Genomic DNA, 144,179 nt, shown 5'->3' with positions numbered 1-144,179 from the left:
ATATAGCTTATAGATTATTTTGTGATGCTAATAAGGGCACTGTATTTCAATAGTAGAGCGACCAGAGGTGATACTAAGACATGGGTAAATGTACGACTTGGTATTTTTTAAAATGTATTTAACATTTATATTTGTTGCTATAGTATCCATAACTGTATTACTTTATTGTACTTTCAGTAGATGTGTTATTGCTAAATTGTTTGTTATGTAACATTTGTTGTTGTATTAACATATTATTAGGCTTCCAAACTATGCTATGTATAAGTGTCGAAAGAAGCGATTAGCATACGGTCCTTTGGCGTGGGAGACCCGGTTTCGATTCCCGGCGGGAGCTCATGTGGTTCGGATTCCACGTTAATTAGTAAATCCACGTCTCATATAGCCTCGCTGCTGAACAGGACAAACTCAAATAAACTCAACTCTTATAGAACGGCTTTGTTCGTTCGCCCCTCTGTCGACAGTTATCAGAGCAAAAACGGTAAGAGATATCAAGAAGCACTTGTCTGCAATTGATTCATCGTCCCAAGAATAAGTTTCATCTCATCCATTGAAGCTCAATTCAAACCGGAAGTGGTTCAAATGAGCCATTTCTGGTTTCAACATGTATCGCTACAGAAGAAATATAATACATAGGTACTGACGGTGTTGTACAATTGATCCAGAGTTTCAAGAGAATGTATGACCACAACCCGTAACACTATCAAAACCGGACGTGATTAAAATTTAATATTACGTACAGTTTCAATACTGATTTCCACAGAGCAGAAACGGGTAAGAAACATTGATTAGCGAATTTTTGGAATTGTTTCAGCTTGCCAGGAATAAGATCCGTCTTTTCGTTGGCTCTCTGTTCAAACTGAAAGTGGTTCAGATTTATTATTTCCGGTTTCAAGAATTATCACCATTGAACAAAGAAAATAAGGGATAGCGAGTAATGACCTTTTGGTATGGTTTCAGCGTCCGAGGAACAGGTTCTATCTTTGATACCTATTAATCTATTGCAACCTTTAGTCATAGATGTACTACTTATCTCCATATAACATAAACAGTAAGAGATAGCGAGTAATGACTTCTTGATATGGATTCAGCGTCCGAGGAACAGGTTCTATCTTTGATCCTTATTAATCTATTGCAACCTTTAGTCATAGATGTACTACTTATCTCCATATTACATAAACAGTAAGAGATAGCGAGTAATGGCTTTTTGATATGGATTCAGCGTCCAAGGAACATGTTCTATCTTTGATCCTTATTAATCTATTGCAACCAGTAGTCATAGATGTACTACTTATCTCCATATAACATAAACAGTAAGAGATAGCGAGTAATGGCTTTTTGATATGGATTCAGCGTCCAAGGAACATGTTCTATCTTTGATCCTTATTAATCTATTGCAGTAGTTATAGATGTACTACTTATCTCCATATAACATAAACAGTAAGAGATAGCGAGTAATGGCTTTTTGATATGGATTCAGCGTCCAAGGAACAGGTTCTATCTTTGATCCTTATTAATCTATTGCAGTAGTCATAGATGCACTACATATCTCCATATAACATAAACAGTAAGAGATAGCGAGTAATGGCTTTTTGATATGAATTCAGCGTCCAAGGAACAGGTTCTATCTTTGATACTTATTAATCTATTGCAGTGGTCATAGATGCACTACTTATCTCCATATAACATAAACAGTAAGAGATAGCGAGTAATGGTTTTTTGATATGGATTCAGCGTCCAAGGAACAGGTTCTATCTTTGATCCTTATTAATCTATTGCAGTAGTCATAGATGCACTACTTATCTCCATATAACAAAAACAGTAAGAGATAGCGAGTAATGGCTTTTTGATATGGATTCAGCTTCCAAGGAACATGTTCTATCTTTGATCCTTATTAATCTATTGCAACCAGTAGTCATAGATGTACTACTTATCTCCATATAACATAAACAGTAAGAGATAGCGAGTAATGGCTTTTTGATATGGATTCAGCGTCCGAGGAACAGGTTCTATCTCTGATCTTCCTCTATTGCAACTAGAAGTTATAGATGTACTACTTCAAGTTTGAGTATTGATTTCACATAGTTTGGTACTCTACCGAAGTGGCACTCTGTAGAACGAAACTCACTTGTTTATTTGATAATTCTGTTACTCTTTTTATGTTTGATGTAGTTCCAATTTATACATGTATGTATTTATTATTTATGCATATAACATATATATGTATTTGATGAAAGAATTTAATTTTTTGTGACAACGTGATTTTAGTATGTCTTCACCTGGCTAATAGCCCGAGAAGACTTACTAAAATATATGTTATTTATTATTGTTAATATTTGGTGAGAATGTTGTGATAGGCCGCTAGCTCTGTTTTTTTTTTCTTAGTTTAATTCAGGGATGCAAATAAGCACTCGCCCGGGGCGAGTGGCTCATCGGTGCGAGGCGAATATTTAATATCATTCCGAAGTAAGTGAATGATTTATATTGTGGGATGTAGGCTAGTAGCTTTTTTCTTGGGCGAGTAAAATTTTGTTGCTTATTTGCATCCCTGGTTTAATTATATATTTATTATTCATTACTTTCATTAAATTTACTACTTTACGTTATTTTCATTACTTTTAAAAATGTGCAATGTGTTTGCATCATTCCCTTTGTTAGAAACTTGAAGCCTGTCTTTTTAATATTACGAGAAACTTTTGTCATTTACATTGCATGAGCGAATAGTGATTTGCTTAGATATTCCATATCTGCTACATTTCATTAAACGAGACAGTATTGAATACAGTTTCGCCACTGCTGATATGATTTCTCTCATGTAAAACAAGAGCCACCACTGGATGAGGGATGCTGGAAATTATGGAGCGGTATTTGGTATTCAGTGGCCTTTTGTGTACCGAGAAAATGTGTGCTATTGACTTACGCGATTTTAATGCAAAGGAGCAATTCCTGAATGATAGAATTTTCCCCTAATTAGAAGATCCATTATTTATTTGATAGATAAATATAATTGTAAGGTATTTGAAGTTTAATGTTTCTTTTCTACTACAATTATTATGAGACTGTATACATACAGCTTAAAGTGTGATTCGAGTCGCATGTACAGGATCCACCAGAAGAAAAATTAATTTTAAAAGTTTAATATTTCATAAATTTAAATTATTTTGGAACTTTTGCTTACGGAATGTGTAAGAGTATTAATTAGTATTCACGTTACATGTGACGAACAACAAGTTTTGAATATAGTCCTGCAGTTGGTAACAATCCCCACACATTTCTCCAATCTCGTTAGCAAATTACCCATTACTGCACATTTGAAGAGCATTTTCGCTACATCTCGCTGGATTGTTTGTTTGAATAGTAAGACATCCCTTGATGGTAGGGGACTAAATACTTAACTTGATAAACATATGTAAATACAGTGGAGTTCCGGTAATCCGAACACCCGGTTAATCCGAACAGGTCTGGGAGGAAAATTTTATTTTTGTTGCGAAAATACGCAGTTTTAGGAAATTACTAACTTAAAGGATGACAACAGCTGACAAACTGCCGATCACTGCAGAAGTAACTACACAAAGATAATAATATACCTTACGGAAAGATTTGTAACTTAGAGGTGTGCACGGGCCGAAATCTTTCCGGGCCCGGCCGACCCGTGAATTTATAATGTGAGACCCGACCCGAGTCCGAAATATATTTTAGCATTTAGGCCCGAGCTCGTGTGTTAATCAAATGAGCCCGAATTCCAGAAACTTAATAATTAAGGCAAACTTGTATTTTTATTTACACCACTGAGCGACTTAAGTTTGCAGTTGTGTTTTAAAATTTATCCAGATAGAACGATGATGTATCGTTGTATAGCATACATTTACAAAGTTAAGCCCGAAAGTACCCGAAAAATATGGTTATATATTTAAAAATTTACGGCCCGAGCCCGAAGTGGAATAAGCTTTGCAGACCCAAGTCCGGCCCGCGGGCTTGGCCCAAGCCCGTCCAGATCTTTATTGTAACTATTGTACGTACTGAACGTGGAAAAATAAAACCATCAAGTTTTTCCAACATTTTCTCAGTACAATACATATACTGTAGTCAGAAAACGCGTTTTGAAATACTATACGCTACCGGTATGTGTTACAACACAATACACCCGTTCACCCGCTTCAAACAGCGATTTTGCTATTATTCCGTCTAATCCGAACAATCACGTAATGCGAACAGGGTTCGGTTCCAATTATTTCGGATTAGCGGGAGTCCATTGTAGTTACAAGCGGAAATATCCGATCGCGCAGGGCAAGGCAAGTTACCATATTTCAAGACGATGTGATTGGAAATACTCCTGACAACGTCCATGAATATTTAACCTCGTCTTGTTGAAACCATATATCTCCGTTAATTTTAGAGATAATTGCCTGTTGTGACTTCAAGAATGTGTTTAACATTGCGACGTATTCCTCAGAATCTACTGTCACATTGTTCTTGTTATCTTCACAATAATACCAAGGTAAGAAATAGATATGTAGAGCACCATGCTCTCATTTTTTCACTGTATGAGGGCCCTGGATAAAGTTCGTCGGGTTAATTTTGCGCCAGTACCGTATATTCTGCTTATTCGCGTATACTGATAAGTGAAAACGGGCCTTATCACTCATTAACATGTTATGAATGTGATCTCAGTTTTCTCCCAATATTAGCAGTAGTATTTGACAGAATTTGCCTATGTTTACATCATTTTCATTTAATACATGCACATGTATCCCATCCCTACATTTTGTAGAAATGAGATTCAGTAATTACGAATGCGTCTTTCACCTGCGGCGGATATTTCAATGTATGGAACACTGCGAGTTACAGAGCATTGCGGATTGTGCTCATTGGCTTTTCTCATTGCATCAAAAGGTTTTCCAGTGTAAAAATGTTCTTAGTCATCCTGAGGCTTTTTTCAATAGTGCGGACTCTCTTTTCTCTATATTCGCAACCAATGTGTTTAATATACATATGATCAGTAGGAAGTGGATTTTCGAGGTGAAATCCGAACTGTTGAGTTTGAACAGAAATCTCACCATTTTTGTAATATAAAATAGTAACGAAAGCACGTCGTTTGTCTGGCTCTCTTCGCATTTCGACTTAGTGCTATTAGATTGCAATGCAATGTCAGTAATCTTACCTTCCCACACACACGAACACAATACCTAACTACAATTGCGCCAATTTAGAAGTCTCGACTGAAGAACTCTGGAACTAATTATTAATAAACATTTTAGAATCCTGATTGTGAGTTTCGTTACGGATTGAGGTTTCGTGGGTATGCCGTACATACTGATAAGAAATCTAAGGTATTTTTTCATGGATATTAAGGATATGGCGACTTAGTGGTAGAGCCTTCACCTCTGACGCTATAGTCTCTGGTTCGATCTGAGGGAATGTGTGTTTGTGGTGGACATCTGTCTGTGGGGTTCCTAGAGATTCTTCTGTTTCTTCTCACATCATCGTTCCGCCAGTTCTTTAATAATCATCCATTTTCATGGATCATCTGTCATCTTTAGTCTAGAGAGCGTAACGTTGGCCGTAAAACTAAATCATACTTATTGTACTCACTTTTAATTTATGATGTAGTTAAATGATACTTAAGATTATTTTACAAAATCCAGTAAATTTAGTAAATAATACAGTAATATTACACCTTATTTTAACATCTTACTAAACTTGTACATGTAGCAAATATTCTTTAGAGGTATGGTCAGCAATTCTTACGAGAACGGAGTAAACGCAAGTATAATATAAGGTCTACATAAATGACTTTCCTTCAACCGTACTAGTTCACTTATCATGGTACTGCGCTAATCTTCTGTGATCGCTACTATCACCTTCTTCTCAGGTAAGTAGCTAGAAGAGGTGAAAGTTTTCTTTTTTTATTTCTTATTTTTAAGATAGGTTCGAAATGTAAAGGATTAGCTCTTAAAATGTGTATGTATATCCGTACTTTTATTCAAGCTCTAAAATCTTTGTCAGTTTAATGTGAATACGCCTCTCTGTTGAGATTGATGAAATTTATAAATGTTATGTTTTTTTTGGGGGGGTCTCTTTCCAGTGTCAAATAATCACTGGTTAAGATTAATACGGTATACATAGACGTAAAACTATTTTTAACGTGTGAATTATTGCCTTTGTAAGCTATGAGGAATTTTAATTTCGTAAAAGAGATAACAAAAATAACGCTAACCACCTTTTGCGTATCACATGAAATATTTTGTTCCAGAAGCTGTGAAACTGTTGTGTTTATTTATTCCGAATGAATATATCATGTACACTAGAAGGTATTCGTAATGTAACACTAAGTAATTATGTACATTTTTTTTGTATTTCTTGTTAATCCGTTTTGTATGTTTCCCAATTTGTTGTGAAATAGTAAGTAATGTAGTACAGTGAAATTTGAATCAATTTAAAGACGTAGAGTATAACATGGCTACTTTCCGTTATTTGACTGGTATTGTGTTCGAATGTGTGGTTGTAGACATTAGAATAAATCAAGAAATAGATTAATCCTCTTTAAACTAATGCTTTAATGTGTAAGTGCTTAGAAGAATAGTGGTGATTTATGATTTCTTAATGTATACGGTGTGTAGATGTAAGTCAAATCAACGCTCATTATGACAAAGTGATGTAAGTGCCAATTGTTGTTTCACTGCCATTTCGTAACGTGATAGGTATACATATTTCTTTTTAATTATGTTTTCGTCATTTAATCCAATATATTTCAGAAAATTATGTAGTATCGGTAGAATGAATATTAACTGTATTGTCAATTATGGGTAGAGTAATAGGATAATCTGATATTGAAGGTGGCTAGGTTTCTGCATTTGTCCAGAAACCTTGCGTTAAAACAATGTTCCGAGACAGCTCCTCAGTTTTTTTTATTCACTTAGTACTGTAGACTTCCTATAATCCGGCATTCTCGGGAATTCGTCAATGCAGGACTTTCGGACATTGCCTCCTGGGATCGCTGAACCCTAAGTCGTACACTGAATACAGCTTGATGTTTTATACCAAATATTGTTGCCAGGAATGGTAGGATAATCATTCTAAATCAAACACAACCAAAATCCATTTTAATAACAACGGATTGATGCAGAATTGGTGAGGCCTATACCTTATATACTAACAAGATTTTTATTTAAAAGATTCTCTAATGCCCTTTAGCTTCCTAGAATCAATTCCCTTTGTTAAAAAATTTATTCCTTATAATATACAAATGAATGAGTTCTGTATAATTATTGATTATCCTGAAAAAAATGATTACAGTACTGTACTCATACTCAATAAATAACCAAGCATTCTAACAATGCGCGTCGAACATTTCTAATTAGTTTCGAATCACGTCGAATGCATGACATTTCAAGACGTGGTTCTCTGATTTGACTTGCGTACAACCATTTATAGCTAAAACAAGAAAATAAAATCTCTATGACGCCGGTGGCGGACCATTAGGGATTCCGTACTAACGGAAATCTACTGTAGTTACTTTGTATACTAAAACTTGAAATGGAGTCAGGATTGCCAGCAAAAAAAAAAAAACCTCCATTTTGCAATCCGCAACTACGAAGTTCGATTTGTCTTGTATTTATGCAGTGGGGAATTATGGATTACGGGGATTAAGGCCAATCTTAGGTTTTCTTTTGTTTTTATTTCTTCTCTGTTATCATACAGAACAACGATTCTCAACCTTTAAATTGGAAGTGGCTAGTGGATGAAAAGTCCTTGTATCAACATATACTCTTAGCTTTAACTTTTTAGATAACACTAGTATGTGAACATGACATTTCGGATATGGTATGTATTTCATGCTAATCTTTATATCAATATTTGTGAGAATATGCTTGGAATCAAATACAAGCAATGTGTTCGTTCATGTTTAAATGGTTAGCGTTCTAGAGGTCAGTATGGACAACTCCTGGATTCTGTTCCTCTGACTTTATATAAGCTATAGATCTATGTCGTATGCTGCCATGCTTGTTGATTAGCACTTTCAATTTCAGAAACTGGTTACTAGTGATTTTCTTTCTGAAGTATCATACGCTTTTGTTTGTTTGCTCTTGTTTCCTAAATCCCGTGAAGCGTTAAAATTTCTAGGTAGATCCCAAATAATGTTGAAATTCATTGTACTACAATATTTGGTACAAGGATTAATTTATTAATCTATTGAGCAAAACGTTCAGAACTGCATTTTCTATCAAATAAAATTGTAGTAACTTGCTTTATTTCTGCGAGTTCTCTTTAATCAAACTTTCTAACTTTTTTATATCTCTTTCCTCCGTTCTCACATAATACATAGTTTAAATATACCATCAAATTGTTGGCATTCTCAATTGTGGATACAACAAAACATTGCAATTTGGAATATTAGTCATCTCTCAGTTTCTCTACTACCAAATATGATTTTTTGATCCCTTTCTTTCAAATATACTTGTGTTATAGCAACGGATTTTACACAGAATCACACAAGATAGGTAGTTTTACATTCTCCACATTCACCGGAGAGTAAGTCAGAACCCGAATTGTACATGAATTTGATTTTTATTACAATTCTGTTCATCACTTGAGTTAATAATATGGAAAATGAAATGATAGTTAAATAACAATGTGCACTCTGGTTTTTTTTAAAGAAAAAAGCCTTGTTACCACTCTTCTTTGGAAATCTCTGTACTCTAATCCAATGAATTTCAAGTCGTATGTTTTGGAATCCCATAGAGTACGTTGCAAAAGTTTAGAATTTAACAATCAAGAAGCACGACAGTAGATCAGTCGCTAAAAGTGGTAGACAATAGAGCTATTGTTTGATTAATTGATTTATTACTTAACCACTTCCTTGTCTGTGGGGAGATGCGTTGCCGGACAGGTCATTAGGAGGGGAAGATTTATTACCCTGGCCGTTAGGTGGTCAGACGGCTTCATGGAAATGGTTGAGTGTTAGGAGGGATGGAGTTGTTTTTAGAAAAGGTGGAATGACCTGTATCACTTGATTTTTATATGAATCGTTCTTATAGGAAACTCGGGATATGTGTTGGATCGTATCTTTTTATTCTTTCGTATTATTTAAGAAAACACAACATAGGTGTTGGTTCGCATGCTACAGCATACTCTATAGAAGCTACGCTGTGATCAAATTAATTATTTTAATTGGTTCGTTTTATTTTACCGGATGATTTGCATAGCAACATGTATTTTGATGGATCGCATCTTTTAATCCCTCGTAATGATTACTCGAACACTGTGTGAGCATACTAAACAGCTCGTTGTTAAATTTGATTGTGATCATATTATTTTTTCGAAATCGCATGCTAAAGCATACTCCATAGAACAGCTATGCTGTGATCATGTTAAAATGGTGGAAAGAATAAACTTTATTCATGCGGGACATTTTAATTCGACGGATCGTATCTTTTATTCTCTCGTAATGATTACTCGAACACTGTGTGAGCGTGCTAAAAGCTCGTATACGGAGTACATATAGAGAGCGCGGTTCTCGCACCTCTTTCGCTGGTGAACTCAAGACATGAACTGAACTTTTCGCGCACTTTTTGGAAACTGCTTGGTTGAGAGTGGAAAATGGCGTCCTCGGGTAACAGGTGCATGTTAAAACATGAAGACAAATACAAAAGAAAACTGGCGCCGTGTCGGATAGAACCACAGAGTGCCGACAGAGTAATAAAAACAAGTTCTGCGCCGCGGTAGGTGAACGCAAGATATTTTCGGCGGAGAATACAAAGAAGATTGAGGTCGTGGTAGTTGAACATGTTGGAACATGTCCCTATGCTAATTGGTAATAGAAAATAAGTTTGGCGCCACAAATGTTAAACACGTGATTACTTTGTGGGTATGAAAATACTTTAAATGTGGCCTATAGCGGGAAATATATATAGAAACATCAAGCATTTCTTTCAGAAAGAAGAATCCAACGAAGTTAACACTGAAGCAATATCCGATGCTTAAACAGAAATATACGAATCTTCGTCAGATGAAGAACATGATTTTGATCCAATAGAATCTCCAGTGCTAACAACAGTATCACCAACCCCATCTTCATCTTCAGTTGTATTATCAAGATCATCATAATTTTGGGGTTTAGATTGTTGTTGTAATAGTCAAAAAGTGGATCGTGAATATATAAAGAGGGCCATTGAAAAATGGGATTTCAACGATACATTAATATGCGTCGGATGTAGACGAGGATCTCTTCATAATTTTGCGCATGATTGTATGAATGTACACCCAGTCTTTGGAAACCCATGATTTGAGTATCATAGCAAGTCCTAGTGTTGAAGAAGATGTGTTTTACTTGTATGCAAACACGCATATTATTGTAATTTTAACAAGAGAAAAATTCAATGAAGCGTATGCGTAATTACTGGACATTTTCATAAGAAAAGACACACGGAAATCAGACATTCCGGTCTGAAAACATGTATTTGAGTAAAGCTAGTGTTTCATGTGTGTTAAGTAGTCATGAAAACATTAATGTGAATTTTGTATTAAAAACTATAAAAGTATACTTAGGTAACAATAAACCAATTGAATGCAAGGAATGCAAGTTAAATCTTCCTCATGGTTGTACTCAACTTCATAATACTGGAATATTTGCAACGAAATACTTATCTCTTGATAAAACTCTTAGTGAACTTTCTAAAGTTTTTGAACAAGAACATAATGAAATCTCATTTATATGGTTTATGCGTAAAATTTGTGATCTTTTAAAAAATAAAGAATTTGTTGGAAAGATTATTCCGTTTTTCATTCATCACACACGAAATTTCACCATGTGTAAATCAGTATATTTTTATCAAGTTTTTAAAATGATAACGAATTTATCGTTCGTGAGTTTTGTTTAACTGCATGCGATGATACAGTAAATTTCCATTCCTTGGTAAAATCAACAATAGATTGTAATTTATTATCATTAGGTTGTCAAAAACAAATTGATTGGTTAACTTTAAATTTACACAGTTTGAAATGGAATAGCAAAACTGGATATACTGCATCATGCATACGAAACCTTGTATATCAATGAAGTTCAAAGAATTGAACCTTTTATTGTAAATGTTTAGAGAAATCTCTTTGGGTTAAATGAATATTTGCATTAGATAATGTCATTGATTTAGAAACAACATTGTCCTTTATTAAGTCAATTATGTGGAAACACATTTAATGAATATTGTAATTTTTACACAAATATTGTAAAGACATCAGGATGTGCATATCGTAATGCACAACGGTTGAATTATTGGTGGAAATATGAAAGATCAACAGCATTAACTAATGCATTATCAAGATTGTAATGTTTTTCTTAGGAATTGTAAATAAAATGAAGGGATGTAAGTTTTAAAATAATACTGAAAATTTTAAAAAAATATTTAAAAATTGTATATATGATAAAAAATAAAAATGTAATATATAATAAAAAATAAAAAATATTTAAAAAATATTTTTCTTTTTTTAAAAAAAAATTCATGTTTATAAACGATATCATCATTCTTTTTCAAATTTTTCTTGTTAAACATTTTTAAACACTTTTGAAATGAATAAGTGCGAATAATATGATGCAAAAGGAATAAAACAAAATATCCGCACAATACAGAATTATGATATTGATTATTTGCAAAGTACATTTTAGTATTTTTTGATAAAAAGTTTCTTATTTCCTTGGGAATGTCCATAGCAAGACTGTCAAAGTAATAGCCACAGTTTTTCTCATCGATGTATACTGCAACCCAATGCGAACCAGCAGAATCAGATGTATCAAGATTAATCACAAGTGCGGCAGGAGGTTCTACCGTTACAACAAGTCTGTCAATAGGGTAAATTCCGGTAAAACTTGCACCAGACACTTTACCACTTACTAACAGTTTTAACAATTCGCCACTATACCTGATGAAGATTAGTATTTTTAGTCGTAGTAGGTATGTAACTATCACTGTTATTCACATGTAACACATAGTCATACACTTTCACATATTCACTTGGTGCTAGGGGTCTCGGGTTCAAACCCTGCTCCCGCCAAGTAAACTTTGTGGTGGACAAACACCGTGTGCGTGGGTTTTCTCGGGGTTCTCCCGTTTCCTCCCACTTTCTTCATTCCACTATTTCATTCATTACTCATTATCACCGTCTCCTTTAGCCTAACCGGCATAACCATGGGACGTAAAACTCAAAACTTCATTTCATTTCACATATTCACTATACAGTAATGCTTCATGAACACTACACCTATATTATCCGAAACGATGGTTATGTGCGCACCGCTGAACGTGAAAACTTAATGCAGTATACTTGGGACAATTTATTTCTTCTAAATTTGTAACTTCTCTGAAAAATTTCTTGAAGAAAACACTTTCTAGTTATTCCGTATGTATATATGGTTGAAGTATTTGAACAATATGTTTGAAGTATTTCCTTAAGATGTGAATATTCTACCATCGCCTTCGTGCCAGGCAATGCCATACACATTCCCACCTAGATATTTGTTTGCAGTTATGATCGGCTCAGCTAACTTATTTAAAGGAAATGGTGGTTTAAAAATCCAATTTTTGAGAAAGGGAACGTCGGGATTTACAATGGCTAGCTCTTTTACAATAAATTCATCTTCGTGATCGTGATACGCTCAGGGTGAGGGGATTGGGAGGAAATGATTTTGAGCCGACTTGTAGTTGCAGTTTGATAACGTTAAATTTTCGAAATTCAAAAGGATTAAGATGTGATTTCCCATTGAAGGCTGTGTTGGAGGTGAAACCGATAACCTGGCCTTTAGGAACATTACCCAAGAAGATATTATCAATGTTGCAAGACTACTTGTGCAGGTATAGTATAAGATCTTGTCTCCAGTTTCGTCTAAGGTAACTTGGGCGTTTCCGAACCCATTCGTGTATTTAATTGCACAGCTAAATCTGCAGCTACATCAATACCTCGTACATAAAAAATAACTTCCTCAAGTGCAACTTTGTAACTTGTATTTTCAGGAGATTTAAGCAAAAATTATCTTTTACTACGGGGTAGTTTTACACGTACTTTGTTAGGGAGCATACGATCTAAACTTACAATATCAGTATGAAGACGTCCATATATTTCAAAATATTTAATATTTTTCACTTTATTAGCACGTTTTTGAAAACCAGCATTTGTATTATCTAATTTATTGAAATGTTTTGCAGTATCTTCATGCCACATGGCACATGCTAAATGTGTTTCAGAAGCATCATAAGAATAATTTAATAATGTTTCAATGTATGCACGAAAAGGATAAGATCGTGATGAAGAAGTAATTAATTTATCATTTAACAAAATATCAATTTGGCTAAATAAAGAATATTAGAAATTATTTACTGGTGCAACAGTATCATCTTGAGTTACAGTTGTACCATCAGCTTTTGTAATTTTACACCGTACATAAAGATATAGATATGCAGGATGAATAGATTCCCATGTTTTCCCGGAATAACAAATTTAATAGGTCCTTCTGAGGTTAATGTAAAAATAGAACGACATTCAGCATTTGTAGTTGTTTCAATAGCTGTTTGTGTCATTGGTATAGAAAAGAAATCAAATTCATTGGTACAGCATTCAAAACTATTTGAATTTAGGAGCGCCATTATGAAAAGATGTGTATATGTTTACGTTTTTTTGGTGGTCCAAACTTTACAATTGCAAGAGCTTTCCTCTTGCGTGACCGTCTCTTGCCGTTATCAGTTAGCAAATGCCCGACTTTATTAATTTGTTTTGTCTTTAAACTATCACCAGCTTCTTTTACACGCGCACGAACAGATTCTTTAAATGTTCAATTTTCTAACACATCACCCGCAACTTGCATACCGGTTTGTAATGCTTGACGTTCCAGAGTTTTTGCAACTTCTTTAAGAAATGGTAAAGCAAAACGAAATAATCCTTTAAAGAAAGTACTTATACCACGTCCCATTTGATATACAGGTCCTGTAAAATATGGTATTCCACGTCCACGCTGATAAGTAACACGTCTTTCTCTCATCTTAACAAGTATTATTTAGCAGATGCAGGAGAGCGTTATAATGTAGTGTTTCGGTCAGTGTCCAAGAAAGAAATGGTAAATTTTGCCCTGGATGATCTTTTAATAGTATTTCAATTGTGTTAAAACAAAATTTTGCAACTGGCATATAATGAGTATCTTTAAAGGTATTTGTTTGAACTTTTCCATATTTAATATCAGAGATTGTTGCTATACGTAATAATGGTGCTTTTGTATCACCTAAAAATTGATATTGTATAATATCTGTATAAATAAAAAATTGATGTTGATATCCGATATCTACGTATGGTAGTTTGAATCCACGATATTCTTTAACATGATCTGATTTTTCAGAAAATCCTAATTGTAAAGCTAATGTAGGAGACAATGTAACTGAATCTACACGTTCACCAAATTTAACATGTACAGCATATGAAAAATTTAATATTATAAAAGTTGATATAGCGTTTAATTCCTCTAGTAAATGATGAATGGATAGATAATATCCAACAAGAATTTTACTTTTCATAGAACTGCATTTTTAAATTTGTACCATATAACATTTTCACCTTCGGTAACATTATAACATGTAAATGGAATATGTACTTCACTTAATCCTACATGTCAATCGGATTCTGATAAAGGAATAATTATTTGGAGTTGATTAGTTAAATGTTTTGGACTATTTGTAGGATATACACCTGCACTAGCATTTTAAACTAATGTAATGTTAAAACTATCATCAATACTTTCAGAAATCATTTTCGTTTAAAGTGAAGTGTTAGGTTTGAAGTTCCGAAAGCAAATGGTAGTTTTAACAAATGGTCCTATATTTTGTTGTTGTTTTACAATATCAATGCAAACATTAATTGTATTGGAAATATTATAATCTAAATCACATGGAAATTTTCCACGTGCTAATATTAAATCAACATTTCTAACTTTTGTGTATACAACATTTTTAACATCAATTGTATTTTCATTAATAAAACCAAAAATGTGTTGTAATCCTGGTGTAATACCAATCATACATCCATCTTCTAATTTCAAAGTACGTTTAATAACAATTTGATTTTTATTTTGTAAATAACGTAATATACGAACATTTTGAGGAATCAACTGTAGAATAGATTCAAATGATGAATAATATCATGGTGCTATTGGAACATTGTGGCGTTTAATTTTATCATCGATAACAGTAGTAATTATAATTTCTTCATTTTCAGCAACATTATGAAAACTCCAAGAAATATTAATTTGTGTTAATGCAACACCCCATTTCCCATCACTTAAATCAAAAAGTTGTGCTAATTTAAGTCGAAACGATGATGTAGTATTATTATCAAAAAGCTTGCTAATTGCATTTGAATGAAGAGTAACGTAAAAGTCATGTGTAAAGTTCGAATTCATTTTGCAGACTGAATAGAATCTGATCTAATCCACGAATTCATACTTGATGGATATTCCAAAATTTTATATACATCCATGCATTTTTACGTTTCAATACTTTTTCAAGATGTTTTCTTTGAATTTCATATTACTTGTTGTAATTCTTGTGCATAGAATATTCCTTTAATTTCTTCACCATTCTAATGTTTTAATTTGTAACTAACCGGATCTGATTTAAAACATTTGTCAACAAGAAATATTTCTTGTGATCATTTAGGTAAATATCCTTTTTCTAATACATGTTTATACTTACTAACACGAACATCATCACCCGGACTAAATTTACAAGCTATATGCTTTTATTGTTTTTATTTCCGTATTCTTTTTATTTTATTTCCCACACTTGATTCACATTGGAATCATTTACTTGTGCAGGTGCCATTTTAATACTTGAATGTTATAAATGATTACAATTTTTTACAATTTGATCTAATACATTAATATAACGATAAGTATTCTTTGCAGTAAAATAACGATATAATCTTCCTTTTAATGTACGTATAAAACGTTCTGCTAATGCGCAATTAACTTCGGAGTGAACACTATAATGATTAATTTCATATTCCTTAACCAATTGTTTTATATGCGATGATAAAATTCACCGCCTAAATCTGTTTGTACGCTAAACACGGGCAAATTGAATTTTTAAATTTTTATGATTGTTTTTACCATTTCGACACCTCCTTTGCTTTAAGGGAACACAATTTGCATAACGTGAAAAATATTAATACAACATAGTATATATTTATAATTATTATTATACTTTGCAATGTTTTATATATTTGCTAAATCTATTTGTAATGTTTCATTTGGTATATTAACATAATACTTTTACGTTTCAAAACTATACGAGCTGGTGCATGTAATGTATAGCCGTCTTTAGATGCTAACCATTTTTAATTTTCTTTTTAAATAAATGTTTTGCGTTGTAATGTTTGTATACTTGATAAAAAATCAGGATTGAATAATCATAATATATTTTGATATTTTTTTTCATTTTGCATACTATGTTCTTTCCAATATTTAAATAAATTAGCTACTAATACAGAACTAGGATATTTTCTTACTTTACGAATAAGTTGCCTACTACTACTACTATTCACTTTTGATGATGGTGTGGTAATAGGTGTACCAATAAATTCTTTAGGAACATTAAGATCTAATAAATTTTTAAGTTCATGAATACCGATAGGATATCTTGAGTATTTTCTTGTACGAACAACATCATTTACTAAGTCTATAATATTAGAACGTGGTATTGTTTTTCCATGAATACGCACTCTACCAGACTTATCCCACTGATTTTTTTCAGAATTTGTTAGTTGTTTTAATAGTAGATCTGTTTTCGTACGAAGTGTTTTCTGTACTGATTGTAAAGTGCCTGATACAAATGGTAAAATACAAGTATTGCTATCGTGTTTGGAAGTTAATGATGATGATTTTTCTTTTTCTACTTGAATCACAGGTAAAGTAATAATTTTATGTGAAGATGATGTATACTGTAAATAACGATCCAAAGCTTGGTGATAAAATTTCCACTTTTGTTGTACATTAAGAGCACGACGTTTTAAGGTGTTATTAATTTCTACATCTAAACGTGACTGATGTGAATATAGGGATTTAAGATTCGATTGAATTAAATGTACAGTATTTTCAGGAACTAAAATCATTTTACGTAATTCTGACATACTTAACGACTAAAAATACTGCTTCCTACTGCTGCAAGTGGTCCCAATATTAAAGGCAGAAGCGCACCACCTCTTTGCAGTAAAAATTTCTTCTTCGTCTTCAATGCAGTACGTTGCTGAGATAGAACACGTAAGATCCTTTTATGTTTAGGTAAACGTTGCTTCTGACGAGAATAAAAGGGGTTGCCTTCTATTGTGTTTTTGGCTACTTGAGATATTGTTCTTATTAAATCCCCTGAAGGATTTTGTAAAATTTGTTTCGGTTTTGTATTCTTGCATTTGCACAGAGCACGGAGCATGTTCTAGTGTTGTTTCACGTATGCATGTCTTTTACGTTAGCGTGTACATACATGATTCCATTCGGAAAAATATTTGTACGTATTCGCAATGCATCTTTTGTTTTTTTCTGTCAAGTCAAATATTAAATAAGTGTGAGGCTCGCGTGTTACTTCTTCGAACACACTCACGATTTCTTTACTATACCGAGGCATAATCTGCCTTGCTACATATTGTATTTATAATTTATTACGTGGATTTTTAAATACTATAATATAATGTGCATTTAAAGTAATATCAGGTGCATGTTTTCCTTTTGGAAATACATTTTGAATAATAAATATTACAGGCAGCTTTTTATGATGTGCATACTTGGCAAATAAATTAGCAATATCACCATTAGTTTCTGACATTAAATCATCAAATATTAATAATGAATTTTTTTAATTTGAAAATTATTCATGTCAGGTATTCTCTCTACAAAACGTATTTTTGCATTTGCATCTAATTTTAGTATTACTGCAGCATAACACCAAACAATATCTTTAAATTTCATACTAAAGATTTGATCACGTTCATTAAGTAAAGGATTTACACAACAAGTTTTACCAGCCCTAGAAGAACCAGCGCTTAAAATAGTAGAGGAATGTTGGAACTTTAACATCCTGTAATAAAATGAATGCATACAATAAAGTCTTTGGTTCACACACACACACACACACACACACACACACACACACACATATATATATATATATATATATATATATATATATATATATATATATATATATATATATATATATATATTGAACATCGAGCTTCCATAGTAATCTTAATATTTTCACAATCTAGTGTTCTTCGGAGTTTACACAGTAAACGAAACGGTTAAAAACACTGGGATATAAGATTAAAGCTTGAAATGCCTAGTTTGTATATAGTTTGCACAGCAAATGAAAATATAATTAGAATATAAATAAGACGAGCTTCTATAAGAAGCGTACCTTATAAAATTGTACAGCAAAGGATCCAATAAAAAAGAATAAAATAAATAATAAATAAGGAGTAAATTAGAAACAAATTTAGAATAAATTAAATTTAAATATTTTCACAATCGTCGATTGTTCAGGGGGTTCATAGCACGAAAGATACTTTCATACAAATCACATTCACTCATTCGTGCGCCTATAACTGTAAGGTACACTTGGAGGTTTTTGTATAGGCTCACCGTCGGTCTCGTCAAGTTCGTCATTACGTCTTCGTTTTTATGACCTTACGGTGTATCTTTGTCTCTCTACAGCTAAAGATAAAGAACCCCGGTCTACGCACGATGCTATTTGAGTTTTCTATTACTGTGGACTCTAATTGTCCAGACACTAATTTACAGAAACTAACAGAAGTTAATTTTCTGAGAGGTCCGATCATTTAGTGTTATCCTCCTAATTATGAATATACACCGAGCATCCACTTGAGCAATTGTTAACCTCATTGGATAATTTTTGGCGTCTAAACCGATAAAGGTTGTAAACTTCCAACATTCAGGAGTTTCATTTGTCAGATCACCCAAATAGTTTAAGACCGGTAGCAAGGGTTCCTCATCTTTCTTCTGTAGGCATATGATGCTGTCAGTGGTACAGTAGATTGCTCTGTCAGGTTCAACAGTCGTCAGTAGTTCGTAAATTCTAAATCTAGCCCACGAAGTAATAAATGCGGCTAGCATCACATTGGAAAACTCTAACGGAACGTTTACATTTTCAACGTCTCTGTACCTGAGAATGAGATGGTGATCATCAATTGGCACCACACTTTGAATTTCATACATTGTCGTAGTTAAATACCTAAGAAACATGACCTCATCACTAAGGATTATACTCTGTGACATGTCTGTGCGTTGCCCCCACTTTCCATACAATGAATTGAGGTATAGTTTCACACATTACCTCAATCCAAGGTTCATCCTAATATTGTCATAATTTAATCGTATGCTTTCATGGGCATAATATTCATCGATATATTTTCGTTTCTCTTTCTCAGTGTTACAGTAAGCAGGAAAACGAGAGGCTTCCTGCTTCTTCTGAAGAAAGGAATTCACATAGGTCCCAAACAGCCCACCTGAATTCCCATCTTCAGGTTCTAAGAGTTGAAATTCTCATATCTCATGTATATCGATTATTTTGTAACCTTTTTGAAGAGCAAGGTATAACTCTGGAGTGCAAAATGTTCCTGTGAGAGCAGACTTAGTGTCACTATAGGAACATTCGTTAGTGTCCTCTTCTTCCATTCATGTGCGGCAAACACCGAAGAGTAATCGACCTCCCGCAACGTATGGTAAGATCGGAAAATAGAGGTTTTTTTGGAGGCAGGATGGAGCATTTTACGACACCGTGAATACTTCCCACATCTGGAAAGTCCGGCGCCTTATGAATATTAGGTGATTTAATCGGCATAGGTTTACGTGCCATCACCCATGGGTATAGACTTGTTACATCGGCATAGGCAATTCGCTCATCACTCGCACAATTGACGTAGGAACGAAAGACCTCCGTGAGACAACGGTTGTAACAGTTCTTGGGAATAAGAATATCAGGTAGATTAGTACATCGTTCTTGAACAAACCTTTGTACTTCCTTGTCCGTCTTTACTTTATTGTCCCAAGAACATTCCCATATTTCGCATAGGTGTAGACCTATACATTTCAGGTACGTACAGCGCCGCACGGTTTGCTCATATCGTTTCTCCACCGTATTTACGAGTTTTGAGCATCGTGCAGAAAAGCGTCACGCTTAAAAGGGAAACAAAGCCTACAGGCATGGAAATAACAGCCGTAAAAGTCGAAGGCAGCGTTGAGTCCTTCGTGCCATCCATCGACCTTGTACCTACCAATATGCTTTTCCCTACCTCTCCTAGCATGCTAGATTTCTATTTTTAATTGGTCTTCCATACACATAAGCCATTGCATATCTTTCATACTATACTTGGCCTTATGATGAAATCCCAACGCGGGAATGATAGGAATAGTATTCTCCGATAAGTACAAGATGCGAAATGTTCGCATCGCAAGACTTGCAATGGTGGATGATGTGAGGAAACATTGCAAACCCTCCATTTTCTCTTCGATGATATCGTAAATTTGATTACAGCTTCTGTTAGAATTCCAGCGTCATTCTCACAATAAGCCAACATATCCTTCTACAGGTTAAACTCCTCGCCACCTACCACACGCTCTTGATACCAGGCTTCCAATTGTTTTCTTCCGTGCATCGCGCCTCAGGGTCATGATAATCAAGCGGAGGGTAGGGACCGACATAATTTTGATTCTCTTCAGCAGTAAACAAATATGGGGAATCCGCCTTTAAATTTTGACTAAGGCCTAAGGTTTTCGGTAATTTGGATAATTTCACGCCAAGGAAAAGGAAAGAATCACGGAAGAAGATACGATTACCTATGCTTATATTAAAAATCTTCTGACACTGCATAAGAACACTTAGTAAAATATGCTGGTCTTTTATAGTGCGCCACAGGTGACAACTTTGACGGAAAATATGCGAACTAAAACAGTATTGCAAGTTTATGAACTCTAGTAGTTACTGTTGTCATAACAACTATATTGTGTCCTTAATGCAGAAAGAAAAAATGTTCAATTTTGTTCATGTTATTCCCTTCCGCTTCATTGTCGAGTCGTACTCGAGCAATATATCCTTTTACTTTTCGGTTGAACGATCTGCAGGTCCATATGTCATATAAGGAGTGTAAATAGAGCGAAATATGAATAAAATTAGTTTCTTGTCTATTGAAAATCTCTTGATCTATTAATGACATTTTTAACTTTAGCTCAGTATGTTCTAACAGGATTTGATTCGTAACTCAGTTGCTAGAGAGAGAACTGAGCGAGCGTTGGCGACGTACGGCAGTTCAACTTAGAAGTAGAAAACATAAGATCCCACTGGAAATCGAACCCAGGTCTCAGAAATGTGAGAAGACAGAGCAATATAACCATGATACAGTATGCTACTTCTCTGAAAGAATTATTTCAGTTACGGCATCTCTCATATGTGGAGCTGCTACTTCGATTCCAACTCGCACCAAGTCTGTTTTGTGTAGGACCCCACAAAACACCATATGCGGGTATTCTCATGGTTACTCTGCTTCCTCCCGCTTTCTTTATTTGATCATTTTCTTAATTTTTATCAATGTCTTCCTTAGTCTCGGACCATAACGTGGAACGTTAAACTATAAAATAAAAAACTGATGCAGCTAAATAGATATAAAATAACCTTTTTATATTATAATGATTTTTTTGAGTAGGGTAATACATTATTTTCAGCCTTATGTCAGGAGAGGCACGGTGGATCAGTGGTAGAGCGTTTACCTCTAAAACATGGGGTCCTTTTTCCGATCCCCAGCCAAGTAAGTTTGTTGGACAAAATCGTGTCCGTGGGTTTTGTAGGAGTACTTCCGTTTCCTACCAGATTCTCATTCCACCAATTCTTCTTTCGTTATTCTCTTGTCTGAACCACCGTTTCCTATATATATATATATATATTTAATATATATATATGCATTCTTGGTTCTTTATCTGATGATCCCATGTTTAAGTCCGATTATCGTGTCTGAGTTTTTTCAAGATGTTTCTTCAAGCTTCATTAGACGAATGAAACGTTTCAGTGTAAGTAGTGACCAACTTTCTTCCACGTCTTTTTATACTGGTGATTGTTGCTTTTCTCGAGTATAAATGACCGTCTCAAAATGTATCAGGAACTTGATTAAGTATATAAATAAACATTAGTGTTCGATATAAGCTCAATATATGCAAAAAGATATGAGTTGTTATGGTCAACTCAACAAAAATTTACTTTGGTGAAAGCGCATTTTATATAAAATGTCTTCATAAGAGCATATTCAACAAAATGTTCATCTATCAATTAGTTATTATTTTTAGTGGTGATTTGAGTTCAGCGTCCTTTTCAGCACCAAAGTTAATGAAACGTGAACCTACAATTTAGCATATGATCAATATTACATGAGCTTCCACGAGAATCGAATCCTGATCTACCGCGGCAAACAGTTAATAGTTTTGTTTAAATTCTGTTTTTACTAATTCTTTGAGTAAATAAGAGGCACAGTGGCTCAGTGCTGGAGCGCTTATCTGAAGTGTGTGAGGTCCTGGTTCAATGCTCAGGCAAGTAAGCTTGTGGTGAACAACATCGTACCCTTGGGTTTTTTGTGGGTACTTCCGTTTCCTCCTACTTTCTCATTCAACCAATTCTCCCATTATTCATTTCCTTTAATCATAGTCTCCCTTAGATTAACAGGCATAATCGCGGTACGTTAAACTCAAAGATTTTGTGTGGGTGGCATGAAGCACTGAAGCTCTGAACATGAAGCACTGAAGAAAGCACCACTTGCACCGACATATTTCTATAGATATATTGATGACACCTTCACCATCTGGCTACATGGACGCAACTCCTTACAGGAATTCCTACAGCATCTCAATAACCAGCATCCAAATATTAAATTCACAATGGACGTTGAACAAGATGGACGTCTACCATTTCTTGACATCATGATATACAGAATACCGGATGCCAGCCTAGGCCATAGGGTATACAGGAAACCAACACATACAGATTTATATCTGAACGCAGTTTCCATCACAAAGCTCAACGGCTTTGAGTTCACAACACTTTAGCACATAGAGCATTCTCCATCTCCGACAAGGATTGTTTAATAGAAGAACTTAATCAAATTCGTAGCTACAGATGCTACAGAATGGATACTCAATGCGAGATATAAATATGGCCCTGAAAAGGACCAGAACGGAGGACACTGACAACAAGGAAAAAAGTGCAAAAAAGACTGTGAATGAAGAACGGAAGAACACAATCTGCCTCCCATACACCCGGAACATTTCCGGAAAGCTCAGCAGACTATTTGCCAGGTACAGCATCAGGACAATTCGCAAGCCTCTAGCAAAAATTTAAAAAAAACTTAATACGATCAACCAAAGACGACCTGGGCCTCCGAACTCCTGGAGTTTGCCGCATTCCATGTGAATGTGGTAAGTCATATATTGAACAAACAGGACGAACCATTGAAGCCAGATGCAAAGAACACAACAGTTACAACAAATTAAACCAACCAGAAACATCCGGACTGGCTGAACACAGCATCAAACAGCGAAATAAGATTTTGTTCACAAATGCCGAAATAATAAGAAAATGCTCAAGAGTTTGGGACAAGAGGATAAAAGAAGCAGTTGCAATCACACAAGAAAAAACGAACCATAACAGAGACACAGCATTCCAACTGAGTAAAACATGGACACCAAGCATATCCCGCCATTTCAAGCACCAATCAGAAGCCGCCATTTCAACCACCAATCAGAAGAGTCCCATCACACATACATGAGTATATATATATTCCATACACTCCATTGCACCATCATATTCGCCTGAAGATGAGGACGATGTCAGCCCTCGAAACGGCACGAGATATAACAGTATTTACCTGGGTGCTAGCCAGAGAAGACCTGTTCACATTTAGTTTCATTCTTTTCCTTCTTTAAAGAGCTTTGTAAATACATAGTGTTTGAGCAAATGTATAGTAATACACAAATAAAAAGTGAAAAATTTTTCTCTGCGGAGACTCTCCACCCCCGCCCCCGGATAAATTCTAAACTGACACTGCTTTTAGCAACAAACCTATAGAGTTATGATAGCACATTGCTAGAGAGCTTACATTTGGTTTCAAGAGTCGAAGGTTTGATCTCAAGCCATATGAGTTCCATTGAGAGAAACAGAGGTTAAACATGGAGACAAAGAGGAATGATTTATATACACATATCTAGAACTGGGGAAATATGATCGGACAGCATTCCTATTATGACGAAAATTGTGATTTTGTGAAACAGAATAAGGGAAGGTTTCGAACTGCGAGGATTACATCAGGCAGTTTCCAATTAAGGTGGAGAACACTTTTGAGAGCATCAGATGATTACGGAAGGAGAGAAAGATCTTGAGAACTGAGGAATTAAAAATTTAAAAATTGTGCAGCTTCCGAGACGGGTTTGGAACCGCAAACCTTGTAGTTATCGAACCATGACCTTATCGATTCTGCTACGCAGAACTCTGTACTCATGCACATACGTTTCCTTTAGTTACGTTGAAAGCTAACATAATGGGATATTCCAAAAGTTGACTTGGTGGATGTGACGTTCTGATATAAACCTCTTCTAACTTAGTTATAACCTGCATAATGAACTTCTCCTTGTTCAGAACACCTTTTAGGCCAGTAAAATTTGTTACTATTGTGTTTATTAGGTTACATTTGATAGAACAATCTGATAAAGTAGTGCCAAACCCTGTGCGTCATTGTCTGTTAGGTGAATGGTTAATGTAAGTTACTCCTACGTGTATGGTCCGAGCTTCGAATCAAGACCATTCTTATTGATTTTAATACGCTCGTACTGTGTATTCCACAAGTTCAATTTTGAAGTAATGTAGTCACAGCTAGTTTAATTCGAAATTATTTTCAAATATGATATTTGTTATTACATATGCTTCTTAAACTTGCTATGTTTCAAACTTAATATTAAATCTTACAACCTTAATCTAACTCATTTCCTTACGACATATTATTATGAATGCTTGCACGACAACGACAGTCAGGCGTTAATACAAAATTCAGTTCTTACTGTAATGTATGCATATATATTTAGAGTTTGACTTAGAAAGAAACGTAGAGTGCGTCATTGAGTCTTGGAGAAATTTCAAACAAATTTACTATACGTATAAATTACTATCTCAACTATTTAGTCTTGTTACGTTAGGTTTCTTTGCCTCCGCTTGCAAAGTTGTATGTTATATTTCCTCGTTTCAGAACGTGTTTCGTATTTCTTTTATGATGAATAACCTCCGGCAAAATTTATATTAATAACTTGAGTTGTTCTTAAACCTTTGGTTCAAAAGTTTGCTTTTTCTCCACACGAAACTACAGATATGACAAATTTAGTTCTCATATTTTGCACTTGCTTTCAAAGCAGTCACTATTAACTGGTAAAGCAATTTTTCCGTCAGGATTCATGAATTTTGTAACAAAACACGTCAAGAAATGAGTTAAATGAAGGATGGAAGAGTTGATATCAAAGTTGAGTACTGTAAGCTAATGAAAAGCATGTAATAACGTCTCGTATTTGAAAATAATGTCAGCTACTTTTAACTGACTAACTGGTGTATTAGATTTGGTTCAAGCTTGAAGATCTGGAATGCACAAACTCAGTGTAGCTAAAGGAAAAACGCAAAAAAATGGACGAGATTGGAAGGTAGGACCATCAGCAGAAGAATCCCGTTTACTAACGCCTCATCTTACAAGCCAACACGTTTTATAAGTTATAGATTTGCATGCAAATGATAACATTATACGTTTATGCAATAAATGTTTTGCTCATTATCTCTTCAAAAACGTATCATGTATACGACGATCCGTTTCGCTTTCTATTAGAGCTTTGAAAGACAAGATTTATGTTTGAGTATAGGACCTTAGTTTTAAAAAAAGGCAATACATTCATATTGAGAAAGTAGATAACGAATTCCTCTCCGAGAAACGTCACCTTTACAGTTATTTTTCAAATGGTAATTTATAATTATACTTACGTTGGTTGAAATTTCTTCATACTTATGGTGGCGAGACACTGAAACAACCCCTATGAAGAGGTGAAAATGACATGTAAAAGACGTCAAATACGAACGATATTAGTGTCGAATTCATGTGCAAAAATGAATAGTGACACTGTGGATGCTGCGTAAGTCCAAATTAAGCTTTGGTTGCCATGGAGTTGACAATGGGAGAGTGACAGGCAAAAAGAAACGGAAAAATCCTATGTTTGTGTCGAATGGATAGTTTTCGTGATCTCAGACATAAAAGGTGATATTTCAGATGTAGATATGTCGAAGGTTGACCCTATTGGCATGAGATCATAGGGGGAACCAGTGAAGACTTCAAAACAGTTCCTTTTGAATACACTGTGGGTGAAAAGTAATAATTCACAAATACTAATATCACACTCGGAAAAATCGGAAACATAAGTTCTAGGGAACCATTATTAACTGCTCGCACTCTAAAATTTTCACTGATTTGCAGGGGCGCAGACAAGGCTTTTTCAGGGCATGTGTTACTAAAATGTCTCTAATCATCTCTAAAATTAGATATAATTTACAGAAAAATAGTGATTTCGTGGGGCAGGAGCTATGGGTTCCAAAGGCCTGTATTCTGTGTATGTCCCTACTGCTCTGTATTGTCATAAGCTTCTCTTCAAATGTAAGACGTAAAATGTAATTAAGAAAAATATAACATAGAATACAATATATATAGAAAATATGTTATTATAAATAAGAAATACAGTAGAAACTTATTATAAAACATAATGTTGAAGGACAAGCTATTTATTTAACAGTCATACTTGAATGTAAAATGTATTTCTTTAAAAATTTCCATTTATGCAAGGTTACAAACAAGTGAGGAGTGCCATCTGGTAGCCAATATTCATCTCTTCGAACCAGAAAACTACGAATTTGACACCAATATTTTTCGAATTCTATTACTTTTTTACTTATAAAACCTTTCCTTCCCTGGAATGATTTCAGTGTCTTAGCCCCCACAGTAGATTGTTGAGATGGTAATTTATACGTATAGTAAATTCGTTTGAAATTTCTCCAAGACTCAATGATGCACTCTACGTTTTTTTCTGAGTCAAACTCTCTAAATATATATACATACATTACAGTAAGAACTGAATTTTGTATTAACGCCTGACTGTCGTTGTCGTGCAAGCATTCATAATATGTCGTAAGGAAATGAGTTAGATTAAGGTTGTAAGATTTAATATCAAGTATGAAACATCGCAAGTTAAAGAAACACATGTAATAACAAATATCATATTTGAAAATAATTTCGAATTAAACTAGCTGCGACTACATTACTTCAAAATTGAACTTGTGGAATACACAGTACGAGCGTATTAAAATCAATAAGAATGGTCTTGATTCGAAGCTCGGACCATACACGTAGGAGTAACTTACATTAACCATTCACCTAACAGACAATGACGCACAGGGTTTGGCACTACTTTATCAGATTTTTCTATCAAATGTAACCTAATAAACACAATAGTAACAAATTTTACTGGCCTAAAAGGTGTTCTGAACAAGGAGAAGTTCATTATGCAGGTTATAACTAAGTAGGAAGAGGTATATATCCTATCAGAACGTCGCGTCCGCTAAGTCAACTTTTGGAATATCCCATTAAGTTAGCTTTCAAAGTAGCTAAAGGAAACGTATGTGCATCAGTACATAGTTCTCCGTAGCAGAATGGATAAAGTCGGTAACTACAAGGTTCGCGGTTCGAAACCCGTCTCGGAAGCTTCAGATGTTTTAAATTCTTAATTCCTCAGTTCTCAAGATCTTTCCCTCCATTCGTAATTATCTGATGCTCTCAGAAGTGTTCTCCACCTTAATTCGAAACTGCCTATAGTGATCCTCGCAGTTCGAAACCTTCCCTTATTCTGTTTCACAAAATCACAATTTTCGTCATAATACGAATGCTGCCCGATCATTTTTCCCCAGTTCTAGATCTGTGTATATAAATCATTCCTTTTTGTCTCCATGTTTAACCTCTGTTTCTCTCAACGGAACTCATATGGCTTGAGATCAAACCTTCGACTCTTGAAACCAAATGTAAGGTCTCTAGCAATGTTCTATTGTAACTCTATAGGTTTGTTGCTAAAAGCTATGTCATTTTAAATTTTATTCGGGGGGGGGGGGGGGTAGAGTCTCCGCTGTCAAAAATTTTTCCTTTTTTTATTAGTGTATCACTATACATTTGCTCAAACAATATGTATTTATGAAGCTCGAGAGTGGTAAATTTACACCCTCCTGTCCTGCCCAAATGACGTTCTTGGAACATTTGCTTGCAATTAGTGAAAAGAAATGAAATGAAATATTGAATAACATTCATTTCTCTCGGTAGATATTCTCGACCTGAATGCGTTCATTACAGACTTTAGGAAGCACAAAACGTACTGCCGTTATTGGCAATTTCCATAGATTTCTTAGGGAGCATCTTGCTAGCTTGCAGTCTTTAAAAAAGGAAAAGAATGAAACTAAAGGTATTAATGAAGCTATGAGAAGATTGTGAGACTTTTTCTAAAAAAATATGCTCTTAAAAGTTATTTCAGAACAAACGAATGAAAAATACTGTTTTAGAGCTAGAACATTTTTAACTTGATTCCTCTCTTTTCGTCTGAATGGGACGAGTGTACTACGTCACACACACTGCTTTGGACAAGGAGAGGTGGAAGAGGGGAGGAGTTGAAGTTGGATCGTACTAGTAGCAAGTAATCGATTGAGACATGTATTTCGGGATGCACAAGAAAACGGGGCAAGAATTTGTTTTAATTTGAACTTTTTTAACAATTTCTATGCCGCGAACTGTACATATACCTTTTTGTATGAACAGGTCGCTGTCTCTGAGCAAAACATGCATAGTTTGTATCAACATGTGTACGACACGTTGAACAGAAATGATCGCCAAACATGTGATCAGATTTTCGCACCCTCTTATGAAAGATGACACCGCAATTGATGCAGAGCTTTACATTATCACATACAGATCTAGCCGCTTTATTACGCTTCGTATGGTTTTCAAAACATACACCCTCAGCAAACTCGCTATTGCATGCATGCATTAATTTTGTTGGCAGTATAATCACGTTCGTGAGTATGTCCGCAAAAATTACAACGAGTTTTACACTTGTGTGTACGATATCTCTCATCACAAGCTTGCAAACAATAATAACAATACTTCCGTGCCTTAAGAGAAGTTTTAATATTCCGAATGTTTTTGAAATGACCAATAGTGTTACCTCTTTGATAGAGGATAAAGATCCTATTATCTGCCGGTCGAGAAATTTAGAGATCGTCAGTATCTCTGAATTCATAACGGTTTCCTCTCTTAAAAGGAGTCGGTTTGCCGTATTTTAATAACATATGACGCGTCACCAGACAGCCGAACTGATAACTACAAAGAACTAGAAAATTCTTTAATCTAGGCTCAACCAGCAATTTTCAGAGAAATGTGATATTAATGGTACATACATTTAAACCAAAAAATGAAACCCGATGTCAGCTTTGAAATTTATTGCTTTCAGTTCAACATACGTTTCAATAAGTCTTGTATTTTTTGCAGAAAAGAACAGACCATCCATTTTGTCTCTAAATACACAGAAATCTGTAAACCATTGAAGAAGGGTTAATGTTTCGGGAAGACTGGTTATAGGCGCCATCCGAAAACAAATGCTAGAACTCAAAAGTTTATCCATCAGGTTATTGGCATAAGAGAGCCAATGAGTCGAGGGTAGGCTGTTCGTCACCCACCGCGAAAAGAAAGGAGGGAAGAGGGAAATGACCTACCGTAAGACAGGAACATGGTTAAAGAGTTCGGGGAAAAAAGAACCACTCATCTTTTCGTGACAAGAAATGTGTGCTCATTCAGTGGTAAAGACCAATATGGCTTGTCAATCATCGCGAGGGGGAAGGGAGGTGTTCACTTGTTCAAACAAGAAACGATGAATATTAATGGGGAAAGGGAATGGGGAAAATGAAATCTTCCATTCAGTCAAAACTAAAGGAAATGATTGACATCTAATCATCTCCCCTGGTTAAACAGTGAAAGGTGGAGCAACTGAGCTTCGGCTACCAATCAAATAACAAGGATGTTTGTGTAGCGGAAAAGAGAGCTGAACCCTGGTAAATGTATTACTCTTCCTGCACTGAAGACAGTCAAGCCTGGCAACTGAAGAGACCATATGGATGTGCGTATCTGTTGTTTGGAGCGGCGGACTCTCTCATTTCAGAAGCAAGCTAGAACAGAAACGTACTGCACTTCGGAAGGAAAAATAAATAAATATTCATTCCTTTTCCTTCGCGTTCCGACATAACTTATTTTATTTAGTTTTGTTCTGTTCTGTTAATATTTTCAAAGTTGCTGTAGCTCATCTTAAGACTTTACGTAGTAAAACGAACCACCATTAGAAAACCATTGCTAAACATAGGAAATTCATTGTTAATGCAGGAGCTTGAAGGGTATTGTTTCAGCGAATAATTCAATGGTGTAATCATGTTCATTATTTTTAATTTAATCATAATTTTCTAGTTCACACAATGTGTTCGATTAGTTACGAGCTTTAAAAATACGATCATCATTAAATTAAGAGGAAAGAGCTTGTGGGAGCTAGGGATCGCGTTTTAACCTATATACCAAGGTTACTAGAGAACAGGTTGCCTTTAATCATGCACGGTCATAGGCTGTTCCGGAATGACGTCACTTATAGACTCGTGAATCGAGGAAAAAATGTCGTCTGCTTTTTTCCCACTTAAGAATTAGGAGCAGGGTCTCCGTGTGAGAAGTCCTATACTGAGTTAACATTACATACTAAAATCCTATTTTAGCTTGCATGCGGAATCAAACTTAAGTATCTGTAATTTACTACATAGAATAATGATCGAGAACAGAAGTTATAATAATAATTGTGTTTTACGATAATATTCTATTGTTAGAAAGCTTCCTGAGCTTTATCTCCTGTTTGTCCTGAGAGCGTTCTTCTCTTTTAGCAGAAACCTTAACACTTTTCTGCTTTGCCAAACTATTCAGAAACTTAATTCTGGCATATGTTCTCATTCTCACAAATGTAGTCACTATTTCAGAATTCACATTAGCATTACTCAAACAAATAATCCTCTTTAGACATTTCATGGTATATTTTCCCATACGCACTGTGCTTCCATGGTAAAATAAAAATTGTTCTTGTATATCTTTTACACACGAAAGCACTCTTCAGTGGGCTGTGTGGGATGGCCATGAGACAAGCTTTGAATCAGGAGTGTAGCCAGCAGGCTTTTGTAGGAGGAGCACGTCTTTTTTGGGGGGAAAGACAGCTAAAATTTATAAACCAAAAAAAGTGTTACAGTTAGTGATTTTGAGGCCTGAGAAAACCGGAAATTTTTCGGTTCCGTCCGGACAGCTAAAAACATTTTTTAAAGCTTTGATTCTTGCTTTTTCTTCATAAATATTATGTACCAACTGGTTTTTATTATGCTTAACCAAGAACTACAGTTCCAGACCAAATGTTATGCCTTTGTGCATAACTATTACAATTTGAAATTTCGCTTAATTTGTTTAAGATTTCCTGACAAAAATATTTATTTATTATTCTTGACTGAAAGCGTCATACAAATTCTCGTATTAGCATAGATTGACAATTATTTTAAAATAGGCCTATATAAAATATTTTCATGCTTTTTATTGGACGTGATCCGCACAGTGGTACTAGATGCATGTGGCAGCAAGCATTTGGTCATTCCTTACATCTAAGAGATACCATACTATTTTTCAATCGGTAAATAATTTACCGATTTTTAATCATATGTTCCTTGTTATTTTTAAATGAGTGAAGCGAGGTAATCTGACGATAGTGTTTTAAAAGCTGATCATTTCGGTGGTCCAGGTAATCATTTGGGGGTCTGGTCCCGATGCCCCCCGTGGCTGCACCACTGCCCTGAATCGACGATGGTGAAGAGTGATGAACGGGAACATTTTTATTGTACTGATTACTTAAATGAGGGTGTATTTTTTGTATTTTCTTTATTATTATTATTATTATTATTATTATTATTATTATTATTATTATTATTATTATTATTATAGCAAGCCAACCTGCTATATTCGGCAGTCCATCTTCTTCCATTGCTGATTGTGTCTCAATGCAGCACACTTGACTTAAGAACATCTTTGTCTTCGGCCACTGTCTTTAGCATTTCATCATTACATACAACACCACTTTTTAAAAGAAATATTCCTAAAATAAATTCTTCCTTTTCGACAGTATTTGTGTCTTTGTTAATTTTTAGTACGCCAGGATTATTGCCTAAAATAATCATTCTAATTCTATTTAGTGCATTTAAAACTGTAGGATGATCGTAAAGTTCTCAAGTGTCTTCAAAGCGTTTGGTCTACGGGTGACGTATTACGATCTCCACCGACTCCGTCCGAACCAAAACCGAAGTGTTTCTAGACAACCTGTTCTCTAGTAACCTTGCTATATACCGAAGTTCTAATAATTTGAAACATATTTTTAATTTTACTTTGATTATAATTTTTAAAATTTCGATTAAAGAATCGTGTAGGATTCCAGTTTCTAGGAACAATCCCCATCTTCTTCTATTGCCCAGGTAATCAATCTTCCTCCAACAGGGGCCTACCCAGGGCCGGGGAGGCCCCACAAATAAGGAAGTGGTTAAGTAATAAATCAATTAATCAAACAATAGCTCTATTGTATACCACTTTTAGCGACTGATTCTCTCACGACGGTAGAATTTTCTAAAATTGTGAAAAGATTGTGCTTTTTGAGACTGGTCGAATCCAAGAAGGCTATGTTAGCTTAGGTGACAATGATTATCCTTTTAAACCCTATCTAACGATAGCCATCATCAGTATTCATGGAGAAGCGCTATGTAGATATTTAGTATAATAGTCTACTACAGGGTTCCCACCAACCTGGAAACCCGTAAAGGTAATTCAGCTTTCTCGTAAAAATTGCTGGAAAAGTGAAGGAATTTCGTGACACGCTTAAATCCTTACGCACCAAGCCGAAATCGTCAACGTTGTTTGCCAAGCTGCGGTCTTCTAGGGACTCCATATATTATTTTAATTTCTCAACTTATTTTTTGCACTTTTGAACGAGCGTATCATTGATCTAATTATTTAGCAGATATCCCAAAAAGATGCAGGGCACATATAAAAATCGAGAATAAATTGGTTCTTATAGTTGCAGCAGTATCACCAAATATCACCCTCTGGGGTCCCTAGAGGAAACCGCTTGGTGTGTTAAGGGTTAAAAATCTGGATTTTCTAGGGAATTTTAAGAACGAATTATTTATTTCTCAAAATTCATTTCTCTTTTTGAAACCATCTCTACCTACCTACCTACCTACACACACACACACACACACACATATATATATATATATATATATATATATATATATATATATATATATATATATAGTACGCCCTGGAAACTTGTAAATCGTAGCCTTTAGAAGTCACAGAATTAGTGCTCGCCAAGGTAAGTGGGAACTCCGTCATATAAGACCATTAGATGCGATAAAGAAATGTTCTAGGTGTGGGAAAAGGGATTTATTTCTTGTTCTTGGCCTACGTTTGAATACTACAAGTTAGTTGATGTCGCAGATGGAATATAATGGTTGGAGGTGAAAGGGGTAGTTGCCGTTCGTAACGCAGTTATTAAAAATCACTTTAGTTTTTTAATCAGCTTTGTTTCGTAATAGACTAACTCGCAAAAGATCAATGGGTCGTGGCAGTAAAATTGAAGGTTGTGTTCCGTGTTCTTTCCTTTCCTTCACGTAATGTTATTCAAACTCCCTTTTTCCCGACTCTTTCTTCTATTGTGTAGGTAAGGCGGTCGCTTTTACACAAACATTTACATATTCATTCGTAAAACGAAGATGGAAGCTACACAAACACTGCTTCACATCTTTCAAAACGTTGCGCCTCTTGCACAAAATTCTGCTGAAGTAAAGCACTTAATATCTTTTCTTAGTATATTATGATAGAAAATTTTTAACTATACTCCGATGACCCACTCCATGAAAAAATGGATAATTTTAAGATATTTGTAATATACACTATACATTAAAGCGATTCTTATCTTCCTTTGTATTAGATATACTTTTATTCATGACTCTGTTATATAATTATTTCAAATTAACGTTAATACTTCTTGTATTATTTTAGGTAAACATTTACATTCACTGAATGCAAAAACAATTTGGTACGTTCTGTCTTATTGAAGTTTGTAAATCGCATACAGAAACCGCGGTGACTCAGTCGTAGAATGCTCATTTCTGGTGCGTGAGAGGTCTTGTTCGATTCAAGCTCCCATCAAGTGGACTTCGTGGCAGATAAACATCACGTGCGTGGGTTTTCTCAGGGTTCTCCAGTTTCCTTCGACTTTCGTCATTCCACCATTATCATCCATTTCATTAGCACCTTCTCCTTAGTCTCGATGCATAATCGTGGAATATTAAGCTAAAACAAAATGTGTACCAAATGGGCAAAATCATTTTGAAAAAGTTATATATTAAAAAAAGACTTATTTGTTTTATATAAACAAGTATCATGTAGTTTAAAATTTGTGTGTAAATATACTCCACTTATCAATATTGCATATGCAAAGATTATGCAATATATAGACGAAACAACCAACTTTACCTAACACCATGTCCTCTGTAGGTGAAAACGTAATTACATACAAAGAGTGAAAAAATGCGTGACTTGTTCAAGAAAGTATCCATGTGCTCTGACCACTGACCTCAAGTGATGGAATGTATAGGTACTCAGATAGCATAGCGGTTAACGCATGAACATGGTAAATACGAGAGAATTTCGATTCTGTTAAATCAGCATAGCTTTACTTTCTACTTAATTTAATTTTTACCTACAGGAATTAGATAATAATGTTTCGTCCATTTATGACACATAATATGAGTTCAACCGTCAGAGGTCTTCAAAATGTGGAACCAGGGTTATCAAAGAACATAAATTGCTGTACAATCCAGGCTGAGCATAAACTTTACGCCTGACGGAATGCGTAGTTTCCAAGGAGCGAATTGGGTAGAATAGTTGTTAAAGCATCGGTAGGGTAAACCGAAGACCCAGTGTTGACTGTTGGTCCAGTCGTATTATGTTTACTTTTCGTATATATTATATTCGATTGCTATTGCGTAGATTTGTGAATATTTCAGTAGCCACAAGAAAAGACAAATACAACATTCCACACAATAAGTTAAGATATTCGTTATTTCATATTTCCAGATATTTAGGGTTCGCAAACTGAGTCTAACGTTTTTTGTGTGGGTGTGTCCCCTTGTCCATTTTCATTTTCGTTTACATTTTTCTCGGGACACCGGGCGAGTTACTGAAGAAGGGGATATTCACGTTAAAAATGGGGCATCTGAGTACCCTATTCTAAGTGATTTTTTAAAATTTATTTATTGAAATTCAACTCATCCATGACACAAAATATTCAGATATTTAATATTGGGAAATATTAATTTTGAGTTAACGGGCGAAACCTATTAGAATTTAATACGGTGATTTTTAGGGCCAAAACTTACACACAAATCAGTGCAATCTTGCAAAATGCCTCTCAGCGACTAAACTACTAAGCAGCATCCATCCTATTTGTAATCATGAAATATATTTCAAAGAGGCATTTTGGTTCTATCTTCCTATATTTGTGTCTATTGTCTTGGTATAGCATTTCCATTAATGTTATATAATTGTGTATTATCATGTTATTCCTCCTCTACGTTTCGTAATTCACAAGGAAATTATCGTTACTGTGCTGTTTAATTCCAAAATACACGAACTTTGAAAAATTTCAAAGGTGAAATCCATCAATTCGGAACGAAGATTAGATGTCAAGGAAGTTGCAGTCATTCTGCATGAAATATTAGTGGTGACATGAAAATATATTCTTTTTATTCGGAGCATCTAGACCAAGCATATCACACTCGTGGCTCGCACGCTGCATACAGCTCTTGACTCATTTTTCTGTGGGCCTCTGATCATCCCAAGTAAACAAAAAATACATAACTTACTTATTTACATAACTGTACCCACATTGAGAAAGTGCAAATCCATTTACAGATGGAATTAATGGTAATTCAGGGCGCATTAACTTTGAAACTTAAATTTAGTGATGTGAGTATCTCAGAATGTTAGAAATGCTTGCCTACGCTGTTCCTAGAGACCCGCATATTTACATCTTATGTGATTTCAGTAGTAAGTAGCTGGGTGAATTACTTTTCTCACTTATGAAAACGAATTTCAAGCGAGATTCTGTTTAACAGACATTCATCTTACTTCTGTCTTGAAAATCGCTAGTGAAAGCAACATTTCTTCAGATACTCGCAGGAAAGAAATAGGTTTCCATCTACTACCTGGATTTTCTTATGTTCCTTTTATTTATTTTTTTAAGAAACTACGGTATTAGATAAGATTGTATGTGGGCTATTTACTTTGTCCCTTAAAAACATAACGATTTTCTATATATATATATTTCTAATCACACCATAGTTATTCATTGTTAATAGGAAAAGGGTGTTTTACTTATTCCGTAATATAGAGGAAATACGTTTATTTCGATTTCGAAATTCGATTATTTCAGGTGGAATTAGTTTAAGCTTTTAAGAAACTAAATAATTAAAGATTTAGTTGGGTATGTTTCTTCAATATCATAACCGATGTCACTTGTCAAAATCAAGATAAAGTTAATCTAATTCATAAAACCTCATCTGGTGCATGTATTTAGTACTCGCACCCTACTAAAGTTTTGTCGTAAGTCCTCCGGTGACGTCACTGTTTAATACTTCAATATAGGACGAAATTTTCAGGGAAAAATAAGTACGAAATACTTTCCACAATGGCCATATTGAGGTAGAGTAAGGTGACCAATGATGGTCACTCTACCTGTGATGGCCACCCTTTGATATTTTTGCATAGACACAACAGGTGGCAGTAGTAATGCAGTGTGGAATAAGGAAGTGACACTCGCAAAAGGCTGTCGAATTTGCGGGAAATTATTTTAAGTAGTATTCGAGTAACCGAGTTATGAAGTGGCAATAGGTACATTTTTCGGGTACGTTGTAAAATGAGACATGAATTCATTACGTAGTTTTAGGCGTAATTTGTGTTACACATTATTCTCCCATTTGTGTCATTCTTGCTATTACCAGAGGTTCAATGTCGACTTAAGAGTGGTGTTCACGAAGTCACGTATGTGCAGCTGGTGACGTCAAATGAGAGGGAGATTCTAGTATCCCTATGATGGTCAAAGTGAGGGGTTCGTATGATGATCAGCGTGGCCAATGTGTAGCAATGCAAGTGGTGATTTCATAAAACCGTTTGTTATTTTTAAGGGTAAGAGAAGAAGACCTGAATTCGAAAGGAGGTTTCCTCCTGGGACAGTTATTGAATATTCAGAAAGTGGATACACAAACGCTGCATTATTCCTCGAGTGGATACAATTCTTTCGTTTCAAGTGTACTCCTGGGCCAGTTCTTCTTCTTCTTTATGATGGACACACTGCGCATATCAACCATCTTGAAACGCTAGAATTAGTTGCAACCTCCCCACACCACACACTGGCTTCAGCCATTAGATAAGGCTGTGTTTAAGTCATTGAAATGCAGCCACAAGCAACTAGATCAGACACAACCCTGGGGTGAACTTTTCTAAAAGAGATATTGGCAGTATATTTTTTGAAGCTTGGTTGGAGGCTGCCACACTCCAGAATGCGGTGAATGGTTTTGCGGGATGTGGAATTTTTCCTGTAATGCCAAGCAAAATTCCGGACCATGCCTTTGTCGCAGACTTCGGTGGTGAACCATCCCCAGATTGCGCTGCACATGAAGAAAGATTTTCTGAGGCTCCTACAACTAGTTTCCATCATGAAGTTGCTGAAGCGTGTTCAAGTGCAAGCGACAGTGTTAACTTTTGTTCTCCTATCTCGTGTGAACCCGACCAAGTTGTTAATTCCCCGTTAGGCAATGACAAGCACATAAGCTTTTCTACGTTGTCCCCTGTTCCATTGATGAAGACACAAAGTACAGCAAGAAACAAACGTATGCAACCGCATAAATTAAATCATGTTTTTCCAAATAAACTGCAAACGCTTCGCGAGAAGCAACTTAAAGATCGCAAAGGCACACATAACATAGGCAGTGGCGATCCTGCTCCTCAACCTACTACGGACAACGTGAAACAAGCAATTCCGCAAAGCCGTGGTGTTATATCTATTTATTTTGCTCGTACCACTGGTAAGAAATTCCCTGCTAGAAAGAAATTGAAGTTGTGATGATTCTGATCTTTGTGTGTGTTGTGGCAAAAATTACTACGAGTAAAATGCTGTGAACAAAGTTGATTGGATTCAGTGTGTTTTGTGTAATCTCTGGGCCCACGAAACGTGCGCACAGTCATATGGTGTGCTGACGAAAACAAAATATTTTTGCGGAAGATGTTTTGATGTGGAATAAACTAGCCATAAGGTATTGTGGTATCCAGGAGAAAGAGTGGAATGTTGAAAAATGTTATGTTTAATTACAATTATATTTAAACTGTCAAAATAATACAAATGAGATTATGTACGCGTAAATTCGAAATGTTAATGTTACACTTTAACTTAGAACAAGACATTTAAGTTTCTCATGAGTTTTCAAGTAGGATGCACTAGCACTACTCATAGTTGCATAATTCAACTATTTAAAATGTAATCTCTTTAATGTGGCTTCAAATATTAGACTACAAATATCACTGTATTTTCAATATCTTATATATTATAGAGTGTTGCCAAACATACATGTGACTATTTGTTTTTAACACATTTAAGACTATTCTTCTTTGAATGACTATCATAGGCCGATGAGAGTGGCCATCATTGGGTATAGTATCCCTATGTTGGTCTTTTTGAACACTTTCACATTTCCGCTCTGTTCTCGATAGATACTACAGGATGATTCATTATTTATCTAATAATAGTAAGAGGACAGAGTAATGGTTGAAACCCACCCAGCATGATAGTTTTCTCTTCAGCTATTTTGAAATTATAAGGAAAATTGTTAGGGGTGGCCATCATGGGTAACCTTACTCTATATATTACCTCAGTGATTACGAAGCGGTGTGTCGTGAAATTTTAGAATTTAAAAATCAAGAATTTACTAATTACTTAAAATTAATTCTGAGACAGACAGTACAAGTCGACGCCTGCAGTGGCAGCAACAATGTTAGTACTACATAGATTCACTACTTTACAGAAACTTAAAGGTTTACACTATTAAAATTTACATTATTATTAATTTAAAAAGTCAAACCAGTGTGGGCGTTCAATAAAGGGTATGTAAATAAAGGTTGGGAACCACTGTGTTATTGTTATGATAATGTTTTTAAAAAGTACCTAATTGCATCTGAATTTAAAACAACTAAAAGAGTAACTAGAAAATTACAATGTAAAAGCGAACCTCGAAACTTTCCAAAGCACGCTGATTGTTGTCATCATTTTCGATTCTTTCGCGAGTTGCTGTTCACAGACAGTAAGAGGATTAAAAATGACGGAATAGTCATATGAATGAAGTTACAGAAAACTACACGTCTCATCAATAGTAAATCAAAAATCATTTTGAAATAACAACATACATCACATTAGGTTTATAAAGACACTTTTACGTTATTTTAACTAGTTGCGTACACCACGTCAAAATATTTATAAATTAACACTGTCCAGGTAAAACCTACACGCCTAGCTCTTTCTTCTCATTAATATTGTCGAAAAGGTCTACAACAATAGACCAAATAAGTTCGTCCTGAAACATACAAAGGAAAGTTACATAAATTTTAAACTTACAATAATGTATTAATAATGTGATATCAAGAGCCTATAACCCATTATCATAAGTTATATAAACTGGCGCAAATCCCGGGGGGACGAAAGGGACATGTCTCCCCCAATCTTGGACCTGGGGGGCTGTTCCCCAATAATCAGACTTAAAAAGTGCTTTTTGGGATAAGTGTTATGATTTGTGTCTGACTGCCACAAAGGAATGTACGATGAAATTGATTTCTCTTGACTTTTTAAAAAGAATCGTATTCTGTAGTATTTCAAACTGAACTTCGTGCTGTAGTGCGTTTAGTAGTCTCATCAATATGTATTAATTCCACTTCCGCTACTTGGACACAAATTGCAATAAATGCCAAAGGAGGATATGCCCCTCTCCTCATGCTGGAAAGTTGTCTCAGCAGTAGGTACGGGCACAAATTCCGGGGAAATGGGGAGACGTCTCCCCCAACATTGGAACTGGAGGCTCTCCCAATAATCCGATTTGAAAAGTGCTTTTTGCAGATAAGTGGGATGATTTGTATCCGACTGCCACAAAGGAAAGTGAGATGAAATTTGTTTCTCTTGGCTTTTACATTTTTAATAAAAATGAAGGTGTGCGACTGTGCGTGACGTAACCTGATATGAAATCTTATCTCCTCTCCTCTAGGCCCTAACACACGAAAAGTATATAGACTATCCAATGTCAGTAGAACCCATCTTTTCAGTAAATGCGCATTTCATCTATTTGTAGTATCAGCCTAGGCATCTACTCACGGTTCGTAACCTAACTAACTATATAGCCTATGGAACCCGGAGGTTCAATGCGGTGTTCACAAAAGCTCTCCACTGGCCTCTATCCTTAGTCAACTGAATCCAGTTTCTACTTTGTATTCCTATTTTTGCGAGATCCATCTTAATATTGTCTTCCCATCTACGCCTAGGTCTTCCTAATGGTCGTTTTCCGATTGGTATTACCGCTAACACTTTGAAAGCGTTCCTACTTTCTTCCATCCTGGCTACATGTCCTGCCCACCTAAGCCTCCTAGACTTGATGACCATAACAATGTTTGGTAAGCCGTATAATTTATCTAGTTCCTCGTTATGAAGTTTCCGCCAGTCCCTATTCCCGTTCCTATTGGGTCCGAATATTCGTCTGAGCATCTTGTTTTCAAATATTTTCAGTCTATGTTCTTCCCTCAAAGTAAGCGACCATGTTTCGGAACCATACAGAACAACAGGTGTGATTATCGGTTTATATATTTTAAGCTTCAAATTCCTCGACAGAATTGGCGACAAGAGATTTTGAACTGAATAATAACACGAATTCCCTGTTTATAGTCGACATTTAATTCCTTCGTGAATATGATTTACGTCTCTTAATATTGGTCCTAGATATTTGAAAGTATCATCTTTATCAAAAGTACTATTTAATATTTTAACGCATTCATAATTTACCGTATTACGGTCCCGACGCACTTCCATGTATTTAGTTTTCTCTGCATTTACTTCTAAACCCATGTCCCTGCAAGCGTTTAATAAGAACTCTGCATTTCTTTCTATTATTCTCCTATCATCCCCTATTACATTTACATCATCAGCATACGCATAACCTGGTGAACACCATTCGGCTCTAGGCCCTGGTTGTTATCTTTGATTTTCCTTATAGCGTATTCCAGGACAAAGTTGAATAATAATGGCGACAACGCATCTCCTTGTTTCAGGCCATTCTCGACGTGAAACTCGTGTCCAAAAATTTTCGTACCCGGACTTTAATTTGGGATCCATTTAAACATGTCTTAATTGATCTACTTAGCTTTTTTAGTATTCAATATTCTGTAAGAACGTTGTACAGTGTTTCTCTCCTAACCAAGTCGTAAGCCTTTCTAAAATCAATAAATAGTTGATGTACCGGGCTACTGAACTCGCACTTCTTTTCGAGTATTTGGCGAATGGTAAATATTTGGTCCATAGTTGATCGATTTCGTCTAAATCCGCACTGATAATCTCCAATAACTTTATCTGCGCATGGGGTCAATCTTGTTAATAGAATGTTTGAAAGGATTTTATGGGATGTTGACAGAAGAGAGATGGCTCGATTATTATTACAGTCAGTTTTTTCGCCTTTCTTGTGGATTCGAACAATGATTGATTCTTTCAACTCTTCTGGCAATTCTTCCTTGTTGTAGACAAGGAGAATAAGTTTTTGTATATTGTTCCAGAATTTTTCGCCTCCAGCTAAAATTAACTCAGCCGGAATTTCGTTTACATCCGGAGATTTGTGTTTCTTTAATTTCTTTATAGCGATTTCTACTTCTAATCGGTTGGGTTCTGGAATATATGGTTCTGCGGTGTGTATCTCCCTTTCTCCATGCACATTAGTTTTTGGTTACGTGTTAAGCAAATCGTCAGAGAAATATTTCCATCTATTTAAGATGCTATCTGTATCAGTGAGAACTGTTCCATCAGCTTTCTTTAACATAAGCACGAGGTTGATAGTCTTTCTTAAATTTGTTGATCCCTTTATACATGTCTTGAATGTTTTTATTTTTGCTATTATCCTCAAGTTCCTAAATTTTAGCTTTCAAAAAATCACGTTTGTTCTAAATGTTTTCCGCCTGATGTCTACGAAATTTTGTGTAGTTATTCGGATTTTGTAGCCAACGTAATTTTGCCTGTTTTCTCTTCTGTGCTAGTTCGAACCATGGTTTGTTCCTACGTATTTCCGCGTGTCCCAATTTTTCTTTTGAGAGGGGATGCTTTGTAAGCAAAGAAAAGAATTCAATTGCTGGAATATTTTTCTCCATAATCTTAAGTTTACATCTGTTAACTAAAGAGTATATGACATACGTCAGATTTCTGTAATGATTTCTGTTATGTTATTGAGATGATCATCATTTTGCGCAAAGAGGTTTGTTGCGTCATACATAATTGATATTCTTTCTTCAGAGTTTTGGGGAAGTCACTATTTATATTACTATAAAACAATTTTAACGTGGATCTTTGTGGATGCCTAATTAGAAACATACCAATTATAAATATGCATGTGTTCAGATTTCAGAATGTGTTCACGGCAGTGATTTGTAATACTGGTATGTACTACTACTTCATCTACATCGTCTAGTATATAATATACTCTACAACAGTTGATCAGAATCATCTACCGTAATATGAGTTTCATCTCCCTTCTCTAGGATAAGCCTCAAATCTGCACACCTCCCAATGTTGAAGACAACCAATGGCGTATTTAGGATTTTGTTTCGAGGTGCTATGCCAAACACAAGGAAGGAAGTGGACAATTGCTCACCTGAGTTTGAGAATTAAATATATTTTAATTTATGCATAAATTGAAGTTATAATGGCAAGAATTGCAGTCCGATAAATCCTATATGATATGATACAAAAATTTAGGAGTGAATCTAGCCCTTTACTCTGTTCATACAAGAAAAAAGGAAGTATCTTCTTGGCCTTCCTAATTTCCCGGGCTAATTATTCCCCCGTTTTGAATTTCTTTAATTCAAACATTTCCTTCTTTTAAAAATAACTAAACAATATAATTTTTCCTTTGTTATAATAACTAAAGTCCTGTTATGTTGATATCCGCGCAAGTTGGTGTGGAACACCAGTTTCGCTTATCAACTCCTCTTAGTTTTGGATTTACTGATGACGTCCGACTTGAATCACAACTAACAACGGTTGATAAAGTATGATAAGCGAAATGAAAGAAAGTAACGTTAAGAAAAAGAAACAGAAAAGTAGAAAGGACGAAAGAAAGAACAAAAGGACGCAGTTTTTACATGGAATGAAATTTGACAAATACAGTATTATTTCTGAACAAAGAGCCTAAGAAAATGGAAAGTCAATGATATTCTTAGAAATGGTAAGAAAGATTATTGTTGTACGTGGAATGAGAAAAACTAACAAATTTATTTGGGGTAGTTTAAGCCCGATAGCCTCCTAAATACGCCACTGAAAACAATTCTGCTTCCCTGATCCTTCACAGCTTTGTTTTTCCACTTCATAAATATTTTGAACATCTGCATCGCTTATATATATATATATATATATATATATATATATATATATATATATATATATATATAGTTTAATTAGGTTACATTCATACAAAAAAGGCACAGAAATTGAATTCTAAATTTTTATGTGCAATTCAGACACAGTGCAGATAGTCAAAGGAATAATGGCTCAATAAGTCTCCACGTATTGTTTTAGAAACGTCCCACGAGATTATACCTCACGTCACGTGTTTTCAAGCACCTGAGATGTGATTATGATATTCCACACACCCACAATCTTCTGACACAAATCAACTAATTCTGTATTCAAGTCCTATAAACACTGTCCTTTATATTCTCACTTTCCGGGCTTGTGGGTATCCGATGATCTGTGTCGACTCTCACAGTCAGTAAGCGTTTACACCTGAGCAGAGCAGAGGCTATAAAAGAAAGAAAAAACGCTTAATTACACATTTATGACACAAATAACAAGTCAAATAAATTTTCTGCCACATGCAAAAATATATGCGAAGTACAGTACTAAAGAAAATAAAACTGAGTACTCATCATCAAGGCTTCGTGAATAAAATTCGTTTAATTTTTCGTAAGTCTCGAAATTTCTCGAACTGCTTATGTTGCAAAGTTAAATCAACAAAATACATCAACAAAATCAACAAAATACATCAATATGTGAAAATATGGATCAGCCTCCAGAGAAATACAATAATAAAATTCCTACTAATAAAAATAACCCACTTACATTCTTCCATCAAAATACACAAGGTTTTAATACAGATTAACAAGTCCAATTAACAGTACAGTTACATGATTTGCACAGAGATGTTGATATTATATGTATAACAGAACATTGGCATAGAAATGATGAGATTGACTATATTGCAATTCCAAACTTTACCTGTGCAGCAAGATATTGTAGAACTATTTTATCAAGAGGTGGATCATGTATTTTTGTTAAGAATGAAATGAAAGTAAAAAAGAGTATTATGTTTGAAAAACTTAATGAAGAAAAACAGTTTGAATGTTGTGTAATAGAGATACCTTTGCAAAAAATATGTGTTATTTGTGTGTATAGGACGCCCGACAGTAACATTGAAATATTTATCAATAAGATGGATAAAATTTTGACGTATTTTCATGTTAAAAAATACTTTCCAATTATTGTAGGTGATTTGAATGCAAATTTTCTAAGTGAAAAACTCAATGAAAACTTTGAATCTTTACTTCAAGCATACAACTTAAATCCCACAATTAAATTACCTACAAGAATAACAAAAAACTCAGTATCTAACATTGACCAGATTTTAGTAAATCCATTAGTCATGAATTATGATTCAGAAGTTATAAATACAGGTTTTTCAGATCATGAAGCACAAATTGTAAAAGTAAACATTTTAAAACAAACACCTGCAACTATAGAGAAACCCAATGAAACACCTATAATAACGAGATGTTTTAGTTCAAATAATATTAGTTATTTTGTTTATTTGCTTAGCTTAGAGACGTGGGATGATATTTATGAACTAACCGACGTGAATGACGTATATGAGAAAATATATGATACTGTAAAACATAGTTTTGAAGTAGCATTTCCAATAAAAAATAATTTTAGTAAAATAAAGAAGAAAAAAATAAAATGGATTACACCTGAAATCTTAAAAGCAAACATGGTAAACATACAACTAAATAAAACTAGGAAGCGTTACCCTACCGGGATGAATGAATTAATTTACAGACAACACAAAACTAGTTATAAAAAATTGTTGAAGATAGGGAAACAAAATTATAACAGTAGGAAAATTCTTCAGTCACACAATAAAACAAAGGCAATGTAAAAAATAATTAAAGAAGAGCTCAACATGTAAATACGTAGTACCCATATAAATAGCATAATTTATGAGGGCGTGAACATGACAAATCCAAAGGACATAGCAACGTCTTTTAATAAATATTTCACAAATGTAGGGCAAACTCTTATTAAAAACAAAGGAACTAGTAAAACTTACTTATCGGAACTTAAAATTAAAAAAATGTGATAAATCTATATTCTTGAAACCAGTAACAGAGAGTGAAATAATCATCATAATAAAACAAATGAAAAATTCGAATTCGGCTGGGTCGGACGAATTATCTAACAATTTAGTAAAAAGTTGTTACAAATATTTAGTTAAAAAATTATGTTATCTCTCAAATATTTCAGTCGCCACAGGAACCTTTCCTGATAAACTAAAGATTGCTAAAGTTAAACCTTTGCACAAAAAAGGTAAACGCAATGAAATAGAAAACTATAGACCGATATCATTGCTACCCATTATAGGTAAAATTCTGGAAAAAATAATGTTCAATCGGGTTATGGATTTCATTAATAAATATTCTATTATATCCAACGCACAACATGGTTTCTTGAAAGGTAAATCTACTGAGACAGCAATTTTTCATTTTCTAGAAAACTGCAGAAAGTTACTGGATGAGAAAAAATTATCTATAGGAATATTTTTAGATCTAACAAAAGCCTTCGATTTAGTAAATCATCATATATTGCTAGAAAAACTTAGTTGCTATGGTATTAGAGCCTTAGCAAATAAATGGTTTGAATCATACCTCAAAGATCGGAAACAAGTAACTGAAATCACAGGAATAGTTAAAAATAAAATTCAAAAATGTGTGTCAAGTGAAGAAATTATTAATCGTGGAGTACCACAAGGATCAATTCTAGGACCACTTCTCTTTCTTCTTTATATAAATGATCTTTCTGAAAGTATTAATAGTTCATGTGTGACTTTATATGCAGATGATACAAACATAATAGTTAGTGGGAAAGATGAATGCGAATTAGCTTCAAACTGCCAAACGGCAATGAACCAACTTTCAAGTTGGATGAATAAAAATGACCTAATCATTAATGTAAATAAAACATGTGCCTTAAATTTTAACAATGGTAAAAGTAATCAAGCCAATGCAATAATAAAAATAAATAATAAAACAGTTAAATATGTAGAAACTGCTACCTTTCTCGGAGTTAAAATATCTAATAATTTCAACTGGGAACCACATATAGAACATATAGAACTATGCTATGCAATTAGATGTGTAAGAGATAAGATTAATGTAAAAACAGCTAAGTGTATATATTACTCAAATTTTCATTATACAATAAAATATGGCTTGATGTTCTGGGGAAATGCACCTAAAAGTATTGCTATCTTTAGTAAGAATACTTGCAGGAGTAAAATGGAACTCTTCTTGCAGAAATATTTTTAAGGAACTTGGAATAATGACTCTTCCCTCAATGTATTTGTTCGAAATATTAATGTATTTGAAAAAACATAGTAGTGAATTTATTGTTAACAAAGACATTCACAGTTATAACACAAGAAGTAAAGACGACATTCACTTGCATGCACATAGGACAAATATATACAATAAATCAGTTACGCATAAAAGTACTCTATTATACAATCTACTTCCATCATGCATAAAAAATCAGGTCTCTGTCAATAGCTTTAGATCCAAACTGAAAAGGTACTTGATAGAACATTGCTTTTACTTGGTTGAAGAATATGTAGAAAATAATTCGTATACGTAAAATTAAATGTATAGTAAGTAAATTAGTGAAACCATAAGAATCTATATGTAATAATAGTATGTAAGTTTATGTATACTGGTATATATATAAATGACATGTCCAATTTCGTTGTATGACGATGAACGGATGCAATAAATTATGATTATGATTATGATTAAATTTTTAAATCAAGGGATATAAGGGTTTCTAATACCAAAAATCCTATTTAAAGCATATTTATTACTTGGCTAGCACGTTGGGCTTGCGTTACTAGAATTTTAAGAAATTACGGATTTTTAGGAAGAACTGAACACACAAATCCCTTTTCACACATGAAGACTTTCGAATTAGCACTCAATTTATTTCTCCGAGGATTTAAAACAAAAACCTTAATAATTATTTGGGAGTTAACGTCGGTTTTAATACCAAGGCTATAGTGGATCTACAGTTCGAAGTAGAACCCGAGCCACTAAACGTGTTAGGTGCTTTTCTACCAGAAATCGTACTGAAGACCAAAGCTACTGCAGTAGCAAGGAGGACAGCAAAGTAGTGTTTGTAATTGATCTTGGAAACACTATGTGCAGCGCATTGTATGCGATATCCTCTGTTAACCCAATACTTTCATATTTTACATTAATTTTCTATACATTCTTACTCATTGTCTTCTGTTTTCTTTGACCAATTTTTAGCTCTCGGCGTAAGCATACGGGATCTTATAGTTTCACTGCAGGTAGGTTGGTATATATATATATATATATATATATATATATATATATATATATATATATATATATATATATATATATATATATATATATATATATAAAACCGCAGAAGAATTCGTGATTATAGCGCAAGTATAAACTCCGGGTATTACTCTCGTTTTGTTGCCTGGAACTGAATTCGACAACTTCTGAAAAAAAAAAATAGCAAGAATGGGAAAGTGTGCGACCGGTAACTGGTATTCAACGAAGTCACCTTTGGATTTCGGAAATTGGCGAAGTTTTTATGGCAGTAACGGGTCACCATGAACTAACTTCATGCTTCCTCCAAAATCAAGCTTCTGGAATTCAAAGTGTGTAAGAAGGAACTTTTGTTACATACATAACGTATGATAACCAGTGGTGCGTAGCAGAAATATTAGGAATAAATCATGAATTACGTGAAGTTGAAGTGCTATTTATGCTTCCACATGGATCTTGAGCAGGACACAGGTTTCCAGAAGTGAATAAGAGAAGTGAGTTTTGTGGCTATCGACAATGTGCTACGCAGGGGCGGATCCAGGAACGGACTTCTGATGGGGATTGTAATACTGCTACTAACAAGGCAGGGTACCTCGGTGTAACACGCCGATTTTGATAAGATTGCACAGACATACAGATCATCAAAAAAGAAGCGACACGTATTTTTTTTATATCGGCCAACAAGCGTATTGAAAGGGTCAAATAGGGACATAAAAATGGGGTCAAAATGAGATTTTATGCAATATAGCGAGAACGAGAAGAGATATCGGAAAAGGTTAAATGTACGAAATACTACCCATAGTTGACGCAAGCCATTGAGGTAGAACTTACCCATGTGAAGAAAGCAGAACATCCGGAAATGGACCAATCACGTTTACAACATTGTCATAATGTGCTACAGAAATGAGTGAAGAGGGTGGCAAGGAGCATGAAGAAAGAAAACACGAAAATGGAAAATACGTGTTTTTGCTTTGAGTTCATACGTCACCCGTTTGCGAAAGGGACGCAGATTCATCTCAGTGCACGAAGATTCATCTCTACACGCAAGAAGGATGCAAACGCCGTTCGTATAGGCAGCCAGCAAGACAGTACTGCACAGCGGGTTGCATATAAGATCAAAACCTCAAGTTGAGTGGTAGAAACGACTAATAGATGAAGGAATACGAGGTCAGATGACGTAGCACATTATGACAGGTGCAGGTACTGTAAGGAAAGAAAGAGCAAGTTGACGTTGTACACAAAATCAGTTTTAACAGTGAGAGTATTGGACGCGGCGTATGCAATACGAGCTGGTTTGAGTATACAAAGTTGCCAAACGCGAGGTGTAGAGCCAGCAAAGTGTATGTGCATTTGTGTCTTTCACAGGTACTATTCTCAACAAGACAAGCAAGGCGACGTTTAACTGCTTGTGAGACCTAGTGGTGAACATTGGACAGTGTGGTAGCTGGAGTGGTATTTGATTGTTTGTAACTGGTGGTGTGTGCTTGTGCGTATTTGTGCGTGTGTAACAAAATTCAGGTGAGGTGTAAGTGGGCTTGTGACGTTTGTGGTCGCAAGATAGTCTATGTGAATCCCCTGAATGTGGTGGATATGCTAGTGGAGGCATATCAGGCAACACAATATGTCCGGACACCACGAACGGTAATGGAAATGGAGCTCAAGGACTATATTTTTAACATCCTAGAAAGTTTCAAAACGAATGGACACATGTATGTTGAGATTGAAGAAGACCTATTATGCAGCAATAGATCAGACATCCCAAGTATGGCAAGTGAAGATGAGATGGATGAGTGGGATGGCCCAACGACCTCCAACGTACATACAACTGGAGTCAAGAGCAGAGATATTGTGGACATGGGATACAAGCGGAAGGCAGTATCGTTTTGGAAACGAGGGAAGAAGAGAAAGATGTCCTGGAAATCTGTACAGAAACACTTCAAGCGTGTCAAATGCAGAACAGATCTATATAGATGGGAGAAACAGATCACAGAAGGTGGAACCAAACGTGAAAAGCTAAACGTGATAGACCGAACTGTGTATGAAAAAATTTGCGACAGCAAAACAGCGGCATTTAATTGTCCATGACACAGACTTGCAACGTTGGGCGTTAGAAGCAAACCAAACAACAGCCGTTGCTAATTTCAAAGCTTCGAAGAAATGGTTATGGTGCTTTAAAACACGTCACGGTATCGTCTCACGCAAAGTTACAAAATTTGTAACACATAGCATTACAGCGAAGGCCACACAAGTGCACGAAAGCGCTAAAACCTTCGTCCAAAATGTACAATCACTCATTACTGCTCATGGCGAGGATAACGTATATAACACAGATCAGAGTGGCTTTGTTTTAGAATTTCACTCTGGACGCTCTCTGGCTTTGCGGGGCGAGAAGCATATTACAGCAACAATGCAATCTCTGCCTGCCATCACACATAGCTACACAATACAGCCTGTTATATCTGCCAGTGGAAGATTGCTGTCGCCCATGCTCATAGTCTTGAAAGAACTTCATGGTACGTTTGGGCCACAGATTCAGCAAACAATGTTCCGCCCACAAAACTTATATATTTGTGCATCATCATCTGGGAAAGTGACAAAACAGGTCGTTAAGACGTGGTTCCAATCAGTGTTCCTTCCACAAGTCAATGAGCAAACGGTACTGTTAGTCGACTCGTGGACGGGTTATGATCGATCCGACTTGGCAACAATAATGCCACAGGACAAGCAGTGCAACATTATGACGATACCTACACACACAACTGGGTTAATACAACCTCTGGATGTGTATGGTTTCTGAATTTGGAAGAACTTCGTACGCAAAGTATCTGATGCGGTACGCCTTCAGCAACTGAACATCAATCTATACAGCAGAGACAATATACTGAAACTTCAATCCCTTGTGCATAATCAACTTTCATCTCCACGGTACATACATCTATTCCAATACGCATGGTTTTGTTCTGGATATATTTCATCACGACCAGATTATTTTCCAAATCCAGTGGAGTTTTGTTTTCATCAGTTGACGTAATTGGTCTGCGAAGAAGCAGAGTGCCAGAACCCATCCATCATCAAGTGTTCGTGGTGCAAATACTGTTTTTGTTTGGACGATTTCTTCCTGAAATATCATTTTTGTGCTACTTATCAGGAGTGAGCGTCTTGTTTTCAGCATACACCTCTGCTGACTTTTATGTTGTACGTACATATGTACGCGTATTTTCATGATATAATGTAGATACTCATGCGTAGAACTGATATTGCTGTTGCTCTTTATCTTACATGTGGACCACCTGCTATTACATTCTACTGTGCAATGCATTTTGTGTGTGTGTGTGTTACTAGCTACAAACATTCCCGTGTCCAATATGTATCTCACCGTTGCTCCCATTGCACAATATATGCAACCCACTGTGCAGTATTGTCTCACTGGCTGCCTATACGAACGGCGTTCGCATCCTTCATGCTTGTAGAGATGAATCTTCGTGCAGTGAGATAAATTTGCGTCTCTTTCGCATATGGATAACGTATGCACCCAAAACAAAAACACGTATTTTACATTTTCGTGTTTTCTTTCTTCCTGCTCCTTGCCACCCTCTTCACTCATTTCTGTAGCACATTATGAATATGTTATTGGTCCATTTCCGGATGTTCTGCTTTCTTCACATGGGTAAGTTCTACCTCAATGGCTTGCGTCAACTATGGGTAGTATTTCGTACATTTAGCCTTTTCCGATATCTCTTCTCGTTCTCGTTATATTGCATAAAATCTCATTTTGACCCCATTTTTATGTCCCTATTTGACCCTTTCAATACGCTTGTTGGCCGATATAAAAAAAATACGTGTCGCTTCTTTTTTGATGATCTGTATGTCTGTGCAATCTTATCAAAATCGGCGTGTTACACCGAGGTACCCTGCCTTATAAGATCTACTTTTAAGAGCTAAAATCTCGGGGATGGGTTTTATTTATATATAAAAAATAAGAGTTTCTTTTTCTCAGGGAGGCGATCGTCCCCCTGAAACCACCCCTGAACGAGTTGTGAGTGCATCAACACCTATTGAAGCATCTGCACGGTTACATGCTATTAACGAAGAAGACATGAAGCAAGCAAATCATTGCTCCATGTGAAAAAACATAAGTGATATTTTGTATTCGAAGACCATTTTAAGTAAGTGAACTTGAAACTTGTGTGTTTCGTAATCGTAATTTCCATCTCAGATTACTTCGGAATAAAAAAAACGGAGGAGAAGGGGGAAGGCTCATTTTACTATTTCAGAGGGCCTTTTTGATTCAAATAATATAAATAAAAAAAGCAGCCAGGAAAACCTTTTATTCTTCATTTAATGAATGTGAACCACAAACATCATCAAATCGTTGCACTTTTACAGTCCCAGTGTTGTTAACTGACATCAAAGTAAACGAAACTTCGCGGAATTTCAAAAGGCTATAGTTAATTCATAAAGCATTGATCGAGAATGATATTTGGCATGTTTATTATTCATATAAATTTGAACTATCTGACAAAATTTCAGAATTTTAAAAGATGGTGTTTTCGAGAAAAAGGCGCCCAAAAGTGCCGATTTTTGGAAATTTTACAATTTCTGGAATTTTTGGCGACAAAATGGTTGCACACAGAAGCGATATAATTTTTTTTTCGGAAAGCGGATAACTAACTCTTACCAACCGTGAAAACAGAATTTTATAGTTCGAACCGGAAATTCGTAAACTTCGAATCTTTAGATAAACTGACGTTCATTTATGTAGGAAAAGATACGCATGCGCAAACCAAACTATAATAAAATATTGTTTATTTATATCCATATGTACATACCACAACCAAGAATTATAACTGTACCTGTCTCCATAGCTGAATGGTGGGGCTCCAAATTAGACCATTTTCCATGCCTTCTACAATTCATAAATTGTACTCCCCGTCTTTGATGGCCCATTACTTGGCGGGAAAATTTATATATATATATATGACATGTTTTAATTTTTCTTCAATCCACCATGAACTTATATTTTGCAGTATGTGAAGGCAGTGAACATAGTATTCATAGTGTCGCAATGTTGTGCCACATGCAAGGCATGTATTTTATGCCATATGAAGTGTTTTTCCTCTATCCTCGTTTATGCGTATACTCATCGTCTCTGACGCGCATCTTCCCTATGTATACTCTTACTATCGTTCGGGCTCAATAGCTACGCTCCTTACCTGACCCACTTAGATAGCATTTTTGTTATTTAGTGAACACATAGCACAAGTTAGTTTGTTTTCTTAAAGTAATTTGTGGTTTATGCTCTGCAGTTTTTATGTCATGTGCACACGCTGTACTTAGTCCTCCTGAAATCAGTCTGCACCTATTAATGCAACTCTCTGTAAAGAAATACTTGCTAAGGCAGTAGGACTGCATTTTCTGCTAAGAGAAGTTCATATTCATATAAATATTCCCTTGGGCCTCAATCTAGTATACGAAAGAATTATTTTCTTATGCGATTTGTAATTTTCAATGCTCCACGGCATGCGTTTGTAGGGTATTCCGCTCCCAATCCTTTCTCTACAAGTTTATTTACATAACACTGTAGTAGAATGTTGTTTATAGCGCTGGTTAGGAGCGAGAATAATTCATTGTTTCGTTATTTCTGAATACTATGTAGTTTGCAACACATAAACGTTGGAAGGTCTAATTGTGCGAAGTAATAAAATACAGACGAATTCGTATGTAGCGAAGAGCAAAAAAAAGCATGAAAATAAATATTTGAAATTAGCAGGTAAGAGTAAACAACGGAAATGATAGTAGTAATCCTACGTAAAATATATTAAAATAACAAGCATTAAATGGCAACACAAGGTTGAAAACAGGTCGAACGGGTGTAATCCGGGGCCACTCCAATGCGAAGCAGGCACGTCAGCGATAGTGGGTATACGAGTAAGTGAGAATGGTGAAAAGATGAGTTTTGGCAAAGATACGAGTTTCAATACTAGTCATGGTTTCATATTAGTAAAGCTCCACTTGTAAACACAAATTACAACTTTTGTACATTGTGCAGAAATACTCTACCGGCCGGTGCAAAACAACACTTAATAGTCATCTTTCACATACACTCATTTATTCTATCCATCGTAAAACACTCGTAATGATTTTACCCTAGTAACCCTACACTTGTAAACCTAAAATATAGGCGTATTACTTTCTATGAAATTCTGTCGCCTGCGTGTTCCTTATAAATATGTCTTTTCATACAAAGTATTCATATTTACCTGTAATCTTTCAAAACTACAACAGCACCAATAATAATAATAATAATAATAATAATAATAATAATAATAATAATAATAATAATAATAATAATAATAATAATAATAATAATAACAATAATAGAAGATTTACAGGAAAAATGAATTAAAGTAAGGGAATTGTAATTGATGTATGGGTCATTTAAGAATGAAATCGTACTACATTTTGTAGAAATGAGAAATACACACTGCTGTAGACTATAATTATTTACCGGAAGTGAACATAAAAGAATATGAATACAATGATTGCCCTAACCTAACCTAAACTAGGCATTACTCGAGTAGACGGTTTTACCAAATGTTGACACATTTCTTACACTGTTAGGGTAGAGCTTTGTATTTCTTTTAGCACAGCGTGCGTTTAATCAGGAGCTTCATTACAACTTGTAAATTGACTTCAGGAGGGTATGATTAACAGTGATTAAAAGCACGAACCAACGTGTACTGGTCACAGTAGGAACGCATTAGGGGGAACGAGCGGCAGCGATCCGTAGGAGCAGGAACGTCAGCGACGGGGGTATACGCATAGCCGAGGATAGTGTAAGAGCATGGGACAACTTCGGCTAGAGGACGTCTACGAATTTTCAATTTTTTAACCTCATTCGATACGATTCCACTTCCTAACCAACAAAATGAAACAATTACTTGTCGGAACCTCCCCTTCCCCTCCATAAACGACATATGAAATGAAATGAAATCTTTAAGTTTTACGTCCCACGTTTTTGCCGGTTAGGCTAAAGGAGACGGTGATAATGAGAAATGAGTGAAATGGTGGAATGAAGAAAGTGGGAGGAAACGGGAGAACCATGAGAAAACCCAGGAGCACGGTGTTTGTCCACCACATAGTCCACACGGCGCGAGCTGGGATCGAACCAGGGACCCCAAGCACCGGAGGTGAACGCTCTACCACTGAGCCACCGCGCCCCTCCATAACCGACATAGAATAACCGACAATTCTTATGGGGACCTCTACCAATTTTCAAATTTTTAACCTCATTCAATAGGGCTTCAAGCCCTAACCAAGAAACTGAAACAATGTCTTGTCGGAACCTCCCCTTTCCCCTCAATAACCGACACAGAATAACCGACAAGCGTTATGGAGCCCTTTACCAATTTCCAAATTTTTAACCTCATTCGATAGGGCACCACTCCCTAGCCAAGAAACTGAAGCAATTTCTTGTCGGAACCTCACCGTTTTCCTCCATAACGGACATAGATAACCGACGAGGGTTATGGGAACCTCCACCAATTTTCAAATTTTAACCTCATTCGATAGGGCTCCACTGCCTAACCAAGAAACCGAAACAAATTCTTGACGGAACCTCCCCCTTCCCTTCCATAACTGACATTGAATAGGCGACAAGGGTTATGGGGACCTCTACAAATTTTTAACCTCATTCGATAGGGCTCCACTCCCTAAAAAAGAAACTGAATCAATTTCTTGTCGGAACCTCCCCCTCCCCCTCCATAACCGACAAAGATTATGGGAACCTGTACCAATTTTAAAAATTTTTAACCTCATTTGATAGGGCTATACTCCTTAACCAGGAAACTGATACAATTCATTGACGGAACCTCCCGCTTCCCCTCCATAACCGACATAGAGTAACCGACAAGTGTTATGGGATCCTCTACCAATTTCCAAATTTTAAACCTCATTCGATAGGGCCCTACTCCTTAACCAGGAAACTGAAAAAATTTGTTGACGGAACCTCCCGCTTCCCCTCCATAACCGACAATGGTTATAGGAACCCCTAACAATTTCAGTTTCTTGGTTAGGGAGTGGAGCCCTATCAAATGAGATTAAAAATTTCAAAATTGGTAGAGGTCCCCATAAACTTTTTCGCTTATTCTATGTCGTTTATGGAGGGGAAGGGAAAGGTTCCGACAAAAAATTGTTTCAGTTTCTTAGTTAGGGAGTGTAGCCCTATCGAATGCGGTTCAAGATTTGAAAATTGGTAGAGGTTCCCATAACCTTTGTCGGTTAATGTGTGTCGGTTATGGAGGAGAAGGGGGATGTGCCGTCACGAAATTGTTTCAGTTTCCTGGTTAGGGAGTGGAGCCCTATCGAATGCCATTAAAAATTTGAAAATTGGTAGAGGTCCCCATAACCCTTGTTGGTTATTCTATGTCGGTTATGAAGGGGAAGGGTGAGGTTCCGACAAGAAAGTGTTTCAGTTTCTTGGTTAGGGAGTGGTGCCCTATCGAGTGAGGTTAAAAATTTGAAAATTGGTAGAGGTCCCCATAACTCTTCTCGGTTATTTTATGTCAGTTATGGAGGGGAAAGGGGAGGTTCCAACAAGAGATTGTTTCAGTTTCTTTGTTAGGGAGTGGTGCCCTATCGAATGAGGTTAAAAATGTGAAAACTGGTAGAGGTCTCCATAACCCTTTTCGCCTATTCTATGTCGGTTATGGAAGGGAATGGGGAAGATCCGTCAAGACATTGTTTCATTTCCTTGGTTAGGGAATGGAGCCCTATCGAATGAGGTTAAAAATTTGAAAATTGGTAGAGGTCCCCATAACCCTTGTCGTTTATTCTATGTTGGTTATGGAGGGGAAGGAGGAGGTTCCGACAAGTGATTGTTTCTGTTTCTTGGTTAGGGAGTGGAGCCCTATCGTATAAGGTTAGAAATTTGACAATTGGTAGAGGTCCGCATAGCCGAAGTTGTCCCAAGAGCACACTTACACTTACAATCCTTTCACTATCACTCAAAATTTATTTCAATATGTTGTGCGCTGACAGTATTTAGTTATATTCACTCTCTCATTCCTTCACCAAAAATGTTTTACATTGTATTTTACCAATCAATTTTCTATCTTCTAGAACCGTTTCCTGGAGTGAACCCCTAAACTAACCTCATATTAACAGAAATAAGCGAAATTTTATTCCAACCTTGGCGTATGTAGGAACCGTATAACTAAACATACGCCAAGGTTGCACTTAAAATTATGTGCTTCTGAATATCACTTTTCTACTAAAATTGAATGTCGGAAATTACTGTATTTACTGGAATAGAAACTTGCATCGAGTAAATTCACTATTAAGTAATTTTTAAGCGGATTTCGGTAATAGTATACATGAGAACGCCCTTGTCTTCCGAACACGAGGATACTTCTTACTATTGCACTACGTAGAAAATTGATGGTATTTCATGTAGAAGTGGTAACAGAACACAGAAGAAACGTAGATCAGGCTGTATTCACACTTTATATTCGAGTGTGAATACAACATGATCTGGGTTTCCTCTGTGTTCTATTAGCACTTCTACATGAAATACCATAAATTTTCTACGTGGTGCAATAGTAAGAAGTATCCATGTGCACAAGACATGCGATATAAGTTAAATCTCCCCCCCCCCACACACATAATCATAGATAAAGTACAAGGGAACTACACATGCAGATATACAGTACAAGGGCAAAATGTGTTGAATGAAAGTAATAAGACAATAAAAAACAGAAAACATTAACAAATCGAGTTTAACTCTAGAAAAGAACGTTCCATTGAAAAGCGAGGAGGAAAAACTGCACCTCGTCTTCCTCCTCGAATTTCCAATGAAACGTGTTTTCCGACAGCGAAATACGTCCCTTTCCCTAAAAAAGAACCGTATCCCTACCAATTCATAAGACAACTTACCGATGCGGAGCAGTCCGTGGTCCTGCATCACACCAACAGCACAGCACTTTTTTGTTTTATAGTTATTTCGACGATCCGATATTTACACAAGAAGCAGTTCACGCAGAACGGAATAACCATTACTATCCTCCTGCCATCTTGTTCATCCCTTCTTTCTCATACCGTGCTGTTAGCTACCGCTGCTTATGTCAATGTGTGCAGATCCATCACTAGGAATGGCATCTGTGCTTAGAGTTCCAAGATGTATTACGATCAGCGAGGAATTTTCTTCAATTTATACACGTAATTCTAAGCATTATAGTTCGCATGGAAATTACAGGAAACTAATAGTAAACATAAAAAAGCAAACTTTCGCGTTACGTTCTTTTCACGAAAACCTGTACGGAATGACCCACAAACTTCCTTTCTGTATGCAAACACCGCTAAGCAATCATGCTTGACTTGGTACTACTCGATACACCTCAGACATTTGCACATCAGTAATCGCCAATGTAAATAAGGGCAGAAGAACAGCAAACAGGTACGTTCTTTTTTATTTACGTATCACTCGAGAAGTAAATCAAAGTCGGTTTGTTACCCCCTTGGTAAGTTCGTAGATACTCAATGAATAATCCCTAAAAGTATGAGCGTCCAGCTCCTTCTGGAACTGACGCGGCTTTACGTATACTATATGCCGGATTTCTTTACCACAACTGTTTCTTGAAGTGAATTGTGAGGGATGAGTAAACTTTTCCAGTTTTCTGAGGACAACTGGTAGATAAATTATCTTTCCTTATAATTACAAAATAATTATTGTATTGTCGTTAATACTAATTGACTTACGCATCTTTCCTCCGTACATCCACCTGTTGTAAATATTTACAAATTGTTCTTCTTGTAACCTCACACAGAGGTTGTACATAAAAATAAATCCGGTGCCTATTTACAAATTATCGTCAACCACAATCAAAGCATTTCGGATTTCATGTATTTTTATGTTTACAGACTACGCATGAGCTCATCTACTTATCCGTAGTTGCCACATTTACTTTTCTCATTCGATACTTTGAGTTACATTACTTAATCATACCCAAATCACATTTTTAGCTTAAGTCAAAGTGGACTCTAAATAACAAAAAAGCTCATCCTCCTTAGTAAAGAGCTAGTATGCCACTAACTAGACGGCGTCTAACGAACGATTAACAAATTGTCTCTGAATACTGCCCATTAAGTTTTATTCATTTTTATATATCTCTCCCTACCATCCCCTAAGTTGTAGGCCCGAACCTCATATATGTTAAAAATTTCATACAGATTAATCGTTTGGTTCAAGAGTTACTGGGCCTTATGCAAAGACGTTCTGAAGTGTGATTAGTGCCATACCAAAGAGTCCTACTAACATATGTTTGCTGCAGTAGTCGAGCCTTTAGTATGACTCTAGTGTTATTTCAAAACGACTCTGTATAAGGCGGACTATGATTTATTTTTTAAACTCCTCCCTCTCCCTAAGTTCCATCGTTAAAGTAAATAGATAAATAAAATCCCACGCCCAAATCGGTTGTGTGATTCAAGAGTTATTGGGCCTTATGCAGAGTCGTTTTGACGTCTGATTAAGGTAATACTACGGGTTTGACTAAAAGATGGTTATCAAAAGTGTATTCAGAGTCTCTGATTAGGACGTAGCAATCGACGGAGTTCATTACATGTGACTAATTATTCTAGAGCAGACGGTACCCTTTTAGCCACGGTTTAGCTTGTGCGACACATTTCGGATTTCGTATGTCATGTATTTCCATTTTTACAGACTACGCATGCGCACATCTCTTTTCCGTAGTTCCCACATTTATTTTTCTCACCTGATGCATTGGGTTATATTAGTTAATCATACCCAAATCAATTTTTTAGTTGTATTTAAAGTAGACTCTGAATACCAAAAAGTACACCTGAAATGCTAGTATAACACTAACTAGTCGGCATCACCGACCAAAAGGGGAAAATAGCCTTGAGGAGCCACCTCGTCCACTTTAACTATTAAAACTGTTCCCTCAGGTATGATAGACATTTGACAAATTATTATTATTTAGGGAGCAATAGCTCAACACACTTGTTTCCCTGGTAATTTCTCCTTCCCGCCGTACTGAGTGGTCTCCGTACACTTCGGAAAGGGTTGCATCAACAATTTGAAGAGGTTGTTGAAATCTAGGAAGATTGTCAAATTCCAGTAATAATACTAACTTTAATGGTACTAGTTGAATTGAAGTAATTACAAACAAATAATGATAATACAGTTGACTTTAACATAGTTCCGAATGTTTAAAGATTCTGAGTATATTAACCGATTGTCCTTGTTTTTCATAACAGCCGCGCATCTAAGCTCGTATACTTATGTCTAGCCTTCCTTTACCTCTTTTAGAGCAAGAAACTGCCCATTTAAATCCAGCGACGAAAATTACGTTGACTCCACATCTTGAATATACCTTTAGACGGACCTTTATACTGTAGTTTACTTTAAAAGTCTCATTAAAATATAAGATTACAAACAGCCACTTCCTTTGGAACACGTTCACGAAGTTACTACACACAAAGCGACAAACACTGCTCTTATTCTTTTCCTTTTCTTGCTGCTATAAGAATAAGGTGACTGGATTCAGCCAATCAGAATTTTTCTGCCGTTGCCTAGCAACGGAGGTCTTTCGGTGCGCATGAACCTGTCTGTGTGAGTGAATTGTTGAAATTTGAGCACCGCTTGCATACAAGTTGAGCTTTGTACCCTGCCGCTATTTGTAACTACATTGTTACAATACTATTTAACATTGACACACATACAAATACACATTCAATCAACTTACAAAAATAACTTTGAATACTTGAATATATGAGAATGAACTGAAATAATATGAGATAATTTAACAAATGCAAATTAAATAATAAGAAATGTCACTAAATCATATTTGTGACATCGGAGACTAACTATTGATTAACGAATTCTCTCTGAATACCACCCATTAAGTTTTATTTATCTTTTATAATTACCTCCCCTTCCCGCCCCTAAGTGAAAACTTCCAAAGTGAATAGCTAAAACACTCCCAGGCCAGAACCGCATCTACGTCAAAAATTGATCGAGATCGGTCGTGTGCTTCAAGAGATTAATGGCCTTATGCAGAGTCGTTTTGACGTCTGATTAACACCATACTACGAGGTTGATTAACGGATGGTTATCAAAATTGTATTCAGAGTCTATGATTAGGACGTAGTATGTGACGAAGTTAATCACATGTGACTAATTAATCTAGAGCAGGGGCTAATCTTTTACCCACGGTTTAGCGTGCGACACATCATTTCGTATTTCATGTATTTTCATTTTTACAGACTATGCATGCTCTCACCTACTTTTCCGTACTTGCCACATTTATTTTTCTCATCCGATGCATTGGAATTATATAAGTTAATCATACCGAAATCAACTGGTTAGTTGTACTCAAAGTAGACTGTGAATAACCAACAGTGCATTTTCCTTAGTAAAGAGAACCAGTCCGTGACTAACCCTCGATTAACGAATTCTCTCTGAATACCGCCCTAAGAATCACACACATAGTCACTTTCAATTTGGGTCTGAAGTTTTTTGTACACAAACACCGGTATTAATATATAGAAAATTAGGCCCCAGAGCAAACAAGTGTGTTGTGATACCTATAACTAAATCTGGCTGCTAATATATGTAATCAATAAATTCCATTCCGCTTTTGGGGCTCCCAATGCTTGCGGGGGCCTCCGGTCAAGTTGTTATGGTACCGTTAAGATAGTTCTGCTACTCTCAGTTCTCAAGTACACACAGCAACATACTGCAATTTATGGACCCCACAAGAAAGGGTATGGCTTCTCCCTAACAAGTAAATGAATAGTTTTAAGTTTCCGGCAATAAGGAAATATTTTCTGAAAAATAATGAAATGAAATAAAATCTTTAAATTTTACGTCCCACTATTATGCCCATGAGGCTAAAAGGGACGGTGATTATGAAAAATGAATGAAATGTTGGAATAAAGAATGTTGTGGGAACGGAAGAACCCCAAGAAAACCCAGGAGCACGGTTTTTATTCCCCACAAAGTCCACAAGATGCGAGCTGGGATCGGAGCAGGGACCCCAAGCACCGGAGGTGAACGCTCTACCACTGAGCCACCGCGCCCACAAAATATTTTCATAAATTAATACGACAGTAGTTTTCTTTTCACGTTTACAGCTTCTGTTGTAAAAATATATATTATGTCCAGGGAGTATTCTGCACACCCCTAACAATTCCCCAAATTTCTTACACATAGGGATGGACACGAGCGAGTTTGAGCGAGTTTTCTTTGAAGCTCGACTTGAAACAGGCATCTTTTAGCTCGACTCGAGAACTTGGCTCGAAAAAATTCCTTCAACTCGACTCGAATTTTGCTCGAGTTTCGAGTCGAGTCGAGCCAAATCGAGCTAAATCCTGTATGTAGTTACTACTTCTACTACAAATTATTATTATTATTATTATTATTATCATTATTATTATTATTATTATTATTACTATTATTATTATTATTATTAGAACACCGTGTATAAACATGAAAGATAGGCGGTGTGTATCTGAATACTAAGAACTAGTTGACTGCGACCTAGGTAGTTGCGAAGTCTAGGAGGCAAGAACGTTGTTCATGAGGTTGGAATTTAATTTCGGAGGAGCAAGTATTCGGGCTCGAGCCAAAATTCGTTAAAAGTTATAGGGCACCGGCCAAACATGTTCAAAACTACTCGGCCCGGGTTTAGGGTTGTCAACGGCTCTGCTCACAGCTCATTCACTATGGAGCCGAACAGAGAAGTAGGGATGCGCACGAGTCGAGACATGTCTCGAATTTCGACTCCAATTCGAGTCGAGACTGCTCGTAAAAATCTTGATTCGACTCGAATGTCTGGAAAATCTTTGCTTATTTTTTAAAATTATTTCGAAGTAACTAATCACACAGAAACAGCCATTTGCCTTGAAATCAATAGCGTACGGTACCAGCATTTATTACTTTGAAAAGGTACAAGTATTTTTAAAGTTAATAGTTAACCTTTCGCCAGCGGGATTTGATTTTCTTCTCATTTCAGTTAATTAAAACTAATAATTATGTCATGATATTTGATAGTACTTTAAATATGGTAACAATACTTAAGTATCTATCCAGATATCTAATTTATATAAAATTGTTAGGTTAAAGTGAACTTCATAAATTGTCATTCATAAAGTGAGCAGTTGGTAGTTTATAATAATTTATTGGACTTAGTAAGAAGTTAGTCAAGTGCTATATCTGGAGCACTGGATTAATTCTGATTTTATCTGGAGCATTGTATTAATTCTGATAAATCATTCTGATTTAAATCGAGATTTAAATCACTTGATTTTTTAAATAATCAAGTGATTATTAAAATCAAATTCCGAAATGAATTAATTTGAAGTGAAAATAAGTAAAATCTTGTTTCTGTTCTGTTATTTCAATTATGGAGGTATCTATTATCTGTCAGAAAAGTAAATGTACACCTATTTTTCGAGTCTGGCATTCCTGCGCTCCATCCGTGGAGTGTATGAGAATTAAATCAATCAAATGTTTACTGAGGAGCACAAAGAAAGGTCTAATCTGAATAAGACATTGCAGAGGGGCACGCGCTGTGAATACGAATAGTGCATAGTGTAAATAAAGGACGAAACCCAAAGAGAAAGCCAGAAACAGTTGCTAAACGAAAAAAAGAGTAAAAATTGTCGAAGTGGGAATATAAAACACAAATACAACAAATACGCCGACAACTAAACGTTTAACACGCCGTGATCTTGGTGTAGTGGTTAATGTGCTGGCTTGCAAATGCAAGGGACGCCAGTTCGAATCCTCGGCAAGGACGTTTTTAAAAATTTTTGTTAATGATACATACAGCTCATGAGAGATGGTAAAAGAGGTCGTATTTAGTCTTTCGTAGCAAATATTATTGGTAATATTTAGTACTATTAATACTTTTTTCTTTGCGTATTGCTTTTATTCTTGTCTTCATTTCGAAAGAGAAGAATATCCGAACAAATGCCACCAAAATTCCTCTTATTTTGAATGTAAACGCCATTTGCAATTAGTAAAGAGTAAAAATTGAACGTTCCGACGTAGCTGCAAAATGTAAAAAAATACGGAAGTGCAAAGGTTCGAACCCATACTCATCGTTATTAAAAATACAATCTCTAAATGCCTTACACCTCTCGACCATGTTTCTACGTTAACAAATAACAGGCTTGTGTTTAGGTTAGGCTGCTCAATACGTTTTGCAAAGAGGACCGGTTTACCTCTGACGCAGCACAGGTGCGAGAAGGGAGCAAAACACTTTCTCTCTCTCCCTCTGTGCGTCTATATATCTATCTATCTGTATATTATCGATCTATCTATCTATCTATCTGTATCTATCTATCTATCTGTAACGCTATTTGAGAATGCCATAACCACCCAAATTTTCAGCGAATTGAGACGAAACTTGGCACAAACATTAACTGTTGAAATATCTTGATGAGTTCGTTAACCAGAATAATCAGATGAAAATGTTCAAAATGGCGGCCCTTCAAACTCTTAAAAAGTTCCAAGGGAACCAAATTTCGCCCATGAATAGGTATTCAAAAAGTTTGAGTAACTTTTCCTCCTTTACTGAATTATTTGTGTGCAGGGACTTATCCTTTTGTATTGAAATATTGGACCCGATTAATCGCCTAAAGAAGGTTCACGCCCTTTCGCTACGGTCAGGCTTTTTTTATGAGGGGGGATATTTTCCTATCGGAACAGAATGATTGTTAGTGACGATATGAAATTAAACATTAAAAGTGAAGTAACTTGTGAAATGTTATTTGAAAGAATAATATAATAAATGTGCTTTCCCCTAACACAGATAACTGTAAATCATGTATTTCGAGTTCGGGAGCGTGAATAGCGAGGAGTGTTATTTGATTTGCTTCTTAGTAACACATTGCATTGCAAAGAAAGGTAGGCAACATTAGTGGTAAGTAAAACAATAATAATAATAATAATAATAATAATAATAATAATAATAATAATAATAGGTTTTGTTTGTGGCAAGGCAATATCTTCCTCAATTCTTCTTCCAACGTAATGATTGTAACACCATATCTCCCTTACAAACAAAATATTAGCAATTGATATCGAGAGAACGGGAAATTGTATAGTGATGGGAGCAACGTTGGACAGTATGCACTCATAGTACTCAGAAAAATAAGCTATTTCAATGTAAAATGAACGAAGAGTCATGTCATGGGGAGTCATGGAGCCACGGCAGAGCCCTCTTTAGGCAAAATGTCGATAACTTATATCGAGAGAACTGTAGATGATAGTGGGATGGGACAAACGTTGGACACCGTGGACCCATAAGGCGCATCGAAAAAATTAGAAGGGGGGGGGGCGCTAGCTAGTAATATTTCATACGAGTTAGCTAGTAATATTTCATATTATTATTATTATTATTATTATTATTATTATTATTATTACTATTACTATTATTATTATCAACAACGTCTTTTCATTACGTGTGCATGTTTGACATGAAACCAAAGAGAAGATCCATCATTCGTAGAAAGAATAAGAATAGCCAGTTACTTTAACTGGGAAGGACGGCGAAAAATACGAAAAGTGACTACCTGTAGTGAAAAGAAATAATACTTTCTCTCAAATGAATAAGAAATCAAGCCGAGATAGATTCGCACTCGCATGGACGGCGCGAAAAGCCAGTGCTTTGTCAATTTTTTTTAATTGACTCACCGAACGTGTTTCAGTAACTTACTTATTGCTAATTTTACTTGCTTCACTCGTTTAACTTGCTTTTTCTAATAACTTATAACGAAGGGACACGAACACAGAAACATCGAGGACAGATAAAAGTAATAAATGCTCTCCCGCCGGGAATCGAACCCGGGACACCATACACATGCTAGCCACTAGACCAGCGGGTAGGACACCGCTCACCCCCTCTGTCGTTAGGGATTTCGACCACTGTATTGCCAGCTATCACTTCTGTGGGCTGTATACTATGATTACATGTTCCTTCTTTGCTGGAAGAGTTAAACCTACATTCTATGTAATACATGAGGTATTTAGACCTACATGCTCTTCATATAATGTAATAAAAGGGTCACAAGAAAAAGGATAAGAAAAAGAACATCGCTTGGACAAAACGGAAACTATTGGCACGAGAAATATTTATCTACGAGGCATGCGCAGTAGTATAATTCAGAATAGTTACTGTTTAGTTCAGTAAACGAAGAAAGGGATATAAAAAAGCAAATATGTCGCGATCAACGACATCGACCAGAGTTGACAGAGGCGGAAGCAGATGTGTAGTAATACAACAACGTTGTTATATTGATAATTCGTTCTGTATCATGTAGTAGATCGTATCACAACTTTACGTGAGAGCAGAGAAAGACTTAAAGACTACTTATTATCATATAATAAGCTTTAGTAACAAGATCATATAGACACAAATGGATGAAACTGTGAGTACTACAACTTGAATTTAACGAAAGCCGTTTACATATTCAGTGGTTTGCAGGGTTTTATAAGATACAAATAGATAAGACACAATACAATTCTTCATACCTCAGCTTCCAGTAGCTAGATACATGCAATTTCTGGTTAGATTCTGAAACTCCTGTCGGATTTTAATACATGACGTATTGCAGGATACAAAATGCTTTGCATTACTTGTTTGTTTGTACACAGCTAGTTACTTATTGTTCTGAAAGGTTGTGTATAAACTACGGATGGCCAATTCCGGAATTTTTACTTTCCGGACTCCTGAAAGTAAAACCGGACAAATTCCGGAATTCGGAAAACTCATATTTTGGAATAATTCCGGAATTCGGAAAAATCCGGAATTTAGACATTTGTGATTTCATTAACATTCCGGAATTCAAAAAAATCCGGATTTTTTTCGAAAACCGGAGTTTTTCTCAATTCCGAAATTTTCTAAATTCCGGATTCCTTCCGAGTTCCGGAATTCTTCTGAATATCGGACTTTAACTGAATACTATAATTATCCGAAATCCGGAAACTGAAAATTCCGCTTCCGAAAGATGAATTTATTTTGGTTAATATGAATCATGGCTGAAATAAGTCTTTGACCAGGTAATGGCGACTGCTTTAAAAGAAATGGAGAGTACGAGTATTCAATCTGTCATATCTGTAGTTTCGTGTGGAGAAAAAACAAACTTGTGAACCAACGGTTTAAGAACAACTCAAGTTATTAATGTAAACCTTGCCGACATCATGAAAGAAATACGAAAGACATTTTGAATCGAAGAAATATAACATACAAGTTTGCAAGCGGAGACAAAGAAACCTAACGTAACCAGACTAAAGACGAATTGTTTACCGCGTAGCGATCGCGGTTCAGTGGTCAAGGTGCTTGTGCGAATCCACGTCGCATTTTTTTACTTTAGGACTTCTTGATGGCGATTGATCGGGGATGAGATACGTTTTACTATATTCAGATATTTGAATACTCGGATGTTTCAATACTTGAACTATCAAATCTTCAGGAATAATAATAGTAATAATTATAAACTAATAATAATAATTATTATCTCGTAGAAGATCAAAAGCTAGGAGCTAATTATCGCTCAGGTCATACCGTTACAAGCAGAAACGTGACATTTGGAAAGAATATTTCGGTTTGGTTTAGTGTTGCCCACGAGAAGAGGAAGTTCTCATCTCGTTTCTAAAACGAACAAAATAACATTTGATTAGTTTTCAATGAAAGAATTTCCTAGTATTAACAGTGATGAGTATCCACCGCCTGTCAATTCAAATGTATTAGTTCTTATCTCTTCTCTATGGAAGTAAGTAAAAGAACTGGTTGGATTACTTAAGTCAGCAATTTTTATTCATACTGAGAGAGATTATTGAGGAATGCAAAAAAACAATAAGATTACATTGAATCAACGTAAATTTGTAATCACAAAATATTTTACACAAGAGACCTTACTTAGCTCAGATTCTTTTCTAACTAAGATTAAACAGGAAATGGTCTTACATAAGTAAGGTGTCCTCTCACCCAAATGACTCTGAATTCTCCTCTCGTCTTTGGCTGCTTCCCTCCTCCCCTTTGCCAGCCTGTATCCTCCTTATATCCCTCTTGTTTATCGCACTTTAATTATGTTTCTAATAATTAAGAAGTCTCTCTTGTCCCTTAGGCAAGGTTGTTTTCTCAAAAAAACATTTTAATAGTTCTTCTTCTTAGTACATATTAGATTATCTTATCCATTTTTTTCTTGCAAACTCTGTTTCCCAACACATTCCCCCACTGTATCAGTACATAACTCGAACAACACCTTTTTGTGTGTGTCGGTCTTATCCATTTTTTTCTTGCAAAATCTGTTTCCCAACACACATGAGAATTAACATTTTACATTCGAGACGGGACAAGGCTAACTCAAGATTTTCGTCTCGCTTTGGAGATGAGAATCGAGACGAGACGAAAAGTATCGTAAACATTTCCCGTCTTGTCTCGATTCCCGAAATAGAGTATGTCCATTCTTTAAGTAACAATTGCTCTGTAGACTGAATCTCATAGGCTATTTCGTTACATTGTATTTCAGAGCTCATTTAATTATGGTCTGTGTAGGTTTTTTTGTAGCAAAGCTTTTATATTTACCTCTGCATATCCTAAAAATTAGTATATTATATGCCTTACTGTTGCGTGATATTCAGTTATTTTTATTACAGTTTTTTCCTTAAAACGTACAGTAGAATACTTTCTACATGAAACTTCAGTGGAACGCTCTAGTTTAAAATTTTGGTAGTTGGAGAGGTGTGTGTTGAAGGTACAGAACCCTTTCCCAGAAATCTCTAATTTAAGTAAGTTTTGCCAAATTTTAGGGAGAGTTTAAAACTTTTAATGCCATTATTATTATTATTATTATTATTATTATTATTATTATTATTATTATTATTATTATTATTATTATTATATCAACACCGTGTATAATCTTTAAAAGATATGCGGTTTGTATCTGAATAGTAAAAGCTAATTGACTGTCGATCTCGGTCGTCGAGAAGTCTTCAGGAGGCAAGGACATAGGTCACGTTCTGGGTTTGAGTTCCGAAGGGGCAAGTATTCGGGCTCGAGCCAAAAATTCTTAAAAGTTATAGGATTCAGCCAAACATGTTCAAAACAGCTGGGACCGGGTTTAGGCTTCTCAACGGCTCAAGCGGGTCGGCTTATACCTCATTCACTACCGAACCGAACCGAGAAGTGAGCCGAGCCAACAGCTCACCCAACCGAGCCGTGACGATGAACTAGTTTCAACTTAGCTGGCTCGAACCGGTTACATGAGCTGAGTACGTGACCCATCCCAACCGAAAAAGTTCGAGCCATCGGCTCAATTGAGCCGAGTCGATGGCTCGTTCCAACTGAGAAGGGTCAGATCATCGGCTTAATTGGGCCGAGCCGACTCGAGCTGTTCGCTCAGTTGATACGAGCCAAGCCGGTTGATATCACTACCCGGGTTGGTCTTCTGCTTGGGCTCAAGAATTCGACCGTGCAGGTCTCAGCCTTGATTTTAAGAACTACAGTATATACTTATATTGGTGATTACGACATTTGAGGCTATCTCGTAATAATAAAAAAAAACTCTTGTCCTCTCGTTATCTACGAGACGAGATGCACCCCTGTCGTGAGCAACACTAAAAGTATTCCACATTACTGCTTACATTTCTCATGCCTTTCGCTTTCCAGTCTAATCAGGCCATTATTTCGAAACGAGTTAAAACGAGCTCAACGAGCGAGCGAGCCATTATCAAACTCGACTCAACTCGAAACTCGACCTCGAAAAAAGCGACTTGGCTCGGAACTCAACTCAAGAAAAATACCTTTGACTCGACTCGGATTGCACTCGACCTCGTGCTCATCCGTATTTGTATTTTGTTTCCACTTCAACAATTTCTACTCTTTTTTTCTCCGTTTACCTACTGTTTCTGGATTTCTCTGTCGGTGTCGTCCTTTATTTACACCATGCACTATTCTTATTCCCAGCTTGTGACCCGCTTCAATGTCTTATTCAGTTTAGGCTTTTCTCCTTACCTTGACTACACATGTGATTGATTTAATTCTCACTTTCCACGCAGAACCGATGAAAAATTATTATTATTATTATTATTATTATTATTATTATTATTATTATTATTATTATTATTATTATTATTATTATTATTATTATTATTATTATACTATTGAACTTGCACGGCGAAATTACTGTATAATACGTTATCATTTCTGTAATTTTGCTCCATTGTATAATATCTAGTTTATTAATGAGCACTCAATTGTCTCCAGATCATCGAATAAATTAACTTCGGCATGCACTTTGATGGAAATATTACAGGAGCATTACCGGTTTGTTCCAAACATCAGAGCTGAACTTAGCAATATTTAGCTTATGATGTTGCATGAGTAGATAATGTAGGGGTGAAGTGCTGGACTTGTGAGTAATACAGCTAATCAATATAGCTTCAAATCCTTTTCAAGTTATTTTATTTTCAAAGCAATCGTGAAGAATCAAAAAGTGACTTCTCATACTAAATTAGCAATCCTTAAGAAAGTGGACGCAAACACCTGTATCATGATAGAGACGATTTACGCATGTTAATTGGGAAAGGGCAACAAATTACTAGGACGTTCGAAAGACTTCTTTCATCTGCAGTATGCACTTTTTAATTTATCGTTCTAAATAAAATACGCTACACCATTTGTTATTGTTAAACTAACTTTGGCTAGCGCAATCGGTGGAATATGATGGTCTCTGTAATAGGCACACTTTTGAAGAAGTTTGCCTATTGTAGAGACTCAAATGTGTGAAATTCGGAACAATTTCGTTTTATCGATCACCGCCCTCTGATTCATAACCCTGATTAGATATACTTGGTTCCTCATTTTCATTGTATCACTTCTCTAATAAATGTCAGTGGAATTTTTATCAAGTTTTCACTTAACATCTCAAACGGGTAATACGCTCTCTTTTACCACCTCTCACGTGCTGTATGCATTATTAAAAAATCATTCTATTTGTAGTGGATTCCAACTTACGTCCTTTGTATTTTCAATCTAGCGTCTTAGCCACTACATTCCTGCGTTCTAACCATCTAGAATATGAGAATTAAATCAATACAGAGAAAGCGGAGAAAAAAGAAATAGAAATTGTCGAAGTGGGAACATAAAATAAAAATACTAACATATATTCCAACAACTAAACGTTTACCAAGCAACGATCTTCGTGTAGTGGTTAAGGCGCTAGATTACAAATCCAAATTGCTCCAAGGAGTATATTTTTTTTAGGTTTTAAAAATAATGCATAGAGCACATGAGCGGTGGTGAAAGAGAACGTATTATCCGTAGTGAAAAAGAGTTAAAAATTTCGGTGAAATTTATTAGAGAAGTAAAACAATGAAAACAAGGAAGCAGGTATATTTAATCAGGGGTATGTATCAGAGGGTGGTAATCTCAAAAACTGCAAATTTTCCCGAATTTCGCACTTGTGAGTCTCTACGATAAGCAAATTTCTTCAGAAATGTGCCTATAGCAGAGACCATCTTGCCAGAAATGCCGTAAAATTTCTATGCAATTTTGCCCTTTTGTCTATCATCACCTTTGAAACGGAAAGAGAGAGAGAGAGAGAAAGAGAGATGTTCCCGGAACTGAGAGTGAGGTGCTTCCATTCAAATCAACGAGTTGACAAATAGACGCTTACATAATGAGAATGCGGGATACAAACAACTATAAAACATCAAAGTGATAATTGCAAGCATTATCACCTAAAGTTCCGGAACTGTGACGGTCAGTGAAACATGATCCGATATCGGACGTCGAGAAATAATTTGATAATGAAATGAAAACAGAACTTTAGAAAAGAAATTATTATGATGCACTAGACACAACATGATTGCCTGTTTCTTCTCCTCATGTTAAATTGTTTCATTTTAGCGATGCGAGACGAAGCCTGTGTCTCATCTCGTGGCTAACCCAGTGTCATCTCGTGTTTCCGAAACAAGAAAATTGTTATCTCGTCTCCTTTCCTCTAATTTTCTTTCGTAAACCTCATAACAATAGAAGTAAAATTAGAAGCCATGCGAATTCGAAATATAACGAAGTTTACAAGTTAGAATTGATAATCGGACAAGAGAGGGCTATGAAATGCTTTCGAGACATTTAAAACGCGATGAGTGCAGACAAGGACATGTCACGTCTTGTGTCGGAAAACGAGACGAGACAGACGCTTTGTCTCATCTCGTCTCGGATTTAACAAAGCCTATATTGTCTCTCCCATGCTGAACTGGAAACCTCTCACTAGAATTGAAGTGGGTCTTGTGTTTAGTGAGACATGTGGGCCAAGATGTGTAAGTCGGTTAGTGGGTCGTGGGTCAACAAGATGTGACCCACTGCAATGCACCACCCACAGTGACCCACCATAAACCAGCGATCCACCATAACCTACAGACCCACTATGACCCACCGACACACTCTGCTTAGTGCATTGTATATAGCATCCTCTGAACAGTGGTGAATATGTCTACATTTTACTTTTAGGGTCTCTATTTTCTTCTTTTTTTCTTTTTTGGCATTTGTTTCTATTTACTTCCTGAGATGACTATATCTTACAAGGAAAAAGCAGACACTGTTAAATGAACTTTCGCGAGGTAGTAGTGCATATTTAAAGTGTTAATATTACAAACTGGGAGAACGCAATAACCAGAAATTGCCTAGAAAATGAGTTTTAAAGTTTCGACTCGCCGTATATATGATACGACGCCTAAAATTCCCAAGTGACGGTGTGGCAGAGAGTGGAGCATTCATGATTCACGCGCAAAGGATCGCGAGTTCGATTCCCGCTTGAGTCAATTTTGTTTTTGCTTTTACCAATAAAGTAGTCATTTATAACTGCAAGTTAAATATTAATTCACCACATGTTTATAATGCATGAAACAATAGGAATTTTTAAATCAGTTGTAAAACTTTTCAATGTTTCATGTGAACTAGATACAAATATAACCTATTTCGTAAAGTCGTTAAATGAAAAATGTTCTTGACGATTCGTGTCTATATCTGTGGACAGAGTGCGAATTGCAAGGGGGAATATTCGGAAATCCCCTTTGGCTATAGCATACATCCAGTATTCCCTAGCGGATATACCCCTCATCCCCCTTGCAATTCGCACACTGTCCACAGATATAGACACGAAACTTCGGACACAATGACTGTGGTAACCGTAATACAGCTAGTGATATCAATATATTTATGAATTAGGTTATATTTTGTATCTAGTTCACATAAAACAATTAAAAGTTTTACAACTGATTTGAAAATTCCTATCGTTTACAATATATGAACATATAGTGAATTAATATTTTACTTGTAGTTATAAATGACTACTTTATTGGTAAAAAGCAAAAACAAGTTGACTCCAGCGGGAATCGAACGCTGGACCCTTTACACGGGAGTCGTGAATGCTCCACACTCTGCCACACCACCACTTGATAATTTTAGGCGTCGTACCATATATACGGCGAGTCGAAGCTTTGAGACGCTTTTTCTAAGCTATTTCTGGCTATTGCGCTCTCCCAGTTGGCCCCTAAGTTGGCCCCAGTTGGCCCAGTTGGACTAAGCAGAGTGTGTCGGTGGGTCGTAGTGGGTATGTAGGTTATGGTGTGTCACGGCGGATGGTGGGTTGCAATGGGTCACGTCCTGTTGACCCACGGCCCACGATCTACTTTATCTCTGGTGAGAGGCTTCCAATCCAGCATGGGCGAGGCAATATAGGTTTTGTTAAATCCGCGACGAGACGAGACAAAGCGTCTGTCTCGTCTCGTTTTCCAACACGAGACGTGACAGGTCCTTGTCTGGACTAGTCGCGTTTTAAATGTCTTGAAAGCATTCCATAGCCCTCTCTTGTCCGATTATCAATTCTAACTTGTAAACTTCGTTACATTTCGAAGCCGCATGGCTTCCAATTTTACTTCTATTATTATCAGGTTTACGAAAGAAAATTAGACGAAAGGAGACTAAATAACAATTTGTCTCGTTTCGGAAACACGAGATGACACCGGGATAGCCACGAAACCAGTGGCGGATCTTGAAGGTAAAAGGCTGCCTGAATTTAGACTATGATAAGTATATCACTATAAGACTATGACCTTATTATAAATTTTCAAAACTATATAAATAATAGCTTAAATTATTTTCGATAATCTGAAAGTGGGGGGCCTAGGCCCCCGCCCCCGAACTAGATCCGCCACTGCACAAGACGAAACAGGCTTTTTCTCCCCTCTCTAAAACGAGACATTTTCACAGGACGAGACGAAACAGGCAACCATGTTGTGTCTAGCGCATCATAACCATTCCTTTTATAAAATTCTGTTTTCATCTCATTATCAAGTTATTTCTCGAAATCTGACCTCGGATCATCTTCCTTTCATTGACTGTCATTGTTTCCTTCACTGACTTGTGTTCATAATTGTTTTTTTTAAATCATTCTTTTTTCTACGGTTTTCATTCCACGGTCAGTCTACGATTTTCATTCTACCACTTGTGAAGTGGAATTAACATATGATAGGTTCTAATGGTGTTGTGAATGTTTGTTATGTGTCTAATTGTTTGAAACTAGTGTATATTTAGACAAACGATATTATGTGGGATTAATTGCATTCATCTATTACTACTTAACTCTCTATGTATGGTATATCTATAAGTGTAGTGTTCTACGTTTTCTTTCGTAGAACAAAGTTGTTTGAAGGCCCTGGATTAAGTGTAATGGAACTGTATAATAGTCTAGGCATGTAACTTTGATGGGGAAATGGAAGTTAAAACTACAGCATGAAGTCTGAAAAGAGGGATCTTTCTTTTTTTTTCTTTTGAAATGTCTGTAATGCATTGCTTTTTTCGTTCACTGTATCGCTATCTGTCCTCATTGACTCCTTCAGGCGTTATTCAGCGTGCTTCGGTAGCTAGCCTCTGCATGACTCACTATGTAACGCAGTGTTGCAATAATTTCGCTTTGTCGTTAACAAATATAGTGCTTTTGCTGTCTTGAATATCAATAAAACTGGTTGTGGAAAAAAAATAACTGAATACGAATCTGCTAAAAGTCTAATATTGTAGTCTCAATATTAAACTATTAAACTCATTCCGGGAGCATCTCTCACTCTCTCTCTCTCTCCTCTCTCTCCCTCTCTGCAATAGGCACATTTCTGAAGAAATTTGCCTATCGTAGAGACTCACATGGGCGAAATTTGGGAAAATTTCCAGTTTTTCCGGTCACCACCCTCTGATACAACCCCTGATTAAATATATTTGCTTCCTCATTTTCATTATCTAACTTCTCTAATAAATTTCACCGAAATTTTTAACTCGTTTTCACTTAACATATTAAACGGGTAATACGCTCTGTTTTACCACCTTTCATGTGCTGTATGCATTATTTAAAAAAAAAAAGTATTGGGAGCAGATTCGATCCGCCGTTCTTTGGATTTGTAACCTAGCGTCTTAACCACTACACCAAGATCGTTGCTTGTTAAACGCTTCGTTGTTGGCATATTTGTTGTATTTGTATTTTATGTTCCCATTTCGACACTTTATCTCTATTTTCTCCTTTTAGAACCTGTCTCTGGCTTTTTCTTTCGGTGTCGCCCTTTATTTACACTATGCACTATTCGTATTCACAGCTTGTGCTCCTCTGCAATGTCTTATTCAGATTAGACTTTTCTTCTTGTCCCTCAGTAAACATTTGATTGATTTAATTCTCATACTCTCCACGGATGGAGCGCAGGAATGCCAGACTCAAAAAACAGGTGTACATTTACTTTTCTGACAGATAATACAGTACAGTATGAAAACGAGTGTTATGCAGAGAATGACTAGGGAAAATCTCGTTTTGAATCCTGCTTTCTTCTCTTCGTAACATAGTGTTTGTAAATCGTAAATTATTCCAACGGGGAAATCACCATTCGAATTTAAGACGAAAATTATTTTATGTGCATATCTGTTTGTTCCCAATATATATATATATATATATATATATATATATATATATATATATATATATATATATATATATATATATATATACCGGGTGCACCATTTATAATGTCCCACCTTTATAACACAGGAACCGAGAGAGAGAGAGAAACGAAACTTTGTACGAAGCAACTACAGGAAGGGGGACATATATCCATATATTGGGTAACATCACCAGGTGAACAGTGTTGCCAACCCAATATAAGGTTATGATTTTTTTAATGGAATGACCTAAATTTAATTTCATAATTCGAATCAGCAATGAAAACAAAGACGAAAGAGATGACACTTGCAGATCAGTGTTGCATACTTTTTGAGAAATAACGTTAAACATGTGTCCAATTTAAACGCCTTTAACACACACAAGGATCGAAGTAGAAACTATTTGTGCACATTAAATGAAACACTGGAAAGAACTCTTTAAAATGACTTCAAGTTTAGAACGACCAGTTAAACAGTGTTGCCACAACAGAAGAGAGAAAAGTTGAATTTGGAAATAGTGCAATAACTTGGAAAATGTCCCTAGTACAGTATAGTTTAAAATTCATAGAGCAAATCAGTATGTCGTTAGGAGCATTTTCACGTTTATTTGAGATCGATAAGTCAAGTACTTACCGAGATATTCGGTACTTTGTAAAAGCTGAGAATGTTGTGCTGTACAAGATGGTAACGCTGTTCCAAAATTCCCTTTTATCCCTCTGCGTTGGAGAAATATTAAAGTGCGTTGGAGAAATATTAAAGTAGTAATCTGTGATACCAGTTATATTCTGTGACATGCCGAAGTAAAGCAAAATATTTAAAATAACAATATTTTTTCTGTTTCATGAAATTTGTAATGTATGTTACGAATAATTGTTTCTTGATAATCATAAACATATATTTCTTTAATTTAATTTATTTCTCCTGAAAATAAGTTAGAAAAGACAATAAAACGTAGATATTAATAGTTGTGAAAATTTTAATTGAAAATACATAGGCTAAGCTCTGTTAAATGGTAGCAAAATTTTTCAGATCATCCAATGTTTATGCGTACTGTCCAATTTTAGGGGAACATACACAACTTATTTTGTATTTCATTCACCACGAAATTAAAAATGAAAAATGAAATGAAATCTTTGAGTTTTACGTCCCACGATTATGCCAGTTAGGCTAAAGGAGACGATGATAATGAGAGATGAGTGAAATGGTGGAATGAAGAAAGTGGGAGGAAACGGGAGTACCCCAAGAAAACCCACGAGCACGGTGTTTGTCCACCACAAAGTTCACTTGGCGGGGGCTTGGATCGAACCCGGGACCCCAAGCACCAGATGAGAACGCTCTACCACTGAGCCACCGCGGCCCCCGTTTCTTTAACATAATATACTGCAGAATGAAGCCGTATAAAACATTTTAAGACATTCATTAACTACGACCAAGCAGCTGTGTATGTAAAAGAAAACTTGAAGCTGTGATTTTTGTGATATTAATGCACAATTCACAAATTTTTGCGTTTGCTGCAGTATCATAGGAGTTTACCAAATGTATACTAAACTAAGCTAACCACAGGCAACCTACATATCCTAACTCATATTTTATGTTCAAGGACAAAAAGAAAGAAAAAAACACCTAAGTGTTTAGTGAACCTCATCACTATATTACAAAAGTTAAACATATCAAGCATGGTTGTGCGTGAGCCTGTGTATAGTACATTACGTCAGTCTTACTAGTTCCATTTTGGTCAATTTATTTAGCTTTGAATTTATTGTATATATGGTGCTGGTTTACTTTTGGCACACCAAATTTTGAAAAATTTACAAGTATAATTCCGTACTTCGCATGAAAAGACATACTTATAAAGAACAACTTCTGCAAGCGATAGAGTTAAATACAAAGTAATACACCTGTATTTTATGTTTACAAGTGTAGGTTACTATAGTTCGAGTCCCTCGAATTGGCGTGTGGCATCAGCCAACAAGCTCGCAGTGCGCTGTTACTAGACCTATACCTTCAGGACCAATCATTCATAATTGTCTACAAATACGAACAAAATTAATTATGAATGATTGCATTCCTCCCTGAAGGTTTAGTAACAGCGCACTGAGAGTTTATTGGTTGATGCCACACGCCAATTCGGGTGACGCGGAGTATAGTGTACAATCCTTCCGAGTACTTTACTACGGATAAAATAAGTGAGTCCATATAAATTATGGTTGTATTAGAAACTATTTTTGCATATACCAACCTTCGCTGACGCACCTGCTCCCTTCGGACACCCCCCCCCCCTCACTAGAGCTCGCGCCCTCCAGCATCGCTCTGCCGTGACTCAGTTAAGACTCGTGCTTTTTACTGGCCTACTAGCACAGGTTGTTTCTTGTTTTTTGCATTGCAGTTTTTATACATACATCCGGAAGACGTATTTGCAGCCAAATCTTAGAAGAATTTTAATTTTTCATCAATTAATTATGATGGCCCCCTTGAAATTTATCTATGCCAATTGACATATTTCCATGCCGGCTAGCGCAAATAATTTAGTAAACAATAAGAAGGAATTTCTGAAAGAATTGTAATTTTTTGAACAATTATTTCGCGTGGTGCGGCAAAAGTAAAGCTGCACGAGAAATATAACTAAATATGTGCTTAAAACATTATATCGAGCTTTACATGAAAGGCAGTAGCTTGTTTCAAACTTATTCTTTGAATTGTAACTACACATTCAATAAATGAGCTTACAATTACAGAAGATAACGTGCAGTTTGACAAGTTGGCGGCAGTTCACAAGTAAAAATTAAAAAAAAAACACATGAATTTTATGGTACATATAATTATGTACCAGAAAAATGCCTATTTCATTGGGGCATATAGGCTCAATTCATACACCTAACCTTTGCAGAGATTTATAATATGGTAGCAAAATAATAATAAATAAAAAAAATCTCAGTTAGGGCCAATGACATTAAAATTTTAAGTTCCTAAGTGAGAGTTCATATGTACAAAGTATAACACACAAAGATATTTGTTTCGTGACATAATGGGTAATGTGAGAAACTTTGGGGAACAATTCCTATATGGATTGCGTCAACGCAAAGCAATATTTAATATTTTGTTATTGATCATCGGCATAGCAATTATAATGACTTCTTGAATTTCTTGTATTTATAATTTCTTGAACACTGCTTCCGAATGATCCCTTTAGACGTGCAAACGAAGAAAGTGAGTAATTATCTTGGTTACACCCACCAGCTACAACACAGCCAAAGAAATTGTGCTTGAAAACCATCCTTTGTATTGCTTCAATTGCAACAAACTGTTACTTATTTCATTCATTCGTGTTTAAAAAAGAAATGGTAACAAATCGGTAATATTTGCAGATAATATTGAATTGTTTCAATATTACTGCCCTAAAGTTGCACGTTAAAGTATATTCACTGCACGAAATTGCTATTAGGTGACTATCGTAAACGTATTTTTACCATTTTGTTGAAACGTGAATTCGTATTACTAACTCAAGAACAATTTATATCCAAATTACGTTTAATTAGTCCCTTCAAAAACTCAAATGGGTTTCATTTTATTGTATGTCCATTCATTAATGTTTTACTTCGTTTAAATCATTTCTTCACGATTTCTCCAAAGCTGAGGGGAAAAAAAGGGAATTTTGGAAGAGCGTTACCATCTTGTACAGCACAAAATTCTCAGCTTTTACAAAGTACCGAATATCTCGGTAAGTACTTGACTTATCGATCTCAAATAAACGTGAAAATGCTCCTAACGACATACTGATTTGCTCTATGAATTTTAAACCATACTGTACTAGGGACCTTTTCCAAGTTATTGCACTATTTCCAAATTTACACGAATTATTGTTACCTGGTAGAAACCCTATCAATTCATATCCATTTAAACCAATTTTCATTTGGCAGATTATCCGGCACTCCCTACGTTCCTTTGGGGTATCCCTTGCGCGTGCATGGTAGGATCGTGAAACATGCAAAATTCAATACATCAGGTATGACTTCTTCAGTGAATTTTTTACCCGCCCTCTTTACGTTGGATAGTTTCCGAACTATTGGCGTCCGAAAGTCATTTTCCCACGTTTTCGGCACCTTGTAGATCCGAAACTATGCCCGATAGCCGAAAGTTCAAGAGAACTTTTTTTCTTGTCTCAGTAGCAGGAGTCACCTCCCAAGAGTAGTAACACTTACTTTGCAACACCCGAGATAGTTCTATTTATCAATTTATTTTATTATCTGTGTCACACAGCGTCATATTACGTTTGTACATGAATACAGTTAAAACACTTCATTAAAATAATGAAGATAAATAGTGCAGGTCTTTAAAATTAGTTCAGGAATATAATTTGATAATCTGGCATAATTCAATCCCATGTTTGGCATCTTCGCAAGTCTCAAGTGTGGCAATCCTGCTCTTTTCTTTTCGCTTTTCATTTGAAGTGCTGATGCCCATTTACATCTCTTGTAAAAACCAGCATACTATACTTGTAAGATTTCTCCTTGCGAGACGCCACAAAGCTAACTCAAAAAACATCCTGACCAAATGGGCACTCTCTTTGTGTGTGTATGTTTGAAGAAAGAACAGCCAATGCGTTGTTTTTCTGAGCCTAATTGTTCAATTTATCGCTTTATTTCGCTAAACTTGACAAGTAATATAATAAAATATAATGCTTTTCCAACAATGAGCACGGATTTGCAGAGAAAACCCCGTAAACTCACCCCTATACACTCTCCTCGAAATTAAATGCATTGATCTATTATTTTCAATTAGAAGTCATTTTCACTTCTATGTTACTAGTGACGGAATTCTTCGTCTTTGTATCTTTGTAGTCGAGAAAATAATAATAATAATAATAATAATAATAATAATAATAATAATAATAATAATAATAATAATAATAATAATATAGAAGAAATCCAATAAATACGAAAGTAATTCACAATTTCCTTCATAATGAATGGAATTGTCAAGTACTTCCGTATTTATTGGACTTCCTTTATGATTATATAATTACTCATTATAGTGCATTAAATGATCTACAAAATTTACAAATTGTGAAAAAAATTGAAACTTTTATCCCGATTTGCTATGTAATATGTAAATTATTAAAAATACGCTTGTATATACGGTATGTATAGGGTATATATGTATATAACCTCGAACAGCGTTTTCTCGAGACGAGTCGAAACAGTCTTAAATCTCGACTCAACTTGTGCGCATCCCCACCGAGAAGTGAGCCGAGACAACAGCTCATCTCAACCAAGTCAACTTGAGCCGATGGCTCATCCCAATCGAGTCGGCTTCAGCCTGTGGCTCACCTGAACGGAACCGAATCGAGTTGATGGCTTACCCTAACCGACCCAACTGGAGCCATCGGCTCAGTTGAGCCGACTCGAGCAGAGCCGATGGTCTCGTTTCAACCGAGCCTTCTCGAGCCGAAGGCTCACCTGAGCAGAGTCAAACTGAGTCTGTGGCTCATCTCAACCGAGCCGGCTCGAGCTATCTGCTTACTTGAGTCAAGTCGATGGCTCATCGCAACCGAACCAGCTCAAGTCGTCGGCTAAATTGAGCAAAGCCGATGTCTTATTCCAACCGAGCCGGCTCGAGCTGTTTACTCAGTTGAACCGAGTAGAGCCGGTTAACATCACTTCCCGAGGTGGGCTTCTACTTGGGGTCAAAACTTCGACCGTGCAGGTCTGAGTCTTGATGGTAAGAACTACAGTATATACTTATATTGATGCTCACTATATTTGAAGCTGTCTCGTTAAAAAAATTTATTGTCGTCTCGTTATCGAGACGAGACGAGGTGCGAGCAATGTCCCCTCTCGTGAACAACACTAAAGGTATTCCACATTAGTGCTTACATTTCTCATAGCTTTCGCTTTTCAGTCTAATCACTCAATCAGGCCATGATTTCAAAACGAGCTAAAATGAGCTGAACGAGCGAGCTATTTACTAAACTCGACTCGACTCGAAATTCGACCTCAAAACAGCGATTCGAATGGGAACTCGACTTGAGAAAATTACCTTTGGCTCGACTCATGCCCATCGCTATTTACACACTCCCGACAATAAAAATATTATTTTCTTTGAGTTTGTGTAAAACTGTATATCATTATTCTAAGTATAAATCCTCTTTTATTTTGAACACACCACCAAGTAAAAGTTCCTGGTATTCTTACTGATTATGTCATGTGACACTACCGAGATAGTATCAAATAAATTAGCCTCAGTGCGAATTCTTTGCTTTTTTTCTCTTAATATAGCTATATTTAAAATACACTACCAGAGGATATAAGCTTTTAGCGTACGCGACTTTGGCGTGGGAGACCCGGGTTCGATTCCCGTGGAAGCTCATGTTGTTCGGATTCCACGTTAATCAGTTTGTCTACGTATCATATAGCCTCGCTGATGAACGGGACGTTAAACTCAAAATCAAATCAAAAGTAGCCTATACTTTGCCAGAGAGTAGCCTATACTTTGCCCTCTCCTGCGAAAAATACCGTGGATGTATTTCTTTTTAATCAAATCAGGAAAACTGATGTATACTACTAGTGTGTACTGAATAGGTGACTACTAATGAAGGTTTGCCTTCTAACTCGAATAATCCAAAGGAAAATATGTTATCCATCTTCCACCAGTTAATTAAGGTTTATGATCGTCTCATTACCATTTCTTTTTGTCTGCAGTCCATAACCATTTCAAATTGATTATACATTTCATAAGTAGTACCTACGATGTTCTCACTAGCGTGCATTAGGTTTCCCTGACTTGAATTATTTTCAAAAAGATACAGTTGTCAAGAACTCTTTCAACCAACGAATTCATATCAATGTGCATTTTATTATGTCTTACAAATATAAACTTATGGAAACATAGACTTCACTATTGTATTTCCCGTAAAATACTAGCGAAATTTGATATATTACATGACCCACTTCCTATTTAAAAAGGTCAAGCAAGATACAAGACGGCCGACTTCAAGATGGCGGCCATGATAAGCATACCCTTAAATATATGTCTACTTCCTCCCGGTTTCAGTTAAGTGTTTTTGTTTTTCATCCCTTTACTTGTTTTACAAGTAAAATGGTACTTTCAAACCTGAAACACACTGTTATGGCTTATTCTGATCAATCAGGTTTTCGGCCCTTACGGCCGTCTTCATCGGGCGAAGCATTTTAAACTTTGCTTACGCTAGTTTCCTGATATTCCACACTTCTCTGCCAAGTTTGTTCAAGAAACTAGATTTCGAAATCGATAGGCTTACTTATAGGAGGAGAAAACTATGAAATACTGGTATAGAACCTTCTTGAAACATTGCGAGCAGAAGGATGAAATACGGATTTTAAAATTCACTCATTGTCTGCATTTCCATTTGAGTTATTTCTCTGAAAAATTAGCTGCTGTAAGCAACTATCGTTTTCACCAGAACATTTTGGAGATGGAAAAACGTTATAATGGGAAGTGGGACCCGTCCATGATGAGTGACTACTGTTAATTCCTCCTATAAAGAACTCCATAACATAGAAACGGGAAAGTGTTTCGAAACTGTCTTTGCCGTTATTCATCTTTCTTAATTAAGCTTAGAAGTAAACATGCAGAGTATTTCGGAGATAGGATGAAAAACTTATCATATGTGTTCAGGATCTCAATACAAGAAAAATGATTTTCTGTGAATTTGGTCGGAAATGTTTAATTACGGAGAGACCTAATTAAAAGTAATTACAGAAACTGGTTATTCCTTTTACTCTTTTATTATCCCTATCTACGTAATTAAGCGTTTTTGATGAAAGTCACAGATTGTTTTTATATTGAGGTTTTGAAAACATATGGGAAGTTTGTCGATTTCTCCCGGAACACAATATATATGAACATGAAATAAAGACATACCCATAAGTTTGTAGATGATGTGTTTGCAATGTTTGTATTTCTTCCATAAAAACCTAAAATTTATCCTCATAAATACCTTTCATTTTATACCTCAAAATACTTTTACTCGTGTAACCAGTTAATCATCATCATTATCATAGCAGATAATCTCAGGGTGATACGAAAACCCTGACGGTATTATTATATATATATATATAATTTTCATTTTCATCTCATTTCAGAAGTTTAATAGAAATTTTGAAGTCACAATGGATGTGAATCAAAATGTGCGCTTAAATAGTGAGTGAAAATTTAGAAACTAAATCAAACGTCTTGAAAATAAAAATACCGTCAGGGTTTTCGTATCACCCTGAGATTATCTGCTATGATAATGATGATATATATTCTTAAGAGATGGATGATTAATGAAAGGGAGTGATTATGAAATTAAATTTCCTGTACTCTCCCAAGGGAAATCGGGCTTGAGACTACGCACACTACCGGCGCACGCTTTAGCCACCAGACCAGCAGGGAGTATTATATCAGTGTATATATCGATCAGCGCTAACAGAACCTAATCTACTTTGAATTTAATGAATATATATTTCTTCTCATTCAACATGGTGGTTTTCAATAACGTGTAAATTAACATTATAGTCAGTTAAATAACTGTCAGTTTGTGTAACCTAAAATGACACTTTTACTTATTGGTAAGTCATTATTCTCCTAATGGTTATGGACTCTTCTCACAGTATAAATTCGTTTTACATGAATTGCATGGTTTTGTACCAAATCAGCAGTAACTCTCATGAACTGCATTTCAAAGCTTTAAAAATATAAGCAGCAGCTTCTACGAACTTTCTTCTGAAAGAGACCTTGTCTTTGTGGAAAGAATTTATGAAATCTGACTGATTCTAATTTCTTCCATATTTTCTCCTACCTTGGCTCAAATACATGATGTTTTCCGAGATAGACCAAAGGGAAACCCCGAAATATACCCAACTGCCGCACGAATCAGTTGCCCGAATATCATAAGATAGCATTCTGACTTCTTAAGCAAACTATTGGACAAATTTGTTTAACTTTTTATATACTTCTTTACTGTAATTAGTCTCAAATGTACTTTGTTGCATAATACTTTGGCTACAATGTTTAATAATTGGTTCAAAATGGGTATTTGCTCTATTTATAATATGGACAATGTTTTTCTTGTTATTATCTATTCTATTAGAATCAGCTCTAACAGAATCTAATCTACTTAGAATTTGATGAATATATATTTCTTCTCATTCAAAGTGGTGATTTTCAATAGCGTGTAAATTAACATTATACTCTGCACAAATTATTCTACCTTCAATTTAAGTCCTTCCCCATATTGGAGACTTTCCTTCATGTCCTTACCCAACCTCACTTTCCGTAAATTTAACCCGTGAAACATATTCCTCAATTTTCTCGTCTTTCCTTTTTAATGCTTTTCTGAAGCATGACTGGTCTGTACCTCATTTTCTGCAAATCCCTTACAAAGGTACCTGACAGATTTCAGTGTAAAGTTTTCTTGAGGCTTTAGTTGTTTAAGTTGTTTAGCAACTGCATCACAAAAATAATTCTCATCACTAGCTGCTTCTCCCATCTGGAAATTATCTGATACTTTTAAGTCCGTTAGTACTGATATGAAAAGAAAGTTAAAAGCATTAACGTATGAACAGCACTGCAATTACTTACCGTGATATTGTAGAATGTGAACAATGCATACAACATACATATTTAGTAATGTTACTGACAGAAATTACACTTTTACATGACTCAGTATTACACAAATATCTTTCATGAGTGTCGAATTGCGATAAATGACAAGTAATATCGTATATTACTAACTATCTATTTTCGTAATACTATTAAAGGACTAACATCGCACAATAATGAATCGCCCCGAAGGGCTCCATTGCATGAACTGACTGCATTCGTGATTTTAGTAGCAATCCAACATCATTTGGTTGCTTTTACAAAACAGTTTTTTGTGACTGAATATCATATAATAATGTATGGACCATTCTGGAGTCCATCGGTACGAACTGGTTGCATTGAAGTTTTCATTGGGGTCCTAAAGCCAATCTGCACGAAAAATGGAACTGCTCCCTTAAGATACACTTCGCAAGCCAGTAAGAGCCAATTTTCGTGCTAAGAGAAATCAATATTTCATGTATGTCAATATGCCTCATAAAAAGGACATAACCTACTCTATTAACTTAATCTATCCTACTGACCTAACTTACTCACTATATATTGTATCTTAACACCTTTTTGCTTGTTTTTTTCTTTTTATGAACAAACGTTTCCATGGAATGCCAACTTGCCGATATATTATCAATCGTAGTTATTTGTTCGTATATATCTGTTCGTAGTTATTTGCTCATGCACCAAGAAAATAACACTGTAGAATACTTACGGAAATAGAAAAGTAAAATAATTGATTTAAGATTACTTTATATGTGGCTCCAATATTTCATATCTTAAAAAAAGTAATGAACTATGACAGTAACTTAGAATTTTCGGTATGACGAAAATTTGATGCAGGAAAATTTGGCGCACTTATTTATTGGTATACGGAGATTTTGGTGTAATTGTAAATATCGAATAACACATTATTAGTCTGTGTACTTACGCCTTAATGTGAACACCAAATTTACATTATTGAATGGAATTTGAACCACTTCCTGTTTTGGTAGAGTGTTGGTATTACCTAGATAGTAATGTTTGGTTGTCTTGAGACATTGAATTGGTTTGTATCAAAAATCTTCTCGCTATCTGCTATTGTTTTCGTTCTATGGTGGTGAACGTTCAAACCGAATAGGGTTACTGTTAGCCCTTTTGAGATCTTGGCTTTTTGGGCTATTTTTTAGACTTTCAGTTAAGCAGCCACTGCATCGTCACTATTTATGCTAGGATCATGGTTCATACCTCATTCTCTTCAGAATAGAGCTGGCTTTCAAATGGTACCACTGGCATGCCCATACCATATACCAGGAGAGGGAAAATTGATGTCGAAGGGAAAATTTTGAGGGGAATTTTTTTTGTCCAACTTTGGGCTCCCCTGCCACCCCCCTGTGTGAACGTAGAGACCTCAAAAAAAATTGATAAATAGTACTAGGTAAACTAAATGCGTGTACCAAATTTCAAGTTTCTATCTTGAATAGTAAGGGCGGGAGAAATTTTATCAAAAATTCCTACAATGCCCCAAATTACCACAAAACACTATGATCTCAGGGAAAATATTTCCTGAGACATCCCTACTTACCCTAGGGACATGTGTCGCCCATATTCTCTTCTGAATAGAACTGCCTTTCAGGCGGTATTATTCACATGTCTCCATCATGTATCTAAGGCGGGAAATTCCAGAAAAAAGGGATTTTTTGGTCTAAATTTCCCTTTTTTCAAATTTTAGCCCCTCTGGACCCCCTGTTTTAACGCAGAAATCTGAAAAATCTGTTAAATGCTACTCGGTGGACTGAATGTTTGTGCACAATTTCAATCTTCTAGGTGCAAAAATAAGCCCGCAAAAAAATTCAGAAAATTCCCCATCTTACCCTATACAGAAGTATATTTTGAAAAAAAATCACTGAGACGTCCCTAATTAACCTAGAATAATAATTCGACCGTCATTCTCTTCAGAATGGAACGGCCGTTCAGACGGTATGACTCACGTGTCTCCATCATGTATTAGAGGCGGGAAAATCATAAAAAATGGGATTTTTTGTCTAAAAATCCCTTTTTTCAACTTTTCCCCTTCTGGACCCCCCCTATTTTAATGCGAAGATCTGAAAAAAATCTGAGAAATACTACTAGGAGGGCTGAATGTTTGTGCACAATTTCAATCTTCTAGGTGCAAAAGTAAGCCCGCCAAAAAAATATACCCACCATGTCCCATTTTTCCCTATATAGAAATATATTTTTCAAAAAATCCCTTAGACGTCCCTAATTACCCTAGGATAATGATTCGACCGTCATACTCTTCAGAATGGAACTGCCTTTCAGACGGTATGACTCACGTGTCCTCATCATGTATGTGAGGCGGGAAAATCCTGAAAAACGGGATTTTTTGGGTAAAAATATTCCTTTTTTCAACCCTTTGCCCCTCTGGTTCCCCCCCTGTTTTAGCACTGACATCGGAACAAAAAATCTGGTAAATACTACTCGGTGGACTGAATGTTTATTCAAAATTTCAATCTTCTACGTGAAAAAATAAGCTCGCCAAAAAATAATGAACATAGGCTTCATAAGGGAAAATTTCTATTTCAAAATTATGACGTCATCGCCTCCTATGTCTGGACGCAGGACGGTCTGAAACCATACGTAATGTCTTCTACAATGTATCTGGACTTGAAAAACAAAACAACAACAACAAAAAAAAAAGGACGAAAAAGCTCAAATAGAAGAGAAATAACGCAATGTACGATGAAAAATGCGTATCGTACAAAATGTACGATAAGATCCCCAAAGGGTTAAAAAATATGTTTGAACAAAACTTTAACGGAGAAGGAGGAACCTATTTTATGACGTTGCGTGGATTGCAAAAAAGCAGCTTCTTGATATTTTTTACCATTTTTGCTCAACAGAAATTAGTATTGGAACTGGAAGTTCTAGTAAATTTGAACAATTTACGGTTTCGGTAGAATTATGTGGATAGTACCGAAATGTTCGTTGACAGGCTGAATCGTTTGCCAAAAAGCGCTTCTTCTTATCTGTTACCGCTTTTGTTTCATAGCAATAAATGTTTAAACCATTATTGAAACCAGAAAGAATGGTAAATTTATCCACAGCCAGTTTTAGTAGATTATTGTAGATAGTTGTGGTATGTTTTGTTTATACTCTGAATCGTTTACAGAAACCGCTTCGCACTGTTACCAGAACCAGAACCAGAAATGGCTAATTCCAACCAATTCTGGTTTGAGTAGAAATTTAACAGAGGAAATGAAATATATTCTTTGTACCCTGAATTATTTGCAAAAGACAGCATCTTCAAGCATTTACTGTTTCTATTCTACGGAAATCAGTTTTGAAACGGTAAGTAATAGTAAATTACAACCACTTACGTTTTCAGTAGAGTATTTGGATAGTTATGATATTTTGTCTTTGGCTAAATCGTTTAGAAAATCTTTTTTTGCTATTTGTTACCGTTTAAGTGCTATGACTATTAAAGTTGAAACTGGTATTGAAACCGGAAGAAATAGTAAATTTGAATCACTTTCAATTTTTGCAGAGTGTTGTAAATGGTCATGATATGTTGCCTTTACATGTGGAATTGTTTGCAGAAAACCGATTTTCTCTACATGTTGCAGATTGTATCAATGGCGTTGAACGTTAAAACTGGAAATGGCTAATTTGAACCTCCTCATGCTTGAATATAAAGTAAAGGGATTAGATGGAACGTAAAGTCACTCGTAATACCTTTCTATCCCAAAGAACGCTGTGCTGTGTAAAGCACGTTCTATGGGTTGTTCTATCCCTTGTGCACATGAAATAAATTATTAATAAACGCAAGAAATAAATTATTAATAGTATATGTGAACAAATAGGAATGTATTATGAAAGAAAGAAACGAAAGGCTGAATCATACATAACCGTATCTGACTTTACATATCTATCCTAACCCATGATTACTAATCAAATATAATGTAGGAAAACTGCAAGAAAGCAAATAATAAAAATAAATATGAACACACAGAAATATATTTTTTTAAAAAGTTCTCTGACAGAACGTCCAACCGGAACTCCTTCTCCAGATGCCGAATCGTTAGCTACTAGGCTATCAACGTTACCTTATAAATGTTGGTTTGTTTATTGTATTTACATTGTGAATAGGCGAAATTGCAACAAAATGGCATCGGAGTTGGTGAATTAGTTCGAAAACATTTCCGTGTTACGCACAGCATAATCATTCGAAAACATATCCAAGGACGGCACAGTAATCCACATTTTAGAAAGAAAGAAAGAAACAAATGTGTAAAAACACTTATATGACTGCACCTGACTTTATGTAGCCTACACTAATCTACCAAAGATAATCTACCAAAAATGCAAGAAACAAATTATTAATAAAAATATGAACATATAGAAATGTATTTTCAAAGAAAAAAAAACTCGTACCAGCTGAGATTGGAACCCGGGTTGTGTAACTCAACAAGCCGACACTTTACTGACTTATCCACATTAGAACTTGTAAATAGGCTTTTCCAAGCATTATTTCTAATCCACGTGTGTTAGAAAACAACACTACGGGATGTCATTCGCGCCTAATTCAAGAAGTAGAACTCCTTTCGTAGATTTACACTATCAGTCTTTTAATCCTCGATTAATACGAGATGTATGTTAGTGCAACATAAGTTCTCAATATTGTGAATTAATTCTTGCTTGATATTGATCTGCAGATGAAGTGCTTTCTATGAAACCAGGAGAGACTGAACAATAGACAACTAAAGACCTAAATAAAATTCAGGCTGCAAATGGAACCGGGGGATAATTCGCTGGCAATGGCAGATTTAACGACACATTTGATAATAGTGCGTTTAGCGGCAGATTTAACATTTGATATGGTCTGTGTAGTTAAGTGGGAATTGTGTAAGATTGCCATTGTAAAGGTTCTGGGTTCAATTTTCAGCCTGGACTTACAATTACTTTTTTCAAAGAATTAAGCATTATAAATTATGTTCGCGATTGCTACTGAAAAAGATTTATCACATAAAGGGAAAAACCCAAGACAGTGAGAGCGGACAGGGGGGAAAGACGCAGGCTGTTTATACTTAAGCATTAAAATTTCATTTATTCCCACGTCTTTCTGTCTTTCCTTCTTTTCTCACCTTGTTTCGCTTTCCATACTTTTTCGGTCTTTGCATGATGTATATTATTATTTTCCTTTCCCTTGCATTAATTCATATCTCTTAGAACTTAACGTGAATGGAATTTCTGCCTATTTATCTCGGGTTCTGTCTCTAAGTGATGCTGAACTACTGCTACTTTCTTGCTTCGAATGGAAGAATATCATGGCATGTTATTTACTCTCATGTCGATTGTCCAACTATTAGGCGTACAGTGAAACGTTTTTGCTGTAGGAAAGAGCTATCAATTTTACTACTTCCGACCTCTAAATATAGTTTGTGACTCTACAGGAATACATTTAACAAAAAGAAATTAACATGCAAATTTAACTGGGTGATTATGTACGTGTTAGTAATTATAAATATAAATTAGAATAGTATATTTAACAAACTGGTCACAAGAAATTTTTTTCATTCATAAGTGTATCATTCATGAATTACAAAATTGAATCTTGTTTGAATCCAAAAAAGTATGAATTCATGGATTAAAACAAATTGTGTTCAGTCTTAAAAATGAGTTCAACGATAAAATATTATTTTTTATGTGAGTATCTTCAAATGCTAGTAGTGAAATATTAATAATAACACAATTTCTCATTTATAGTAATACTTGCACAACCTTTTCACTTAAAAATGGGGAAGGTATGATATATTAATACAACTTAATATACCATATAGTTTTTACAATGTACCATGTGAAAATGAAGAAATTATAATTCAAATAATCATTGATGATGAACTTGAAATTACCGGAATATTATTCTTTCGTTAATTCTATTTTAGAAACGATTCCTGAACATGTACTATGTTAAAATATTATAGAAATAAAAATCAAATTCTTATTAAACATTCTTTAAAATTAAAATATTGTTGTGTGATACGTAGAACATTCGGTTTACATCTACTTAGTTTTATAAATGAAAATACAATCAAGTTCCAAGATGTTGTTTTTGCAAAACCTTCGAAAGAAGAAGTTAAAGCAATAATGCGTGGGAAATTTGCTTGTAGTTTAGGATATAATACACCACAATTATAAATGTTTGTGTTGATATTGTGAAACAACAACAGAATATTGTACCGATAATTCCTAAAGTTAGAGTGTATAATGTTGAACATGGAAATGTAAAAGGTTTTTCTATTTCATACACCACTAGGTTAAAACCGGAAAGACATGTTTTAACACGATCGAAGTAAACTTAAAAGATAAACCCGATTTGAAATTGCCATTTGACTTTGCCACTTCAAACCTGACACTTCACTTCAAACCTGACACTTCACTTCAAACGAAAATGATTTCTGAAAGTACAGATGATAGTTTTTACATTACATTAGTTTCAAATGCTAGGACTGATGTATCCTAAAAATAATGCAACACATTTTATAAATCAACTCAAAAATAATATTCAATTATATTCAAATATTCAGGAAAGAATTGGTATGTAGGTTTAATTGAATTACATGTTCTTTTAACATGTTATAATGTTACTGATGACGAAAATGTTGTATGATATAAACTAAAAAAATGATGAACCGCAAAAAAGTAAAAGTGGATATTGCCCGTCCGTATTGCAAATCACTGACAAGTTAAATAAAGTATCAAATATAGAAAATATTGTACAGCGGGGGACACTTCTAAATGGTACACCTTAGCCGTAAATCTCCATATGGCTGTACCATTTAGAAGTGTCCCCAGCTGTACAAGTAGAACGTTATGAATGCGTTGAACTGGTTATCAACATTAGCACTACAATTAGGGTTTTCTGAAAATAAAAATCTTGAACTTCGTTCTCGTGGATTTAAACAACCGTATGTTGATATTGGTTATTCACATGAAATTTTTATTTATACTGATATCATACAATATCAGTTTTTAGGTGATACGAAAGCACCATTATTACGTATTGGAACAATATCAATATTAAAAACGGAAAGTGCGAACAGTAACATTTCAAGATATTCATTATCTACTACTTGCAAAGTTTTCCTTTAACACTATTGAAATACTATTAAGATACCATGCAGGGCGAAATTTGCCATTTCGCTCTGAGACACTGAGTGTAGCACTTCATTTAAGCACTCTTCTAATAAAAATAATTTCATTGAAAATAAAATTTAGACTGCATTACAGACATAGTATTTTATACTTTTCATGACCTATCTATCAACGCGGACATGGTATAGGTAGTTTCTTTGAAATATTGTTTTGTTTTGCATTACCGTTTCTTAAACAAGGTGCTTAAACGATAGGTCGTCAAGCATTACACACGGGAATACAAGAAGCGATTGATGTGTTAGAAGATAAACCATTTAAAGAATCAGTTCGCGCATGTGCAAAAGAAGCTGGTGAAACATTAAAGACAAAAGCTGCTAACCAAGTTGGTCAGTTGTTAACTGGTAGTGGTAAGAGACGAGCACACAAACGTAAAGCTCCGTCAATCATTCATTTTGAACAATTACCAAAACGTAAGCGTACAAACAAAAGTAAGAGAAAAATAAAAGGGAACATAACTCGTGTTAGAGATACAGTATATTCCCATCATGTCATTACTTAATTCAAGCAGTGTAGAATGTTTCACTAGTAATTTTGACATATGTAGCACTCCAATGACACCAATTTAACCTTCAAGTACTGTTGAATATCATCAAATTTCAACACTAATTTCTGTTTGTCCTATTGAACTTTTTTATGCAGGGTGAAACGGGTAAATTTATTCATACTGCTTATCTTTATCTCTACGTTAGATGTACAATTACGAAATCTGATGATATACCATTAAGTAAAACTCATGTAGCACCAAAAAATAATTTCTTACATACATTATTTTGTCAAATTGAGATTTCATGAAATGGTAAATTACTTCATTATGAGGATCTTATCCTTATTATGTATAACTTGAAGCGTTATTAGATTATTCACGTGATACTACACATTTAAAATTAGGTATGAGATACAAAGATTTAGCTAAACAATTCAACACAATAAGTGGGGATATGGTAGATCTTCAACGGCGTTCTAATTTTGTTAAAAATAGTAAATCATTTGAAATGTACGGTCGTTTGTATACAGATATTGCAGGAATACCGGGGGCAATTGTAAATAAAACAGGTTATCGAATAAAATTACGCCATAATTAAAGATGCTTTTTGATAAATATCTCCGGAAAATACTTCACATAAAGTGAAACTTGAAGATGTTACTCTACATATACGACGTATAGATGTTTCACCACATTTAGCAATGGAAATAAATACTAATATGCTTAGTGATACAACGAAATATCCTCTTACAACAGTTCAAACCAATTCTTATTCTATTCCTCCAAATGATAATTCATATAATCTTCATAATATTTTCAGGAGTAACGTAACGAAAGGTCTCGTTACCAATTTTGTTTCTAAATTGTCACTTAATGTATCACCGACCTGAAGCCCATTTTTCCGAATTAGAAAAAAGACATTTGAAAAACTTAACTTCAAAATTTATTAACCAAGCCTCGTATACACTGGAACAATCTAGAAGCTTCCTTCATAAGTTTGGTATTTCGTACATTTGTGTTGGTAGGCCACAATTCGATTTTTACGGCCATATATGGTCGAGAAGCAGGACTTCTAATCACGTGATAATAATGTGCTTGAAGACTTCTTTGCTCCCTAACTTTCGGGACAATCACTTCTGACCTACGCATTTCTATAACCAAAAGCTTATTGGTCGATTCTTCTGGTTCCGGCGCTAGGAGGGAAAATCGGTATTTTCGCGATTGGCCATATACAAGCCTTGCTTTGCTAACTAGAACACTCAGTGTGTGTGTGGTACTAGCGTATGTCTGTCACTTTGAGGAACACCCACAAAGGCGAGTGGGGTGCATTACTTTTAAGAGTAAGTGCTCCCCTTAAAAGGGTCGAGCAATTCGCACGCTGAATCGTTATTGACATAAGTAAAAGTTAATTTTTTATAGTTTATCGCCTGTGATATTCTACGCATTCGTAGAAAATAAATATCTCAACAGTGTATAAAAAATCTAACGTGAAGTGATTCGTACATATGTGTTATCACTTCAATATTTTTAAGTTCAAATTATCAACCAGCAGGAAATAGCACCAACTGGGACGATCGTTATCCATATCAGTGGGATATTAAATTGGGACCTCGAAATTAACCTACACAGCTCCAAGCTTATCCTGGCCTCAGCCCAAAAAAATATTCTGTGGATCTGTTGTCTAGTGGATTCAACTCCAGGACCCCAGTGGTATCCGCGATGGACTAAGTGACCGCTGGAAGACTAACTGTGAATAAGTGAATCAGGGAAAGGTAGAAACAAGCAAAGAACGCAAATAATAGTTACTCGTTTGTTTGTAATTTTCTGTCATTTTAATTGTGTATTTCATATCCAGTAATATTATATTTTTTACACAATTTAACTATGCTTTGTGGTTTACATTATAGGGTGATTCTTATTCGTTGATACTAGTGCTAAAATTAATCATTTATACATATTTTTGGTTTACGGTACTTATATTTCATTAATCCGTGTGCCCAGATTCGGTTTCAATAAGATATAAGTGCGGATGTGATCGTGATTTGTCGCAGTAAAGCTGGGATGAATGCAAATGAATGTTTAGGTTTATAGAATTTTAATAACGGCGTAAAAAACACGATTACAACCACATGGCGACCGTGACAGGACAAATTTATCAATCTTTGGATATAATTGTCTATTACTGTTTACTTGTTAAAACCCGACAGTATGTAGAAATAGGTATTGTAGTATTTGCGTACAGAATTTAGAATATGAGTCACATGTAGCAGACGATCTCGGAATACATCACTCGTAAATTGTTCAAGCATGTGAAAAAGGAAAGAGAGAGAACAATAAGTAGGTTTTAAATAACATTAAGTAAATTTAATTATCATAGGAATATTACCAGTACAAGTTTTTCGTAAGAAATTAAAATATAACATCTTTATCTTTGTTCGGGAAATTTTTTTCTCGTCAACTTCCAATATTATGCACAGACGAACAACCAAACAGCTGATCGTAGTTGAACACACACACATACACACACACACACACTTATGTTTTACACTATGCACCTTATTGTTGTTGTGAATGAAAAAAAATATTCTGTATACGGTATCGGTATATACCTGTGTTAATTTTATATCGAAACCCTTCGCAAAGTGAGACTTCAATTTTGAAAAATAAAGAAAAAAGAGAAGGCTTTGTGTAACTGAAATAGTGATATATTAGTTTCATAAAGTTGTTTGTTTACACTTTATTGTTGAAGTCAAGTGTTCGTATTTTGCATTTTTTATATTGTCAATTAGTTGCTTGTAACTTAAGCAAATATGGAGGCTAATGTTTTAGAACAATTTCAAGCGACGTTAGTAAAGCAATTAGAGAAACAGTCGTCCAAATTAGCGAACGAGTGCATGCAAAATAGGGTTGAATTAGCAAATAGATTTGACAGTAGATTTGACGCGTTGAGTAGTAACATTACATTAACCAATAACTCCTTAATTGAAGTACGCTCTGAGTTAGTTCGCGCGGCCAATAAGGTCGGTTCAGGAACTGCCGAGATTAAAAACGGTGTAGCTTAATGTAACAAAAGTCTCATTGAGTTTCGTGAATGCATGCAAACAGCACAGTTTGCACACAGCACAAGCGCAAGGAAGTGCAAGGCGAAAGAGAAACCGTAAACACTCTTGAATTCGCGCCGGCCCACATCGCGGAAGATAGATATCTAATAAATCAGAGAGTTGATTACAGTCAGGAAAAGGAAATATGTAGTGTGGAGGTGGCAACAAGCAAAGGATCGTTATATGTACTTGTAGATAATTATGTTTCTAGTGGAATTGATTTACCGGCAAGGGATGCCGAGGGTTCACACACAATGAACGGTACCATTAAGGTTGCGCGTACCCATCCTCTCCAAGAAGCCAGGGAAGGCTTGAGAGTCGAATTGTTGTTTTTGTGTGATAATGAAATTACAGTGTTGTTGTTTTTGTGTCGAGAGCAAATGGTTTTACACGACTTAACAAATTCAAATTTGTCTTTGGAACCATATACGTCCAACGTGAATTGCATTTTTATGCCGCAAATCCGTTCGGACTTTATCAACTTTGAGTACGGTAGTAAGAATCAACTTCAGATTGATAGTTTAAAGTGTAGGCCTATCCAGCGAATTGTGTTTTACGTGTCAAAAGCTTTGTATGTAACCAATCAGTCAGAAACGTTCACGGTAACCGAGCCCAAAAGTAATATTCCTATTCAAGTTGATGCAGATAAAGGGAAATGGCCGTTAGTTAAAAAGTTAAAATGTAATACCGAGGTCAAGGAGGAAGATGTGGTAGTTCGAAATAACCATTTGGATTTTGAAGACACCGTAGTTTACACGAATTCGGTCTTAACGCGCACCAATAATAAACTCAAAAGGAGGAAATTTGAGTATAGTATCTTTACATTCGGTCAAACTTTTACTCCATTATTGCGAAATTGTAGAAAGCGAAAATTCAAGTGTAGGCTACTCGAAAGGTAAAAGAGCTGATTATCCATGATAATATCAATGTTCGTCGATTTCAAAGCAAAGTGTACTCGCAGCGCATACAACCATGCATTAGGCGTGCAGCAAAAAGTAGAGCAAGAGTAAAAGAAAAGCGTTTCCGAAAACGTAAGTCGGGACAAATTAATCGTAGTGGAAAGCGATCTAGACGTAAATCGAAGTTAGTGCATCATCAAACTTGCGAGAAATTCAAGACGCGAAAGAAGCATACGCCGACTCCGAAGAATACTAAAAGGCGGAAGCGAAAACACATACGAACATTGTGCAGTAAATTACAGGGCCAATATAGTAACAGTAAGTACAAACGTGAGAAGAAATTTATGCAAGGAACCATGACGCATCGTATATTTAACCCTCGTAAACGGGGACGTATCATCGCGTAGAAATTTATTAAATATGTTGTAAAAAGGAGAAAAGTCTCGCAAAACTGAAAAAAGAATTGGAAAAGTACTCGCTAGGGTATGAAGGTGCAGGTTTACACATGTAATCGGCATAGATGGAAAATCATTTTAGCGCAACGAAAGCGTGAATTTTGCCCGAAGTTGGACAAAATCCCGGAAGAGACAACAAACTAAAAATTACCAAATTTTACTTTTGGGCTTATATAGAGAATGAAAATAACGATTATTGCTTTTTACTTTAACTATTCCCCTCGAATTTCGAAAGTTAGGAATTTGCTTTTCAGCTTCGAGTGTGTGGCTACTGCCACCAACTCGCCCGTCCAAAGGAACCACCAATATCGATCTACAATCAGGTACGTTCATTTAAATGTTATGTTTTATGGTTTCTTTACAGTATTCGGAGATGAAGGATGAATGTGGAATGCAGAGGAAGGACAGCATTGGAAATATTGAATAGGTAATCAACTTAGAACGCGAATTCGGAGTTTGAAATTTTAATAATGCCCCACCACTTTTAAAAGATATGGTTATCCCGTTTTGGATACAGATCTTCTGTATCGAATCCTTGTTAGGATATTCATGTTTAGTATATTTTATTTCTTTTCAGGTGCCTCCAGTTTTGGAACCAGACTTCATTAATAAAATGTTATTATTCAATTTTCTTTTGAGTTTTTATTCGATCTCCTTCATGTTTATATGAACATTTAGCTGTCCCCATGCGCATATGCATTTAGAGAAATATTAGGCAATTAGAGATATTTGGAAACCTAATTAGAGAAGTACCAATAATTATTACAATTAATTATGAAATTTGAATTTGGGGTAATTTTAAAAGTGTACTTTTCACTTAATGAATCTTTTCATTTGACTTTGTTATTGAGCAAGAGCAAAAGTATATTGAATTTGTAATATAGGATGGGTTAGGTGTTGGAACATTGAAAATTAAATATTACTTAATATGATCTTGAAAAGAATTGATAATAAGGTTGAATTTAACAAATATGTTTGCGAACTTGTTCACATATAGTGTTTGCTGTGCAAAGTCAACATGTATTCGTCACGATGTTAACGAGATTTGAAATTTGGTTGAGTTCAGAGTCAGCAATATTCTGAGTTAAGAAGAGTTAAAAGTCAAAATATAATTCATCCCCTAGGGACATCACTACTTTCGTTACAAAACTAAAGTGATGAACCAGTGTAGCGCCTGTTTGGGTTTTAGCTAATGTGTAGAATTAGGCTGTTAACTACACATTTTAAAATTCTGTTTAGACTTTTAATGTTTATTATGTTTATAGAAAAGCATAATGGCAAAATTAACATTTGAATTTAGATGTTAATATAATATTCAGTTTTGGTTTAGATTTAAACAAAGTTAATTAGGTATTATTTTTTGATTTTTGAAAAAAAACTCTTCTTTTCTTGTTCCGTGGTCTCGAGAAAAGGAAAAAAGACACCAATTGATATATCCACGGTACCCCCCCTACTACGACAAACACCGGATAAAATAATGTATCGATAGTATAAAATGCCTATGTCAGTTCGGCAGTATATTGTAAAGTTAAGGATTATGTTATGAGAACATATTAAGATTGCTGTGTATAAGTAGGCCTTAAATGCCATTAATGTTTAATGAACAAGTAAATATTATTGTTAGTTTGTATTTCACGACTATGACAAATATTCCTGGATGTCACTTTATTCTCGATAATGATAAGTGCATTTACCAGTAGGCAGCACATTTGTCTTGGCTATCGCTCTTTAAAAGGATATATATTTGTAAACCTACTAATTTTGTAGGTATGAGCGAGCCTTAAATTAGATAAATGATTGATGAAAACTTAGATGCTGGGCTGTAGCTTTGGATCCCCTCCCAGGGTAAACTTCTTTATCGTCCTTTTCATTGAATTTTATCTTCTTAAGATACCTCCTGAAGGCCTGAATGTTGACAGCCCAATTGGGGTTGGGAAAAATGAAAATGAAATGAAATCTTTGAGTTTTACGTCCCACGATTATGCCGGTTAGGCTAAAGGAGACGGTGATGATGAGTAATGAATGAAATGGTGGAATGAAGAAAGTGGGAGGAAACGGGAGAACCCCGAGAAAACCCACGCACACGGTGTTTGTCCACCACAAAGTTCACTTGGCGGAGGCTGGGATCGAACCCGGGACCCCAAGCACCAGAGGTGAACGCTCTACCACTGAGCCACCGCGGCCCCTGGGGTTGGGAAATTAACCCGGACATGTCATGGCATGAATGCGGAAGGCATTCAGCCAGGGTGGTATAAGGTTTTAGTGTAGAAGGGATTTATTCAAATCGTCAGGGAGTTTAGCGATCCTGCACACTTCAGCTGTAGGAGATTGTAAGTCTGCGTCCGTTGGTCTTCGGGACCAATTCATTTTAATCTATATATTTTATTATTGATGACTTACAACCTGTGCTGTCAACCAATGCTGCACAGGACGGTGCTTCGTAAGGCTTAACCGCCGTTTAACTTGTTCGTATGTATTAAAATGTTTGAAAGTTTATTAGTTACGTTATGTAATGCAAGTATATAGATATATATTTTAACCATTTACATGTAGTGATATAATATGTAGGGATGCTAAAATACTATATATATAAATTTTACTTAATTTTGGATTTTACTAATTTCGTGAACAAGTTTTATATGTTTAGTGAAGAGAATATAAGTAGTGTTTAAAATGTATTTGTATATGATATACACACACACGTTTATATATTACGTCGGTATATTTTGATCATTTTACTGACTAACGTATATTTGAAACGGAAAAGTAATGTCAGTGTGGTAAGCATATTTTTAAAAAAGTTTCGTTTTCATAATTTTTCACAAGTTTATCTATTGCTCAACGACTCACACAAAGGAGAGAATACCTAACTTTATTTCGTTTTGTGTTAAATATTCATACAGGTGAAAAAAAGAGTCTAATTCACTTTATCAGAGTTTTTATTTACTCCGATACAAGGAAAGTATTAGTTGGAGCTTTCGCTACATAATTCATTTAAATAAAATAGTCGTAACTAACGAATTATTTTGTTATTTAACTGATTGTTTTTCTGTTTATCGGTTTGAAAGGAAAGAAAATATTAGTTTAAAGTAGCACTTGTTAATAAACTCACACAATAGCCAGAGTACGTAAGGAAATTTAAGTTGAATTTGGGAATTTTTATATTTAAAAAATCGTTTTGCAATCTAATAGTGAGTAGGTTCCATCACTCATGGCATGTTAAGGGAATCAGGAATGACTTTATTAAGCACGTAGATATTGATGGTGTTCATCAGGCGAACAAAATGATTGTGTCTAAAATATTTTTGGGCTGTATACGTTTGAGGGAAATTGAATAGCAATTGAACATTGTAAATGATTTAGGGCTATTATTGGGATGCCAAAAGGCTGTATAAAGCGGTATCCTTATGTAAATTTGCTATTGTGATGCATGCGTGCGTTAACGTGACGCCAGAAGGCCATTAAAGGGCGGCTCACGTTTGGAGATAGTTACTTTTTGTTACTACTCGAATGCCTAGCTTGTGAATGCAGGATGAGTGGAAAATGTTTATTGTAAATGTTTAATGTTTTTAAAGGTGGATTGTATATCCCTCTTGTTATGTGATATATGTTTGCCATTAATGCCGTAAATGTGTTAGTAGAGTTGTATTTTTGCCATTGCCAATAAGGAGTTTTGTTGAAGATAAGATTAAGGCATGAGCGTATCAGCCAATGACCGTGTGTTTGCTAATATTGCAAAGATCCGTGCATTAGTGTTGATGCCTACATACCTGTTATAATTGATGATTTGATAAAATAAAAGTTTACAGTTGTTGTGAGTAGTACTGATAATTAAAAAAAGTTCACATGTGATTCTAAATTTATTTGAAATGTTTTAATGAATCTTCCATTCTGTCGTTTGAGAATGAATCATTTGTTTTGTTGTTTGAGCAATATGATTATTGAAACTTGGGAGTTTAAATGATTTTGAATTCTTTTAGTATTTTTATATTTAATAAGTTGAAATATAGTATTTTGAATAATCAGTATGTAGTTAACGCTATAATTATTTTACGAAATGCTTGTTTTGAAAATCATTGTGTTTTACTCATGTTTTTATGTGAATGAACATGAATATTATTAAATATGATTATTTTCTATTTCCATATTATGTGTTTACATTTGATAATGGAATATTACAAAATATTTTGAATAAGAAAGTTTGTTTTGATTGAGTTTGTTGTAAAAAGGTGCATACACACATATTACACTACATCAAATACACATTAGCAATTTCGACCTTATCGTTTACACCGTCCTCAGGTAACACTTCCGAAGTCGATACACACATTTTTTGCTATTGTTTAGTAATTAAGTATTTTTGTGTTAATGTATATTTGCATATTCATTTAGGTTAATATTTTCAAATATGCTTTGTTTAGTGAAAAGGGTTGAAAAGTAAATTGAAATACACATAATCATGGTGAAAAACCGATAATTGAAAATAAATAAATAAAAGAAAGAAAAGGAATTCTAAACTGCAAATACAAACAATAGGTGGTTCATTCAAAATTTAAAAGTGGCTTTCTAAACATAATAGGCGGCCTTAATAAAGGCGGCTTATTATCATACAGGTTGAACAACCTTATAGTTATCAAATGAAGTGTGATCTGTTACATACAGTGAAGTTCCAATATACCGAGTCCAATAGTAAGTCCCCAGTGACCGTTGATTTATATACAGGGTGTTCCACAATATAGTGATTTTTCAGCGGCATTTCAATACAGACCATTAACCCTATGACGACCAGATTTCTCTTCAAAAATTGAATCAATTTGTTCGGCCGCTGTTCCGGTGCCAATAGGATATCCGAAACCCATTTTTCCGAATTAAAAAAAAGACATTTGAAAAACTTAACTTCAAAACTTATTAACCAAGCTTCGTATACACTGGAACAATCTAGAAGATTCCTTCATCAGTTTGGTATTTCGTACAGTTTTGTTGGTAGGCCCCACTTCGATTTTTACGGCCATATATGGTCTAGTAGCAGGACTTCTGTTCACGTGATAATAATGTGCTTGAAGACTTCTTTGCTCCCTAACTTTCGGGACAATCACTTCTGACCTACGCATTTCTATAACCAAAAGCTTATTGGACAATTCAGGTTCCGACACTAGGAGTGAAAATCGGGATTTTCCCGATTGGCCATATACAAGCCTTGCTTTGCTAACTAGAACGCTCAGTGTGTGTTTGGTACGAGCGTATGTCTGTCACTTTGAAGAGCACCCACAAAGGCGAGTGGGGTGCATTACTTTTAAGAGTAAGTGCTCCCTTTAAAAGGGTCGAGCAATTCGCACGCTGAATCGTTATTGACATAAGTAAAAGTTAATTTTTTATAGTTTATCGCCTGTGATATTCTACACATCCGTAGAAAATAAATATCTCAACAGTGTATAAAAATCTAACGTGAAGTGATTCGTACATATGTGTTAACACTTCAATATTTTTAAGTTCAAACTGTCAACCAGCAGGAAATAATAGCGCCAACTGGGACGATCGTTATCCATATCAGTGGGAAATTAAATTGGGACCTCGAAATTAACCTACGCAGCTCCAAGCTTATCCTGGCCTCAGCCCAAAAAACCTTCTGTGGATTTGTTGTCTAGTGGATTCAACTCTAGGACCCCAGTGGTATCAGCGATGGACTACGTGACCGGTCGGAGATTAACTGTGAATAAGTGAATCATTAATTCGTCAATACATTTAATAGCCACCTCCTCGTTGAACGAAATTAAATAGAATTAAAAAAGGGAAAGGTTGAAACAACCAAAGAACGCCAAATAATAGTTACTCGTTTGCTTGTAATTTTCAATGTCATTTTAGTTGTGAATTTTATATCCAGTAATATTATATTTTTTTACACGATTTAACTAGGGTTTGTGATATACGTTATAGGGTGACTCTTATTCGTTGGTACTAGTGCTAAAATTAATCTTTTTACATATTTTTGTTTTACGGTACTTATATTTCATTGATCCGTGTGCCCAGCTTCGGTTTCAATAAGATATAAGTGCGGGTGTGATCGTGATCTATTGTAGTAAAGCTGAGATGAATGCAAATGAATATTTAGGTTTATAGAATTTTAACAACGGCGTAAAAAACACGATTACAAATGGAAGATCTGAACTTAATCCATTTAATTTTCAACACTTTAATGTAAACAAACAGCAGCTACAGGTGTGATCAAAATATTTTCCTCCCAATCCCCTTAACCTCGATTTCAAAAATGGTTTGTAGCTCCTGGGTTACCAATCTCTGTTTTCTAAAGATAAAGCACATATTATTACCTATGAAGATTCTCCACTCGGTTGTACGCTGTATGCGTTTATCCTATCACCAACCTCAACGTTAGATGATTGTACTTAAGACCTTGTGCGTGGTGCACGTGAAAACGTAAAAGTTTCGCTTTCTGAAAATTTAAACGAACCTATAACATGTAATTATTTGCACAGCTTGATTCTTTAATTCAAATTGATAAAAAACTATATATATATATATATATATATATATATATATATATATATATATATATATTACTTTTTGAAATCATAATTTTAGTATAGGAACTGTATATTTCTAAGCAATAAATTCACATGTATCCTGTTGGTACAAAGTCTGCTTGGCATCTAGACATTCTACATTGTAATACGCTGCCTGGTTCTCAAAAGAGTTGCAAAGTATCATAAAATTAAGTATATGAAAAGTATTCTCCTGGTATTAGCACCGTTCATATTTATTGGTAAAATTGTAACAATATTCGTCAATGATATTTTCAACATATTATTTCAATTCATTAGAATATGGAATATATGCCACTAGGTCTTTCAGCATATACGTGTAAAATATGATGTGTTTAAAAAAAGAAATAGATTTTAAATATGTATACGGATGAAATATTGAAAATATTACTTTGTGATACTCACTCGTGCAGATGTGAATAGGATTTATCTAGTTGATAGAATACCTAAAAGTGTATAACCACCGGATGGACTAATTATAAACTTGGACACTTTATAATTAGTCCAAGTTTCTGATCAATCAAATAGTTTTTTTTATTTGCTCATCGCGAAATCTACCATAGCTGGAAAACTGTGGGTACGCAATGTTTGTGCATTATCATGAATTTTATCACAAATATTCGCACTGTTCTTCAAAATTACGTACAAAACTATAGATCCTCATCTTATAAATAGTTACATTTTCTATATAGTAAGATACAATAAACTGAATTCAAGTACGTTCTGTTATCTTTTCACCAAGCTCTAATATTTATTCTTTATCCTCAAACAACTTTATTTTTAAATTTTATCACGAGTTCTGCCTGGGACATGACTTGGGGTTCAGTATCAAATACTAAAATCAATTATGAAACTTTTCGGCTTTCAACTCTCTCTTTCTACCAATGACAAGTTTGATTATTAACAAAGATAGCCTAGAATTCTTTCAATTTTGTGAAATTAAGCTTCCGAATTTCCGGAAAAAATAATAGCAAAATCGCTATTTATTTAGCTTTTTAAATAAAGGAAAATTTTGAACTGTTTTTTTACTTTTGGCCATATGGTTGCTTAGTAAAAGGGTCGAGGTCCGTCAACCCTACTGTTCCTTTTGCTCTTTTAAGGTCGCGTCATAACTGTCCTTCTTTGAAAACCAAAGATGCAGTCAAATCGTGACGTCACGGTAGAAGCAGAGACAGCTTTCGCCCAAGGTCCTTGTCATTCACCCTTGCTTGTCTTTTTGATTTCTGCTGGTGATGAGCAAATGCAAGACCAAGACCAAGACCGGGGTGGTCTTGGTCTTGGTCTTAGTCTTGCACATCCAGTCTTGGTCTTGGTCTTGCAGTGGAACCCTTGGTCTTGGTCTTGGTCTTGCATGCAAGTCTTGCAAGTCTTGCATTTAAGAAATCTCAAGAATTTCATAGGTAAATTTTACTATGGATATAAGGGATAATAAACTCTACAATGCGCCAATAGTAATGGAAATACAATGTATGTTTCTAAATGTAATATAGTTTAACCTCGTGTAAGTATGATGATTGTGTACAACATAGGTGATGACCTTTATTTTTTTAATGGGTGCCCGCGCTTCACTACTTATATGCATAAATATCAACATTTCGTAATTTTTCTATATTTTTTAACAGATCCAACACTTCACTGGTTCCGAAACTGGTTAGGATATTAGCTGAGGAGGAACTGTATTATGAGGGAAGTGCTAGAGGATATTGTGAAAGGAAAGAAGGGAGGGAGCGAAGGAGACTAGTTAAGGAAAGGCATTAAAACAGAAAATTGCTACGTCAAGACGAAGATCGTCGAACTTTCTCAGTTGCTGCAAGTAACCTGTCATTAATGGCAGGATAGCTATTATGATTATGATCATATGTTTAGCAATATTGATAAAAAAAAGAGAGAGACAGAGAAAAATAAAATAATAATTAATATTATCAAACCTCTTAATATTTTAGAATAATTTGAGTAAAAACTGAAAAAAACTCAATTGTCTGTCTTTTGTGTAAACTCAATTTATATAAATACTTTTGACCTGTAGTAGAAATACAATGTAACGTCATCAAACTCCAAGTGATTTGAAGTCTTACTTATGAATATGGATTACTAGCATCAATTACCCACTTCGCTGGGTTAATCTAATAATAATAATAATAATAATAATAATAATAATAATAATAATAATAATAATAGAGATGCAAGAAAGCCGGCTTTTTGAATCGATGGTTTTTTGCACATAAAAAGTCGGCTTTTTGGGAAAAAAACGAGAATTTTGGAAATTTTGGCTTTTTTTCATTTTCATGATTTTTCTGTTTAAATAGCTTTCTTATAGTATACTCCAAAGTTAAATAAGATTCCATGACCTAAATGCCATATTTCGCTCTGGAATTCACCATCATGATGGATGGAGCACATGGTTTATGAATTAAAGTAAACATAAAGTACGTAGTAGTTGAGGGCAATTTTAGAAGCTATTTAACTTTATTTTAATTTCTGAATTATCGACATTTTTTCTTCTCTAGATCATTTCTTTTTAGTCATCCGTGTTTCACTTCTTAGAGCTTAGTACTCTAGCTTCTAGCACATAATTAAACTTATGTTTTTCAATATATCCATCAGAGCGATCGTTTTTCAATATGTCTGTCAGAGCGTACTTCCACATTTCCGTTATACTGTAGCTGTGCAATGATTTAACAATAATCTTCCGGACACAACCTTGAATACCATTTGATAGAAATAATCAGTATCGGATTTAGAAAAATATTTGGGAGTTTTTTTTTAAATAATGTTTGTTTTTTCTAAAAATTTCTAGGTTTTATTTAAGAGGAGCTTAAGTTTATGAGTACGGGCATAACAAATATTTCGTTTCGTTTGTATATTCAGCTATAATCTTCCAGATACAACCTTGAAGACCATTTTATACTGATAATCAGTGGTGGATTTTGGGAGGGGCTTTTCTTAGTAATGCTTAGTTTTTCTAAAAATTTCTATTTTTTTTAATTTGAGGACAGCTTGAAATTTATGAGTAAAGGCAAAACAAATATTTAGTTTGTTTTAGAAATTCCGTAATTTCTGGGTAGAGGCTTCAATCCGAAAGACATCCCCACCATAACCCTCTTCGCAAATCCATCACTGCTGGTAATTAATAATAACAAAGATTTAAAAACGATTAGAAAGTAAGTCGGCCAGGACTCACAGTACACGCACTATCTCTACATTCACAGATGGAATTAAGAAAAACTTTTGTCAGAATGGTCGAATGCGTGGTTGAATCCCGGACTTCATGATAGAAGCGCGAAAACTAACCACTCATTCATGTTTGTTTTGCAGTTGTGCTTAACTTAAATTTATTCTCTCTCTTTCTTTCTCTATGGCCACAAAACCTATAATGCACTGGCTGTTTCCACACATCTATTAAGCCTCGAATCATTGCCACCTGGACATTTCTGTGTGGTCCTAAAAATAAATAAACCTCTTGGTCATAGCATACGCGCCTATCAACATTCAATTCATCAAATATAAGCACCGAAAATGTTTCCACACTCTTTAAGTAGCGCCCTTGCTAAGTCAAAATTTTCAAAACTGGGGTTAGAATACCAGAAAAAAACGGTAATTTTTGCATACAACGTCGAAATGTTGACACATTGGGTACGGGGATTCGAACTTGTAACCGCAGATGATTGTATAATTTATCATGAGGCGTGTTGCGTTAATGCACGAATGATATCTTAATCAATCCATCTTAGTTTTTTCTTGCCATTTATTAGCATATATACTTGGCCTAGTGTATAACTTTTTCGTAATATATCATCACCCAGTTATTAACCACTTTATTAAAACGATCACAATATTCTATTTTAGAACTGGCCTTTGAAATTAATTCTTTATTATATTTGCTTTCCAATTCTTTTAACTTCGTTTGTAAACATATTATTTTGGCTTTGTACACACTGTTAGACTTCAGTTTTCCGTTCTCTTTACCCAAAAAGGAGAGCTCTTCTTTTGGTTTATGCCCCTCACTCTCCACAGAGCAAACGGAAAATAACATAAACAAAGAGTTATTTTTTGTTTCAGTCACAATAGTTATTTCATCTGGCTGCACCCCAATGTTTGATTTGTTTTTTCTTTAAACACCTAATTTCCGTACATTTAATTATTTCATTATTTGCATCAACATGGTTAAGTATGGTAATGGTAAGTTTAGTGAAGGCACATCTTGTTTAAACTTTTTCTTGGGTAGAATATTTAGAAGCTCACATTTTAAATTATGTCCATAAACTTCGGGAATAAAATTATCGGAATAGACGCTGGCGTTTTCAACTTTAAAGATGTCTTTCCGACAGCATTTCTTTTACCAAACTTTCCGCAAAGGATCCGAGGGAAATACATGATAAATAACTTTGCAAACCCGTAGTGTTTCTACTATAATTGTGACAAGTACTTAGTGTACAATTCCACATGCTTATAGGCTAATATGAGTACTAGATTAATTAATATTTTCTTAATACAGGAAAGCAAGAATCACTCACTTTCCTGCAAAAATGAAAGAAACAAGCAAGGGTGAATGACAAGGACCTTGGGCAAAAGCCGTTTCTGCTCCCGCCGTGACGTCACAATTTTACTGCATCTTCGGTTTTCAAAGAAGGGTAGTTATGACGCGACCTTAAAAGAGGAAAGGAACAATAAGGTCGACGGACCTTGGGTAGTATAATGTTATATGCAGGCCCGAAACCAGCCACAGAGATTTGGGGGGGCCACGAATATGTTAGGGGGGCAAGTCATTAAAAATTTCCTTAAAAATATCTTAATTGTGATTTTTGTACTGATGTCTGGAGGGGTAACGAAAAGTTACTGGGGGCCAGGCCCCCCTAGCCTCCCTCTGGTTATATCGTTCAATCCTCGATGTGCCGTAAACCTAAGGAGGCTAAAAGTTATATTAATAAACAATTATTCAACGTATAAGCATCCTCCCATGAAATCAAACTTGCGGTCACATGCTCTAAGTTTTTGTCAATGTCATGAAAATGTTATTTTGATATTAATTTTATGAGCACACATTAAAAATTTCCAACGGATGCTTGAGTCTCGGAGCCAAGGCCATATTCATGTAGTCGAAACCTATGGGGTACGGTATTACCGATATTCATTATTACATTTCTGTTTAGTTTTGGAAGAAGAACACCACTAATATGCTTTCAAATAAAATGAAGTATCTAGTTTAACGTCCCACGTCTATACATCAAGGCTAAGGGAGACGGTAATGATGAAAAATGACTGAAATGCTAGAATGAAAAAAGTAGGAGGAAGCGGACAAAAGGCTGAGAAAATCCACGTCCACAATGTTTGTCCACCGAGAAAGCTCATATGGCGCAAGATGACACGTGTATGTCTTGAAAACGAGCAATATCTACAGAAAACGCGAACAACCAATTCAGAAAACGATATAATGTAGCTGTATGCTACAGAGGCAGATCGACTCACACGGATTGCATAAACTACAGGGAACATCTACTCTAGCAGCATTTTTAATGAAGCCAAGAAATTCATCTCCTTCTTTTTTACATTCTATAAAAAAAATTCAAGTAGTACCGCTATTTGTGCAAGACTCTTGCACAAGAGTCTTGGTTTTGGTCTTGCAGGTATGGTCTTTGTCTTGGTCTTGCATCGGGATTCCTTGTCTTGGTCTTGGTCTTTGTCTTGCATGCAAGACTCCTGCAAAAACTGCAAGACCAAGACTCTTGCGCTCATCAATAATTTCTGCAGGAAAGTGAGTGATTCTTCTTTTCCTGTATTGAGAAAAAATAATTACTGTACTGTTCTTGTTAGTCTATAAGCATGTCGAATTGTACGGAGAATACTTGTCGCAATGATAGTAGGAATACTAAGGGTTTCGAAGTTATTTAATATGTATTTTCCTCGGATCCTCCGCGCAAAGTTTGGCAAAAAGAAAAGCTGTCGGAAAGATACCTTTAAAGTTGAAAACGCCAGCATTTATTCCGATAATTTAGTCCCGAAGCTTATGAACATGATTTAAAATGTGAGCTTCTGGTAAATATTACACCCAAGTAAATATGCTAATTGATGGCAAGAAAAATTAAGATGGACTGATTAAGATATCATTTGCGCATTAATACAACGCACCTCAGTGATCAATTACACAATCGTCTGAGGGCCATGGAGGCTCAGTGGTAGAGCGTTCACCTCTGGTGAATGGGGTCCCGGGTTCAAACCCTGCTTCCGCCAAGTGAACTTTGTGGTAGACAAACACCGTGTGCGTGGGTTTCTTCGGGGTTCTCCCGTTTCCTCCCATTTTTATCATTTCACCATTTCATTCATTGCTCATCATCACCGTCTCCTTTAGCCTAGCCGGCATAACCGTGGGACGTAAAACTCAAAGATTTTATTTTCTATATAATCATCTGCGATTACAAGTTCGAATCTCCGTACTCAGTGTGTAAACACTTTCGACATTGTATGCAAAAATTACCGTTTTCTTCTGGTATTCATACCAAGTTTCGTAAATTTTGTCCTAAATTAAAGAGTGTGGAGAATTTTTCAATGCTTATATTTGATGAAATAGATGGTAATGAGCGCGTGTGTTATAACGTAGAGGTTTATTTAATTTTGCGACCATACAATAATGTACAGGTGGCAATGATTCGAGGCCTAACAGATGTTTGGAAACAGCCACGTATTATGATTTCGATAAGACTGACTAAAAAGTTACTCTTCGAAATTATATCGAAAGTTGAAGTCTCAGGATTCAAAATAGTTTCAATTCTTTCCAAGTTGAATGGTAGCAATATGAGGCTATGTCGTGGGTTCGTTTCACCTACTTCCGGGATTCGGTTCTTGAGTTTAAAAACACGAGAACTTTGGAGAATGAATGCTCTTAAGATAGTGAATGCAAAACTATTCTTCAAATGCTGCACAATGCTAAAGTGAGTACATATTGTATCTGTATGTTGTCTTTACTTTTATCGCATTTTAAAATGGGTTTTTCTTGCAACTCGCTAGGGCGGAACATTGGCTTAGCACACGATATTTGCCCCTGCTTCACCGCGGTGACGTCACACTACCGCTGTAGAAAGTGGCTACGCAGAAACAGCGAGTTATGAAGGGACCTGTAAAAGCGCGGAACAGTAGGGTCGACGGACCTTGGTAAAGGGTATTATATGATATTTGCCGTGAATAATTTGAGATGAAGTTAAGAAATTTCTAGAGAAATTAATGTAGGTAATTCACACTTTAACGTTTTTTGTTGTTGTTTTGTCGAAAAATTACAGTATTAATCAAAGAAAAGTTTCCCTACTCCTCAAGTACGTGTGGTGTTTGGAAAGTTGAAAGAATCGGATAGAAAGAAATTCAGTACCAGAGTGATCGACATTTTGTTTTTCAATATAATCTCCTCGAAGGTTAATACACTTCTCCCAAAAAATTTTAACTCTTTGACACCATCAGAAATCATCGACTAGTCAGGTTTGCCAGTAAACTGTGGAGATGACTTCTTCATTAGACTGAAATTTCTAGCTGCCAAGAACGTCTTAAGATTTGAGAACAGATGAAAGTCACCAGGAGCAATATTCATTGCAAATTTATTCCTATAATCAGAAGCTGCTGTCATGAATTACATTTCGGGACTTCAAAAAATATTAACATCAGCCTCTACTAACTTAATTTTAAAATAAGACTTTATGGAACGTTTTGGGTTTGTTTCATCCCTATACATCATGCATATGGAAGTTGGAATAGGGAGGGGTCAACCAACCACAGAGGACTTAATGGCTTCGAGGCTCTACGAGACAATATGCAATATTGTTGCAAATATTGAATAGTCATGTTCAATTTATAAAATTGTTCGTCGTACACTAATATCACAGAAACATAAAAACTATTAGAGCAGTAACCAAAATATTTAGTTACTAAAGAAAACCAGAAAAATGTATTTACTTACCATTTTAATGGATTACCTGACCAGTTTGCCACACTCTACACTAGATGTTGCAACGCGGAGAATGTTTTTAAGGTGGACATCAATTAGACAAGAAAAACTTTCAGCTCAGTTAAAGAAATTACGTAAGAAACTCATTTTCGATGAGGAATCAGACGTGCTCCCAGCCAGAGAGACGGTTGTTGTACATGTATTCTCTAATTTCACTTAGTATGTGTTCCACTGCTAGTTTTAGTATCTTGCCTCCGATCTGTGGAAAGCGTAATTCTAAATAAGCACAGATATATGTTACACACTTTTCCATTACTAATGGTATAGTTGGGATTAAAAACTAAAAAACTTGCATTACAAATCTATGGAAATTTCTGTCGGACGCAGGTACACTATTAGTTGTGTTGACTACAGAATTGTCTTCAGAATCATGTGACATTTGCACCGACACTGAAATTAAAAGAAAAGAGCGTGTTAATAAAAAAATCTTTTAATAAATGAAATTACAAGTGAAACAAATGTAAACTAAATAAATATTCATGACATTGCTAACAACAGTTGATGTTGTGTGTGACTGTACCTCACAAGGAAACATTTTATATTGATAGTAACATTGCCCAATTAAAAATTCGCAATCGATAGAGGAGTGAAGAAAAGTGAGAAATCCAATGTTTTACGGGACGACACCGGAAAACACAGGATATACAGAGGAAAGAAGGATCTGGAATCATATGAGGATAGGAATGCAAAGGATACGCTGACACAGAAAGAACTTCAAAATGACTAAAGTAATCAACATGACATTTACACAACAGTATACTAAGACAACATTGTACTCAAAGACTGTTCAATAACATTATATGTAATGCAATGTTGCCAACTGAGCACCAAATGAAGTTTTGTTATACGGCACGGAACACAAATTATAACATTTAGAAAATATAATTATGAATAGAACCATACCTGAAAAGTCTAGATGTACAGTCCGCGGCATAAAATTTGTTACAAAAATTCCAAAAGTCCAAATGAATAACAAACTCTTGCCCCGTTTTCTTATGCATTCCCGCAATACAAGTAGCAATCGATTAGTTGCTTCTAGTATTTATTCCAACTCCTGCCCGTCCTCCACTTCTCCTTTTCTAAAGCAGTGTGTGTGACGTAGTACCCTCTTACCATTCAGCTGAAAATGAAACAGGAATCAAGTTTACAATGTTATAGCTTTAAAACAGTCTTTTCCATTGGTTTGTTCTGAAATATTTTTAAGAGCCTAAATTAAAGGAAAGTCACACAATCTTTCCAGACCTTCATAAATATCTTTAGTTTCATTCTTTTCTATCTTTAAAGAGTGCAAACTAGTAAGATGCTCCCTAAAAAATCTATGGAAATTGCCAAGAGCTCTAAAATATCTCCGGACAGAAACGAATTTTGTTCAATGGTTCATTGAATTTCTTTTGAGTAAGTGCAAGCAAATGTTTCAGGGGCGTCATTTAGGCAGGACAGGAAGGTGTAATTCCCCTCTCTTGAGCTTCATATATACGTATTTTTTGATGAAATGTATAGTAATACACTAATAAAAAGTGAAAATCTTATGTCGCCGGGGAATCTCTTCCTTCACCCCCCCACCCGAGTAAAGTCTAAAAGACACTGGTTTTAACAACAAACCTATAGAGCTACGACAGCACATTGCTAAAGAGCTTACATTTGGTTTCAAGAGTTTAAAGTTTGATCTCAAGCCAGATCACTTCCTGGGTGACATTGAGAGAGGGAGAGAGATAGAGAGAGGGATTCAAGTATGGAGACAGAGGGGGATGATTTGTATACACAGGTTTAGAATTGGGGAAAAATGATCGGACAGCATTCGTATTATGACGAAAATTCTGATTTTGTGAAAGACAAGAAGGGAAGTTTTCGAACTGCGAGGATCACATTAGGCAGTTGTCGAATTAATGTGGAGAACTCTTTTTAGAGCATCAGATGATTACGAAAGGAGAGAAAGATCTTCAGAACTGGGGAATTAAGATTTTAAAAAATCTGATTTCGGCGACGGGTTTCGACCCACGAACGTTGTGGTTTTCGAACCATGACTTTATCTATTCTGCTACGGAGAATTCTATTACTGGTTCACATACGTTTCCCTTAGCTGCGTTGAAAGCTACCTTAAGGGGATATTCCAAAAGTTGACTCGGTAGATGCGCCGTTCAGTTAGGACGTAAACCTCTTGTAACTTAGTTACAATGTGCAAAATGAACTTCCTCTTGTTCAGGGCACTTTTTAAAGCTTTAAAATTTGTTACTATTGTTTTAATTAAGTTACATTTGATAGAACCATCTGATAAAGTAGTGCCAAGCTCTGTGCGTCATTGTCTGTTAGGTGAATGGTTAATGTAAGTTACTCCTACGTGGATGGTCCGAGCTTCCAATCAAGACCATTATTATTGATTATTTTATTTGAGCTACGCTCATACTGTATATTCCACAAGTTCAAGTTTGAAGTAATGTAGTCACAGCTAGTTTAATTCAAAATAATTTTCCAATATTATATTTGTTACTAAATTTACATGGCACTCCTCACTGTTTGTAGCCCTGCATAAATGCAAAATTGTTTTAAAAGTATATTTTACTTTCAAGTTTTATTGTTTTTTTAATTGTCCTTCAACTTTATTTTATAATTATTTTCTATTTCTTAACTATAACATATTTTCTATTTATATTGTATTCTATGTTACACGTTTATTATTTATATTTTATGTCTTACCTTTGAAGAGGAGCTTTTGACAATTCAGAGCAGCAGGGACATACACAGGATGCAGGCCTTTGCAATCAAGAGCTTTTGCCCCCACGAAATCACTACTTTTTTGTTTGTAAATTATATCTAATTTTAGAGATGATGATAGTAGGGGCGGATTCAGGGGAGTGCGTTTATGCGATCACATCCCCCAGAATAGGGAACTTTTTTTACTTTTTATTTATTTCATCTTTGTATTATAAACTTAAATTAAAACCTAAAGTAGATAAGCCTTACTTTCTTAAGAAAGTTAATTCTGCAGAAGAGCTACTTCTCCTTTTCTTAATTTGTTTTTCTTTTCTTTTCTTTTCTTTCTTTTTTCTTTTTTTCTTTTTTAGCAATCCCCTCTTACCTTGATTTGACTTCGAAGGAGAAGAGCTACTTCTCCTTTTCTTAATTTGTTTTTTCTTTTCTTTTCTTTCTTTTTTTCTTTTTTTGCAATCCGCTCTTACCTTGATTTGACTTCGAACGACCGCCCCTCCCAAACAATCATCCTGGATCCGCCCCTGGATGATAGACATTTTAGTAAAATATGCCCTCAATCGCTGAAATAAATTCCTGTCAATCTTTCGATCGTTGAAATAAATTTCTGTCTACGGCCCTGCAAAACAGTGACGATTTTAGGGAGTGATCAGTTAGTAATTCCTCCCTGGAGCAACGACACTTTCCCAGAAGGCATATCTCCGATAATTCAGAATGTGATTTGTGCATTATCACTTTTCACTCTCAGTGTTTTGAAACGCACCAAAAAGGAACTGTTCTGAAGTATTTACTGGTTCTCCCTATGACCCCATTTCAATATAGCCAACCTTGGACATATACACATCTGAAATATCACCTTTTATGTCAGTGATCCCGAAAACTATCCATTCGACACAAATATAGGATATTTTCGATTCTTTATTCCTGTCACCCTCCCATTGTCAACTCGAAGCCAACCAAGGCTTATTTTGGACTTACGCAGCATCCACAGTGTCACTTTTCATCTTTGCACATGAATTCGACACTAATTTCGTTCGTATTTGACTACTTTTACATGTTACCTTCACCTCTTGGTAGGGATTTTTTCAGTATCTCGCCCCCACAACTATGGAGAAATTTCAACCAACTAAGTATAATTATAAATTATTATCTGAAACACAACAGTACGGGTGATCTTTTTCGCAGAGGAATTCGTTAACTACTGTTTCAATATCAATGTATTGGGTTTTTTTGCTCTGCATGCTGGAGATTGCCAAAGAGCTAAACTTCATTCTGTACTATTGTGCTATGAATATAGTGGTTTCATTCACTGAATACTCACTTAGATGATGCTCTCGACACAGGAAAAGTGAGATACAGTTATAAAAGAAAAACGAAACGAAATATTTAAGTTTAACGTCCCACGTTATGCCGACTATGCTAATGGAGACAGTGATGGTGAGAAACGAATGAAATCGTTTAATGAAGAAAGTGGGAGGAAACTGGAGAAACCCGAGAAAACTCATGCACACGGTGTTTGTCCATAATAAAGTTCATTCACCGCGAGCTGGGATCTAACCAACAACTCCATGCACCATAGGTAAAGTTATAAAAGAATAGGCGTCTAAACAAATACAGAACACTACTATCAATGAGAGTTGTATAAGATTAGATTTTTGTTTATTTCTTTCTAAGTTGAAATTTCAATCAATCTTGATCTTCATTACTGTTCGAAATCCGGACCAACCAGTATTCCCTACTAGGGTAAAGATTAATTGATCGCCAACAGAAATCCAAAATCCTCTGTATAACCCCACGTTCCATTATTCCATATACACAATTAAGAGTCCAGCGTAACCTACCAGTTAGTAAGTTTTCTTCTTCTTATTATTATTTTTAACACCTCAAAAATATAGGATCATAATTGAACCACTGATTGGAAAAAGGGAATAAGTACATAAAAATATTTTTTCCACTTTTAAGCTTTTCTCACCAATTGCAGTGCTAGAATACAAGATTCTTCTTCTTGTCTTAGAGTTTGTCAGTTCTTTTGCTACAATTAATCAGTTATACACGTGTTGAAACAAATACAAATACGCCTCGGGAAGGTTTTTTAGCGTTTCTGAAAACTTAGGTCTGATGTACTTATTCCCTTTTGCTGGAAATAGTTGCTGCAAATAGTTGCTGCAAGGACGTGATAAATCTTTTCGGTAGACTTCACAGTCTATAGCTCCTTTACAACTTCCTTTTCATCTAAGGCTAAGTAGTTACATTTTAGACATTGAGGAAAAAGTGTGAAATTAATTAAAACCCTTCAAAGTGGAGTTACGAATCTTCAATGGACCCCATTTTGCTGTTGGCCTCGCTCAACGCACTCCCGTCACTGTTCAGGGTGCACGATGGAGTTTCTTCCTTTTAGGAATACTTTCTAAGACAATGCTAGTTTTTTTTACAACTGTTTCAATTGAGTTGTATTTGCTAGAACTGTCGGTTAAAGGAAACAAAAGATCCTATACTCAAACACAAATCATCTCTCTAGAAGCTCTAATGGAAAACGAAACGAATCGTCGTAAACATGTTACGTTCTTGAAGAGGAAAACAGCAAAACATTGATTGCACAAACGTATAATGGTATCATTTGTTTGCAAATTTAAAACTTATGGAAGTTGATGGCTTGATAGGTGAGGGGTTAGTGAACAGGAATTTTGTACCGGTGGTCCAGGGTTCGAATTTTTTCCGTTCTTCTTACGTTTTGTTTCTTTAAACTACACTGAGTTTGTTCATTCCAATTCTTTAAGCTTGAATTAAATCTAATACCAGTTTGTGAATTAAAAGTAGCTAACATTATTTTCAAATACGAGACGTTATTAGATGCTTGTCACTAGCTCACAATACTCAATTTTGATATAAACTCTTGCAGTCTTCATTTAACTCATTTCTTGACGTGTTTTGTTACAAAACTCATGAATCGCGGCGAACAAAATTGCTTTACCAGATAATGGTGACTGCTTTGAAACCAAATGACAAGTATGAGAATTAAACGTATCATATCTGTAGTTTGGTGTGGAGAAGAAACCAAATAGCGAACGAAAGGTTTAAGAACAACCACGTTATTAATATAAGCTATGCCATAGATTATTGACTTACATGATTAAAAAAAATCGAAAGAAATTTTGAAAGAACGAAAAATACTAACTTAGAATTTTGTAACTGGAGGCAAGGAAATCTAATTTAAACATACTAAAACATACCATTTAGCGCATATAGAGCGTGGATCTGTGCTCAAGGCGCTAGCTAATAATCTGGAGGTTCTCAAGTCGGAACCATGTGTGAATATTTTGTTTAAATTTAGAATTTTTGGTGATCATTAGTCGGCGATGACACACGTTTAATTGTCTTAAGGTATTTGAATATTTTGATCTTTCAATATTTGAATGATCAAATCTTCAATAATACTAATAATACTAATACTAATACTAATAATAATAATAGTTATTATTATTATTATTATTATTATTATTATTATTATTATTATTATTATTATTAGCAAAGTAATTCAATAACACGTTAATATCTTTAATTATTTCTCGATAACTACTCGAACTTAAGACTTTCTCGAATCTAAGTCGCACCCCGATTTCGCTGGGCTAAATTAAAGAAAAATAGTAATATGTTATGGTTTTACTATTACTAAAGCACTCTTTGATATTGGTCATTTTCGATTATTTTATATATCCCTCTCCCCTCTCCATGTTGGGGGCACGGTATGACAAAAATTATCCCAGGCCCGAATGTCATGTACGTTGAAAGTTTGATCGAAATCTGTTGGATGGTTCAAGAGTTGTTCTATTTATTTTTATATATTAATCTCCCGTTCTCTTATCCTCTCCTATGTTCTACCGTCAAAGTGAAAATATTAAAACAAAAGTTTCTACTCCCGAACGTCGTCTATATTGAAAATTAGATCGAGATCGGTCAGGTGGTTCAAGAGTTGTTAAGTTTTATTAATTTTTATAGATATCTCCCCTCCCCTCCTCCTACCCCACGTTCTACCATCAAAGAGATATGATAAAAACCACCCCAGGTCCGAACCTCATCTATGTTGATAATTTGATTAAGATCAGTTCGGTGGTTTAAGCGTGATGAAGTCACCAAGACAGCATTTTTATTTTTATTTTTTTACATAGTCCCTCCCCTACATTGTGACGTCAAGGCAAAAAATGAAAACAACCTTATCTATATTGAATGTTTGATTGATTGGGATCAGTCGGATTGTTCAAGAGTTGTCGGTGTACGATTGTTGTCGGTGTACGATATCGTTTTATTCATTTTCATATATTTACCCTCCCCTCCTCAAAATGAAATAACAAAAAGCTTCCCAGGTTCGAATTTCATCTATGTTTAAAATGTCATTGAGAGCGATCGGGTAGTTCAAGAGTTATTCACCACCGAACATTGTCACTTTTATTTTTATATTTATAGCTGTTATGTATCTTTACCCTCCTCTCCATCCTATACGTTATTCCGTCAAAGTGAAATGGTAAAATCCACCCCTCGCGTTAGTCGAGACGGGGACATATAGCCTCATTGCTGACGTCCCCATTCATCCCCCTTCTCATACCCTTTAGTGTGTTTAAGTTAGTTTTTTTTGTCTTCAGTTGCAAATTTCTAAGTTGTTTTTCTTTGTTTCAAAATTCTCGCATTTCTTGTATGATAATACAAGTTAATAATCTTTGACTTGTTTTATATTAATAGTCTGAGTTGTTCTTAAACCTTTGGTTTCCAATTTTGTTTTGTCTCTACACCAAACTACAGATATGACAAATTTAATTCTCATATTTTACATTTGCTTTCAAAGCGGTCGCCATGAACTGCTTAAAAGCAGTTTTTCCGTCACGAAACACCCAGCAGAAGGCGTACGATATCGTCTACAACAATGAGAGGAAACTCCGCCTTGTTACGAGACGTCACATGAAGCACGTTCCGTTCAAACACCTAAGTAAAGCTATCATTTTGCTTGTGGTGTGAAGATGGCTCACTACGAAGCTTCTGTTAAAAGCAGCGTGATTGCTTTAATTGAGCATGCGGGCATGAACTATAGCGAGGCAGGCGCGAGATATGGCGTTAACCGTGCTACAGCACGGAAGTGGTGGAGGAGATATGAGGAAACAGGAGATGTAAGACGTAAAAGAGGAAGTGGGCGAGAAAGTTTCCTCTGCCGAAGAAGACCAGAGTGTAATTGCCCAATGCCGTGAGCACCCTTTCATGTCTGCCCGACAGTTACGAGAGGAAACCAATTTTCCAGGCGATGTTACGACTGTCCGTCGTAGACTCAAATCCTTTGGTTTGAGATCATACAGGGCAGCTGTTAAGGAGCGACTAACAGAAGACCACATGGTTGACCGTTTGGAGTTTGCACAGTTAAATATTGCACGTGTGTGGGACGAGGTCGTTTTCACAGACGAAAAAATATTTTCCAGTGCAAACTTCGGGCCGAAGCGTGTTTACCGCCCCCCCTGGAAAAAGGTATGCCTCTGAATATCTTTCCCGTTCTGGTCGAATGGGACATGTAACTGTCCACTGTTAGGCATGGATATGCAAGGCTGCAAATTTCGGAGGAATCTACAGGATTTCTGGTCGCCTAAACGCTCACAAGTATGTGGAACATCTGGATGAAACGCTTCCGGAAATAAAGGCTCATGTAGGTGACGGCATATTAAATTTGCAACAGGACAATAGCTCGATACATAATTCAAATGTGGTTCAGACATGGTTGCAGAGGCAACCGGATGTCGAAATAGTTGACTGGGTTCCTCATGGAGCAGATCTGAACCCTATTGAAAATATGTGGGCCTCTGTTGCAAGAACATTGCGGGAAACTTGGTCGAACAATCCTCCACGAACATCTAATGATCTTTGGGAGCGTGTTGAAGATGCCTGGTCGATCTGTTGCACCCAACGCTATATCTCTTGCCTGGTGGATTCAATGCCACGGCGTATGGCAGCTGTAATCGAGTCCCAAGGGGACTATATACACTATTAATAAATGCTCGCCCACAACACCATCAGCCCTCTCGAGGGCTACCTAATTCGACCCACTTATTAACAAAATTTTATGAAATACATTACGCGACACCAGTGAATGTAAGTGTCTCAGTATGTTCTGCATTAATAAAGAGGCTAACGTGCGAGACTTGGTGGCCGAGTGGTATTATGCTTGCTATGTAAACCAAAACCGCCTGTAACAGTGGTTCGAATCTAGTGAAGAAGACCCCTACTTTTTATCACCAGGGATATTTGCAATACGCCTTCTGCTATGTCCGCCTTTGTACGGTCTATTATGACACATAATGTGGACCGACATAAGTTTTTACTTAGTAAACAATTTATAAATATATGAACAAATACCTAGGTATATTAGAGTAACAATGGAATATAGTACTTTCGTCCGACTGACGCCGCTCTGCAAATGTTCATTGTATTACACCGGAAGATGAATAAAATAAATTCTGGAAAATTTGATATAAAAATTGATACGTAATAAGTTAAAGACAAAATATGTAATTATAATCTCATATTTGAAACTAATTTCGACTACAATTAATTCTCTACCTGCTTTCATAAATAATCCAAACCAAACTTCGAGGTTTGGAATGCACAAACTAAGTGTAGCTAAGAGAAAAAAGTAACAAGAAGAGCAGAGATTCGAACCCACGACCACCAGCGTAAGAATTCCTTTTACTAACCCTTCATCTATCAAACCATGACGTGAACATGACTTTTGTTAGTTATAAATTTGTATCCAAGAAACACCATTAAGCGTATGTGCAACTACTGCTTTGCTCTTTTTCTCTTCAAAAGCGTAACATGTTTAGGACGATTCGTTTCGTTTTCCATTAGAGTTTCGAAAGAGATTATTTGTGTTTGAGTGTAGGATCTTTAGTTTCCTTTAACCGACACTTCTAGCAAATACAACTTAATTCACACAGCAGTTAAAAAAAACTCGTACTGCCTTAGAAAGTATTCCTAAAAGCAGAAGCTGCATCATGCATCCTGAACAGTGACGTAACTAACGGCAGTGCGTTGAGGGAGCCCAGAGTAAAACGGGGCCCATTGAAAATTCGTAATTCCACTATTTTTCCTCGATGTCTAAAATGAGACTACTTTAGCCTTACATGAAAAAGAAGCTGTGGAGGGGACTGCGAAGTCTACTGAAACGATTTATCACGTCCTTTCAGCAACAACTTTAAGATTTCGAACAGTAATGAAGAACAAGATTGATTGAAATTTTAACTTAGAATGAAATAACTAAAAATCTAATCTTATATAACTCTCATTGATAGTAGTGTTCCGTATTTGTTTAGACGCCTATTCTTTTATAACTTTACCTATGGTGCATGGGGTCCTTGGTTCGATCCCAGCTCACGCCGAATGAATTTTATTATGGACAAACACCGTGTGCATGAGTGTCCTCGGGTTTGTCCCGTTTCCTCCCACTTTTTTCATTAAACGATTTCATTTATTTCTCACCATTACTCTCTCCATTAGCATAGTCGGCATAATCGTGGGACATAAAAATTAGATATTTCATTTCATTTTCCTTTTATAACTGTATATCACTTTTTCTGTGACGAGAGCAACACCTAAGCGAGTATTCAGTAAATTAAACCACTAAAACCTATATTCATAGCACAATAGTACAGAATGAAGTTTAGCTCTTTGGCAATCTCCAGCATGCAGAGCAAAAAAACCCAATACATTGATATTGAAACAGTAGTTAACGAATTCCTCTGCGAAAAAGATCACCCGTACTGTTGTGTTTCAGATGATAATTTATAATTATACTTAGTTGGTTGAAATTTCTCCATAGTTGTGGGGGCGAGATACTGAAAAATTCCCTACCAAGAGGTGAAGGTAACATGTAAAAGTAGTCAAATACGAACGAAATTAGTGTCGAATTCATGTGCAAAGATGAAAAGTGACACTGTGGATGCTGCGTAAGTCCAAAATAAGCCTTGGTTGGCTTCGAGTTGACAATGGGAGGGTGACAGGAATAAAGAATCGAAAATATCCTATATTTGTGTCGAATGGATAGTTTTCGGGATCACTGACATAAAAGGTGATATTTCAGATGTGTATATGTCCAAGGTTGGCCATATTGAAATGGGGTCATAGGGAGAACCAGTAAATACTTCAGAACAGTTCCTTTTTGGTGCGTTTCAAGACACTGAGAGTGAAAAGTGATAATGCACAAATCACATTCTGAATTATCGGAGATATGACTTCTGGGGAAGTGTCGTTGCTCCAGGGAGGCATTACTAACTGATCACTCCCTAAAATCGTCACTGTTCTGCAGGGCCGTAGACAGAAATTTATTTCAGCGATCGAAAGATTGACAGGAATTTATTTCAGCGATGAGGGCATATTTTACTAAAATGTCTATCATCCAGGGGCGGATCCAGGATGATTGTTTGGGAGGGGCGGTCGTTCGAAGTCAAATCAAGGTAAGAGCGGATTGCAAAAAAAGAAAAGAAAAAAGAAAGAAAGAAAGGAAATGAAAGAAAAGAAAAAAAGAAACATGAGAAAGAGCTCTTCTGTAGAATTAACTTTCTTAACTAAATTAAGGCCTATCTACTTTAGGTTTAAATTTAAGTTTATAATACAAAGATGAAAAATACTTAGGATATGTTTTATTTTTAAAATAAACAGTATAAAAAGTTCCCTATTCTGGGGGATGCGATCACCCCAAAAACACCCCCCTGGATCCGCCCCTGCTATCACCATCTATATAATTAGATATATATACAAAAAACCAAGTAGTGATTTCGTGGGGGCAAAAAGCTCTGGATTGCCAAGGCCTGCATCCCGTGTATGGCCCTGCTGCACTGAATTGTCAAAAGCTTCTCTTCAAAGGTAAGACATAAAATGTAAATAATAAACGTGTAACATAGAATACAAGATAAATAGAAAATATGTTATAATTAAGAAATAGAAAATAATTATAAAATAAAGTTGAAGGACAATTTAAAAACATCTATAATACTTGAAAGTAAAATATACTTTTAAACAATTTTGCATTTATGCAGGGCTACAAACAAGTGAGGAGTGCCATGCAAATTTAGTAACAAATATAATATTGGAAAATTATTTCGAATTAAACTAGCTGTGACTACATTAATTCAAAATTGAACTTGTGGAACATACAGTATGAGCGTAGCTCAAATAAAATAATCAATAAGAATGGTCTTGATTGGAAGCTCGGACCACCCACGTAAAAGTAACTTACATTAACCATTCACCTAACAGACAATGACGCACAGGGCTTGGCACTACTTTATCAGATGGTTCTATCAAATGTAACTTAATTAAAACAATAGTAACAAATTTTAAAGCTTTAAAAAGTGTCCTGAACAAGACGAAGTTCATTTTGCACATTGTAACTAAGTTACAAGAGGTTTACGTCCTAACTGAACGGCGCATCTACCGAGTCAACTTTTGGAATATCCCCTTAAGGTAGCTTTCAACGCAGCTAAGGGAAACGTATGTGAACCAGTAATAGAATCCTCCGTAGCAGAATGGATAAAGTCATGGTTCGATGACCACAAGGTTCGTGGTTCGAAACCCGTCGACGAAACCAGATTTTTTAAAATCTTAATTTCTTAGTTCTGAAGATCTTTCTCTCCTTTCGTAATCATCTGATGCTCTAAAAAGAGTTCTCCACATTAATTCGACAACTGCCTAATGTGATCCTCGCAGTTCGAAAACTTCCCTTCTTATCTTTCACAAAATCAGAATTTTCGTCATAATACGAATGCTGTCCAATCATTTTTCCCCAATTCTAAACCTGTGTATACAAATCATCCCTCTCTGTCTCCATACTTGAATCTCTCTCTCTCTCTCTCTCTCTCTCTCTCTCTCTCTCTGTCTGTCTTTCTCTTTCTCTCTCAATGTCATCCAAAAAGTCATCTGACTTGAGATCAAACCTTCGACTCTTGAAACCAAATGTAAGCTTTTTAACAATGTGCTATCGTAGCTCTATAGGTTTGTTGTTAAAACCAGTGCCTTTTAGACTTTATTAGGGAGGGGAGGGGGGAAGGAAGATATTCTCCGGCGACATAAGATTTTCACTTTTTATTAGTGTATCACTATACATTTGATCAAAAAATACGTATTTATTAAGCTCAAGAGAGGGGAATTACACCTTCCTGTCCTGCCTAAATGACGCCCCTGAAATATTTTAGAGCTCTTGGCAATTTCCATAGATTTTTTAGGGAGCATCTTACTAGCTTGCACTCTTTAAAGAAAGAAAAGAATGAAACTAAAGATATTTGTGAAGCTCTGGGAAGATTGTGTGACTTTCCTTTAATTTAGGCTCTTAAAAATATTTCAGAACAAACGAATGGAAAAGACTGTTTTAAAGCTATAACGTTTTAAACTTGACTCCTGTTTTTTTTCAACTGAATGGAAAGAATGTACTACGTCACACACACTGCTTTAGACAAGGAGAGGTGGAGGACGGGGAGGAGTTGGAATAAATACTAGAAGCAACTAATCGATTGATACATGTATTGCGGGAATGCATAAGACAACTGGGCAAGAGTTTGTTATTCATTTGATCTTAGAATTTTTGTAACAAATTTTATGCCGCGGACTTTACAACGTTGCAGACGTCCAAGTATAGACCTTCTACTATTGAACGTATAAGTGGACTTGAAAATTCAATAACTTGCATTACATATCTAAGGACATTTTTGTCGGTTGCTAATCTAGATCAAAATTCATTAACCAAATACTGAATAACTGCTTTCAACTTACCGTTGTAATTCCTAATTGTGTTGGCTAAAGAATTATTTTCAAGATTATTTGGGATTTGCACCGACACTGAAATTAAAAGAAAAAAACGTGTTAATAAAAAAAATCTTTTAATGGACGAAATTACAAGTGAAACAAATGTAAACTCAAATAAATATTCTTGACATTGATAACAACAGTTGATGTTGTGTGTGAGTGTACCTTACAAGAGAATATATTATATTGATAGTAACATAGCCCAATCGAAAATTCGCAATCGATAGAGGAGTGAAGAAAATTGAGAAATCCAATGTTTTACGGGCCGACACCGGAAAACACAGGATATACAGACGAAAGAAGGATCTGGAATCATATGAGGATAGGAATGCAAAGGATACGCTGACACAGAAAGAACTTAAAAATCATTAAAGTAATCAACATGACATTTACACAACAGTATACTAAGACAACATTGAAATCAAAGACTGTTCAACAACATTATATGTAATGCAATGTTGCCAACTCAGCACCAAAAGAAGTTTTGTTATATGGCACGGAAAACATATTATAACATATAGAAAATGTAATTATGGATAGAATCATACTTGTGAAGTCTAGATGTACAACGTTGCCAACGTTCATGTATAGGCCTTCTACTATTGAAGGTAATTGGACTTGAAAATTCAACGATTTGCATTACATATCTAAGGAAATTTTTGTAGGATGCTTATCTGGATCTTAATTCATTAACAAAATACTGAATAACAGCTTTCAACTTACCGTTGTAATTCCTAATTGTGTTGGCTACAGAATGGTTTGAAGATAATTTCGGATTTGCACCTACACTGAAATTAAAAGAAAAGAGCGTGTTAATAAAAAAATCTTTTAATAGATGAAATTACAAGTGAAACAAATGTAAACTCAAATAAATATTCATGACATTGTTAACAACAGGTGATGTTGTGTGTGACTGTACCTCAGAAGGAAACATTTTATATTGATAGTAACATTGCCCAATTAAAAATTCGCAATCGGTAGAGGAGTGAAGAAAAGTGAGAAATCCAATGTTTTACGCGCCGACACCTGAAAACACAGGATATACAGAGGAAAGAAAGATCTGGAATCATATAAGGATAAGAATGCAAATGATACGCTGACACAGAAAGAACTTCAAAATGATTAAAGTAAACAACATGACATTTACACAACAGTATACTAAGACAACATTGTACTCAAAGACTGTTCAAAAATATTATATTTATAGCAATGTTGCCAAATGAGCACCAAATGAAGTTTTCTTATATGGCACGGAACACAAACTATAACATATAGAAAATGTAATTATGAATAGAATCATACCTACGAAGTCTAGATGTACAACGTTGCCAACGTTCATATATAGGCCTTCTACTATTGAAGGTATAATTGGACTTGAATATTCAACAACTTGCATTACATATCTAAAGAAATTTTTGACGGATGCTAATCTAGATCTTACTTCATTAACAAAATACTGAATAACAGCTTTCAACTTACCGTTGTAATTCCTAATTGTGTTGGCTACAGAATGGTTTGAAGATAATTTCGGATTTGCACCGACACTGAAATTAAAAGGAAAGAGCGTGTTAATAAAAAGTATTTTAATAGATGAAATTACAAGTGAAACAAATGTAAACTCAAATAAATATTCATGACATTGTTAACAACAGGTGATGTTGTGTGTGACTGTACCTCAGAAGGAAACATTTTATATTGATAGTAACATTGCCCAATTAAAAATTCGCAATCGGTAGAGGAGTGAAGAAAAGTGAGAAATCCAATGTTCTACGGGCCGACACCTGAAAACACAGAATATACAGAGGAAAGAAGGATCTGGAATCATATGAGGATAGGAATGCAAAGGATATGCTGACACAGAAAGAACTTCAAAATGATTAAAGTAAACAACATTACATTTACACAACAGTATACTAAGACAACATTGTACTCAAAGACTGTTCAATAACATTATATGTAATGCAATGTTGCCAAACGAGCACCAAATGAAGCTTTGTTATGTGGCACGGAACACAACTTATAACATATAGAAAATATAATTATGAATAGAACCATACTTGTGAAGTCTAGATGTACAACGTTGCCAACGTTCATGTATAGGCCTTCTACTATTGAAAGTAATTGGACTTTAAAATTCAACAATTTGCATTACATATCTAAGGAAATTTTTGTAGGATGCTAATCTGGATCTTAATTCATTAACAAAATACAGAATAACTGCTTTCAACTTACCGTTGTGATTCCTAATTGTGTTGGCTACAGAATTGTTTTCAAGATAATTTGGGATTTGCACCGACACTGAAATTAAAAGAAAAGAGCGTGTTAATAAAAACATCTTTTAATAGATGAATTTACAAGTGAAACAAATGTAAACTCAAATAAATATTCATGACATTGTTAAGAACAGGTGATGTTGTGTGTGACTGTACCTCACAAGGAAACATTTTATATTGATAGTAACATTGCCCATTCAAAAATTCGCAATCGATAGAGGAGTGAAGGAAAGTGAGAAATCCAATGTTCTACGGGCCGACACCAGAAAACACAGGATATACAGAGGAAAGTAGGATCTGGAATCGTATGAGGATAGGAATGCAAAGGATACGCTGACACAGAAAGAACTTCAAAACGATTAAAGTAAACAACATGACATTTACACAACAGTATACTAAGACAACATTGTACTCAAAGACTGTTCAATAACATTTAATGTAATGCAATGTTGCCAAATGAGCACCAAATGAAGCTTTGTTATATGGCACGGAACACAAATTATAACATATAGAAAATATAATTATGAATAGAATTATACTTGTGAAGTCTAGATGTACAACTTTGCCAACGTTCAAGTATAGGCCTTCTACTATTGTAGGTATAATTGTACTTGAAAATTCAACCACTTGCATTGCATATGTAAATAAATTTTTGTCGGATGCTAATCTGGATCTAAATCCATTAACCAAATACTGAATAACTGCTTTCAACTTACCGTTGTGATTCTTGATTGTGTTGGCTACAGAATTGTGTTCAAGATTATTTGGGATTTGCACCGACACTGAAATTAAAAGAAAAGAGCGTGTTAATAAAAACATCTTTTAATAGATGAAATTACAAGTGAAACAAATGTAAACTCAAATAAATATTCATGACATTGTTAACAACAGTTGATGTTGTCTTTGAGTGTACCTCACAAGTAAAAATTTTATATTGATAGTAACATTCCCCAATTAAAAATTCGCAATCGATAGAGGAGTGAAGAAAAGTGAGAAATCCAATATTTTACGGTCCGACACCAGAAAACACAGGATATACAGAGGAAAGAAGGATCTGGAATCATATATGGATAGGAAGGCAAAGGATACGCTGACACAGAAAGAACTTCAAAATTATTAAAGTATTCAACATGACATTTACACAACAGTATACTAAGACCACACTACTCAAATACTGTTCAATAACAGTATATTTCATGCAATGTTGCTAACTGAGCACCAAATGAATTTTCGTTATATGGCACGGAACTCAAATTATAACATATGGAAAATATAATTATGAATAGAACCATACCTGTGAAGTCTAGATGTACAACGTTGCCAACGTTGAAGTAGAGTAGGCATTCTATTATTGATGGTATAATTGGACTTGAAAATTCAACAACTTGCATTAGTCCAGTCCCTGTCCATAAGACCCGTAGGAATTTTGAGGTGGACTAAGTTTCTATTCAGATCCAAGTAAGACACGTCTCAGTGATGGAAAAAATCTTGGGTGATCTTCTGGCAACCCGGGCATAAGTTGGCAAATTGGAAATTCAGTATGGCGGCCATGCGAAAATGCCATATTTACGTAAAACACGAATATCTCATCATTGAATGAAGCTAGAAACTTCATTGTTGTACCGAATTCAAGATAATGAACACTATAATCAAGAAACATTCGTAACGTCGCAACATAGTGCCGCAATTTTTAAATATGGCGGGAGGTTTTTTCGAAATTTCGATTTTTTTCTTACACTATAATCATTTGTTCGAAGATAACTACGGAACTATAAGAGATTCCATAAACATACCTGAAATAAACGGGATAGAGCATAATGAGGGCTTTCCAACGATACCAATATCTTTTCTCTATCTTTAAATTTGACGGAGTTATTGAAATTTTAGTAGCTCAAGGTGTTTGGCTTCAGATTAAGTTTTGAAAGGTTAAGCGCTAAAGCAAAACCATCCATGATTTTTCTGCACAAGTTTTAATGCTGATAAATTACTCTAAGATGTTATAGTGAGATTTCTAGGTAAAAGTGCAAATGGTTAATAATAATAATAATAATAATAATAATAATAATAATAATAATAATAATAATAATAATAATAATAATAATAATAATAATAATAATAATAATAATAAATCGTGGTTGCTAAAATAATAATTCAACAATTTCAGTAGAAAAAAGCAATATAATTAAAAGTGATATAAAGTTAGTACACAAATACAAATAATAATAAAAGCACCATATTTATAATATAACAAAGCTTTATGAAATTACTTGGTTTTGGTTTTCTTACAATCCTGTGATGAAATATTTTGATCGGTCTTGTTGAGGGCAACTAATTAAATGTTATTAATAAGTTCGTTGCATATTTTGTCTACATGGATTGAGTTACAGTTCGTAACGTTACCGATTATTACAAATCATTTTGCACTTACAGAAGGTCGTACAACTAACAATTTTTTTTAGGCATTTGCGTCGTCTTGTAGAAGAGCTCTTGCAAGTACATGTTCGAATAACATCTTCTGGTAGCTCATTAATGCTAGTATCCGGTGTGAGCGATGAATCATCTGCATTGTATGTCCATCCAAAATCCGTTGGATCTAATGGTTCTTCTGCGCCTAACACTGTAGAATACGAATATACCATGTAAAAGGATCTTTTCAGGTGACTCTGTAATGACGAACTGGTGCAAGGTAATTCCTGTAAGCTATGAAGACTACTTTGATTCATAATTTCAAATCGGAGAGTGTTAAATGTCTTAGATCTTGAGCCTGATTTTACAACCCTGACCAAATATTCTTCAGCAAGTTCCAAGCACTCAGCACTTGGAGGAAGACTTCGTCCAAATTTGCACAGATACTTTTCCGGTTCTGCCTTAAGAGCGGATATTTTGTTACCTATTTTACTGGTAACATCAGACCCTATAAAAAAGTGTGCTGCAAGAAGGGCATCTGTTGCTGCACCTATTTCGTTGAAAAGTGTGTCAATTGGTATAATATCGGATCTCGATTTTCGCATCCATAATTCTGAAAGTCCATTTTCATGTAGGATCTTGTAAAAATGAATCAGTAAAACAAACACATCTGTGTCATTTGAGAGCACTACAACGCGTTGCATCCCATGCTTAACCGCATGGAAAACGTGAGGGATAATGCGTATGTCAGCCTCCTCAACAGCTACTTTGAGAGTTCCTGATATTTCCTTGAATCTCTTATCTTTGATTGATACAGCTGGAGTAGGACCACCGTCAAGCAAGACGCCACTGAGAATAGTTTCCCAATCTCGATTTATTGTAACTGTCTTCAAAAATTCAGCCAGAGCAGCCTGAATCAAAACTTTGTTCTCAGATGATGCCCAAAATCTGTCCATCTGTACAGGAAGTGTTGTGGTAGTGCTTATTGATGTCAATGGTAGTGGCTGTACAGAAGATCTTCTTCCCCTCTCAGCACTTTTGATTGATGTTGGAAGATAGCTATCAAACACATAGTCGACACGGCTGAATTTGCAGGCATTATTTACAATGATGTCAAGTGATGTGAACAAGTCTTTAAATGTGACATTTCCTTTAAATTCCAGTCTTCGAAACTGGTTCATTACATCAACTACAACACAGGTTTCGAGAGGATCATTTTTCTGGAAATTTATGGCCATGGTATCTAATCTTTTTATCAAAATATTCATAAGCTGATACTTTGAGGGTTTCGTAGTGGCGCCGTTCTCATCTAGTAAGGATGAAGGTGAAATATCATAACTAAGAATTTCTGCTATCGACAATCCTGTCTCCTTGGCAATTTCTACTTTTCTTTGAACCAGTAATTGATCCTTAATAACGCTTCTCACAGTTTTCTTTTTCATCTGCATGCTAGGTTGTGTTATACTTCGAAATATGGGAAGATTTTGTCTGTGAATGGGCGCCATCAGTGATTTCGAGCGAGATATAAATCTTTCCTGTTGGAATGTGGCAAAAGCTTCTTCGGCAGTCATCAAAATTGTAAAAGTTTCTTAGCACTCGATTCCGGGACACACTCATTGGTTAGAAGGTTGTGAAGCTTCACTTCGCCATTCACAATACATGGATTTTTTCTGCTCTCAATGTACTGGAAAATGTTTTGGATGTTTTCTTCCGTTTTATATCTGAGTCTTCCCGTTAATTCATGATGCATTTTTAACTCATAATCACACGGTATAACATTAAGAACAGACTGAAATGTTTTTCGTATGAACAGTACTTCATGGTAAGCAAGCTCTAATTCTGCAATATATTCCTTCCTTTTTGTTTGGCCAATAATCCCTCCAGCTGATTTTTGAGAACGATTTATTGTCAGTTCGAGAGCCATGTCAATACCCACAGCGTTAAATTCTCCACTTGTCCTTCGTACAACAAAATGTCCTTGTTTGAACTTGTTATATATTTCAGGATGGTGTGTTTCAAGATTCAGTATTTGCTCAAAGAATAGTGATCTCAAATAGTTTATTCTGTCAAATACCTGAAAAACTGGAAGGATATCTTTTAGTGTTTGAAGATAGAGACTCCAATTACCTTCTCTGTCAGCTCTTATGAGGTTCTTTAAAAGACTTATTAGATGTAAGAACCCCTCAAGGAATTGACACTGCTCAGACATCCTCATCTGCTCTTCAGTGAAAACATTTAAGGCTTCCAAAACTTCCTGTGATGCTGCAATCAGCTCTTTAAACTTTGCTTGCGCATCTTCTGTTGCTGAGTGATTCATAGCAGTAAGAACTTCTGCAACTCTTGTAGATAACTGATAATCATCATCAGAAGTATGCAAAAATGCTTTCCACTTTAATCTCTCCACAACTTCTGCTAACATTAACATTCCTTTGAGTGACCTTACATAATTACTCCCTTGAAGGATACTTTTAGCAACTTTAACACCAAAAACGTGATTTTCGATGAGAACATTTTCTAATCCACTCCCATTTATGTACTTACCAATACAAGAAAGTAAAATTTTGGTCATATGGAAAGATCCCAAGAGCAGCACTAGGTTTGGAAATTCGTTTGGAACTAACTGAATTTCTGCTGCAATATGAAAAACGCCTTCATCACATGAAATTGGCAGAGCTGGTTGATTGAGAACTGAAAGCAAGCTTTGAAAGTTTTTCATACATGAATATACAGTATCATAAGATGTTACTGGATAAGGCAAAATAGGGAGAAAACCAACTTGTTGTAGTGGAACATCTGCTTTTGAAATAACAGCATGAATTCCAGACAATGTCGATGTTTTTTTTATTGTCAATCCTCCAACAGCTTGCAACATACTTATCACCACCTCTTCTTTCTTGATCTCATCACACGGCAAAGTGTAAGCATCTTCAATGACTTTAAGATCCTGTGAAATGTTCAGCGGTGTTAATGGTTTCTGGTAATCTCTAATTTGTTGACATGGTAAAAGGACACCAGTTCGTTTTCTGAGTTTGTTAAGAGCTACTTCAGATAGTGGTGGCTTACTAGGATGTACACTTGGAGTTTTCTGAAATAATACCATAACAGTATCATGCGTACCCTGTAGACCGGAAAGGCTTGCCTCTTCGTGGTCAAAGTTATCCATAGCACCTACAGTAAAGTTACTACTGACAAAATGACTTGGAAGTGCAAGGTTCTGTGAGCATGCCATCATAGTGTATTGTGCAAGATTATGATGAGATTCCATAACTTCATTATAGCTGACTGATAACCCAGCTTTATTGAATAATGTTATCAGCTGTTTTCTCTTACATTTTTCATGAATTGAATGGCCAGTCATTAAATGCAAAGGGGTTTTCCTTTTTCCCTTATGAACATTATAAAACATTATCTGGAAAAGGATTTAACTCGATTTGTTATAGGAGTTTCTCTTCTATCGTTGTTGTCTTCAATTTCACTGCATTCTGCTTCTTTTTCGTCTGAGCTCATAAATGCTTGACTGTTATCATTGATGTGAGAAAACAGTGTCAATTTATCCACGTTGAATACATGAGAGAAAAAGTCAATTAGCGGTTGGGGAATAGGTGTTGTCTTCCATGATTTTTCTAGTTGATTCGCATCTCCAAATTCATTGTCTAGGTTGAAGTCTGTTTCCAGAAGTGATTTTCTAATTAGCTTTCCAGCCTCTCCGACAGAAGAAACAGAACGTAGTTTGTCAGCTATTTCATCAACAGTGAGGTTTGATGAATAAACAAGTTGGGACTGGTTTCTTTGTAGTGGTTGGCAAAATTGAATAGTATCATCAAATATATTTTTCATGTATAGTTTGACCTCTTTGTTAGTAATTAAATTCTCTCCAGCCTGCTTGTTGACATAATCACGAATCTCAGAAAGGGTTACACCATAGCCATTATTTAGAATGTTCTGAAAAAGTAGTCGACTATCCTCCATTAATTGACCTTTTGTTTTTTGGGTTGATTCTCTTTTTGTTGATTTTGCTTTTTATATTTTTGAAGGTACGCTTCCAAACAAAGTTTGTGGTAGTATAAATCTGCTCCAAATACAGCGGATTGATCTTCAAGATCACAAGTTCTTGTGTACACGTCATCTTGGAAGTACAAAGTTGCTGCAAGGAATAATTTAGCACGATTCGTTTCACTTATTCGATATTTTTCTTTGATATTATTGTGTTTCAAATTTCCACAAATAATACATGGAAGACTGGCAGAATCCACCTTAGGAGATGGAGGGTTACGAGACAGTACGTCCCGTCTTAATCTTTTATATCTTGATGTTGACGAATCTTCCATGACGTCTTCCTTTGGTTCTACTTGCAGATTGGCTTCGTTCTCTCGCTTCTTCTTCAGCAAACGGTTTTTATGAGTACAGTTTTTGTAACACTCATTTGAACAATGATATTTGAACTCAAAATCTCGTCCAAGGACATTGGTTCGCTGGAAGGTCTCATCTTGCCATATTTCAGCTGCATCCAAGACTTTTTGTCTTCCTTCTATTGTAGTTGTGGTTTTCTCTTTATTCTTATGCTTTTGGCATATGATGCATTTGGAACCATCCACTTCTGTTCGGCCTCCGCTTCCACGGCCTAATTGTAGGCTAACAGGGTGTTCATCATCATTCTTTTCATTAAATGGGTGAGCTGAGTACTGAAAAAAAAAGTCAATGCCTACATTTAACGTGTAGGTGGGTTAAACACTTGAACATTACAACAAAATCACGCGTTTAAAAATTAGTTTGGTAGGTGAAAATTCAAGGAATATTTTAATTAAGATGCGGATTTAATTACAATAATGTCCCGTATTGAATAGTGATAAAATTATTCAAGAAGTTCCTTAGTTAGTAATATAAACCAAGATTTTGCACCACTGCTTGTTGCAAACATTGAGACAAAGGCTTTGGAGTAAGAACAACAACAATCGTCCACATAATCAAAACGAAACTTGATTACTTTCATTTGAAAAACTTATTTCTTTTACAACACGCAGAACTTGTTTCTTTTACAACACGCAGAAAATATATCAAAAAAGCCATTCCACTGACTTAAATAAACTACCTGTTCCACTCGAAATTTATAGATTTAAAGTATTTACCCACTATTTACACACATTTAGCAGATAAACACTCTTTGCACTATCATCCTCGTGTAAACATTACTCACCAATGTTTGCAAACCTCAGGACAAAATGTTACTAACATTTCAACAGCATCATTTTGTGAGAGTTCATATTACCACTCCCCCCACACACACACAGATTCGAAACCACAGGAGGGTTGAAATGGATTTTTCCCCCACTTGAGGTCACGAAAAAGTGAAATTTACTTAAATTCCCTTTATTTCCATTTGAAAAGTAACTTTTTCCCCTCATTTCTCCGCACATTTCGCACCCTGCACACACACACACACACACCTCCTTAAAATGTTATATACTAATGTAAACCCCATTCATTACTACCAAACCAGTGTTACTTCCAACGAAACCATAAATTTTAAAAGGGCGTGTCAAAAAATAACGAAGAATGTTCTTACCTTTTTGAGGTGATGTGAGGTGATTTTAGTTTAGCATCCCTTTTCAGCAGCTAGGCTATATGAGACGTGGACCTACTAGTTAACGTGGAATCCGAATCACATGAGCTCCCGCCGGGAATCGAACCCGGGTCTCCCACGCCAAAGGAGCGTACATTTAGCCACGAGGGAGCTCTCTTACATTTTTGAATCTGAACTGCAAAAATGGTGTCTCGCAATGTATATGGAGGTTACAGTAGATCTTAGTCGTACTTTTCTGGCACAGTCTACATAAAAATAAGGCGATGCCTATTTTTAATTATTATTTTGGATGAAAATCATGAGGAGATTGGCTTCACCTTACTAAATTTAATCTGAAGCCAAACACCTTGAGCTACTAAAATTTCAATAACTCCGTCAAATTTAAAGATAGAGTAAAGATATTGGTACCGTTGGAAAGCACTCATTATGCTCTATCCTGTTTATTTGAGGTATGTTTATGGTATCTCTTATAGTTTCGTAGTTATCTTCGAATAAATGATAATAGTGTACGAAAAAAATCGAAATTTCGAAAAACCTGCCGCCATATTTAAAAATGGCGGCACTATGTTTCAACGATACGAATGTTTCTTGATTACAGTGTTCATTACCTTGAATTCGGTACAAGAATGAAGTTTCGAGCTTCATTTAATGATGAGATATTCGTGTTTTACGTAAATATGGCATTTCCGCATGGCCGCCATATTGAATTTCCAATTTGCCAACTTATGCCCGGGTTGCCAGATGATCACCCAAGATTTTTTCCATCACTGAGACGTGTCTTACTTGGATCTGAATAGAAACTTAGTCCACATCAAAATTCCTACGGGTCTTATTGACAGGGTCTGTATTACATTACATATCTAAAAAGTTTTTGTCGGATGCTAATCTACATCTAAATTCATTAACCAAATACTGAATAACTGCTTTCAACTTACCGTTGTAATTCCTAATTGTGTTGGCTACAGAATTGTTTTCAAGATTATTTGGGATTTGAACCGACACTGAAATTAAAAGAAAAGAGCGTGTTAATAAAAACATCTTTTAACAGATTAAATTACAAGTGAAAATAATGTTAACTCAAATAAATATTCATGACATTGTAAAAAACAGTTGAGGTTGTGTGTGAGTGTACCTCACAAGCGAACATTTATGTTAATAGTAACATTGCCCAATTAAAAATTCGCAATCGACGGAGGAGTGAAGAAAAGTGAGAAATCCAACGTTTTACGGGGCGACACCGGAAAACACAAAATATACAGAGGAAAGAAGGATCTGGAATCATATGAGGATAGGAATCGAAAGGATACGCTGACACAGAAAAAACTTCAAAATGATGAAAGTAAACCACATGACATTTACACAACAGTATACTAAGACAACATTGTACTCAAAGACTGTTCAATAACATATGTTATGCAATGTTGACAACTAAGCATCAAATGGAGTTTCGTTATATGGAACGGAACACAAATTATACCATATAGAAAATGTACTTATGGATAGAATCATACCTATCAAGTCTAGATGTACAACGTTGCCAACGTTCATGTATAGGCCTTCTACTATTGAAGGTATAATTGGACTTGAAAATTCAACAACTTGCATTACATATTTAAGGAAATTTTTGTCGGATGCTAATCTGGTTCTTACTTCATTAACAAAATACTGAATAACAGCTTTCAACTTACCGTTGTAATTCCTAATTGTGTTGGTTACAGAATTGTTTTCAAGATAATTTGGGATTTGCACCGACACTGAAATTAAAAGAAAAAAGCGTGTTAATAAAAAATCTTTTAATAGATGAAATTACAAGTGAAACAAATGTAAACTCAAATAAATATTCATGACATTGTGAACAACAGTTGATGTTGTGTGTGACTGTACCTCACAAGGAAACATTTTATATTGATAGTAACATTGCCCAATTAAAATTTCGCAATCGATACAAAAGTGAAGAAAAGTGAGAAATCCAATGTTTTACGCGCCGACACCAGAAAACACAGGATATACAGAGGAAAAAAGGATCTGGAATCATATGAGGATAGGAATCGAAAGGATACGCTGACACAGAAAAAACTTCAAAATGATGAAAGTAAACAACATGACATTTACACAACAGTATACTAAGACAACATTGTACTCAAAGACTGTTCAATAACATATGTTATGCAATGTTGACAACTAAGCATCAAATGGAGTTTCGTTATATGGAACGGAACACAAATTATACCATATAGAAAATGTACTTATGGATAGAATCATACCTATCAAGTCTAGATGTACAACGTTGCCAACGTTCATGTATAGGCCTTCTACTATTGAAGGTATAATTGGACTTGAAAATTCAACAACTTGCATTACATATTTAAGGAAATTTTTGTCGGATGCTAATCTGGTTCTTACTTCATTAACAAAATACTGAATAACAGCTTTCAACTTACCGTTGTAATTCCTAATTGTGTTGGTTACAGAATTGTTTTCAAAATAATTTGGGATTTGCACCGACACTGAAATTAAAAGAAAAAAGCGTGTTAATAAAAAATCTTTTAATAGATGAAATTACAAGTGAAACAAATGTAAACTCAAATAAATATTCATGACATTGTGAACAACAGTTGATGTTGTGTGTGACTGTACCTCACAAGGAAACATTTTATATTGATAGTAACATTGCCCAATTAAAAATTCGCAATCGATAGAAAAGTGAAGAAAAGTGAGAAATCCAATGTTTTACGCGCCGACACCAGAAAACACAGGATATACAGAGGAAAAAAGGATCTGGAATCATATGAGGATAGGAATGCAAAGGATACGCCGACACAGAAAGAACTTCAAAATGATTAAAATAATCAACATTACATTTACACAACAGTATAATAAGACAACATTGTACTCAAGGACTGTTCAAAAATATTATATGTAATGCAATGTTGCCAACTGAGCACCAAATGAACTTTTCTTATATGGCACGGAACACAAATTATGACATATAGAAAATATAATTATCAATAGAACCATACTTGTGAAGTCGAGATGTACAACGTTGCCAACGTTAAAGTATAGGCCTTCTACTATTGAAGGTATAATTGGACTTGAAAATTCAACAACTTACATTACATATCTAATTAAATTTTTGTCGGATGTTAATCTAGATTTAAATTCATTAACCTAATCCTGAATAACTGCTTTCAACTTACCGTTGTAATTCGTAATTGTGTTGGCTACCGAATTGTTATCAAGATTATTTGGGATTTGCACCGACACTGAAATTAAAAGAAAAGAGCGTGTTAATAAAAAAAATCTTTTAATAGATGAAATTACAAGTGAAACAAATGTAAACTCAAATAAATATTCATGACATTGTTAAAAAGAGTTGAGGTTGTGTGTGAGTGTACCTCAAAGCGAACATTTTATGTTGATAGTAATATTGCCCAATTAAAAATTCCCAATCGATAGAGGAGTGAAGAAAAGTGAGAAATCCAACGTTTTACGGGTCGACACCGGAAAACGCAGGATATACAGAGGAAAGAAGGATCTGGAATCATATGAGGATAGGAATGCAAAGGATACGCTGACACAGAAAAAACTTCAAAATGATTAAAGTAAACAACATGACATTTACACAACAGTATACTAAGACAACATTGTACTCAAGGACTGTTCAATAATATTATATGTAAGGCAATGTTGCAACTGAGCACCAAATTAAGTTTCGTTATATGGCACGGAACACAAATTATAATATATGGAAAATGTATTCATAGATAGAATCATACCTATGAAGTCTAGATGTACAACGTTGCCAACGTTCATGTACAGGCGTTCTACTATTAAAGGTACAATTGGACTTGAAAATTCAACAACTTGTATTACATATCTAAGGAAATTTTTGTCGGATGCTAATCTGGATCTTACTTCATTAACAAAATACTGAATAACAGCTTTCAACTTACCGTTGTAATTCCTAATTGTGCTGGCTACAGAATTGTTTTCAAGATAATTTGGGATTTGCACCGACACTGAAATTAAAAGAAAAGAGCGTCTTAATAAAATTTATTTTAGTAGATGAAATTACAAGTGAAACAAATGTAAACCCAAATAAATATTCATGACATTGTTAAAAACAGTTGATGTTGTGTGTGACTGTACCTCACAAGGAAAGATTTTATATAGATAGTAACATTGCCCAATTAAATATTCCCAATCGATAGAGGAGTGAAGAAAAGTGAGAAATCCAACGTTTTAGGGGACGACACCGGAAAACACAGGATATACAGAGGAAAGAAGGATCTGGAATCATATGAGGATAAAAAACCAAAGGATACGCTGACACAGAAAAAACGTCAAAATGATTAAAGTAAACAACATGACATTTACACAATATTATACTTAGACAACATTGTACTCAAAGACTGTTCAATAACATTATATGTACTGCAATGTTGCCAAGTGAGCACCAAATGAACTTTTGTTATATGGCACGGAACACAAATTATAACATATAGAAAATATAATTATGAATAGAACCATACTTGTGAAGTCTAGAAGTACAACGTTGCCAACGTTCAAGTATAGGCCTTCTCCTATTGAAGGTATAATTGGACTTGAAGATTCAACAAGTTAATTACATATCTAAGGACATTTTTGTGGGATGTAATTCTAGATCTAAATCCATTAACCAAATACTGAATAACTGCTTTCAACTTACCGTTGTAATTCGTAATTGTGTTGGCTACAGAATTGTTCTCAAGTTTATTTGGGATTTGCACCGACACGGAAATTAAAAGAAAAGAGCGTGTTAATAAAAACATCTTCTAACAGATGAAATTACAAGTGAAAATAATGTAAACTCAAATAAATATTCATGACATTGTTAAAAACAGTTGAGGTTGTGTGTGAGTGTACCTCACAAGCCAACATTTTATGTTGATAGTAACATTGCCCAATTAAATATTCCCAATCGATAGAGGAGTGAAGAAAAGTGAGAAAACCAACGTTTTACGGGACGACACCGGAAAAACCAAGGATATACAGAGGAAAGAAGGATCTGGAATCATATGAGAATAGGAAACCAAAAAATACGCTGACACAGAAAAAACGTCAAAATGATTAAAGTAAACAACATGACATTTACACAACAGCATACTATGACAACACTGTACTCAAAGACTGTTCAATAACATTATATGTAATCCAATGTTGCCAACTGAGCACCAAAGGAACTTTTGTTATATGGCACGTAACACAAATTATAACATATAGAAAATATAATTATGAATAGAGCCATACTTGTGAAGTCTAGATGTACAACGTTGCCAACGTTCAAGTATAGACCTTCTACTATTGAAGGTATAATTGGACTTGAAAATTCAACAACTTGCATTACATATCTAAGGAAATTGTTGTCGGATGTTAATCTAGATCTAAATTCATTAACCTAATACTGAATAACTGCTTTCAACTTACCGTTGTAATTCGTAATTGTGTTGGCTACAGAATTGTTTTCAAGGTTATTTGGGATTTGCACCGACACTGAAATTAAAAGAAAAGAGCGTGTTAATAAAAACATCTCTTAATAGATGAAATTACAAGTGAAACAAATGTAAACTCAAATAAATATTCATGACATTGTTAACAACAGTTGAGGTTGTGTGTGAGTGTACCTCAGGAGCGAACATTTTGTGTTGATAGTAACATTGCCCAATTAAAAATTCGCAATCGATAGAGGAGTGAAGAAAAGTGAGAAATCCAACGTTTTACGGGGCGACACCAGAAAACACAGAATATACAGAGGAAAGAAGGATCTGGAATCATATGAGGATAGGAATGCAAAGGATACGTTGACACAGAAAGAACTTCAAAATGATGAAAGTAAACAACATTACATTTACACAACAGTATACTAAGACAACATTGTACTCAAAGACTGTTCAATAACATTATATGTACTGCAATGTTGCCAACTGAGCACCAAATGAAGATTTGTTATATGGCACGGAACATAAATTATAAAATATAGAAAATATAGTTATGAATAGAATTATACTTGTGAAGTCTAGATGTACAACGTTGCCAACGTTCAAGTATAGGCCTTCTAATATTGTAGGTATAATTGGACTTGAAAATTCAACAATTTGCATTGCATATCTAAGGAAAGTTTTGTCGGATGCTAATCTCGATCTAAATTCATTAACCAAATACTGAATAAATGCTTTAAACATACCGTTGTAATTCGTAATTGTGTTGGCTACAGAATTGTTTTCAAGATTATTTGGGTTTTGCACCGACACTGAAATTAAAAGAAAACAGCGTGTTAATAAAAAAATCTTTTAACAGATGAAATTACAAGTGAAACAAATATAAACTCAAATAAATATTCATGACATTGTTAAAAAGAGTTGAGGTTGTGTGTGATTGTACCTCACAAGCGAACATTTTATGTTGATAGTAACATTGCCCAATTAAAAATTCGCAATCGATAGAGGAGTGAAGAAAAGTGAGAAATCCAACGTTTTACGGGGCGACACCGGAAAATGCAGGATATACAGAGGAAAGAAGGATCTGGAATCATATGAGGATAGGAATGCAAAGGATACGCTGACACAGAAAAAACTTCAAAATGATTAAAGTAAACAACATGACACTTACACAACATTATACTTAGACAACATTGTAGTCAAAGACTGTTCAATAACATTATATGTAATGCAATGTTGCCAACTGAGCACCAAATGAACTTTTGTTATATGGCACGTAACACAAATTATAACATATAGAAAATATAATTATGAATAGAACCATACTTGTGAAGTCTAGAAGTACAACGTTGCCAACGTTCAAGTATAGGCCTTCTACTATTGAAGGTATAATTGGACTTGAAAATTCAACAACTTACATTACATATCTAAGGAAATTTTTGTCGGATGCTAATCTAGATCTAAATTCATTAACCAAATACTGAATAACTGCTTTCAACTTACCGTTGCAATTCGTAATTGTGTTGGCTACAAAATTGTTTTCAAGATTATTTGGGATTAGCGCCGACACTGAAATTAAAAGGAAAGAGAGTGTTAATAAAAACATCTTTTAATAGTAGAAATTACAAGTGAAACAAATGTAAACTCAAATAAATATTCATGACATTGTTAACAACAGGTGATGTTGTGTGTGACTACCTCACAAGGAAACATTTTATATTGATAATAAAATTGCCCAATTAAAAATTCGCAATCGATAGAGGAGTGAAGAAAAGTGAGAAATCCAATGCTTTACGCGCCGACACCAGAAAACACAGGATATACAGAGGAAAGAAGGATCTGGAATCATATGAGGATAGGAATGCAACGGATAGGCTGACACAGAAATAACTTCAAAATGATTAAAATAATCAACATTACATTTACACAACAGTATACTAAGACAACATTGTACTCAAAGACTGTTCAATAACATTATATGTAATGCAATGTTGCCAACTGAGCACCAAATGAACTTTTGTTATACGGCACGGAACACAAATTATAACATATAGAAAATATAATTATGAATAGAACCATACTTGTGAAGTCTAGATGTACAACGTTGCCAACGTTCAAGTATAGGCCTTCAACTATTGAAGGTATAATTGGACTTGAAAATTCAACAACTTACATTACATATCTAAAGAAAATTTTGTAGGATGCTAATCTAGATCTAAATTCATAAACCAAATACTGAATAACTGCTTTCAACTTACCGTTGTAATTCGTAATTGTGTTGGCTACAAAATTGTTTTCAAGATTATTTGGGATTAGCGCCGAGACTGAAATTAAAAGGAA

At 35.4% G+C, this 144,179-nt stretch overlaps 1 long non-coding RNA gene across 1 annotated transcript; it reads right to left on the bottom strand.

Annotated features, from left to right (window-relative positions):
* Window positions 1–44,123: 44,123 nt before the first annotated feature.
* LOC145684607 (uncharacterized) lies at window positions 44,124–129,144 on the bottom strand. The gene is made up of 7 exons (XR_014131338.1): window positions 129,092–129,144; window positions 128,335–128,400; window positions 127,582–127,646; window positions 126,826–126,890; window positions 126,070–126,135; window positions 112,522–112,959; window positions 44,124–44,393 (listed from the first exon to the last, which is right to left on the bottom strand). It is a non-coding gene; the product is annotated as an uncharacterized LOC145684607 (long non-coding RNA).
* Between the last annotated feature and the right edge of the window lie 15,035 nt (window positions 129,145–144,179).

Source organism: Thermobia domestica, chromosome 5, assembly GCF_964235325.1.
Source record: "Thermobia domestica chromosome 5, izTheDome1.hap1.1, whole genome shotgun sequence".
Classification (NCBI taxonomy): Eukaryota; Metazoa; Arthropoda; class Insecta; order Zygentoma; family Lepismatidae; genus Thermobia; species Thermobia domestica.
The sequence above is the reverse complement of the archived record's forward strand: the minus strand, read 5'-3'. Positions and strand labels throughout refer to the sequence as shown.